The following is a 135,725-nucleotide window of genomic DNA, read 5'->3' on the forward strand; positions in this document are numbered from 1 at the left end:
TCCAATGGCAACAACGTCTTGGAAAGCTCCTTTCATTTACTTCTATTCTTTGTGTTACTAACTTAGCCATTTCTTTTAGCTAATCCTCTTACAGCTGCCAAGGAAACTCCTATCATCAAACTCGATAAAGCCGACACTTCCAAAACAAAGGTACATCTTCAAACTTGTAGCTTTCTATCTTTATGCTTTACTACCGTTTTTAGTTTGACGTTTTCTCCACAGCCCAAACCTGATACTCCTACTTCTGATGATGAACCTATCTCGCTTGCTCTAAAGGTTATATCTATGGTTCATTTCATATTTGACTATTGTGTTCTGTACCTGATCCTGAGTGTTTACCTTTGTGCCAGAGTCGAAAACATTATGTGGTTTCGAATGCTCCCTATCACCAATCAAAATCATCCAAGAAGGACAAGTTACCCATTTTTGAAGGGTTGAAGGTAGTTTTTTTTCTGACTTGAATCTCTTAATTGCGTCAGGATCTAGGCCTTATATAACGTATGTTTTTTTCCAGCCATCTCAGGATGCTAAACCCCTTCACCGGTCCCCTAGCTCCAAACATAAAAGGAAGCAAGAGTCTTCTTCTGTAGGAAGGGAGGCTAAAAAACAAAAACAAAAGCTCCAGATTTCTAAATCCGGTGGCACCGCGCCTCTTGTCGAATCTGGTGGGGAATCATAAGATGATTTTACGCCTTTAACCCTGAAATGAAGGAGTAAGATTATTGTCGAGAAACACTTCTATTTTGGCCTCATTTGATATTAACTTTTAGTTTCAAATACAGCTTCGGTTACTCCCCCTCCATCAACTCTGGTCAAACAACCAGACTCTTCCAAAGTTGTAGCAGCTTCAAAAGGAGATGAGACATAGTGGAACTTTGACCCAGCGCTTCTGGTACTAACTATCACAAACCTGTAACTTTTGGATGAATTGAATTATTCCTTAAATCTTTTCCTTTTTATTGTAGGCTGGCCCTTCTGATCCACAAGCTGATGCTGCTGGTGTGGTTGAGTACACTCCCCTCTCCGACGACATTTCCGATCCTCAAGATGATCTTTATTTAGCCGCTGGTGAGTTAGTCGACTTAAATATCACGGTTATTTGTAGTGATTCTGATTCTGTCACTAGTCCCGCCATGCACTACACTTTCTATTCGACTAGTTCTGACTCTAGTATTTTAGATTCCTCAATGGATTTGGGGACTACTAAAGGCAATGACCAACTTCTTGTTAAAAATGCTCCTCCACAACCGGGCAGCACACATGGTGCTCTTTTGGTTGCTAAGTCTGCTCCTCCTTCGACCTCTATTGGGACTTCTCTGGCTGGAAAGCCCACAGTTGTCTTCCCAACTACTGCTGAAAAAGCTTCTTCGCCTCCACCAATTGTCAGTGACAATATTATGCTTGACCAATTAGGAGGAAAAGCCTTGGCCTCGACAATGTCCACTACTGATAATGCTTCGCCTTCCCTGATGGATATTGATGTTGACTCTGCATTAGCGAGGCTAAACAACTTTGCAAGTCAATACTATTTTCCTTCTGACTCAGATCAGTCTAGAGAGCATGCAGAAAAGACGGGGCCTTAAGCTACCAAAGTTAAATCTTTGACAGACAAGATCAAGTCCCATGCATTTAGTCTCGACTTGGTTGATTTGCTGCGTGACGACCCTGGCCTTGGTCAAGAGCTTCTAGAAACTTGTGCTCAACTGCAGGGGCTGGAAATCTTTGATTTCTGCAGGCTCACAGTGGAGGCTTTTGCGAAGCTTCTTCCTCTTCTTCTTGAAAACATTGAGAACGTGAAGAGAAACAAAGATTTGATTGAAGTTAAGCAGACAGCTGTGAAGACAAATGCCGATACTACGATCAAGGCAAAGAAGGTGATCGAAGAGATAAAGGCTCAGCTGGGCCAGAAGCGTCAGGAGCAACTCCCTAAAACCGAAATATCCGCCGCAATCCGTCGTCGACTTGAGGAACGGTCGAAAGAGATGTCCGACTTGAAGGAGGAATTGGATCTCATCACCAAACAAAAGGAAGAGTTTTCTAAGGAAATTGCCCCCATGCAAGCGCACATATTGAGGATGACTGTTGATGTTGTTGCCGTTAGCCAAGCTACGGATCAAATTGAAAAAGAAATCAAGGTGCTCAAGGAGGAATCTGACACCTTGGAAAGCCAGGAAACAGATCTTCAGATTGAGTTGCATTCTTTCTAGAATTTATATGGCCATTTGTAATCTTGTTGAGACCATTTGCATATGGTTTTGTTTTGATGTAATTTTCTTTTGGTACCATTTTTGTAACATTTTGACAATTAGTTTCCAGACCAATCTTTAAAATGCCATGTTTTCATTTTACTTGTTGGCTTTTAATTTATTTAACCAGCTCTGTTTCGACCTTCCATCAACATTGTCGAAATGGTGAACTCCTGAAGAGTAGGTTTATACTCCTTTAAGTATTTGCCATTTACCGTGATAATCCGTCGATCTGGGGCTAATTCCTCTAACTCATAAGTGTTGTTGATAAAAACTTGTATAACCTCAAACGACCCTTCTCAATTTGGTGACCATTTTCCTAGAACCCTATTGTTTCTGTCCATAGGCAATACCACTTTCCAGACTAAATTGTTAATAGCGAACACCATAGTTTTTACCTTTTTATTATAAGCTATAGCTACTTTGTCTTTTAGTATTTTCAACGAATCTAGAGCCACCATTCTTTCCTCATCCAAGTCGACGAGCTCATCTGTCATCATACTCCAATAGTCTTTAGATGGTATCTCGTGTTACCTCTGTATCCTCACTGATGGGACGTATATTTTGACTGGTAGTATAACATCAGGTCCATATGTAAGTCAAAATGGTGTAGTGCCAGTTGCTTCTTTCGGAGATGTTCTACATGCCCACAAAGCCTGGCTCAGTGACTAATGCCAAGTTTTTGGTTTCTTTCCCACATGTTTTTTTATTAGGCTAATTATTATTTTGTTAGCGGCTTCGACTTGACCATTCGACTGGGCATAGTATGGTGTCGATGTTAATAATATTATGCCAACCTCTTGAGCAAATTCTTGCATTTTTCGTCCAGTGAACATTGTTCCTTGGTCGGTTGTGATGGTTTCAAGTATTCCAAACCGACACATAATGTGATTTTGTATGAAGTCTATCGCAGCTTCTTGATCGACATCTTTCAAGGCTACAACTTCGACCCACTTTGTAAAGTTGTCAATACCGACCAAAATGTACCTATGTTGTTTTGACGAAGCTGGTTTTATTTCCCCAATCACATCCAAAGCCCATCCTATGAATGACCAAGGTTTCACAATAGCATGCAATTCGCTTGCAGGGACGTGTTGGATGCCCCCATGCATCTGGCACTCTTGGCATCCTTTTGCAAACTCTATGCAATTTTTTAACATCGAGGGCTAATAAGCCCCTGAGTGCATTAAAGTCCACTTCATTTTGTGTCCACCTTGATGCGCGCCACAGGCCCTACTATGTACATTTGACATGGCCAAATACGCTTCGTTCCCCCTCAGACACTTGAGCAGCACTCCTTCGACTGTTTTCTTGAATAGTTCGTTTCCCATCAGAACGAAATTAAAAGCCCTGTATTTGATCTTCCTATCTGTCGAACCCGTGGGGTTGCGAAAATATTCCACCAATGGCTTACGCCTGTCGTCTTCTTGTCCATTATCGACCGTCAAAATTTAGAAATTTTCGGAATCGACTGCACTTAACTTTATAATTGACAAATCTGAGGGAGACAACACAAATGCTCGAATTTTTTTCCTCACTTGAATAGGCTCTTCGTCACTATCTTTCTTGTATCCACATACCTCTTATGCTAAATCATTAGCTTCTTGATTCTCTCGTCTGGGTATGTGTCGAATACTTGTTTAGTCGAATCTTTTGAGTAGCCTATTTGCAATCACAAAATACATGATTAAGTTTTCTTTGACGCATTTGAACTCTTTAGAGACCTGCTTCGCTACCAACTCAGAATCTCCCATGATTTCAATATTCCTTGCCCCCAATTCTAGCAGTAGTTCAAGTCCAGTTATTAAGGCTTCATACTCTGCCTCATTACTGGTACACATACCATCTATCGAATACTTGAACTCTGCTGGAATTCCATCTGAAGAAATTATGATTCCTCCTATGCCCGTGCCATTTATGTGACTGGATCCATCGAAATATAACTTCCAAGGTACCAAGTGTAATACGGTAAACTGACTTTTATATCGAAATGTCGCGGTAAGCATGAGTCGCCACCGACTTTTATTTTATCCAAATTAAATCAGAAAGGCTAAAAGAACATGAAAAACCTTTTTGAGAAAGGCTTTCGAACTAACCATGCTTCAATTAGGACTTTCAAGGGTTGTAACGTGGCTTGGTTCACGATTTAAGAAACAAAGGATAATGGCTCAAATTTTGATTGTACCCACCCCTCTTCGTGATGATCTTCAGTCCTAAGCTCAGTTAATTCAACTTATGCATTCAGGTTCCAAGAGACTTTTGGATTTGCACCTTCGATAATGATGATGGTTCACAAGCAAAGAGAACTTTTGAGATGGGAGTCATTTCTTCCTTTTGGTAGTCACAACATTGTGTTGTTCAGGAATTTATTGAATTCTATTTTTTCATCTTTTTGATATCCCTAACTTTTGCCTGAACTGTCTATTTTGAGCTTACAGTCAGCGGGATGCCTTGATTTTTGCCTAAGTCTTCTTTTTGATTTTTGACTTAGCAGGCTTTTCTTCGTATATATGTTTTTTCATTTTTTTTGAAAGATATTGACTGCCTTGCTTAATGATTGATGAACCATCATTGGCTTTTGATTGACATCTCCAACACTTCTTTGATGTGTGCGGATGAACGCTTGTGAATGAAACCTTTGTTGAAAGATGTACTGAATGATTCTCTTAAAATAGAATGCATAGCCAAACTAACTGAGAACTACCCTTCCCCAGGTTATGATCAAGGGTTTTAATTAGTACAAGAAAGAAACTTCTACTTCTTAGGCTCAAAGGGGTTGACAAGGGATTAACATCCTTATATCTCCACTGTTCAGGAATTGAAACAATGCCTGTACATCGTCAGCATAGTCTGTTTGAAAGCATATTGTATGAGGTTGTGGTATCATTTTCGTCATCCTCCCTCAAGAGGTATACAGCTTTAGCAGGAGTTGAATATCACGAAACATATGCAAAGTAAAGACATAATTTAAAATGAGTGATAGCGAAATGATTTATTCAAGACAAACATATGCAATGCACTGATGATGATTATTAAAGTAGATAATGTCTATCATAAGTCGAATGTTTAAACAAACAGGAAAGAAATTGCAAATGAAAGTAAATCTAATGATCTAAAAAGTTCGTCCGTCTAGACGTCAATCAGTCTTGTCATGACTAGGCATAGGAGCGGTGATCACCACAAGAGTCTTGGGAGAGTTGAACTCAATTTCACCAGCATCAATCATATCTTGGATCATGTTCTTTAACGACCAACAATTATTGGTGTCATGTCCAGGACTATCGGAATGATATGCGCACCTTGCATCGGGCTTATAGCTAGGAGCGGAAGTATTGGGTTTCACGGGAGGATCCCTTGTAGTAATTAAGTTTTCCTTCAGCAGATGTTGCAATACCTGAGCCAGTGACATATTGATCTTTGTGAACTAGCGCTTAGGCGTGCCTTGCTTGTTTAGACAACTTTGTTGTGGCGCCTGTGTGGAGATCAGAACTGCCCCCACAGATTGGTTGTGTTCATTTCGACTTTTCCGATTGTACACAGTATCAGCCATATGAGATTCCTCAGGTAAGTTGAAGTTAATGATCTGGTCGTCGATTAAATCTTGGATCTTATGCTTCAATGGTCCACAATCCTCTGTGTCATGACCAGGACTATTTGAATGATAAGCACATCTCACATGGTACTTATACCCAGGAGTGGGATTGGTAGGAAATGAATATGGAGGCAACAGAGTTATCAGATTTTGATTGAGCAGTTGTGGCAAAACTCGAGACAGAGGCATATGCAACAGAGTAAATGCTCGCTTAGGTTTGGATTTCCGATTATCTTTATCACCTTGATGCTTATGTTGATCCTTCTCCTTCTCGATCAGAAGTGCCTTTAATTCTTCTTGCCCCTTGGCCAAGTTAAAGATTATCTCTTGGAATTGGTTGTTCTGAGCCTGAAGATTTTTAACTGATTGCTCGAGATTCATGATGCTTAAATAAACAGCGGAAAGATGAGAGACCTATTCATAGAAATCTATGGTGCGGTGTTATGAATGCAAATGCAATATTTTCAAGGATCTTTAGGAATTTAGTTAGTAACATTTAGACATTTAATCGGTCACAACTTCGTCTGAAGAGCCTTGGCTTTCGTTTTTAAGCGTCCTTCTTTAAGAATCAAGCTCGCCATATCGAGTGGGTCATCGCCTCTGATTTGGGATACTTCTGAATTCGAAGATACATGGCTAGAGGAAAATAAGTCCTCTTGCCCCTTGATAGGTACTGAGTCTCTGAATTGGAAGGTGTGTGGCTAGAGGAAAGTAAATCCTCTTGCCCCTAGATAGGAATTCAGTCCTTGATAAGAGCACCTGAAATTGCGCGCCCTAAATTCCTAAGATCCTTGAAAGGGTTAGTTGATTATATTATGCTTATGATGTCATGATGTCATGATGTTATGCGAATGCAATGCGTTAAGCACAACGTAAGATAGTAAGGGCAAACAAGTCCTTTAACAAAACCTGCAAGGAAACAAAGGTTAGTAGCAAACACAAACAAGTCACACAAGTGTCCTTAGGTTTAGAGGCTTGCATGAAGTTCGTAGGTAAGTACCCTCCCTAATGAAGTTAAGTTGGTTCAACCTGTCCTATATAAAGATCGGATTCTAGGGAGCTCATATCATTGACCTTTCTTGAAGGCGCTTATCTCAGTTTGGCAATCGAATCGCCAACTGAAAAGGTCCTGAAAGTCCAGTCCATATGAGTGTAGCTTCGAGTATCAACCAACTTCAGTCGGAACCAAAGCCAGCCATCTCACTACTTTCTAATAGGCCAAAGTCAAGTTCGACTAAGGTTCTAAGGGCAAATTAGTGCTTAATGACACCACGCGGCAGCCAAGCATTTCCTCATGTCGGATCCCAAGGAATACCAGGACAAACCAATGTGTCACACTAACGACGGCCATCAGATCAACCACATCAGTATACGTTGTGCAGTCTCCTTGATCTCATGCCATTTACCTAAGGTACTCAGATCCGGGTTAGGATCTTTCACACAGCAAAATAACCAAAACAGCCCTGAAAAATAAATCAAACAAAGCAAACAATAGAAAACATTTTTAAAATGAATCCTAAACTTTTAAGGTAACCCCTCTTTTAATCGAAATCTCCCCAGTAGAGTCGCCAGTTTTGTAATACAGTGAGCTGACTTTTATATCGAAATGTCGCGGTAAGCATGAGTCGCCACTGACTTTTATTTTATCCAAATTAAATCAGAAAGGCTAAAAGAACAGGAAAAACCTTTTTGAGAAAAACTGAGTTCGGGGGGTAATTATGCAAAGGGAAGGTGTAAGACACCCTTTGCATCCATGGTTTTCCATGGGCTCTTAACTGCTTTGCTCTTTGATTTCATAAATGTAGAAGAAAAGAATATGGACTTTAGCTCGTAAATGGGCGTAGCCATTTTGAAGGTTTATGAGAAAGAATATGAAAAAGGTTTTAGAGCAAGGCAAAGCAATTAGGGGCAATTACCTTAGTAATGTAGAAAACAGTTCTTTTAGCCTTTCAGGATGAAAGGGTCTATCCATGCCATAAGAGGGCAAGAAGCCTTTCATTTGGAGGTTGAAGGGTCATCGAGAGTTCGTTCAACATAAGTCTGTCCCATGCCATAGAGAGGCAGGTAGTGTAAGGGAAGAACACAGAATAGCCTTTCGTATGCAGCCAGAGGATACCTCAGCCTTTCGTAGGCAACTTCCGAGGGTCGAGGTCATATTGGTGTATCGAAGGCAGCATCATTAGGGTCGTATGACCTTTGTATTTATCGAGGCAACATGGCTGAGGTATCCTCGTATTCGAGGGACATGGCTATTTTGCAAAAACACAAGGCAACAAGGCAACAGGCAATAGGCAGCAAAGAGGTTACCCCAAAAGTGTGCGTGTGTGCACCAATCATGTGATCAGTTTAGAATATATTATCTGATAATGATTAAGTGATGCTAATTTAATTCAGGGTTGCACTCCCTAAAATTACTAACCACATCAGTCAATAAATAGATATAATTAAAGCAGTACGGGGAAGGGGAAAAAGAAACCAGCGGAGGAAAGGGGAGATGAAACCAGCGGAGGATAATTAAATAAATAGGTCTGAACAGGTAATAATTAAGATCAGGGTTTAGGGTTACCGATATTCGAAGCTTTGGCGGTTGGCAAACCCTGAAAAGGTGGAAAAATGGCAAGCAAAAATAGGGTGAGTGCATTATCAGTTCAGGGTCAATTAGGGTTAACCCTAATTTAATAAATAAAATCAAATAAACAAATAAAATTAGAAAAGAATACTTAGCTTTTAATTTGATCTGATATGGTTCGTAGTCGGGATGTATCTAAAAAGTTAACCCTGAAAAGACACAGAAGAAATAATATTTTAGTGTAGGGAATGGTCGTCGTAAACCCTGATTAGGGTACAAATTAATCATGGTTAATAGAATAAATAAAATCGAATTAATTAATTATTGGTATTTAACCTAATTAATTAAATCGGCAAAAATAGGTTTTCAATTAAATTTTCTAACCTACTAAGTAATTTGATAAAAACGTTAACCTAATTAAATATTCGAACAATCAAATTATTTTAATCATTTAAATCAAATAACAAAAATTATTTATAATTAAATCAAGTTAGTTATTTATTTGTAGAATAAAAATAAAATAAAATGATTATGATTTTCAAAAGAAAAGAAAAACAAAAAAGAGATTATCATAATTTTATATAAGAAAGAAATTTCATTATGTAATTAAAATAAAGAAAATAGAAAGGGAACTCAGCTTGGATTTAGTGTGGTGCGCATATGGAGTGTATGGTGCTCCTGCGCCTTCCCATTCGTGGGATTTGAAGCTGAGCTGATCGGATAGCTGATGGACGTAGACACAGCATGGTCACGCGCAAGGGAAGTATACAGGATCCTCAAGGAAACCATAGCACACCTTTTATTAAAAAAATAAAAGGGTCTTCAATGGGGTTCAAACCCAGGTCTCAATCTTCGTGTCTCTACATACTTGCCAACCCAACTAACGTCGCTCGCTATTTAACACACAACCAACAAGCAATATGAAAAGAAACATGACCTTGCAATTGATCAAAACGCGCGCTGGAGAATGTATTTAAACTGAGCCAATAAGATGCTGACACATCTTCATCTTCCCCAGCGTCCGTCGTTTTAGAAAGGGCTATAGCCACGGTTGACGCAGCCATTGCTATACGTCCTGCAACTCTCAAAATAGAAAAATAATAACAATAAATGAAAATAAAAACCATGATTCAACTCAAAATTCATCCCTGAGCATAATAGTATCGGTTATTTGGCATGATTTTCCTTTAAACGGAAAACCCCAAATTAGAGCTTCAAACCCTGTTAATGGAGGATTCTTCATACAGACATATAAACACAATTAAATTTGCAGAAACGTTCACAACATTACGACTAACACGAATAAGCAATCAAAAATCCTTTATGATGCATGGAAAGGTGAATTTGAGATAAAAAAAATTGGCCAAACCGTGACTTCTTGGCGAGTATTCTTGATGCTTCAAGGCTCGATACTGATTGGAGAAGCTTCCTTGATGCTTTAGGAACACGCTTTGATCCTCAAATCCCCTTGGAAGGGGCTGTGAATTGAAATCCGAAATTGCCTTTTCCTTGAAATTTGAAGAGCTCAGTTAGGGTTCTTGAGGCAGAAAAATCCGTCCCCAAGGTTTTGTGAATGTTATGTATATATATTGGAAGGATTTAGGTTAACAAAATTGTGACAAATCCAATTGAATCTTGGTATTTGGTGCTTGAAAAATTTGATTGAAATTATGAAGAAATCTTTCTAATTATGGCTAAATTTCAATCCTCTTTCACCAATCCTTTTGTGCACGAAATTTGTATCCAATATTGTGTTTAAATGATGATTGAATTGATTAAAAATAGAATCAAATCAAATTTCTTGCCATTATATGATTTATTTTGATTTTTGATTACTTTTAATATGAATAAAAATTCATAATAAATCAGATAATTTAGGAAAATTCGTGGAAATTGATTCTTAGGCTTTAGATATCTTGTGATCAAGATTGAATCAAAATAACTTGGGCCCATTTGCAAAAATAATCCAATTCTTTCACATTTTTCCCTCCAAAATAGTCCAACTTTGACAAGGCCTATCTCCCTCAATTTTTGAGGTATGGAAGTGTTCTAGAACTTTTTAGAAACCTTAGAGAGTCCTCTAACCAGTGTCTTTAGTCTCATATCAAAATTATTTTCCATGCTCCTTATATATCCTTTTGAAAAAAGTGACTTTTTGTTGACTTTTGAAAAGAACCTATAATGTTTTGGTCCATATCTCTCAAATGAAGCATTTTTAGACTTGGCATGTGAGAGACAAAAATGTAGAGAATCAAATTTCCTTCAAAATAAGCTTTGGATGGAAAATTTATGATGTTCCATGTGAGAGTTATGACTGGTCAAAGTTCAGTTGACTTTCTCCTATACAAACCCTAATTTGGAAACTTTTTGATTTGTTGATTTTTTATCTTTCCTTGATGAAACATGATCAATTCTTGATCAAATGGTGAATGATACTTCCATATTAGGATCTTGACAAAAAATCAGGAGTTTTGACTTTTACTTTGCCCACAGTTGACTATTAGGTCAACCCAATCGACTGTTGACTTTCTGAACATTTGAGTGATCAATCCTTTGAGCTGAGGCTTGATGCTTGTTGTGGACCTCCGTTTTTTTTTCGGGCCATACCTCTGAGCGGGAGAGATACGTGAACTGACTCTTTTTTATCGCTTATGCTTTCGCATTTTTGAAAATTCACAGAGTCGCCACCGACCTTTTATTTTATCCAATTAAGGAAAGGTTTATAAAAGAAACAGAAAAAAGACCTTTAAGAAATTCTGGGTAAGGGGGTAGGTTATACAAAGGGAAGGTGTTAGCACCCTTTGTATCCATGGTTATCCATGGGCTCTTAAGTTTGCTTAGCTCACTTGTTTTTCGATTACTTTTCAATTGCTTTAGAATGCTCATATGTGGTTTCAAATACCTTTGTAAATTGATTTTGTAATGATCCTTGTGCGGATGTATACAAAATGCTTGTTTATCTTTCGAAAGATGTTTTGAAAAGAACGTTAACTTTGTAATGATCCGTGTTTGGATGTATACAAAATATTGTCTTTTTGGAAAGTTTTGTTTTGAAAAAAACAACAGTGTATGAGAATTTTGTTTGTTTTGATTTGAGCAAGCAAACTAGGAGGTCTACCCTGAGTTGTAAGGTCTTTATCCTTATTTCCTTTAAAAATCTATCCTTTCACCGGATATAAACAAAAGGTTCGATTTTGTACTCGAAACAGTAGAATTTTGACTTTGATTTTGAAAAGAATGTGAAGGGATTACCTTAAGAGGTGCAAGTGTGATTGTGATTGGATTCAGATATTTTATCTTTGAAGTTAGTGATCTAACGGTTCAATTTTATCTTTGACATACACGCAGTTTATATTTGCTGGAAATTAAAATGCGGAAATGTAAAGTGCGGAAAGTAAATCTACGCTATTACATCGATTGTGCAGGAAATATAAACTAGCCTATTTACATGAATTTGACATCCTATACATTCATCTAGGAATTTAAATTGCAAGAAAAATAAAAGGCATATTTTTGGATTTTTTCATGATTGATTTTAATTATAATTAATGCATGATTAATTAAATTAAAATGAAGAAAAAAGATGAAAATAGATTTAAACCTAGAAATTAAGTTTAAAATATGTACAAAATTTTTGTCAATTAATTTTAAAACAAAACTAATTTTTTTGGAATTTTTGAAATTGATTTGAAATTGATTAAGCTAATTAAAACATAATTATGCAAATAATTATACAAATAATTAAAACTTAGAGAGAAAATTATTCAAAATATGTACAAAATTAGTCTATAATATATAAACAATATTTAATATAAAGAACAATTTTTTTGATTTTTTGATTGGTTAAGAATAATTAAAAAGCAAATATATAAACATATACTAATTAATTATACAAAATGTTGAAATTATGAAGAAAAATAAAATATTTTTATTTCAGAAAATAATATATTATTTTAGAAGTCTAAAAATATTTTTTGTGTATTTCTTGGATTTTTAAAATATTTTTAATTAATTTTTCAAAGAAATTAAAATAGAAATATAAAATAAATAGTTAATGATTAAGTGTGGTTGGATTGAGAGTCCATGGTAAGGACTGCTTTGTCTGGTGCGTTGGATGAATCAAAATCATGATCTAATGGCCCAGATTGGAGAGAACATGGTGTGCATGCATTAACTGATTACGTGGGATCACAAAGACTTTTAATAAGTCAGTTGGGCCCCACCATGCGCATGTGGATGGTAAGAATGGTTGACTGGCGAATGAGAGGCGCCAGAAGTGCCACGCGTGCTGGTCAAGATTTCCAACATACTATTCATCTTCTTCAACCTTTTACCTATGGATTTAGCTGCGGATTTTCTTTGCTTTTTCCATACTTTTAGAAACCTGCAAAAACGTTAGTTCCAAACAATAAAAGCAACCCAGATCCCCTAATTAGGATGCTCTGAGTTCATTGGTGGTATTAGTTTTTTCATTTGGAGCCTCTATCATAGAAAACGAAAGGTTTACATCTTTGAAGCTCAAAAATGGTAGAGCTTCAAAACCACGTTAGAACTTGCATGTGATCATTCAAATCTACTCTATGTCATGCCATGAGTCCATTCAAATGATTAGTTTGTATTATAGTTAAGCATGCATATGAAAACGAAAGCTACATGGTTATGAACATGAAGATGATCGTGAGCATGTTTAAGGTTGTTTCAATCACATGTTATGAGTCAATCCTTACCTATGATGTTATACAAGAGTAATAGGATGATTATTTTGTATTGATAGTGGCTGGAAATATGAAAACGAAAATTACATAAGTTATGAGATTTTTTGAGAATTTTGTGAAGTTGATGGCTATGCTCTTGCTATAATTTCGTGTGTGTTTTGTTGTTGATGTATTCCACTTCATTTATAGGCCAAAAGCTGCTTGGAAGTGAAGCTAAGAGCATTGATTGCTTGGTTGAAAGTTTGATTTTTAAATATTAAAAATCCTTGAATATTTGACCAAGTCTTCCTCTCCTTTACTTCTCTTGCCTTGTGCTTCAATTCTCTGCAGAAAATGAGAGATTCCTTGGGTGAGTCATGCTTGGATTGTAAGCTACCCATTATCCATTCATTTTTCCTTTTAATTTAATCTTAAAATAAGATAAAATCAAGCAAAAAATGGATAAAAATGGTGTGGGCCTTGTCTTGGTCGTGGGAGGCCCATAATATCATGGAAAACATGTTTGAACCATGAAAACTTGGCCCCATTTGGAAAAAATACATTTTTGAGCAATGTTGATTTCATGCATTTTCCCAAAATTTAGCCAACTTCAACAAGGTGTAAATCCCTCAATTTTTGTCATATGAAGGAGATCTTGCACTTTTTGGAAACCTCAAAGAGTCCTCTAACCAATGCCTTTGGTCTCATGTCAAAATGATTTTTGATGCTCCTTGTGTGTCCTTTTGAAAAAAGTGTCTTTTTGTTGACTTTGAAAATGACCTGTAATGTCTTTGGTCATATTTTTCAAATGGTGAATGCAATGACCATGGGATCAATTGCATTTGAAAGATAATTGAATTTCCTTCAAAATGAGCTTTGGTTTGAGTTTTTGGATGAAGGATGAGAGAGTTATGATCAGTCAAAGTTGAGTTGACTTTTCAAGCAAAAACCCTAATTTTGAATCTTGGGGTTTTGTTGATTTTTGATCTTTCCTTGATGAATTATGATCATACAATGATCAAATGATGAATCCTTTGACAAAATATGGACTTTGACAAAACATTTCATTTTTGACTGTCTGTTGACTTTTTTGGTCAAACGGGTTGTCTGTTGACTGTTTGAGCTGCTGACGGTGCGTCTGAGTGAATTGAAGTTTGAAAATTTGTATGATGGTACTTTGAGATATATGGATGTGCATGAAATCCATTTGAGGTCTCAAAAGCTTGTTTCTCCTGTAAAAACAAGAAAACCCTAGTCAGGGACTGTTTGTGTAGGAGACAGTTAAGCGTACCTGATTTTTGTGCAGTGTTGAGTCTCTGCTAATCGCGTGATATTCAGAAGACTTATAGAACAAAAATCTTGGAATTTTGAATTGTGAAAGATTGATTTGATTGATGGTACAAAACACTGAGAATTGTACTGCCAGCAGTTTGGCTGTCAACTGACTGTTCAGGCATTGACGTAGCAGTTAGAGTGAAAAATCAACAGTCAAAGTTAATTTTCTTTTTTGTTGTTTTTGTTTTTGTTTTATGTGAAAAATGAAAGTTTATTTACATGACTTGTTAGAAAAAAACATAGACATAATAAATAACTAATATTTACTGTATGCGGGCAAAACTACCGATAATAACCCTGAAAATCATTTAATGCACAGAAAAATGAATATTTGACTGGCAGAAAACACACAAAATATTATCTGAGTAATTAAGCAATATTATGACAAATAGTACAACATTTAATACTGACAGTACAAATATTACATACTATATTGAACAGTACGACGAATAAACGGTACATTTAAGAAATAAGAAATACGGCAAATTTTAAAAATGACGATTGATAACCCATGCTACAAATAGTAACATGTAGATGATTGGGAGCATAAGCATCTCAGGTCCACAGTGTTCCGGGCTATGTAGACAGAAGAAAGACATGATCACCGTAGCAATGGTGATGACCATAAGAAAACACGTTTCCCACCGCTTCGCCATTTTGTCGGGGAAGAAGAAAGGATGGATTATAAAGTAGAAATTTGAGAGATGAATTAGAATTTGATGTGAGATTTTTATGAATAAATGAGAGGTATTTATAGAGTGGAAAGAAGGATAGAGACGTTGGGGAATGATGTGATTCCGTACAAAAGGAAAATTTGAGTGGAAGTAAGATTTGAAAGAAAGTGTATGATAGTGTTGGGAAAAAGAGAGATGTAGAGAATCAAGTTAGGATTTGATTTTTCAAAAAGAGATTTGAAAAGATTTTTGAAAATAATGGAATATAGTACAAAAATTAGTGGGAAACAAAAGATAATAATAATCTACTTATTACCAGTACAGTCTGAGTTTCCTGATTCTGCGCCTGCAAAAAGATTTAACTCTGTACCTATTGTGTCAGTACTATTTATCTGTAAATAAATAAATAGCATGTGTGAAGTAATAAACAGTATTTGGCGTTTGCGTAAGAATAAATTCAACTGCAAGCCAAATTACTGTATAAGAAAAATTCTAAAAATTAAGTATTTCATATGTCAGGATATTTGTTGAAATAAAAATCCATGATTATATGAGACTCTTAATTTTCAGATTGGAGTTTTCTTGAAAAAAGATGCGGGCAAATTTTGGGGTATAACACTTGTCATAGAGATGATGTGACATATATTGAGCCATATAGGATGTCTTGGAGCCATTGATTCATTGATTTTCCTTTGAACAAACCAAACCCTAGTTTCTGAGTCTTGTATAGGAGAATATGTCTTGAAGCTTTATGTATTGATTTGAATTTGTATAAGAGAAATAGTATGGGAAAATTTTGGGGTATGACACCAAGACGACATAATTTTGAGGCACGTCGACAACAGAATGGTCAACAAGGAAATCTGCTACTACTTGCCCTTTCATTGCTTTCAACGGAGCATATGTTAGGGATTACTCAGTTAATGCTAATGCCCATTTACCAATTCGACTGTGCAAACTTAGTTTAGACATCATGTGTTTAATAATATCAGAATGCAAAGAAACATACACATCAACTGGTTTTATATAGTGCTTCAACTTCATGCAAGAGAAATACGGACACAGGCATAGTTTTTCTATGTCACTACCTAGTTTCAGGTCATTTAACGTTCGGTTAAGATAATACACAAGTCTTTCGACACTGTTGTTACTTTCTTGAACTAACATACTTCCTATAGTCGATTCTGAGGCTGCAATGTACAACCTCGTGGGCCTATTTCTAACAGGTGGTGCTAGTATGGGAGGCTTTGTCAGATATTCTTTGATATTGTTGAAAGCCTCTTGATGTTCTTTCTGTCAGATAAAGTCTTCGTTCTTCAGTCAAATTAGTGGTGAGAACGCCTTTGTCTTTCCACTTAAGTTAGATATAAACCTCCTTAAGAAGTTTATTTTCCCTAACAAGGACTGAAGTTCTTTTTTGGTCGACGGAGGTTTGACATTCATAAAGTCTTGCTTTGGTTGACCTCTATACCCTTTTTATGCACCACAAAGCCTAGGAATTCACCTGCCTGCACACAAAAAGCACATTTTAATGAATTTATTTTCAATCCATGTTTCCTCATTCTCTCGAAAGATTTCCTAAGATGTTCTAAATGTGTCGACCTGCAAGTCGACTTTATGACAATATCATCGATGTATATTTGCATAAAATTTTTGATGAAGTCGTGAAACATAGAGTTCATTACGCTTTGGTACGTGGCTCCGACATTCTTCAGGCCGAATGGCATAACCACCCATTCATATGTTCCTAATGCCCCCGGGCAACGAAATGCCGTTTTCGGCACATCTTCCTCTGCAATAAAAATTTGGTTATAACTAGCATAACCATCTAACATACTTAAATATTCAAAACTAGCTGCCGAGTCAATTAACATTTCTGCTACCGGCATGGCATATTCATCTTTTGGGGTAGCAGCATTTAGATCTCTAAAATCAATGCATACTCTTAGCTTTCCATTTTTCTTCATAACTGGCACCATGTTCGTCAACCATTCAACGTACCTTGCAGTTCTTATGAACTTGCTTTTAAGAAGTCGCTCGACCTCTTCCTTTATCTTCGACATTATTGCTGAAGCAAAATGTCGAGGTGTTTGTTTCACTAGTTTCTTTCCAGCTTGTATTGGCAATCTCAATTCGACCAATTCCTTGCTCAGGCCAAGCATTTCATTACAGTCCCATGCAAAGCAATCTTTAAACTCTTTTAATAATAAAATTACCTTTAATTTGAGTTCTTGGTCTATGTTGGCGCTGATGAATGTGGTTCTTTTATCTCCCTCTTCACCGAGATCGATTTCTTCCAATGGATCTTGTGGTTGCATTTTTTCTTGCGCCATAGGGTATCTTTCAAACCCAAAAGGTTCGTCGTCATATATACAGTCGAACCGCTGATTATTGACGTCTTCTGAAGTGTTTCCGTTCGATATTTTTGTTTTTGTGGTCGAACTATCTTTGGTGGTTTGAATTTTATTAGCTCCGTCGACCATGTTGGTTTCAGCTTCTAAAGCCAAATTGATTTTGTTTTCAGCAATGCATGCCGAAATCCTTTTTAGAGCTTCTACCTCAAACATCATCGCTTGTGTTTCCCCCGCCTGACAACGTAGGGTCTGACACATATGGATCCTCTAAAGGCTCCACGTCCCAAATAAATCCATGGGTCTCATGCAACTTCAAGGAGACAAATGCTTCACTCAGATTTGGGTATACATCTTCAGCTGGCTCGCAAGGGGCTATATTGGCCAACTTCATGTCGAATTGTTTTTGACCAACATTGTTAACATCATGTAACCACTCATACACCATGTAACCACTCTCTCCCAACCAGCAGGTTGTAACTGGGTTTTCCTTTGATGACCATGAAGATGGTTGGCCGAGTTACTGAACCGACAGTGATGTTTAGTTGAATGACACCCATTGCATTCTTGGTGTTTCCTTCATAGTCCGAAAGGACCACGTTATGGGATCTGATGTCAGTGTCGAACATCCCAATTTTCTTCAGAGTGTGATGTGGTATGATGTTTATTATCGCACCACAATCGACTAACACTCTGTTCACAACCACCTCCTCTACTTTTGCTCTTATTAGCAAAGGTTTCAAATAATAGCCCTGGTCAGCCTCAATATTCTCGACAATATCATCTCCCCTCTAGATGATTAACCGTTGGTGCATAGATGATGGCACAACTCATACACCATGTAACCACTCTCTCAACCAGTAGGTTGTAACTGGGTTTTCCTTTGATGACCATGTAGATGGTTGGTCGAGTTACTGAACCGAAAGTGATGTTTAGTTGAATGACACCCATTACATTCTTGGTGTTTCGTTCATAGTCCGAAAGAACCACGTTATGGGATCTGATGTCAGTGTCGAACATCCCAATTTTCTTAAGAGTGTGATGTGGTATGATGTTATTATTGCACCACAATCGACTAACACTCTGTTCACAACCACCTCCTCTACTTTTGCTCTTATTAGTAAAGGTTTCAAATGGACTCTCATTGCCATGTCAGGGCGTTTGAAAAATGCATCTTGGTTCTCTATGGAACCATTTTTAATCACAAAGTAACATGTAGGCCTACGTAAGGCCATTTCTGCAGCAGTAGTTTCATCAACATCCTCAGCTTCGGTCGGGACATTGAATTCTTGGGGCATAATCAATTCTACATTAACCAGGATGTCGAGACTTTCTCCTGAGTCAAAAGCAAAGTCATTTGTTGCTTCGTCTAGATCCTTGGTTATAAGCTTACCAACAAATTCCTTGATTTGTTGCTTAACAACTGAATCGACCTTCACCTCATACTGCTTCTTTTTGTAAATCTGATCATTTGCAGCCTGTCTGGAAGCAGCAGCAGCTTGACTCTCAGCCTGTTTCCTCCTTTGGAAACGCCTCCATTGAGTTCGACTCATGGGATTTTTACCCATGTAATTCTCAGATATGTGGCTTTTTCTCTCAGAGTGAATCTCTAAGTGATAGTTCATTTGAGCTTTTCCCTTCCTGTCTCTCTCAACTTCGACAAACTCAGGCTTCTTCGTCGCCATCTGAGGCTTGATCCAAGTACCCTTTGGTGCAGTTGCTGGAGGCACATAGCTTCTTGGTCTGTTTTGAGACGCTTTTCTAGGGTCCCTCCTTTCCCATTGGGCTCTGCCTCGCTCCAGCTGTTGTTTTTGGAAACTTTCTGCAGCAACTCTGTCAGTTAAAGCACTGTACCTAGGGCATAATCCCACTTGGGAATCTTGGTTCTTGCATCAAAACAAGAAGTTCAGAAAGTCCTCATCCAGTCTAGGATACACATCAGTAAGTCGAACTTGGGGAGTTTCCCCAGTGCTTTCTTCCATCATATCATCTGGTATCTCAGACAACTCCACCATGTTGATGTCGACAGCTTCGGCAAACAAAGCTTCCTCTTGTTTGAGTGGGTCAGCGTCGATTTTCATCCTTCTGGCAGCAAATTTCAGTAGACCTTCCTGAAGTAATTTCTGGACTAGATCCCTGAAAAGAAAACATTGAGAGGTTGAATGCCCAAGATAATTATGATACTTTCAAAAACCTCTCTTTTATTGTTGTTCTAATGGTGGCAATTTAGTATTTGGGGGTTCTAAAATCTGACCATCTTTAACTAAGATATTCCTCGCATTTACTAATATCAAAAGTATAAGTTTTCGCAGGGAATTTCGAATTGTTATCAACAGAGACATTCTTCCCTTTCGACGGAAACAACAATTTACATTCGTATGTTGGCCCTGGTTTTATTTCGGCCAGATCAATCTCCGCCTCTATCGGTGAGATGTAATCAGCTTCATATATGAGGTTTGTATCCTCATAATCGACATAGGCTACCTTTTCTTTCTTAGCCTTGGCCTTAGTGTGCCTGACTTTTTCCAATCGTAGGCGTTTAAGGTGTCGAACCCTATAAGCTAATTGTGACAAACTTTTGACAAAAGTTGGATCTATTTTCTTCCTAATGGAGTAATCCAAACCTCCTGCGCCCATCTGAACCAGTTCATGTTCGGGTACCTGCGTGAAACATTTTACCTTAAGTGACCTAAACCTATTTAGGTAGTCGTCAATGGTCTCTGCGAACTTCCTTTTGATGTTCGACAGTTCGACCAAACTAATTTTTGAATGGCCCTCATAAAACTGTTCGTGGAAAAGTTTTTCCAATTTTGGCCATGAGTCAACAGAGTTTGGGGGTAACGTGGTGAACCATGTGAACGCTGCCTTCGTAAGAGTTGATGGAAAATGTTTAACTCTAAGACTTTCTTTATTCGCCATGTCTCCTGATTCAATAAGATATCTGGCAATATTCTCAACTGTTAATTCTCCCGTTTCTCCTCCGAATTGGGTGTACTCAGGTATTTTCCAACCCCTGGGGTTTTCTGTCTGCACAATGTATTCAGCCAACAGGAAGAGTATGTTGGCCTTTGCAGTGGAGTGTTTATTCCATTTCTAGCCATAATCCTTTCTATCATCGTGCTTACATTATTCCCAATGGCTGCCTCTTCTTGTTGATATTGTTCGACGAATTGATCAGCATCCTGCGGTTGACGCACCATCACAACCTATTGATGTCTTCCTCATACTCCATCTTGATTTGGTCGCAATATGGGAATTTGATTTTGTTGTACTGTTTCCTCGTCCAATGGATCTTCTTCTGCAGGTGTGTGCACAACAACTTGCCTATGAGCTTGAGGGGGTTGTCGACCGGTCGTTTGAGGTTCCCCCACGAAGTTGCATAGTCGAGTAAGTTGATTGACCACCTGTCTGTTTGACTCTGTTAATTCATGCACTATAGGGTTTAAAACAGTTCCTATTTGGTTAGTTAACATGTTTACTAACTCATGATTGCTATCATCCATCTGCTGCCTAAGCACATCCACAGACGTGTTCGACAAAGGCACAACCTTGTTCTGGTTTTTCCTATTTTGGGTACTTGGTGTAGATCCTTGTGTGTCCGACACTAAAACAGGACTCGATGTTGACTGACTTCCAACCATTAAGGAATACGGCATTCCATACACGGGGTTAACGGTCCCAAAACGAGGCAAGTTAGGTCGAAATGGTGAAAAAGGAGTTCCTCTTGTTCCAGTCCCCCCTGGTGGTATTACATGGATATCTGCCGTCCCTATTCTCACAACTGCTGCCTCTGTCGCTACATCAGTCGCTGGGTCAACTTGAGTGATCACCGTATTTAAAGATTCCAAAGAATGAGAGGGAACTTCATCAACATTATTTGGGTCAGGAGGGTTCGTCATCCTAGACCTAACCTTTTGGGTGGGTTCTGATATTGTTTCCTACTCCTAAGTTTCATACATATAACAAAACAAAAAATTAGCACGAGGGTCCCACTGGGCGTGCCATTTTGTTTACTGTGGAAATTTGTAAACAACTGCTGGTCCTCCCGAAGCCTCAAAACTAAGGGTTAGTTGCAAGATCGACCAGTTGATCTTAAGACCACGTGCTAAAGTTCTTTGGGATTATATCTGCCTCGTCGAAGGATTTTTCCTAAGAAACGGTTTTCTAAGGCTAAAACAAATACAACATTTTTCCACACTAACTGTTAGATTTGACCGACAGGTAACTCGTGATCGACGGGACAAACCTAGATTTATAGATTTTTTGTGAGATTATGAGTGTTCCGACCCTGACCTTCTGGGTGACTCGTGACCACCAGATAGCGTCGGCTCAAAAGATTTTTTATGGTAGCAACAACTAGTCTCGATTTACTTGGTTGAAACTACGATCAAGAAACAAAGTGAATGTTGGTTAAAGAACACAATACAAATAAAAGCTTTGAAACATACAATTAAAAAGTAAAAGGATTGCATTGAAAATAAGGATGGTGATTCACATACATCAGAACTCTCAGCAACTTTTGTTTCCTAGAGGGCGGAAAATGGGCAGAGTGTAAGCAAGTAGTTTGATTGTAATAGTGAACACCTTTTCTACGTTGATCTGGCCTATTTATAGATTTTACATGAAGTAACTACCTAGTATAATCTACGGCTAAGATTTAAACTAGCAGCAACCGCTTCGTAGGATCTTTCTTTGTGTTCGGCGCCTCTGATGCACAATTTTGGCTTGATAACCGTCTCTTTAAAATTTCAAACTTTGAACATTTGAATTCTCGTGCTTCATTTGTCTCTGGTAACCGTCTTCAATCTAAAACGCTTCCACCATCGAAAGCCTTGTCTGTATGAAAATTTTCTAAGTATGGAACCCTTGCGTTCGACCTTTACTCTCGTTTCGACTTAAGATAATTTCGACACCATCTGTTGTCGACATTTGCTTTATTTGTCCTTTGTATAGATTTCTTGTTAGAATGAGAAAGTATTCTTTTGAGAACACGTGTCTTGCTTTGCCTCTAGAATTTTTCTTAGGGTAACAATCGGATATGTGATACTAGATGTTGATCTCATATTTATACAAATGCGAGGAGTCTTTTAAGAAGTACGATATTGATTATAATTTGAGTCACCTTATGTCTAGAATGGAACAATGTGTTTCATTGACTGTAAGAGCTTATAATTAAACTTAAATTAAATCTTGGATAGAAACCAAATAATTGTTATTAAGTTTCATTTAGTAAAGAAACATTAATTCTAAGTCTTGTATTGACAAGCTAGTGAGTGCATGTTTTGATAATGGACAAGTGTTGATTATCTAAAACAGTGGTTTCAATACTAAATCAAGTGGTGGGTTTAGATTCTAAAATCTTGATAAGCACATCTATAATAAATGTGGGATGAATCAAATAAGATTTGAACTTTATACATCTAAGCAGTTTAATATTTGCAGGATAATAAAACTCTTTTGAGAAGAGTTCAAGAATGAAGTAAAAGAAATAACTCGAAATGGTATTAAGAACATATGAATTGTTCATTGTAAAGAATATAATGGCCATTTAAATCGTATTCATGTTTGATATTGTTCGATTTAATATAGTTCGATTATATCTTTGCGACTCTTGATTATAAATTGTTTAACATACAATTATTTCTATCCATAACCAATTCCATTTAAAATAGTCATAAAGACACCATATTTTGTATGGAGGTAAGAGTACCTAGTTTGTCTTTATGATCATCTGGGTTGTAAGGTTTATTAAGTAAACTTGATCAACAATCTAGATGAAGATGTATTCATGGATGTATCCCAATGGAAATAAGGGACACATTTTCTATCACACGTTAGGGACAACATTTTTTGTCACTAGAACTGGAGTCTTCCATCAGAGATAATGGGTATTTAAAGGAGCCAATGGGAGTGATGTAGAAATTGTAGAAATTCAAGAACCATAAAATATATATCTTTATGAGAATGGAACATGAACCAGTTCAACAAGGGAGTTCTTGTTGGACCATTGATTCGTGTAGGATGAGATCTAGAGAAGATCATAAATGATCTTGATTCTAAAAGAAGCACAAGTTGTTTAAATCCAATTATGGATTAAACAAAGCTTCTTGGAGTTGAATCCTTTTATTAATGATTTTTTTTTGAAAACTTGGATTAATAAATGTCAAGTTTAAATCTTGTGCACACAAGAAGGTTAGTGGGAGTATTTGAATTAATCTAGTATAGTATGTAGGCGACATACTAATCATCAAAACAAATTCCCTAGAACACCAATGTAGGACATGGTTAAGGAAATGGTTTTGATGAAATGCTTAGGCGAGATTTTATGAAATGTTAGGAATCAGAATCTATAGCGATAGATGGTTGATGAATCTCAATCCTAGCACAAGTATATATTTCCACGAAATGTTGAGACACATAATATGCATAAATATAAAATTAAGATTATTGCATGTGTGGCATGATATTTTGTCTAATGGACAATATCTTACCTCGTCGGATGAGAAAAATGACACCATGATATATACTGCACTAGATGCACCATATGATATGCGCATAAGCAATAAGTACCAAAATGATTGAAGTGTTCACCACTAGATAACTGTCAAGAAGGTCTATGGATATGTTAAAAGAAATTGATTGTCCTTTTCTTGAGAATAGATGGGAATAATCATTGTAAATGAGTTACGATGATGTTATTCCAAAATTTTATGAATCATATATTCATATCAAAGTATAAATAAAATGTTATGCTAGGGTGACAACTGTGTAAGTTAAAAAAGGGTTTTCAGACAGTTGTCGTTTATATTACAAAGGTCAAATATCATTTTTGGATCGTTTTGCTAATACTTGGAAAGAAAATTATGTTTCTTGTATTGCATATCCCATTGGTCTCATTCATGATGATAATGGGCTAATCTTGCAAGTTCAAAAAACTAGATCTCACTAGTGATCCATGTATACATATTTTGACACTTCAATTTATTTCGATAGAAGATCGAAAGTTAAAATTGAAAGATGTGTATGTTACCAACATAGGAAAGAGTTCCTTCTACCCTAATAAAGTATCATGCTTATATGATGCTTGACGCACACAATGAACAGATATATGTTGAATTACTGTCTGATTGGCTTTAGTGCTAGTGGGAGATTGTTGGAGTAAGCCCTAATAGCCAATCATTATTGGCTTAATATGCTTTTGTATCATGACCAGGACATATATTGTTGTTAATATATATATATATATATATATATATATATATATATATATAGAGAGAGAGAGAGAGAGAGAGAGATAATACTTATTATGCATTATATTTATTATGTTATTTGTATATGACATAATAAAGTCCTTAGAATAATTAGTCTATTAATGACATATTAAGTGTGACTTAATCATGATACCTCATTAAACATAAGGACGTTATTCTTAAAGTATCTGTAGTCAAGCTTTACTGTCAAATAGGACAACAATAATGCGTATAGACTATTATATGATTAGACTGATGACTGTTGTAATATGGTGGGAGAACTGACTTTTATTTTTATTTCGCAAACAATGTTGCGGTGAGCAAGAGTCGCCACCGACTTTTATTTTATGCAATTAGGAAAGGTATAAAAGAACAGGAAAGACCTTCTTTGAAAAGAGATTGAGTTTGGGGGTAGGTTATACAAAGGGAAGGTGCAAGCACCCTTTGTATCCATGGTTATCCATGGGCTCTTAATTTCTTAACTCACTTTTGAATTGTTTGATTTGTTTAAAAGAGGTGTCGTATGTGTTTAGAAAAACAATTTGATTTTGGGAATGTCTGAAAAGACAACGTTAGAAAACAGGGTGTGAAAAGTGTTTGATTTGAATTGATTGTGAGAAAGCATTTGAGATTTCATACCCTAAGTTTGTAAGGTATAACTTGTTCTTTAAGTCTTTACTTAGACGATAGTACTATCCATACCATTTGAGGGCAGGTAGTCCTATACATTGGATGTGCGGGTCATCGAATCGTCATAGGGACTATCCATACCATAAAGAGGGTAGTAAGTCCTATGAGATGTGAATAGTCATAAAGGCAACATATAAGGATGCCTTAGCCATCGAAGGGACGGTCACCATTTAATCGAGGGACTATATCATTTATATCGAATGCGACATTGAATGGACTATGATCTTTGAATCAGAGGAACATGGCGTTTTTGAATCGTAGGCAGCATAGGCTAAGGCACCCCTACGCTCGAAGGGACTTGACTATTTTGATCGAGCAGGCAACCAAGAGGGGGTACTCTAAAGGTGAGTGTGTACAAAGAGTGTGTTGTTTTCAGATATGTTATCTTTGGATTAGAATTATTCTAAGATTGATTTTAATCTTGCCATACAAACCCTAGTTAGCATACATCTAAGCAGTTTAATATTTGCATGATAATAAAGTGCAGAAAGTAAATGTCCTACACTATCTTTGGATTAGAATTATTCTAAGATTGATTTTAATCTTGCCATACAAACCCTAGTTAGCATACATCTAAGCAGTTTAATATTTGCAGGATAATAAAGTGCAGAAAGTAAATGTCCTACGCTATTACACGACTTTGGGGTAGTTACATAATATGAGGTGCGAAAAGTAAAGTCCTAGTTTAAACTATTACAAGGCTTTTGCAGTTACAATAATAATAGTACGGAAAATTAAAACTACGACTATTACAAGGCTTTAATAAAACTAATACAAATCCTTAACTTAAAATAATAATAAGCGCATACGAGAATGGAGGATGAGAAGTGGGAAGGATGAGGGTTAGGATCAATAGGGTTTTGAATTTTAAGTGAAAAAAAATCTAAATTAATTAATTAGAACAGTTAGCTTAATTCTAAATCAATTAAGTTAATTCCTAAATTCAAAGTTAGATTATTATTTACCAAATAAAATAATACAAACTCTAATATCTAATTTAATTAAATCCTAATAAAGTAAAAAAAAACTATGTCAAAATTGGTTCAATTAGAACCTAAAAAGAAAATGATTATTTTTTATATTTGTCTGACTAAAGAGGTTAAGTAATTAAAATTAAACAACTAACCCTAATAAAAAATAAAATTAAGTAGTTAAAAATATTAAATGAAAATTACAACCTGGTCCTAATTTAATTATTTTTATGATTGTTTTTTCTTATTCTATGACTTATGAGACCAAGATATACTCCCTCTATGCTTTATTATAAGCAAAATTCCACTTTTTAGATGCATTGAATAATTAATGTATTAGGACTATATATAGTCTAAATACATTAACTATTCAATGTATTTAAAAAGTAAAATTTACTTATAATAAGGAATGGAGGGAGTATCATGTATTTGTATTAATTAAATGGAGTGACTAACAAAACTAAGCTATCGTCAATCTAATAAAAAATCAACGTTCAGAAATGTATGCACTAGTTTTATCCTTTTTTTATTTTACTACTAATAATAGTTAATGAAATTTCTAACAAGAGAAATAGAAGTTATAAACATAAGAAATTCAAATCAAATAAATAGGAAATTTCTTTACCCACCTCCCCACTTTCTTGGACATCTCTGGTGAATTTACCAAAATACCACCTGTTTCAGAAATGCATTTCCGAAATGCACGAAAATGCTATTTTCGGATATGCATCTCCAAAAACGCCTTTTTTTTTTTAAAATTTGTCTTAATTCGGAAATGCATTTCTGAAATATTGCGCGTTTTGCAGATTAAGCAAAACAGCCCCCCATTCATTTTACCCTAAATCTACTTTAAGCTTCCTCTCTTCAAAATTTCTGCAAAAGCAAGTGTGTAGTCCACAGTTAGGCATTCCAAAAGCTTCCCAATCTCAACCTAAATCATCTGAATCTCTTCAATTGGTAAGTTTTTCAATTTTTTAAATTTTTAGATCTATGATTAAAATCTCTATTAGGGTGTTTAGAAATTGCAAAAATTATATTGGGGGTAGGTTGATACTGCTATTTAGGTTGTTTAGAATGATTAAAAGTAGTTTTGAAATTGAATTTCGGGGTCTGCCATGGAAGTTGCAGAAAACTGCTTCCAGGGGTGTTTCGGAAGTTCATTTCTGAAAACACCTTCATTCCCAGTTTCGGAAATGAACTTCCGAAGTGGTCCATAATTGATTTTTTTTGTTTTTTCTATTGTTTCGCATTCTTATTGATTTCAATTGTTTTTAGGAACACGAGAGGCAACCTAGCACGCATCAGACAGGGTAGAGAGACCCATACTGCGTCGGCTAGACACGAGCGGACGGCGCAGCTGGCGTCGATGCAGGGACGGGGGCAGGGACGGAGACGTGTACGAGTTCCCGTGCAGATGGACGAGGGTACTTCTGCATTTGGATTAAGGGGTCGTCTGGCTCGGGTATCTTCTTCCCGCCAACAGGTACGAGAGGAGGAGGAGGAGGAGGAGAAGGCAGTGACATACCACGAGGCGGAGGAGGTACCGGATGTTGACCCTCCACACGGGGAGGAGGAGGAGGAGTAGGAGGAGGGCTACCCGGGAGGGCCCAGTGACACGTCCTTGCTGATTACCTACCACGAGCACGTCGCCCGGCGTATCTGGGGGGGAGAGATATTTTTTATAATTTGCCCGACTTTATTATTTAATCGTTTTTAATTTAGCCGTTTATTCAACATTTTCTCAACGGTCTAATTAAACATTGTTTTTTATTTGTTTTTGTTGTAACAAGAGAGACAGACTTTGAAACAGGTGAACCACTCCCGAAAGGTTTCTAGTCTCTTTAAACCGGAGGCTGAGTGGTTTAACGACACGGTGAGAGCTTCAAGGCTTAGTGGGTTATGCATGACGGGGTATACCACCATCAGCCACGGCATGTAGGGTGCCTTTGCAGAGAGGTGGCACAGGGAGACGTCTTCTTTCCACTTACCGGTTGGGGAGATGAAGATCACCTTGAACGATGTGCAGTGTCTTCTCCATTTGCCAATTAGGGCGGTGCTGTTGGACCACTCCCGGATCCAGAGGATTGAAGCCAGTGAGTGGATGGCACTCTATTTGGGTATGGAGCCCCAAGTTGCTGACTTTGAGTGCCAGACAACAAATGGGCCTCATATCCGATTCCCCACACTGAAAGCTTATTTCGAGACACACCTGGTCGCGGCGGCCGAATCCCAGCAGGCGGATGACGCCCTATTTGTGGAGTATTACTGTGGTTGCGCTCTCCGGTGCTGGTACATGTTTGTGGTAGGCGCTGCACTCTTTACGGACAAGAGTGCAAGGTACGTCGACGTGACCTACCTCCGCTATTTCATGGACTTGACTACTGTTCACTAGTGGAACTGGGGGTCAGTTATTCTGGCATACCTATACCAGAAGCTGAATAAGGCCTCCAACTAGAGGGTCGGGCAGTTGACCGGATCCTGCACACTACTTACGGTACGTTTCATTTTAATTGTTTCACATTTATTTATGTTTCGTTTTTATTTTTAATACATTATTGTGTTTGTGTTTCAGAGCTGGATCATCTCCTACTTCCCCCGCATCCACAGCTTCCGCGTTGATTTCGCGTACGAGGATGCCCTGCCTAGGACCGCCAGATACGTTCTCCAGAGGGGGAACAATGCAGTGGGATCATACCGTGTGTACCTCGATCGCACGATGCACGATGACGTCAGTTGGAGGCCATTCAGCGACTATACTCATGTTGTCCCCTTTGACAGCATATCGTTATATTCTGGCTGGTTGGCATGCGGGACCAACACCATGGTGCGGTATCTCCCTGAGCGGTGCATGCGGCAGATTGGATTTGTGTAGATGATACCCAAGTCACCTTTTAAGGCTGCTCCCGACACAGTGACCCGAATGCAGCTCATTGGCATATTTGAGGATTGGGAGCGTCACGCCATTGATCTCCTGTCGATTTGCCTGCGGATAAAGATGCTTGGGCGGGACGCGTTGGATCAAGGTATCGTTGGTCAGGGCGGTCCAGAGGCATTCGCCGTGATGGAGAGGATCGTCACTGATGCGGGCCGTGCGGCGACATACAGGCGGCAGAGGAGGTCCCAGGGAGAGAGGGTTAGGCATACCCAGTAGGGGTCCGGGTTTATTTTTTTTGTATTCGGATTATATATTTCGCACACTATGACTCGGTCTATATATATTATTTGAATTTTATTTATTATATTAGTGTTTTACGTTGATATGTCATTTGTTTTGTTCGGCTTCTCCGTTTTGTATATATTATACGTTTTGTATATCTTTCGTATGAAAAAAGCATAAAAAAATAGACTTCTGCATAATTCGGAAATGCACATTCGAATTACACTAAAATATGAAAAAAGATGTTTTTGGAAGTGCATCTCCGAAAACACTTTCCATTTGGTATTTTCGGAGATTCATTTCCGAAGTCTGAGAAAATTAAAAAAAAAACTTCGAAATGCATTTCTGAAGCAGGGGTAAACTGAAGTTTTCGTTGTGGGTGCACCCCCCATAGGGAGGTGGGTAAAGAAATTTCCAATAAATAGCATAAAAGAATCTTGATGCATTATGGGAAACGAGAAACCACAGTTCCCTTGTGGACTGGTTCCACCGGCCAGTCACAGGGTGCCATGTGGCGATGATTAATTGGACCGAAAATAAAAAACCTGCACACACAATAAAGGCCACACATACAATAGGGTGAGAGATATTATTTCTCTCGCTCTTCACGGTTTCTCTTTCCACAGAGCAACCACTCACCTTTTTCAATTATCTGTTCTTCTTCCTTCATAGATCGATTTCTCTGTTCTTTTTTGTAACAAGACATCTAAAATAGTACATAACAATTGTCCAATCAACATCAACAAGTTAGAAGCAACAAAAAGATACCTGAATCGAGGTCGAAGAACTCGCGATAGCGGCGCCAGAGAGTAGTCCGTCGGTGGAGTCAAATATTGGTCGGAGGCGACGATCGAAAGCGACTCAGTGTACGAATAGTAAGTCACGGCTCCGAAGGTTGAAGGTTAAGCTCAGTTTTCTTGAGGTTTCGATGTGAAACCTCAAGAGTTTATCGCAAATGAGAGCTTTAGTGAAGGTTGGGGCTGCAAGTTTGCAGACTTTTCTTTTTCTTAGCTTCAGGGTCTTTTTTTTCCCTTTATTGTGAAATTCATGTGCTTTTGTAATGCCAATTTAGGTCTTGACGATAAGTTATTGATTGAATCTGATTAAATGCTGATTGAGTGAGGTTAAGAATGATTGATATTTGTTGCCGTATTTGTTTGGATGTTTCTGTTCTTTTGAAGATTTGAAGAGATTTGGGGTGATATTGGGAAGCTTGCAAATCTGATCTTTTCACCCATGAAAACGTGAACAAACTTGTACAGTTTGGCCAATTTGGTTTGTTTCTGTTTTGGAACAAGTTGGTCGAATGAAGATTTGATTTGAAACCGAAAATTATTTCCTTTTTCGTTTTGATCATTAAGATGCACACTATGAGAGAGATTTTTTTGTCTAGCGTTACGATCCACTCTTGCCAGATCTCTCTCTTCATTATTTTCTTTAATAAATTACAAATGGAAAAGGAATTATAATAATACTATCCTAAAAGAGAAGATGAAAGTCCAATAATACTATTACTAATAATACAACAAAATAGTAAGAAAAGATATATACTAAGAAAATATAACGTAAACAAAACTTGATAACAATAATAACTAAAGACCTACAAAAAATAAAAGAAATTAATTCATAATATAATAACAATAATAATTAAACGTGACACTTAATAAAAAAATTGTTGTTTTCTTTTTTCATTTTAATAACCTAATAATAATAATAACATACTAAACTTAATAATTACTAAAATTAATATCCTATTTATAAAAATTATAATATTAGAAAGATAAGGTTAGAACTAAAGTTAGAAAATAAAAGATAAAAATGTCAAAAGTGGGATTCAAACTCATGACCTTATACCTGTAAGCCTTAACCTCTTAGCAACTGTGTCATTACTTTGATTCATAATAAAATGACATTCGCAAATATATGAGGACAAATTTTGGGGTATGACAACTGTGTCTCACAAGTCATGGATATGAGATATCAAGTATTCACATAGGTATAAATATTAGGAGTAATATTTATACTGAATTGACCCACCATGAGAATACTACATAGATTGTTATGTAAGTGTCATAAGTTATTCTCATAGTGATAGTGGTGTATACCACCCTTTGACCTGAAACCACTATGGACCCTAGATGTGGAGTCAAGTACTTTATTGCCAATCAAACATTGTCCGTAACAGGATGACCATAAAGATGGTTGATGGGTACTTTACAAATCATGCTGAGGGACATGAGTGGCCTAGATGGAATTTGACCCTCCTACATATACAGGAGTAATATTCGTGGGCCCCTTGATAGAGTGTGATTGTAAAATGCATAGCCGTGTTCAAATAAGTCGATATCAGATATTAGGCTTATTTGTTGTTATCAAGTATACTCGGGGATCAAGGAATAAAATATTGGACTATACAAGGGTGACACATTTTATACCTTGTGTTCAATATAGATATAAGGGCAAAAGGGTAATTATACACATGATCATTATCGCATAAAGGTTATGTTAGATCACACAACATTCTCGTCACTTGGGTAGCAGTGACATGTTGCTAGGTACCGCTCATTGTTTATAATATTAAATAACTGATTTAAAATTATTGCCAACGTTACGAGAACCTACAGGGTCACACGCATAGGGTGATTATAGTGGAATGGATAATTTAATTAAATATGATTTAATAAATGAGAATTGACATATGATTAAACTAAGGCTTAAATAAGTTTTTAGTCCCTATAAATATGGCAACTTTCAATTTTAGTCCCTGCAAAAATTTTCTTCAAACAATGGTCCTCGCAATATTTTTTGTCCCTATTTTTAGTCCCTCCCATTAAATTTCACTAACGGAGGCTTACGTGGCACGCCACGTGTAACGCCATATCAATTAAAGTCAATACTAATAAAAAATAGATAGATTGCGGGGGGTTTAAACCCCCTTTAAATAACTTAAAAAATCAAAAAAATTCAGGAGCAATTAATCAAATTGTTGGTTGGGAAATCTTTGTTACCCTCATTCTTCACATTATCAAACCTACAATCCTTGATTACACTCTCTCAATCCTCTTTGCATCTTATATATACCTTGAGATAAGAATGTTAATAAAGCTTCACGTGGCAACATATGTATGTCACGTTTCTTGTTCATTATATGTGGACCTTAAGATAGGTCCAACTTGTAAGGAAATATGAAACAAATGAAAGAAACATTGTTGTTTTGTTTGATGTCTACTAAGGTAATGTTTTTGTTTTGTTTTTCATTTTGCTTTGTCCTAAAAACAGGGTTGCATGTGAGAGTGTTCATTCTCTTTTCAATATTTACGGAACTAATTAGATTAAACTAAACAAATTTAAAAAAGTGATTAAAGTGAACAAACAATCTTAAAGTGAACAAAAAATTTCAAGAACACCAGAGAAGAAACATGGTAGCATGCTTGTCTGAAATTAACGTTATTGTTATTTTGTGAAAGAGAGATATACAAATATATATCTCAGTTTCAAGCAAACATTTTTCAAAGCATGGTAGATTCATGGAACTTCTTCAAATTTAGGTACTCTTCTCCGAGTTTCTTGTTCTTCCAACGAGCTCTACGGTTTTGAAACCAAACAACAACTTGTCTGGGATCCAAACCAAGTTCCATTGCGAGTTTATATTTTCTCTCTAACTCAAGTTTGTGTTCATTCTCAAAATGTTCTTCCAACAAAATCATTTGTTTTTCAATAATTTTCCTCTTTTTGTTCATTTCATTTGCAGTGTTTTCTCCAGGTTTACTCTTCTTGGTTCGTCTATGTCTTGGCTTCTTCTCCACTGAAAAATGCAAAAGAAATAATATATATATATATATATATATATATCTAAATATTCATGATGTATAGTAGAAAATGTTATGTGTTGAAAAATTTGATGTTAACCTTGTAGAGAAACTGTATCAGTGTAAGCATGAGCAGTAGCAAAAAAGAGTTGAGAAATGAGCATCATTTGGTCTTGTTGGTAATGGTTCATTGTTTTTGTATTTTTGTTTTGTTACTATCTTTTTTACGGCTCATGAGTGTAATCAAGGTTTGTAGGTTTGATAATGTGAAGAATGAGGGTAACAAAGGTTTTCCTACCAACAGTTTGATTAATTGCTCTTGCAAATTTCTGATTTTTTAAGTTATTTAAAGGGGGTTTAAAACCCCCGCAATCTATCTATCTTATATATAAATGCAAGGTTGTCATGATGGCAACCCTAGCCATGTGTCATCATGATAACAACTCTCGATAATTTTTGACACATGTCACTCTAATATCAACCCTAATTCTATTTTTTTAAAATTGATTTTACATTAATAATTAATAATAATAATCTTATAATATTAACTATTAAATAATAGTAATTACTATTATTATTTATAATAATTTATAGTAATATTATAAGATTCTATTTTTTAAAAATTATTGTGTGAAGGATACATATTAAAAAAAAGGAAGAAAAACAATAATGACCATAAATTTATAAACAAAATGTTTGTTATTTGCTCCTATATTAAAAATAAAATAATAATAATAATAATTATAATAAAATTAATATTCAACTCCTAATGAAAATTTTTATAAAAAAAATCTTCCAAACTTATAAAATTTAGGAATCTATCCTATATTTAAAGTTTTATAATATATGTAAGATGTAATTTAAAATTGTAATAATATTTGACATATATTTCTTTTGATCATATTTTCTCCATATTAAATATCCTTATATAACATTTTTATTTACTTATTAAATAAATTAATAAAAAATATTAAAAGTTACATTAAGAAGTAAATATATATTTCAAGTTCTTATTTGTAAAAAATAGCCAAATTTAATATAGCATTTAAATGTATTGAGAATTTTATAATTGACAAAAAGTTAATTATCTTCAAAATATTTATAATATTTACACTCTAAAATTATATAAACTCACATTTCAAATAATTTTTAATTTTTTTTACAAAATATTATATTTAATACAATCATATCATTATATTTTAAAACTTATTTATTTTATAAGTAAATATCAAAACAACCATTTATTAATTATTAAAAATATTCTTTAGTTAATAATTTTCATTTCTTTAAATTTTTACATTTATAATTATCATAGTAATTTTTTTTTATAATTTATTGTCTTTCACATTAAAAAAATAAAAGTATAATTGCAAACATGATATAAATGGTCTACAAGAATATTTTATATGCAAATAAAAAACTAAATATCAACTATTATAAAAAAATGTTAATTTTATTTCTAATGTACCCGTGCGAAGCACGGGTCGGTGATCTAGTTTTTAATTAATATTGACTTTAATTGACGTGGTGTTACACGTGGCGTGCCACATAAGCCTCCGTTAGTGAAATTTAATGGGAAAGACTAAAAATAGGGACGGAAAATATTGCGAGGACCATTGTTTGAAGAAATTTTTTGCAGGGACTAGAATAGGCCCATTTGTAACACCCTTCTAAGCACCCACGGTAATTAAATTAATAATCAGAGTAAACATGAACAAGGATGTCATAATTCAGATAAATAAAAACATCACATTTAGATGTCACGCTTCACGAGGAACAAATCACCATATATTATGAAGTCGTGTTTATCACAGCGAAATTTTCTTCAAAACAAAATATCATAAACATCACCAATGCATAATCCAAAGAAACATAATCCAAAAACCAACAAAACAAAGTATAATAATTAAACTCTAAGTCTATCGTTCCCTAGTGTTACAATCAGAGCATGACACTGACACGACCCGAAATAAATGGATGAACTCTACGAGCTATCCTCACCAAAGAAATAAAACCACTACTCCTCAATCTGAAAAATGTTAACATGTAAGGGTGAGTCTCATTCATAATTAACAAATATTATGCGTTCATAAGCAATAAAACATCATAAGCATATCATTCACCCAATCACAATATATTCAAATTTTCAAACATGCATACGACAACAACCACATCAAATACATCACTAGGAAATTAATCAACCTGTGAAAGAAAAACTTACATCAAATACATCACTAGGAAATTGTTAATCGCGTCTCGGTTAAAGACGATAACTTTGCCCCTCACTTTGGTCCTATAGTGGTACTCCTTTCCCTCTTCAACTTGTATGGCATTGGTGTAAAATTCACGCACAATGTCATAGTTGATCTCCCGCACCGGTTCACATAACTTATTCCAATTACGATCCTCGATGATACTTACTATCTTGCTGAACTTCCCATTGGGAGCGAAGTGAACAAGTCTCTCAGCCACAATCATTCTCTGGACTAGCGTGTTGTAACGTTCTTCACATTCATCACTTACAAATTTCCTCACACTTATCATGGTGGCTGTGGATTTCATACGCTTAGACATCTTTGACTGAGAGTGATGGATTGATTGAGAGTAGGAATTAGGGATGAGTTAGTATTTGGGTGTTGTTGAAGTTGGAGAGAGTGTTGTGGGAGTGAGAGATGAGTTGAAGATATAAAAGTAAAACTCAAAACAAATAAACCAACAAAAAAAGAAATTAACTAAAAATAAAATAAGATCCTGAATTTCGCAAGTGTCGCGGCGCAACCTCCCTGCGCGACGCGTACTGAAGCCATTTGGAAGTTGGAAAAGTTTCCGCCATGTACTTTGCGGCGCGAACTAGGCACGCTACCGTACTGAACCAAAATTATTTTCTCAAAAGTTTCTGCCAAGCAGCTCGCGGCGCAAAGGATGTTGCGCGGCGCGAACTAAATTTTTTTGCTAGGGACGCGACGACAAATATGTTCGCGGCGCCAACTGAATAGGTTTTCTATAAAACAGAACCAAATTTAGCAGGACAAGTTTTTGATTTTTAATTCACAAATTGGTCCAGCAGAGGGATTGCCTCAAAACAACAAGAAATTAATCAAGCTATGAAAGAAAAATTTACAACGTTGGGTTGCCTCCCAACAAGCGCTTTGTTTAACATCGTTAGAGCTCAATGGTTCATGGTGCTTCAAGGTTCAATGAGCGAAATGACGCACACATCGCGGTTGAACTCACCATCATGATACACTTTCAGCCTCTTCCCATTCATAGTCCAGCTTGCCATAGTCTTTGGATCTTCCACCACAATAGCTCCATAACTCCGAACCTCCTTTATCACAAACGATCCCAACCACTTTGATTTTAACTTGCCTGGAAAGAGTTTAAGTCTAGAGTTGAAGAGAACTACCATTTGTCCTTAATGAAACTCTTTTGGTCTGACTTTACCATCATGATAAGCTTTCACTTTTTCTTTGTAAAGCTTATCAGAATGGTAAGCGTTATTCCTCAACTCTTCAACTTTGTGAAGCTGGTCTTTCCGTTTCTGTCCGGCTAAATTGGAATCGAAATTTAAAAACTTGAGAGCCCAAAGCACTCTATGTTCCAATTCAACCGACAAGTGACAAGTTTTATCATAAACCATTTGGAAAGGTGTTAAACCAATAGGAGCCTTACATGCGGTACAATATGCCCACAAGGCTTCATTCAACTTTAAAGACTAGTCCTTCCTAGCACTTGACACGGTTTTCTCAAGAATCTTCTTTATTTCCCTATTAGACACATCAGTTTGACCATTAGCTTGAGGATGGTAAGGAGTAGTGACTTTGTGGTTTACACCATAATGTTCCAAAACTTTTTCCAAGGGTGCATTGCAAATGTGAGAGCCACCGTCACTTACCAACACTCTAGGCACACCAAAACGAGAAAATATGTTTTTCTTTAAAAATTTGATTACCATTTTGGAATCAACCTTAGGTGAAGCACTTGCTTCCACCCATTTTGACACATAGTCAACCGCAATGAGAATGTATTCATTTGCAAAAGACGGAGGAAACGGGCCAACAAAATCAATGCCCCAACAATCAAAAACTTCAACTTCTAACATATTAGTTAGAGGCATTTAATCCAGTTTACATATTCCCCCAATTCTTTGACATTGATCACCACTTTTTGCATGCTCACGAGCATCTTTAAATAGAGATGGCCAATAAAATCCCGATTGTAGGACTTTAGTGGCTGTCCGCAAACTGTAACACCCCTCTAATAACCCGCGGCAAATAACAGTATATTAAATCAGAGTAACATGTAGAGAGGCATCACAATTATATAAATGATAAAACACGCGTCGGTACATATCATGCATTCACTGAAACAACTGAAATTATAACTCATTAAATAAAATCATGTTTTACACAGCGGAATCAAAACATAGAGTCAACATTCATCATTAATGTATCCGACTCAACCAACAAAATCAATTAGAGTTATAAACCACTCAAAACAAACGTGTTCCCAGTGTTACATCTACCAGAGCATGACACCGACACTATAACTAAAAACCGACTTATGAGCTAATCCTCACCAAGTCGCGCCGCTATCCTCAATCTGAAAATGACAACAAGTAAGGGTGAGTCTCATCACAGTTAACCAATGTTATCACATCATAAATATTAACATATCATAGTTATATCATTCACCCAATCGTTCCATATTCAGACAAATCACCATTCACATATCCACAGATAAACTAACAGTCAACACATAACATACACATTCATGCTATAAACAAATCATGCACATGTATGAAACTGACACTATGCATGTGGTACCAATCATCACCAGTGGAAATCATCCACCGACCGATCTATCATCATCCAGATACGGCCCTGCCAGCACAAATTCCACACAATGGGAATTCTGCCCCTCACTGAATCCTCTCATCATCTAGGATTCAGCCCATGTTTATGAATGCATGCAACATATATATAACATACTTTCATCATTACCATTCTATGAGTAGCATCATCTATACTCATTTCATCATCATCATCAATACTAAGCATGTTCATATATACATCACATCATTCAATATAATCAATCATCAGTAAACCACAGAATCACATCACAAGGTTTACACGGTACCAAACAGTATACAAACAGGCATACCAATCGAAAGTTACACATCATCGAACTTTCCGGAAAAATCACAAAACAGAAACTTGCACATACAGCGTCCATACGCGTATCATGATGTCCATACGCACCCATACGCGTATCACTATGTCCCATACGCGTATCATACGCATTCCACCAGAACTCAAAATGGCCTAGAAACCAACCCATACGCGTATCAGCCTTGCCATACGCGTATCACCAGAATAATTTTCCTCTTTCCAAATTCCCATACGCGTATGAGCATCCTCATACGCTCTCATACGCAAAACACCAGTACGTGGTATTTGGGACAGGGCAACTGCGTATCATACGCGTATAGCCCATTGGGAGTGTCCCCCATACGCGTATGACCTCATCCCATACGCGTATGGCACTGTTTCATACGCGAAACACCAGAAAATGCCCAGAACCTGTAGAATTCGTAACAGTCCAAAACCCATTCGTTTTCACTCATACCAGTCCACGATTTTGAGTCTAAAAACCAGAAAAATTGCATCTAAACAGTATACGAATTCGTCCATAACCATAGTATAAGATCCCATAATCAATTTCATTCATCATACCCTAAATCTATCAGTTATTAGGGATTAACAGTCCAAATTCAATGATGAATACAGAGGAAATTTCAGAATATAGAATCAATTATCCAAACAATACTCCTAATCAACATTACTATCCATAACACGATAATAGAGATTAAATGGATAGTCTCCCCTTACCTTAGACAAGAGTTCTTGATCCTTGGTCTCTCCCTCTACAGTTCTCCTTCACGTTCTTCGTGTTCTCAACCCTTTGTTCTTTCACGTTCTTTCTTCCTTTCCCAAATCCCAAATGCTTTATGAAAATAATAATAATAATAATAATTTAGTAAAAGGATTATAAAATCACCCTCCTTCTTTTACTATTTACTCACATGGCCCAAATGCCATAAACCATTATTTATTTATTATCTTCACAAAATCCCAATAATTCTAATTATTAATTCAATATTCCAATTAAATTAATATTAAAATTATACGGGTGTTACAACTCTCCCCCCACTAAAAGAGTTTTCGTCCTCGAAAACATACCTCAGGTAAAAAGTTCTGGATAAGAGTCCTTCATCTGACTCTCTAGCTCCCAGGTAACATTCCCCTCAGCAGGTCCTCCCCAAGCTACTCTGACCAAAGCTATTTCCTTGCCACGCAATTGCTTCAGCCTTCGATCCTCAATCCTCACAGGTAAAGTCTCAACCGTCAAGTTATCTTTCACCTGTATATCATCTACTTGGATCACATGGGACGGATCTGAAATGTATTTCCTCAACTGAGACACATGAAATACATCATGCAAATTTGCAAGCATCGGCGGTAAAGCGATACGATAAGCCACTTCCCCCACTCTTTCAGAAATTTGGAACGGTCCGATAAAACGCGGAGTCAACTTCTTCGACTTCAATGCCCGACCAATCCCTGTCATAGGAGTAACTCTCATAAACACATGATCTCCCTCTTGAAACTCAAGTGTTTTCCTCCTTTTGTCGTGATAACTCTTCTGACGACTCTGAGAAGCCTTCATCTTCTCCTGAATCATTTTAATCTTCTCTGTAGTTTGTTGTACAATTTCAGGACCAATCACAGCACTCTCACCAGATTCGTACCAACACAACGGTGTCCTACATCTCCTACCATACAAAGCCTCAAACGGAGCCATACCGATACTCGAATGATAACTGTTGTTGTAGGTAAACTCAATCAAAGGCAGATAACTATCCCAAGTACCTCCTTTTTCTAACACACAAGCACGTAACAAATCCTCTAATGACTGAATCGTCCTCTCAGTCTGTCCATCAGTCTGCGGATGATAAGCAGAACTCAATCTCAGCTTAGTACCCAAAGCTTTCTGCAAACCTTCCCAGAACTTAGACGTAAACCTCGGATCTCTGTCTGACACGATACTTGAAGGAATACCATGTAGACTAACTATCTTCTCAATATACAATTGAGCTAGCTTCTCCATCGGATAATCCATTCTCACCGGTATAAAATGTGCAGACTTCGTCAACCTGTCTACCACAACCCAGATAGCTTCACAATTTCTGACAGTTCTCGGCAAACCCGACACAAAATCCATTGAGATGCTGTCCCACTTCCACTCAGGAATAAACATCGGTTGCATAAACCCATATGGTTTCTGATGCTCAATCTTTGACTTCTGGCAAGTCAAACAAGAATATACAAACTCAGCAATTTCCTTCTTCATTCCAGGCCACCAAAACAACTTTTTCAAATCATGATACATCTTGGTAGCACCAGGATGAATACTCAATCCACTACGGTGTCCTTCTTCCAAAATACGCTTTCGGAGTTCATCAATATCAGGAACACAAACTCTGTCACCAAACCTTAGTACACCATTCTCGTCGACTCTGAATTCACCACTCTTGCCTTGATTAATCAAAGTCAACTTATCAATCAATCCAACATCAGCCTTTTGACCTTCTCTGATTTCTTCAAGAATACCACTAGTCAGCTTCAGCATACCCAATATAACACTAGTAGGAGTACCTTCACACACTAAACTCAAATCTCTGAATTGTTCAATCAAATCCAATTCCTTTACCATTAGCATAGACATATGCAAAGTCTTCCTACTCAACGCATCAGCCACGACGTTTGCCTTACCCGGATGGTAATTCAAACCAAAATCGTAATCCTTCAGAAATTCTAACCACCTTCTCTGCCTCATATTCAGCTCTTTCTGATCAAAGAGATACTTCAGGCTTTTATGATCACTGAACACCTCAAATCTCGAACCATACAAATAGTGTCGCCACAACTTCAAAACAAAAACCACAGCTGCCAACTCCAAATCATGAGTCGGATAATTCCTCTCATGCACTTTGAGTTGTCTCGACGCATAAGCGACCACTTGTTGATTCTGCATCAATACACCACCTAAACCCATCAGTGATGCGTCACAATAAACCACAAATGATTCTGTCGGATTCGGCAAAATCAAAATAGGAGCACTAGTCAATCTCCTCTTAAGCTCTTGGAATCCTTCTTCACACTTTGCATCCCAAATAAAGGCTTGTCCCTTCCTGGTTAATTTAGTTAACGGCAATGCTAACTTTGAAAATCCCTCAATGAACTTTCTGTAGTAACCTGCAAGGCCAAGAAAACTACGAATCTCAGATACTGACTTCGGAGCTTCCCACTGAGACACAGCTTCTATCTTTGTAGGATCAACAGCAATACCATCCTTAGAAATCACATGTCCAAGAAAACTGACTTCTTCTAACCAAAATTCACACTTCGACAGTTTGGCAAAAAGTCGCTTCTCTTTCAACAATTCTAACACAGTTCTGAGATGCTCTGCATGTTCCTCCTCATTCTTAGAATATATCAGGATATCATCTATAAACACCACCACGAACTTATCGAGATAAGGATGAAAGATTCTGTTCATATATTCCATAAAAACACCAGGTGCATTAGTAACTCCAAACGGCATTACAGAATACTCATAATGTCCATACCTCGTTCTAAAAGCAGTCTTCTGAATATCGTCATCTTTCACACGTATCTGATGATACCCAGACCTCAGATCAATTTTACTAAATACACGTGCTCCAACCAACTGGTCCATCAAATCATCAATCCTCGGCAATGGATACCGATTCTTGATAGTGACCTTGTTCAATTGTCTGTAATCTACACACAGCCTCATTGAACCTTCTTTCTTCTTTACCAGCAATACAGACGCACCCCACGGTGAAACACTAGGACGAATAAACTTCTTCTCAAGCAATTCCTCTAACTGCTTCTTCAGTTCAGCCAATTCAGAAGGCGACATACGGTACGGCGCCATTGACACTGGACTAGTTCCTGGAACCAAATCAATAGAAAACTCCACTTCTCTTTCCGGTGGCAATTCATTCACATCTTCTGGAAAAACTTCTGGAAATTCACACACTACTGGTAATTCGCTACTCGCCACTTTTTCTTTTATATTCATCAATGCGAACAACATAAACACTGTTGCACCATCTCCGATAGCTTCATTCACCTGTCTAGCTGTCATCTCCAGATTATCATTACTAACCTCTTCAGGAAAAATCACCGTCTTCGCAAAACAGTTGATATGAACACGGTTGAATTCCAACCAGTTCATTCCCAGGATTACATCGAGTTGTTTCAACGGAAGGCACACTAAGTCCATCCCGAATTCCCTACCAAAAATGTCAACCGGACAATTCAAGCATGCAGACGAAGTAGTTACTGAACCCGACGCAGGAGTGTCAATAACCATACTTCCTTTTATATCAGATATCTCAAGATTCAACCTCATAGCACAATCCAAAGAAATAAAAGAGTGAGTTGCTCCAGTATCAATAATTGCAACTAAAGGTGTGCCATGAATGAAACACGTACCTTTAATCAACCTGTCCTCTGGAGTAGTCTCTGACCCGGTCAAAGCAAAAACCTTTCCTCCCGATTGGTTCTTCTTTGGCTTAGGACAATTAGGACTGATGTGACCTTCTTCCCCACAGTTGTAACAAGTCACAACCCTCTTCTTGCAGTCAGCAGCAATATGACCCACTTGGTCACACTTGTAACACTTCTTCTGATCAACCTTGCATTCATTCCTACGATGTCCCATCTCACCACAATTGTAACATCTGATACGAGCACTGGAATCTCCCCCACTGGGTTTCTTCCAATCAACAGGTTTACCTCTACCATATGGCTTACCTCGATCCATATGTTTCTTTCCTTTTCTGTCAACCAACTCGCGAGAGTGAGATGACCTCAGCTTGATGTTATCTTCCTCAAAAATCCTGCTACAATCTACCAGATCAACAAACCTCCGGATTCTCTGGTACCTGATACCCTGCTTGATCTCATCACGAAGACCATTCTCAAATTTGACACATTTCGAGAACTCACTGGCTTCATCATCATTGTAATGTACATAGTACCTTGCCAGTTCCACAAACTTGGCAGCATACTCTGGTACCGACATATTGCCTTGAACTAGTGCCAAAAATTCAACTTCCTTTCTTCCCCTGACATCTTCAGGAAAATACCTTCTCAGAAATTCCCTCCTGAATACAGTCCAAGTAATTGCTGTGCCACTAGCATCCAGCTCAGTTCTGGTTGACATCCACCAGTCATCAGCCTCCTCAGATAACATGTGGGTGCCATATCTCACCTTGAGATCCTCAGCACAGTCAATGACTCTGAAAATCCTCTCGATCTCCTTAAGCCATTTCTGAGCACCTTCAGGATTATGCGTGCCCTTGAACAATGGAGGATTGTTCCTCTGGAAACTGTTCAGTTGTCTGTCAGCACCAATCGCAGCTCCATTGGCATTCCCTCCTAGCACACCAGCAATCATGCCCAGAGCCTCAGCGATTGCATCATCGTTTCTTCCTCCTCTTCCAGCCATTGTTCTGCTTAACACAAACAACCTAATCAGAACAAAAGTATCGACAAATAGCTCGTATTAGTCGCATACACAGAAGGACTGACACTAAGACTCTGGTCACAACGACCGACTATGCTCTGATACCACTATTGTAACACCCCTCTAATAACCCGCGGCAAATAACAGTATATTAAATCAGAGTAACATGTAGAGAGGCATCACAATTATATAAATGATAAAACACGCGTCGGTACATATCATGCATTCACTGAAACAACTGAAATTATAACTCATTAAATAAAATCATGTTTTACACAGCGGAATCAAAACATAGAGTCAACATTCATCATTAATGTATCCGACTCAACCAACAAAATCAATTAGAGTTATAAACCACTCAAAACAAACGTGTTCCCAGTGTTACATCTACCAGAGCATGACACCGACACTATAACTAAAAACCGACTTATGAGCTAATCCTCACCAAGTCGCGCCGCTATCCTCAATCTGAAAATGACAACAAGTAAGGGTGAGTCTCATCACAGTTAACCAATGTTATCACATCATAAATATTAACATATCATAGTTATATCATTCACCCAATCGTTCCATATTCAGACAAATCACCATTCACATATCCACAGATAAACTAACAGTCAACACATAACATACACATTCATGCTATAAACAAATCATGCACATGTATGAAACTGACACTATGCATGTGGTACCAATCATCACCAGTGGAAATCATCCACCGACCGATCTATCATCATCCAGATACGGCCCTGCCAGCACAAATTCCACACAATGGGAATTCTGCCCCTCACTGAATCCTCTCATCATCTAGGATTCAGCCCATGTTTATGAATGCATGCAACATATATATAACATACTTTCATCATTACCATTCTATGAGTAGCATCATCTATACTCATTTCATCATCATCATCAATACTAAGCATGTTCATATATACATCACATCATTCAATATAATCAATCATCAGTAAACCACAGAATCACATCACAAGGTTTACACGGTACCAAACAGTATACAAACAGGCATACCAATCGAAAGTTACACATCATCAAACTTTCCGGAAAAATCACAAAACAGAAACTTGCACATACAGCGTCCATACGCGTATCATGATGTCCATACGCACCCATACGCGTATCACTATGTCCCATACGCGTATCATACGCATTCCACCAGAACTCAAAATGGCCTAGAAACCAACCCATACGCGTATCAGCCTTGCCATACGCGTATCACCAGAATAATTTTCCTCTTTCCAAATTCCCATACGCGTATGAGCATCCTCATACGCTCTCATACGCAAAACACCAGTACGTGGTATTTGGGACAGGGCAACTGCGTATCATACGCGTATAGCCCATTGGGAGTGTCCCCCATACGCGTATGACCTCATCCCATACGCGTATGGCACTGTTTCATACGCGAAACACCAGAAAATGCCCAGAACCTGTAGAATTCGTAACAGTCCAAAACCCATTCGTTTTCACTCATACCAGTCCACGATTTTGAGTCTAAAAACCAGAAAAATTGCATCTAAACAGTATACGAATTCGTCCATAACCATAGTATAAGATCCCATAATCAATTTCATTCATCATACCCTAAATCTATCAGTTATTAGGGATTAACAGTCCAAATTCAATGATGAATACAGAGGAAATTTCAGAATATAGAATCAATTATCCAAACAATACTCCTAATCAACATTACTATCCATAACACGATAATAGAGATTAAATGGAGAGTCTCCCCTTACCTTAGACAAGAGTTCTTGATCCTTGGTCTCTCCCTCTACAGTTCTCCTTCACGTTCTTCGTGTTCTCAACCCTTTGTTCTTTCACGTTCTTTCTTCCTTTCCCAAATCCCAAATGCTTTATGAAAATAATAATAATAATAATAATTTAGTAAAAGGATTATAAAATCACCCTCCTTCTTTTACTATTTACTCACATGGCCCAAATGCCATAAACCATTATTTATTTATTATCTTCACAAAATCCCAATAATTCTAATTATTAATTCAATATTCCAATTAAATTAATATTAAAATTATACGGGTGTTACACAAACCGCTATAATGCCTTCCGTATGGAGAGTTGTGACAATGCCAAATAATGTCTTTGGACTCTTCACTAGTGACACACCTTCTCAAAATACTATCCACTCCTACGTTGAATAAGTATGGGTCATCCCACACATATTGCTTGACATCCGACAAAAACTTTTTCTTTTGATTACTAGTGAGGTCTTCCGGTATCAAACCAGTTGCCTTAAAATTAGCAAAATCGGAAAACCAAGGCCTCACTTGAATCGCATAGAGTTTCTCATCCAGAAATTCTTCTCTTACTTCAATTTCTTTCTTTGTAACATCCACACTGACCAAACGGGACAAATGATCCGCTACCAAATTTTCGGACCATTTTTTATCTCAGATTTCTAAATCAAATTCTTGCAACAAAAGAACCCAACAGATTAATCTTTGTTTAGAATCCGGTTTGGTCAACAAATATTTGATAGCCGAATGGTCCGTGTAGACTACAACTTTTGACGCGATCAAGTAAGCTTTAAATTTTTCCAATGCATACACTATGGCTAGTAATTCTTTTTCTGTTGTTGCATAATTGATTTGTGCTTATTCAAAACCTTACTAGCATAGTGGACATCATGAAAAACCTTAGACCTTCTTTGACCCAAAACAACCCCAAGCGTATAATCGCTTGTATCGCACATGAGTTCAAAATCAAGTTACCAATTCTGTGCAACGATTATGGGTGTGGTGACTAACTTTTCTTTTAACTCTTGAAATGCTTTTAAACATGATTAATCAAAGTTAAATGTCATACCTTTGTTGAGCAAATTTCTCAATGGCTTAACTATCTTCGAGAAGTCTTTGATGAAACGCCTATAAAATCCCGCATGACCAAGGAAGCTTTGCACTCCCTTGACGTTGACCGGTGGGGGTAGCTTCTCGATCACCTCAACTTTGGCTTTGTCAACCTCCAACCCTTTTGATGAAATCTTGTGTCCAAGAACAACACCTTCGATGACCATGAAATTACATTTATCCCAATCTAGCATCGAAATTTAAAGTATCAAGGATTTATATTATAAATTAAAAACACGACCATACATTCCTTTATCATTCCTTCTAAAATTTAAACTATTGCGGATTTTATTTGATTTCATTATCATCTCCTTTATGAGAGGCAAACAAAGATTACTTATTTGAAAATGAAATGAAGATTTGTAACCTTGAGAATAGTAGGACTAGGAGAGAAGAAAAACGAAATTGAAATATAAATATTTTGAATTTTGTTTAATCTGAAAAGAAGGGAGGAATTTTTTAAAAATAAAAAGATTTTTGGCCTTTATTATTATTATAATAAAAAAAGAAGTAATTTAGTTAGCCATTGTTTCTCCATGTTTGTCTCTGAGTCTAAGAAGGTATTGTTTGATTTGTTTGTCTCCCAAACAAGAAGCACTTTTCACTCACCCTTTCACTAACAACAACTCTAATCAATTTCCAATTCGATTTCACTAACAACAACTCTAATCAATTTCCAATTCGATTTCACTAACAACAACTCTAATCAATTTCCAATTCGATTTCACTAACAACAACTCTAATCAATTTCCAATTGGATTTAGCAATGCAAACGTGAAACTCCAATATTCCCTATTTGGCGATTTGAAGAAATGGTGTTATCAGCTTCGCCATGTTCTCTTACCAGAAGCTCCTTGGAAGAGATGTTAGATTCGCTTCGGCGGAGGGATGAAGACGAAGCCAACAACAAGGAGTCCCCGCCTGCTTTGCCATCCCGCCCAGCATCCAAGGCTCGCCTCCCGCCCGCCAGGCGCTCATTGCCCAATAATTTTAAGGTCTGCAACGCTGGATTTAATGACAATGTGGAAACTAAGAGGAAGGAAACATCATACAAGACAAGACAAACCAGTTTTGGGAGAAAGAGAGTCAAGATGGATATTCTCGACTCACCTTATGTGCCACCTATTTCACAATTCCATACTGACACTCTTTCTTATTTCATTCAAATGGTAATTCTCATTCCACCTAGTTTCTTTTTAAAATTATAATATCATCATTCAATTTTGTTTCTTGTTTCTTTCCTACAGAAGCTTAGTGTTTGGTGTAGGCAACCAACAACAGGGCAATGGGAGCTAGGCTCAATACACTCAACTTCTGGAGACCAAGTATCTGTTTCACTCTCAAACGGAAAAGTAAGTTACTATGTTTAGTATCTGTTTCACTCTCAAACGGAAAAGTAAGTTACTATGTTTTGCGCTGCTGCGTCTTTCCATGTTACATCTTTCTCATGCTATTCACTCGTTACTTCAGGTGCTCAATTTACCTAGATCAGAACTTGTACCAGCTAATCCCAATCTTTTAGATGCCGTGGATGACCTTATTAAACTCGCTTATTTGAATCACCCCTCCGTTCTTCACAATCTTAGGTTTAGATATTCTCATGACATGATTTATGTATGTATGCCTGCTCTGCCTTTTTCCTTGGCTTAGCTGATCATATTTATACCATCTCATAAGCTGCTCTTGCTTTCTGTATGCAGAGTAAAGCAGGGCCCATTTTAATTGCACTCAATCCTTTCAAAGATCTCCAAATTTATGGAAATGATTACGTTTCCACTTATAGGCAACAACTTGTTGATACTCCTCATGTTTATGGTATGGTAGATGCAGCTTATAACCAGATGATGACAAGTGAGTGGGGACTGTTTCCCTCTCTTTGTTTTAAATTTTGTGTTGCAACTGAATTACAAGTTTATAAAGCTTTTCTATTTGTCTGTTTTTTTTTTTTTTTTTTTTTTTTTTTGTATCTTGCAGATGAAGTAGATCAGTCCATTATCACAAGGTCAGCATATTAGTATTACATCGGAGACTCTTTTTCTGTACTAATAGAGTAACTGTTAGCTTCATCTTGTATTAGCTGGAAAACGTAAAATAGAATAAAACCAAAAAAAGCTTATCTATTGTAATTAACTTGTGCTAACTCAGCACAAGTCCCTCTGGTATAAATACCAGTTCCCTTCCTTCATCTAACTAAATTTGACACAATCTCAAAATACAAACAGCTAAGATCTCAGATTTTCCCACTCTTTCTCTCTGATTCTTCTACTCTTACCATGATTTTCTTGCTTTCTATTATGCACAATACTTATATATATGTTCTTGAACTTGATGGAATTGAAATTTCGTAGTAGTAACAATTATAAATTCTTGCAGTTGCTGAAATTCACTATTAGAATTTGTTTGCAGTGGTGAGAGTGGATCTGGAAAGACAGAGACAGCTAAAATTGCTATACAATACTTAGCTTCTCTTGGTAGTGGCAGTAGTGGGACAACAAATGTTGTTCTTCAAACAAATTGTATACTAGAAACTTTTGGGAATGCAAAAACATCTGTGAATGACAACTCATCCAGATTTGTGAGTATTTTATTCTCAGTGTAATGGAACTTACTCATGCTACTGTTTTATTAGAATTTCTACAGTTGAAAGGTTTTCCAACAAGTATGTCCATCAATTTGAAATTTTAATCCTACTTTAAATTGTTGAAGGCTATGCATCACCTTTTGAATGATCTTTAAAGGCTGAGCAGTTTCATTCATTTACATTTTTAATTTGGTGCAGGGAAAGTTTATGGAAATTCATTTCAGTGCCACGGGTAAAATATGTGGGGCTAAAATTCAAACCTGTAAGCTAATTCAAGCTATACATTTTACTACACACATGATTGATCTTTTATCTCCATTTCTATTGTAATTACCGAGTTAACTTATTTTCATCGCTCTGTGATTGTCATATTCATACCCATGTTCTAACTTGGACAGATTTGTTGGAAAAGGTAATCTCTGGTGCCCTATCAGGTTTTAAACTGTAATGTTTATCTCTTCTCACTAATGAAAAGTATCACGTGTTCTGTGAGCAGTCAAGAGTTGTTCAAGTGGCCAATGGTGAGAGGTCGTATCATGTACTTTATCAACTTTGTGCTGGATCTTCATCTAGTCTTAAAGGTGTGTCTTCTTAGCAATCTATTAACTTCTTTGTCTACTTGTATACTTTTCTGTCTCACAGTTTGTATATGGCATATTTATTTATATTTATGGAGTTTATGCAATCAGTTGTAGTCGTAATGATCATATCATTTACTTTAAGGAGCCAACTAGCCCGTTTTTCTTTGGATTGTAGTAGCCCATTCTTTTGTTATTCTGAAAATTTTGAAGTATTTTGATGCTGAAGAAGCTCTCAGCTTCAGGATATTTTTTGGGGTTTTACTTACCCTTATGTTACCATTATTGAAGCTGTCATGCTTAGACAATGAGTATGATCTTCATCTTCTATTGAATATTGCTGAGAGTTCCACATATATGGCATATGACTTGGAAAAATGTTTATAAGTGAGAAACGCCCTTCAATGTGTAATCCGGTTTTGTAGGGTTAAGTTAGACTCAATCCAAAATTGTATATTGGTATCAGAGTCTATCGAAGATCTCTTGGGTTACCTGCTATCAGGCCACTTGGATCATACTCCAAATGTCCAGTCCTGGGCGTGTCGATGATGTGCTGAGAGTCTACATTTGATGAGATGCAACATGAAGAAGTGTTTATAAATGTGGTATCAAATCCTTATATTTATTATTAGGATTAGTACTATAGATTAGGATTTTAGTTGACAAGTAATATCAATAAGCATTTATTTGATATGTATTATCAATTGAGGTAAATATGGTCTGATTTAGACACAAAAATTACAAACTCAACAGGGTGTTAAAACCTATCCAAAACACGCAGGACCACCTGTTATCTGGGCGTGTTGAGAGTCTCACATTCGATCAAATATGACCTGAGAACTTGTTTATAAGTGAGAGATGCATCCCTAACCTTACAAGCCAGTTTTGGTACAACAACTTTAACTGTTGAGAGAGTAAGTCTGAGTTCAAATATTTTGACCACTATATTACTATTTTGGGAGTTGGGACAACTGAACTGTTACCATCCTCAAGACCATCTCATTTGATTGTAGTTTGGAGTTTTATCCTATGCCATCCAGTATTATCGGTATACATCCTTTGCTCTTTTAAATTTATTTTAATAGGGTCTTGTAGAGATTTTTTATTTATGACACATTAATTAGCATAACTTTTCACATATAAAGTTATATTGTCTTTGCAGAGTGTTTTCTCGACCATAATTGAATTTTTAATATTTTGACTTATAGATTCATTGATTCCATTTTCTTTTCCTATGTAGAGAGACTAAATCTTAGAGCAGCCCATGAATATAAATATCTAAATCAAAGTGACTGCATCACTATTGGTGGTATTGACGATGCTAGAAACTTTCATCAGCTGATGGTATAATACTTGACAATGTGTTTGGTTTATAATAAATTCTCCTACTTTATTTCCGGCCTCTTAAACTTCATATAATTTTCTCCTTTTGCATCTATAATTTCCCCAGGAAGCATTTGATGCTGTTCGAATTAGTAAAGAGGACCAAGAGCTGATCTTTAAAGTGCTTGCTGCAATATTATGGCTGGGAAATATATCATTCAAAGTCACTGACAGTGAAAATCACATCGAGGTTGTGGGTGATGAAGGTAAGATTCATAGCATGTCACATCACATGTCTTTTGGTGGTCTATCTTTACCTCATGCCGTGTATGGTAATTTGGTTTTATTAAATTCTTAAAGCATACTGGGTCTAGGATTCTTTGCAATCCCATATACTATATAGACAAAACAAGTATCTCATTTTTTAATGTGTCGGAAATGATTTTCAAGAATACATGATTTTTTTTGCAGCTGTAACCAGTGCTGCCCTGCTGATGGGTTGCAGTTCCCAGGACTTAATGGCAGCATTATCTACCCATAAAATCCAATCTGACAAAGAAACTGTTGTTGCCAAAAGATTGACATTATTGCAGGTCTGTTTATTATCCAAACATTTCAATCTTGTATTTTCTATGGTTATAAATGGTTTTTATTCAATGTGTATATGTGTGATGTTTATTTATTTATCTATCTTTTTCACATTCTATGCTCAGGCCATTGAAACAAAAGATGCAATTGCCAAATTTATTTATTCAAGCTTGTTTGAATGGATAGTACAACAACTTAACAGGTTACTTGAAGTGAATGAAAAGCATACAGAGAAATCCATTAGTATCCTTGATTTTTATGGGTTTCAGTCATTCCAGGTAGGTGATTTGTATTGATATATTCATGCTTCAAAGAATGTGGTATATGTTCCAACAGTTTCTTGTTTCTTACTTTCAGAAGAACAACTTCGAGCAATTTTGTATAAATTATGCTAATGAAAGGCTTCAACAACATTTTAATCGGCATCTGTTTAAACTTGAGCTGGAGGTCAGGAACTATTTTAGGTGTCAATATTACTTGATATTTTGATGCTGAACACCTTTAATAAATTAGTATTGAACAATATAATGTGAAATAATTTTGTGAATTTTGTTGTGCGAATTACTGTCTTAAGAATGCTTAGTGTGAATTCCTAGAAAAATGTTTCCTTGCATTTAAAGATATTCATACATGTGCTGTTGGAATTAGTGGAATTATTGGAATTATAATTCAAGTGCCTATTCATGTATCTAGGGTCTAGGAATCTATGCCTTGTAAATTACATACATGTACCTAGGAAATAGCTTCAATCTTAATCCTGTAATTACTCTCTTGATTGTATATAATCAGGTCACTTGAGTGCTTTGTAACTCAAGCATTTCCCTAATACTCATTTCTTCCTACATGGTATCAAAAGCAGGTTAACTGCTGCCTTCATTGCAGCACTAATATCTTTTTTTTTCTTCCCCTGTTGCCTTCATTGCAGCGTTTTTCTTTTTCTCTTTCTCCTTTCCAGACATTATCATATCCACCTCTCTATGCTGCTCTACCCACCTCACCACCCACACCATCAGACCCACCACAACATTGCGACCCACCCTTAAAAATCTCACCATCTCACCACCGTCCGCCGCCCCACTCGCCGCCACGCGCCGCCACCCTTTTCTTTCTGACCCAGTGCGTGTGGCCCACGCGCCTCCCTGCGGCCTTTTTCACCACCATCCTTTGTTACAAATTGTTGATCGACCATCCCTCGATCTGTTTTGGGGTTCCATTCTCTGATTTCAGAATCTTTATTTATTGAGTTTTCTTTGGCTTGTTTGTGCGATATTGTTGCTGTTTTTTCCCTTCCAATTTACAGCAATCTGACTTATTGAGATGGAGGTAGAGAATGATAATGGTGGTGTCCAAAATCCTCCACCACCCCACCACCTCTTGTTGAATCATCAAACCTCATGACGACTAACTCGCTACCAACTCTGCATCAAACTCATTGACTCAATGGGAAAAATTATTTCAGTTGGGCCCAGTTCATGCGTGCGAATTTGAAAGGTCGGGGAAAATTGAACCACATTGAAGGTGACCCTCTCCCTGCCACTGATCTCGACTTCACTCTCTGGGACAATGAAGACTCACTCATCATGTCATAGATGTGGAATAGTATGATTCTTGAAATTAATAGTCAGTATATGTTTCTTCCTACTACACGAGATATTTGGGTGAATCCGATGCAAACATACTCTAAGAAACAGGATCTCCTTGCGCGCTTTGATCTAAAAAACAAGATCTTCTATACTAAACAAGGAACCATGACTGTCTCTGAGTATTTTGCAACTATGAAAGGTTATTGGATTGAGTTGGGTCAATACCAAACTCTCAAGATGGAAACCGCCAATGACACGATCGCTTTGAATACTTGTATTGAAACCGATCGAATCTTTGAGTTCTTGGTTGGATTGAACTCTGATTACGACCCTGTTAGAGTGCAAATTTTAGGCAAGGATCGCCTTCCTCCACTTGCTGAAGTTTTCTTCATTGTGCAGGAGAAGAAGGTCGTCATGACGTCATGCTTGGTAACAAACCTTCTGAAGGTACTGCTCTTGTTGCCAACATAGCAGGAAAGCAACCAACCAATATGTCAGGTAGAGATGATCGTTATTGTGACCATTGAAAAAGGATAGGTCATACAAAGGACCAGTGCTTCAAGTTACAAATCAAGTTCTCAACCACTCTGGAGGCTTCAAAGGTATACGTCAAAGCCTAGCCCATGCTGCCATAATGTTTCCAGACACAGGAAACTCCAAAACAGTGGAAACTGACTCTCTTGTCAGTACAGATGTTTGAATTGGTTGAAGTCCCTACTCGACTCTCTCAGCAAGCCCTCTGGATCTTGTTCTCTAGTAATGACAGGTAAGGGTAAATGCTTTCATTCTTTTAGCATCTATGGTACTATTTCGAAAGATGCTTGGCTTCTTGATTTTGGTGCCAGTGGCCATATGAAACCCGACTCCACACGATTCTCTTCTTGATATCAAATGTCTGTTCCCAAATCCTATTGGGGGAAGCAGTATTGGCAGCTGCCTACTTGATTAATCGAGTCCCATATTGTCTGTTAGGTAATATCAGTCCTGTTCAATTTTTGTCTGATTAGTTTCCCTCGGTTCATATTTCAAAACTTGAGCCTCTAGTGTTTGGTTGTGTAACCTTCGTCCATATTCACAAACAAAATCGAAGTAAGTTGGACCCTCGTGCAGTCAGATGTGTCTTTGTTTGTTATGCTCCCAATAAACAAGGATACAAATGCTACCATCCTCCTAGTCGGAGGCACTTTGTCTCTAAAGATGCCACGTTTCATGAAAACGTGTCTTACTTCACTCACCCTCAACTTCAGAGGGAGAATTCTAATTTGGAATTTGAGTCCGAGTCTGTGTTTCTAGACCTACAAGAGTCTCCCACTCCAAGTCCTAATTCTATACCCTCATCAGAGTCAGAGCCTTTGGCTGGCTCCTACCTTAGAGTCACCCACTTCTGGTTCGGATCCTCCTTCGTTGGAAGAATCATCACCTTCAACCCTTCCAAGAAAAACTAAGGCTGGCACCAACCTTGGTGTACCAGAGAAGAAGTAAACTCGACCTACTCCAGAAACAACCTCAATCACTTGAAACAGAGGTAAGTACTCAAATAAACCCACCTGTTACTGAGTTTAAAAGTTCTGAACATTGTAACACTCATAAAGATGAATTGCCTATTGCTTTAAGAAAAGAGAAAAGATCTTGTGCTAAGTATCCTATTTCCCAGTTTGTTTCCATAAAAAACCTTTCTTTGCAGAATCAGAGTTTTATTTCTGCAGTTGACTTTGTGGTTGTTCCATCATCTGTTCAAGAGGCATTGAAAGATCAAAATTGAGTCCAAGCTATGAATGAGGAGATAAGGCCCTTGAAAGAAATGGAACTTGGGAGATTGTTGAGAGACATGAAGACAAAAAACCAATTGGCTGCAAGGGGATATATACAGTAAAACACAAGTCAGATGGATCACTTGATCGATACAAAGCTAGACTAGTGGCCAAAGGATACACACAGACTTATGGCATAGATTATGAAGAAACCTTCGCTCTAGTTGCAAAATTAAACACTGTTCGGATTTTATTATCTCTTGCTGCTCACTCCGGATGGGAATTACATCAATTTGATGTCAAAAATGCATTCTTGCATGGAGACTTAGAAGAAGAAGTATACATGGAGACCCCACCTGGATTTGGCCCTACATGTGGATCCAATAAGGTGTGTCGATTAAGGAAAGCCCTATATGGACTAAACCATTCTCCTAGGCCATGGTTTGGACGATTCACAAAAGCAATGGTATACTTAGGTTACAAGCAGGGCCAAGGAGATCACACTCTTTTTTTCAAGCACTCACAAAAAGGAAAATTAACTATCCTCGTTGTCTATGTTGATGATATTATTATTACAGGAGATGACTTGATAGAGAGACAATTGTTAAAGGAAAAACTATCGGCAAAATTTGAAAAGAAGGACTTTGGACAACTCAAATACTTCTTGGGAATTGAGGTTGCCTACTCAAATCAAGGCATTTTCATTTCTCAGAGGAAGTGTATATACTTTAATCTCTTGCAGGAAACAGGGAAATTTGGATGCAAACCTTAAGTGTTCTTATAGAGCAAAACCACAAGTTGAGCCTTGAAGAAGAGAGTGCCAAAGTTGACAAAATCCAATATCAGAGGTTGGTTGGAAAGTTGATTTACCTGGAACACACTAGACCTGACTTGGCGTATGCAGTCAGTGTGGTGAAGGGACTATGAAGTTGTTATGTGATAACAAGTCAGCAATCATTATTGCTCATAATCCTGTTTAGCATGACAGGATAAAACATATAGAGATTGACCGCCATTTCATTAAGGAAAAACTAGATAGTGGTTTAATAGCTACATCCTATATTCCTTCTGGACATCAATCAGCAAACTGATATTCCATTATACTTCAGAACGATGAGAGTGGAGGAGTTTCTTGACTGGTAGATCGACGTCAACAAGTTCTTTGACGTTATACGCGTCCCTGAGAACAAGCAAGTTAAGATGGTTACGATCAAGTTTAAAAGTATTGCAGCTGTCTGGTGGGATAAACTTGTTGTTCAAAGGCAGAGGCAAAGGAAGGGGCCAATTAGAACTTGGCAATGATTGAAGCAATTGATGCTGGAGCAATTTTTACCAGATGATTATGAACAAATTCATTATAAGATGTACATCGAGCGTGTTCAGGGCAAAATAACCGTGACTGAATACACAACGGCGTTCCTGCATTTTTCTGAGCGCAATGAACTGTGAGAATAAGAGAGCCAGAAAGTGGTTCGATACATCAGTGGCCTAAAGGGATTCTTGCAGGAGAAGTGGGTTTACAGACTGTACGGACCGTAGCTAAGACATCCAGTTTAGCTTTTGAAGGCAGAATTGATGGAGAAATCCCCCCGAAATTTCTCGTCTATTAGAAGGTACTCACTCCAAAATAACTTTGAATCAGCCGGTGACAAGAAAAAGAGTGCAACACCCCGAGATCCAAACCCTGGAATAAGAGGGCTAGCAGCTCTAGCAGTATGCATTAGGGTAAAGCGCCAATTCAGAGGCAGAATAATCCATATGCTAGATCCACTATAGACATATATTATCGTTGTAACGGAAGAGGCCACCGATTGAATGTTTTATTAGAGTAGTATAACATAAGGTGCTAGACACGTGTAACAAGTGTAACATAAGGTAATAGACACGTGTAACCAACTATGCTGAGTCCCATAGTTAGGGCTCCTTTATATACTCATACTCTCTTACAATAGTGATGTAACCAACATTTATCACATACAAATTAGTCACAACAAACTTTCTCTCTCTTCTCTCTCTTTCTTCTCTATTGCTTTTGCATTTCATTATGGTATCAGAGCTTCTTATCCTGTTCATGGCTTCCGATAACGACTCCAGCGAAACTTCGAACCACACGACGGTCCGTGACGGCGCATCGTCTGCAACGTTCAGTGCGAAGATTATTTTCAAAACGTTCACGTAGCAAGTGACGTTGAAACTTGATGAAAACAACTTTCGATTGTGGAAACAACAGATCGAAGGTATCATTCGCACTCATCGCCTTCACCGTCTTCTTGTGAATCCGATCATTCCACCGCGATATCTGTCTGATGACGATCGCATCACCGATACTGAGAATCCAACGTTTCTGCTGTGAGAGCCACAAGATTCTCTATTGTTCACGTGGCTTCTCACCACTCTCTCTGACACTGTTCTTCCTCGCGTCATCTGGCGAGTTCACTCTCATCAAGTCAGGGATGAGATTCATAAGTACATCTTTGCGCACACAAACGCGAAATCTCGTCAATTACGTTCTGAACTGAAATCCATCACCAAAGGTGACAGATCGATTGCTGATATCTTGCTCGTTGCTCGTATTCAGGGTATCGTCGATATTTTGGAATCTATTGATGATCCGATTTCGCATCGTGATCAACTTGAAGTGATTCTTGATGGTACGATATTTTGGAATCCATTGAGGATCCGATTTCGCATCGTGATCAACTTGAAGTGATTCTTGATGGATTACGTGACGAATACAATGCCCTAGCTTCCATTATTCAGCATCACACCATTTTGTGTCGCATCATTGAAGCTGAGTCTATGCTTCTAGCTCATGAAGCAAAGCTGGACAAGTCTAAGAAGAGTGGGTTGTCTGAAACTCTCTCTATCGATGTAGCTCAAGCTCCACCTCATGGTAATTCTGATTCCTCAATCATGATGCAGCTGAATGATGGAACCTCTTTCAATGGAGGTTGTGGTGGCTATCGTGGTGGCATGAATAATAGTGGCCGTGGCAGATCTGGAGGAAGATTTAAGGTTCAGTGCCAAATTTGCAGATCTGGAGGAAGATTTAAGGTTCAGTGCCAAATTTGCTTCAAAACTGGTAATGATGCCAGTGTCTGCTATCACAGGCATTCATCAATGATGCCACCTATGATGAATTCCATGTGGAATGTGACATCTCAGCTCCAAGGCAGAACCAAGAAACCTCCAAGACTCTAGAAAATGGCGTTCCCTCAGGTAATACTGCTCCTAACTCCCTCAGGTAATACTGCTCCTAACTCTGTGAATGTTGATGATATTGATATTTTTATTACTTGGAGAAAAAATGTAACATCCTATACCAAACATCCCATTGAAAGATTTGTATCTTATGGAAAATTGTCCCAAAGTTACAAGACTTTTGTAACAGCTCTTGACAATACAGATATTTCAAGCAACATCCATGAGACACTCCAAAATTCTGAATGGGCAGCAGCCGTAATGGAAGGGGTTCAGGCCTTAATTAAGAATGGCACTTGGGAGATCACAAGCCTAGAAGCCGGTAGGATGCAAATGGATATTCTCCATGAAGTATAATGCAGATGGGAGTGTAAATCGGTACAAAGCTCGACTTGTAGCAAAGGGATTTACTCAATCATATGGAGTAGATTATGAAGAGACTTTTGCACCGGTGGCAAAACTAAACTCCGTTAGAGTTATTCTCTCTTTGGCTGCACATTTAGATTGGCCACTCCATCAACTAGACATCCAGAATGCCGTCTTAAATGGTGATCTAGAAGAGGAAGTTTATATGCAAATTCCTCCTGGACTTGAATCATCCAGCACTGCAAATATGGTGTGCAGGCTCCGAAAAAAATACGGTGTGCAGGCTCCGAAAATCCCTTTATGGCCTCAAGCAGTCTCCAAGGGCGTGGTTTGATAGATTGACTCGAGTTGTCAAGAAAGATGGGTTCAACCAATGCCAATCAGATTACACTATGTTTGTTAAACACTCCATGGAAGGAAAGGTAGCTTTGTTTATTGTTTATGTTGATGATATTGTTACTACAGGAAATGATTATGATCAAATTGATCAGGACTCTTGGCAAAGGAATTTGAAGTTAAGGACTTGGGACAACTTAAGTATTTTTTAGGGATGGAAGTTGCTCGAACAAAGGATGGTTCTATATATCACAAAGGAAATACACCCTTGACTTACTTCAAGAAACTGGAATGCTTGGTTGCGAGACAGCTAATACACCAATAGAACAAATAAAAGGAAGAGAAGGTGAAAGCCCACCAGCCGACAAAGATAGATATCAAAGTCTAGTTGGGAAACTAATCTACCTATCTCACACTAGGCCTGACATTGGGTTTGCTGTAAGCTTGGCTAGTCGCTACATGTCAAATCCAATCGAGTCTAACATGAAAATGGCGAATAGAATCCTCCAATACCTCAAAGGCACACCAGGCCTAGGCCTCCATTTCAAGAGGAATTCAAACATGGACATTGAAGTTTATATAAATTCAGATTGGGCTGGATGTTCCATAGACAGAAAATCAACTACAGGTTATTGTTCATTTGTGTGGGGGAACTTAGTAACTTGGCGAAGAAAGAAACAATCTGTAGTGGCGAGGAGTAGTGCAGAAGCTGAATTTAGAGCTATGACCCTAGGTATTTGTGAAGGAATAGGGCTTAAGAGCATACTAAATGAAATCAAAATTCAAGTGAACCATACTGTGAGGTTACTATGTGATAAAAAGCTGCTATAAGCATTGCAAAGAACGCAGTCCAACATGATAGAACAAAACATATGGAAATTGACTGACACTTCATTAAAGAAAAAATTGATCATAAGATTATAAGTATTGATCATGTCCCATCATGCAAGCAAACTGCAGATATCTTAACCAAGACTCTTCCAAGGAATACTTATGAAAATATCAAATCCAATCTGGGTATGATAGACATCTACCACTCAGATTGAGGGGGAGTGTTGAAGATTAGCACATATCAAATCATAATCATTTGATTTTGATATTTGATTTTGATTTGTCATACTGTTACAAAACAGTAGTGTAAATAGATTTATTATCTATTATTGTCATTTACTTATTTAGGTAGCAGCATTTATAGAAAATTATTTCTCTGTTTATTAACATATTAGTGTACTATATTTTATGGGTCCTGCTAACCAGTGCCCCGGGGGCACTGGATAAGGAGTATTAAATGAGCATTATAAGGAGTATTAAATGAGCATTAGTTATATTTTTATCCTTATAAAAAAATGATAATTAAATATATCTAATTATTATGTTGACTCAAATTAATTTATGCATTCAATTTCTCTTTTATATGCAACATAATTTATACACGTGAAAATAAATGAATTTGGGGTTCAAATATTGAATTATCATTTCAATGAGAATTTCATTTACTAAAAACAAAATAAGCAAAATTAAAATTCATAAAAAATTAACAATAAAATATTGCAAAAACAAAAAATAATAACTAAAAAACACATAAAAATTCATATTCAATTTAAATATTCAAATATTTTGATAAATTAAAAAATATATATAAAGAAATCCACTGTATATGTTTTAAACTAAATATGAAAACAAATAGTAGTGTTTTTTGAAAATAAAAATTACTAGGCAATGAAAATAAAATATGCAGAAACAGTAACTAACAATAAATAAAAATTGAATGTAATAATTGTAAACGTATCAATTTTTTTTTATGGTTTAGAAAATTTAAATCTTTTGTCTTAAATAATACAATTAATAAAGTCTTTTTTAAAGATTATTAATGAATCCAAAAGTTAATTAATGATCCTTAACGAGTGCCCCCGGGGCACTCATTAGCATTGCCCATATTTTATATATACTTCACAATGTAACAGTTCCATTATCAATGAAATATATAACATATTTCTATACTAGCATTTATAGAAAATTATTTTTCTGTTTATTAACATATTTGTGTACTATATTTTATATATACTTCACAATGTAACAGTTCCATTATCAATGAAATATATAATATATTTCTATACTAGCTAACTCAGCCTCGGAAATTTTGTGGATTCAATCTCTCCTTGCTGACCTCAGAATTTCTTACACCACTCCTGTGTTGTTTTGTGACAACTTGAGCACAGTTGTCTCGTCACCCAATCCTATCTTGCATGCCAAGACTAAACACATGGAACTTGATATCTTCTTAAAAAAATATATAACATATTTCTATACTAGCTAATTCAGCCTCAGAAATTTTGTGGATTCAATCTCTCCTTGCAGACCTCAGAATTTCTTACACCACTTCTGCGTTGTTTTGTGACAACTTGAGCACAGTTGCCTCCTCACCCAATCCTATCTTGCATGCCAAAACTAAACACGTGGAACTTGATATCTTTTTTCCATGGGAGAAGGTTCTCAACAAAACCCTCCTTGTTAATCATGTTCCAGCCTTTGATCAATATGTAGATCTGCTGACAAAGCCACTGTCTCCTCAAAGGTTTGGTCAACTTAGAGCCAAGTTGCAAATTCATGACAAGTCCTCTCTTCTACAAAGAGGGCCTTGGACTTGAGGGAAGATATTAGAGCAGTATAACATAAGGTGCTAGACACGTGTAACAAATGTAACATAAGGTGATAGACACGTGTAACCAACTGTGGACTGTGGTGAGTCAGCACAATTAGGGCTCCTTTATATACTCTGTTACAATAGTGATATAACCAACATTTATCAAATACAAATCAGTTACAACAAACTTTCTCACTCTTCTCTCTCTTTCTTCTCTATTGCTTCTACATTTTCATTATGTTTGTCCAACAAGTCGCGAGTCGCTGCTGTTGTGGAAGAAAGGGAGGAAGATGTGGAAAGAGAAGATATTGCAGTTGAGAACGATGAATATGCCGATTTTAAGTTTGCAAAGGAAGAATCTGATGAGAGGGGGAAATTTTGTGTTGCAGGTGGTTGAAAGCCGGGGGGACCAAGATGGTTTCGGAGCTGATGGAGTTCGGTGTTCGGGGTAGAAAGGTTATTTTGGAAGTTTTGTTGGTTTTGGTTCTGTAAAAGTTGTAAAAGTTGTTGCAAGGTGGTGGTGAGAACATTGGAATCGGAGTAAGATGGTGAGCTCATGTTGCCAAACGAATGAAAGCACCAATGTTATGGTCACAGCTGTGAGTGAGAAGCAAAAAGAAAAATTAAAAAGTACTACTGAGTTTCTTCAATAATCATTGCATAATTTCATTCATTCATTAATCAGTACATATATAGCCAAGGTTGTTACACAAGATTCGCAATACTCGCCAAATGGCAACTGACTGGGGTTCTTACAATAACAGAAATATCTATGACTCAGCACTATAGTATTCTAGTCCTTCTTATTGGATGGTTGTTTCTTCACTTTAGGTACCACAAAGTCCTTTAGCCATTTGGGCCTTGTAGTATTTCTTTTGGGCCTTAACTGTGGTATAATATCATTCATGTCTTCTTCATTTGGCCCATCTTCATAGTTAGGCTGGATCATTACAATAGCCAGATGTGGGTTTTCTGTCTAAAGCACATCCTGCCCAATTTGAATCCGTATGGACTTCAGTTCCTTTATCTATATTTTTCTTGAAATACAAACCCTTTCCTGGAGTGCCTTTAAAATATTTAAGATATTGTAGGATCCTTCTTACTTCTGCCATATTTTTCTGTGAGATTTGACATATGGCGACTTGCCATACTTACAGGAAATCCAATATCTGGCTTGGTGTGTGCTAAATAGATTAATTTTCCCGTATGTCTCAATCGAAATGGTTTCTTTTGAATTTGAGATTTTTCTGTAACTGTACAAAGTAAATAAATACAAATCAGAATCATATTAATTTTGATCAATTTCCATAATTATCTACAATTTGTAAATTGACTATTTCTCATCAGAGTGAAAAATGAATCCAGTGAGAGGTATTATTTTTGTGCATGTATACGGTTAAAGTTCTTGACATGCAATTTACTTTTTCTGTCAGGACTGTGAATCAGATGGCATTGATTGTTCAGTATTAGATTTTGGGGACAATCAAGAGTGCTTGGATCTATTTGAGAAGGTACTTATTTGGTTTAGTTTTCAAAATTATTTAGGTTTATTCCATTTTATCTGGAAATTGAGCTTCTATTATATGATAGAAATTGGTACCAATACAATAAATAACTAAATAACAACTGTTTGTTATTGTATATTCTCTGGGGAAAGGTTCCCAAATCAGAGATAGAGCACACAATCACACACTTATACTGAAAACTTACACTGAAAAATGCAAAAGACGCGTCCCTAGCAAGTTTCAAAATGAGAAATATGTTTAGTTACACTTTTAAAATTTAAAAAATGAGCTAATAATTAAAGATCAAAGAATATCTTTTCCACTTTTTCTTTGTTAAAAATGTGAAACAAGAGTTAGAGAACTAATTTAATATTATAATGGACATACAAAAATTTCTGTAAATAAAATTCATTAATAAAAATATTTAATAGATTATTTCATTAAAAAGTTATATTCTAACTATATTACATGATATTATTTTATGTATTGACAATCAAAATTGGTTATTTTTTTACTAACATAGTAGTTAAACAACACATATATTTTCTTTTCAGGGAAGACTATAAGAAGTAGAAACAAACATATTTTCTAAAACTTGGAAATTTTAATATTAAAATTTCCCATTTTTAAAAAAGGACATTAAAAAATGAAAATAGAAAACATTTTCATAAACCAAACAGGTCTTTATTTGGTTTATAAAAAAATTGTGTTCGGGTCCAATGTTGGCTGCTTCACATTATTCTGTCATTACCCGTAGTCATTATGTTATCTGTTAATAATGTGCAGAAACCTCTCAGTCTACTCTCTTTATTGGATGATGAATCAAATTTTGCTGAGGCTTCTGATTTAACATTTGTCAACAGACTTAAGGACCTCCTGGAAGCTAATAATTGCTTCAAAGGGGAAAGAGGCAGGGCTTTTAGTGTACGTCACTATGCAGGGGAGGTTAGTTTCTGCCCAGTACCTAAGGAGTTCTGGAATTTAGTTGTTGCAAATCTAATTATGAATTTGAGATTCTAATCATAAATTGAAAGACCCGTTTCCAAATCTTGAATTGAATCTTAGTTGTAAGATGCATGATGAAGAAAAGACATTTTTTAGTATAAACAAGAGACATGGGCAAAATAATAAACTTATATGTTATATACACAAACCTCAAAACAATTTAAGTCATAAATGAAAGTAACAAAACAAGAAGTGACTCGCTACATAAAAATGAAAAGAAAAAGTGTCTGGTTACAGAAATTTCACTTTATATAATTGAGATTCGACACACATGAATATGGTCACAAAAATTCACTTTATTAAATTGTTTAAATTTTTCCTTCTTTTCCACAATATTGCATATAGTGGAAAACAAAAGAGTGTCTAAACAATACATGCTGGCAATGTAGATGACATTTGCAAATTCCTGTTCTAAGATCTGTTGTAGTTATTTCTTTATTGTGTATGTTATCAGGAACGTACTCATATCTAGCATGTGATTTGCAAAAGGCGTGAGTTCTGAATATGACCTATAAGTTGTCGAACGTGATGTCTTTCTCCCTTCCTAGTTTCTACAATATACATAAGACGAGTTTTTGTTTTCAGTTTATTTCGTTACCTGCAAATAAAAATGTAATTTAGTTAAGCGTGCAAGCATCTGGCAAGTGTTTACTGGTTGGAACTCTTATAGTCAAGTAGCTATGAGCAAACATTGTTTTGTTAATTTTATCTCTGAGCCATTGGTTACTCAGTGTGTCCATGAAATTTTTATTTTAAGTTTGTGATTTTACTAACATACGGGCTTCTATCAGGTTTTGTATGATACTAATGACTTTCTAGTAAAGAACAGAGATACGTATGATAATTCTATTCAACTCCTTTCATCATGTAATTGTGAACTGCTGAAGTTGTTCTCCAAAGTGATTAACCAACCCGAGGAGCAAGGAAACTCCACTTTCCATGTTGGAGCACTATACTCACAGAAGAGAGGTGTTGGAACAAAGTTCAAGGTAATCCTTTAGCATTTCTTAAGCTGCTTTAGCTTAATACGGCTTTGGAAAGAAATTATTATTTTGGTTTTTCACAGAAGATTAGGACATGATGATGGGCAAAAGTTCCATCCTAAACATTACATATACAAAGAAATTATCCAAGTAACACAAATCTAACAAGTTCCTTACTAATAGGATCAATTGTTTAAGTTGATTCATCAATTGGAGAACACCACTCCTCACTTTATTCGCTGCATAAAGCCAAATACTACGAACCTTCCTGGAATTTATGACAAGGAACTTGTCCTACAACAGCTCAGATGTTGTGGAGTTCTAGAAGCTGTTAAAATTTCAAAGGCTGGATTTCCTACTCGAGTGAACCATCAAGAATTTTCCAGAAGGTAGTTGAAGTTTCAGAACTTTCCCAGGGTTTCTAGATTATCTTGAATGATGAGTTGATTTCAGTTCCTTTGTGTATCTAGGTACGGGTTTCTGCTTTCTAAGACTGACATACCTCGGGATCCGTTGAGCGTCTCAGTTGCAGTTTTGCAAAAATTTAATATCCCTTCTGAAATGTACCAAGTTGGCTACACAAAACTATATCTTCGAGCAGGGCAGGTATAAGTCTACGTTTTCTTCGTAGAAATGTATTTTACTTAGTATTTTCATTTTGTTTTTCCCCCTGCATCATGTAAGTCAAATTAAAAACCTGTACTTCAACACTAGAGGTGCCACTGAAAGATGATCAACCCTTTTTTCAATATTTTGTTTATGAACCATTAATTTTTGCTCATGTATAATCTGTTATTTCTTTTTTGATTTGATTTTTTATTTTTGCATATTGTGTTTATTTTTACATGGTCAATCTTGTGCTCTGGTTTGTTTTGTAGATTGGTGCGCTGGAGGATAAGAGAAAACAGTTTTTGCGGGGAGTACTTGGGATTCAAAAATGCTTCCGTGGTCATCAAGCCCGCAGTTATTTCTGTAAACTTAGGAATGGAGTGACAGCATTACAATCATGTACTGCCAGTAGCAATATTAGTTTAAATTAGGCATTATGAATAATTTTCTTCATTGAAATAAAAATTCCTCAAGTAATTATCATAAAAGCATAGATGATATTGGTTGAAATAGAAACACCTCTACGGTTTGGCCTGTAGTTGTATAATAAATTTGAGGACCTTATAGGTGCTCATGCTATAAGAAAATTAAATACCTAAACTGTAGACTCAAATCATAAAATTCTTGTCACAATTGATTATTCATAACCTTGGTTCTAGTTTATTTCTAAATTTCTAATTGCTACTTTGTCACATTGCAGTTATACGTGGAGACATTGCAAGAAAGAAACATGGTGTTTTGATGAAATCTTCCATAACAATTTATTCTAAAAAACTAGAGGAGATTTATGGAATCATAGTACTTCAATCTGGTTAGCACGGTTTTCTTCCTGTCATGCTTATCACCTTCCAAATAGGTGTTGAGTCTGAATTGGTTATTCTGTTTCCTTTTCATGCAGTGATTCGTGGGTGGTTGGTTCGAAGGGATTCTAGTTACATCAATAAATTGAGGAACTATCATGAAAATGAAAATTCTCGACGGAACTTTTGTGTTAAGATGCCAGAAGTTGAGGTATTTTACCATTCACTATGTACTGCTATGTGTGTTTCTCAGGGAATTTCGTCATTCTTTTCCCCTTTTTAAAGTGGGGTATATATAGGAGATTCCTTAGGCCTGGATAAAAAACAAAGAGGAGCGGTTTCCCCTTTTTTTGGTTAAAGGTCAATATTTTTTGGGGTTAAAGGTCAATGTTGACCACACATTGTTCACAAAATTCTCCCATGATGGGAACGTTGCTTCCCTGATTGTTTATGTTAATGATATTGTTCTTATTGGAGACGATACACTGGAAATGACAAGAGTAAAAGAGAAATTGGCAGTAGACTTTGAAGAGAAATTGGCAGTAGACTTTGAAATCAAGGACTTTGGATTCATGACATATTTTATTGATATGTAGGTTGCTCGGTCAAAGAATGGTATTGTGGTTTCACAACAGAAATACATTCTAGGCTGATTGAAAGAAACATGAATGAGTGGTTGTCGTCCTGCAAACACCCCTATGAATCCTAATGTTAAATTTTGGGGAGAAGGTAATGTTTCTGTTGATACTGAAAGATATCAGAGATTGGTTGGAAAACTCGTTTATTTGTCTAACACCCGACCTGATATTGCTTTCTCAGTTAGTGTAGTAAGTTAGTTTATGCATTCTCCTTTCGAGGAACATATTGAGACTGTCAATAGGGTATTGGGATATTTGAAGGGAAATCCTGAAAAAGACTTATTTTTTAAGAAGACTAGTGAACGAAATGTGTCTATCTTCTCCGATGCTGATTGGGCAGGTTCAGTCACAGATAGAAGATCAATCTCTGGATATTGTACCTATGTTTGGGGTAATCTTGTGACATGGAGGAGCAAGAAACAAGGAGTTGTAGCAAGAAATAGTGCAGAAGCCGAGTTTAGAGCTATGTCTCAAGGTATTTTTGTGATGGATTATGGATCCTTAGAGTTCTAGGAGAACTTAAGATGAAAATTGAACTTCCATTGAAATTATACTTTAACAGTAAAACTGCTATTAGCATAGCTCATAACCTAATTCAACATAACAGAACCAAGCATATTGAGATTGATCGACACTTCATAAATGAGAAGTTAGATGCTGGAATCATATGTCTACCTTTTGTAAGTTCAAGTCAACAAACTGCGGATATCCTGACCCAAAGTTTGGCAAGATCTACCTTTGAGCATTTGATAGACAAGTTGGGCATGATAAATATCTATGCACCAATTTGAGGGGGATGTTGAAAAATATTTTATTTCTCTATTTTATTATTTCCATTTATTTTCTTTTATTTTCCATTAAGGAGAAAATTAATGTAATTTATGGTATTTCTACTATATAAATCATTCTCTTCAATAAAACATAACAGCATTTTACCATTCTCTTCAATAAAATCAAATTCTAGTATATTTTAGTTCTTAATTATTTCCCAATTATTATTCCCTCAACTTAACTCTATTAAAAATGTTTGGAAATGCATTGGACAAACTTTTTTCCGTATTTAATTCCTTATTTGATAATTCAAGGAATATGAATTAAGTTTATGCAGCATAAAAATCAAACTCTGTTGCAGCTGGATTTTACTAGTAGGCTGCCAGATGTCCAAGATATTCCCTTTGTCTTCATTTTTATGGTAATTATACAATTAGGCAAGCCTCCTAGTGGAAATGGCACCAAGCACGGATTTACATTGAAATCCATTTTTTTCTCTTCCATTCAGCATATTGTAATTCATCTGCATATGCATTTATTTAGTACACATCTTTCTTATTTACTAATTGAAATATTACTTCCATGGATATAATATTTTTTCGTCATGATATTGTTAAAATTCTCGTCCACTGATGATGAAGGCCTTTTCTTTTCTTCTTGTTGGTTTAGCAGGATTTGTCCCAAGAGCTGCTTCAGAACATGCCTTCAGCTTTAGCAGAACTACAAAAACGTGCATACGAAGCAGAAGCAGTTGTGGAGCAAAAGGAAGAAGAAAATACAGAATTGAGGGAACAACTAAAACAATCGGAGAGAAAGAGGGTTGAATATGAGAAAAAGATGAAGTCAATGGAGGAGGTGTGGCAAAAGCAGATGGCATCCTTGCAAGTAAGTTTTCATTTTAGCTAGGTGTCATTTTTTTGATATACTCTTGGATGTTATTGAAATGAGGCTCTGATACCATGCTAAGAAATGTGGTTGGACCTTACTCAACCCTACAAAACTGGCTTGTAGGGTAAAGATTACCCCCACTTATAAAGACATGTTCAAACCATATATTATCTGATGTGGGACTCTTAACAACCGCCATCAGTCAAGGTGACACAACCGTCTTCTCTACATCCTGTGCCATTAAACTCATTTGCTCCAATGACTTCTGTATATCATATAGTTCTTACTATGTATTTACCTAGAAAATTGGTAAACAAGCGCTAGTCTTCCAAAACAAAGTGTTTTTAGGTAGCTCACAGGATCGACTAGATTGATTCTAGGACATTAGCTTTTTACTTTAAACTTTGTTCTTGAGAATGAAGAACAAATTCGACAATGCTCATGTTCTTATGATAACGTTTGTTTTGATCAAAGTGATTCTTTAAAGTAATTTCATAAACTTGTCAAGAAAGCCAAATAAAGACAATTGAAAGTAAATTGCAAGAAGTAAAATTCTGGAATTGATAAGTTATAAAACTGTAAAAAAATAAAGATGGTGTTTATACGTACATTCTTAGGAGACTCTTTTCTCAACAAATGGATACTTTGACTCTTTGAGTTTTAAGTGAGATTTTGTACAAATGGATGAACACCCTGATTTTGTACAAATAACTATTTTCAACGTCCTTTTGTTTAGAACAAGCCACGTTTCGCTTGACATGTCTTCCTTTCGCCCTGAAGCTCCACGCGTCCTTTGAAGAAAACGGATAAGGACGAAAGTCAGTTATCCTTCATTCAAATTCAAACTTCCCCGTCGAATGCCGCTCCCCTTTGTCGAACCAATATAAAACTTAGTAAAATATTTCTAAGTCCATGTCCAACACTTCCTTCTTACAAAGAGGGACTTTGACGGGATTTCAGCATATATGCTATTTTGTCGAAAAGCTTACAATATCTTAAAAGATATTTTCTTCTTTATTGATAACATAGTGTCGAAAACTTTAGCTAACACTATAACTCTGATAGAAACCAGAATTTTAGGTAAACAACTGTATATTATTGAATGTAAAAGATGAGCTCAGTAGAGCTACATTGGTGAAAATGGGAAAAGAAAATGTATACCAGAATTCTATGAACTCCTAACCAAAGCTTGAAGCTCTTAATCCATAGAGATTTCTCTCCTAACTGTTTTTTAGAAAACTTTCTCAATGAATTCTCTAATCCCTTTCCCTCTCTTTTATAACAGAATATCCCTAAAATCAAGGAAAGATCCTAACCAACTCTTATTAGACTAAGGCCCTGACTCAGGCGGCTCCTGCCAAACGCTATTCTCGCATGCAATTTCAGAGAAGTTTGATGAGCGAAACTTCTTGCTCTAGCATGAGAAAGAAGAACTAATCATCAAATCACGCCGTTTATTCCGTTTCGTTGTGTGCTCCATTACAATTTCTCACAGAACAAGATTCCTACATTGGTACTACAGTCTGCATTGCTTGTTTTGATTGGGGGCAACAAGCCTAGATGGCATCTAGGCTTGTTGCCCGTCCCCATCAACCATATTCAATGCAAACTCAAGTCCCACATTGAAATGAGATAAGGTCTGAAAAGAGTATATGAAGGACATCCTAAAATAACAATCGGTTTAGGAAAGAGTTAGAAAAAAATCCAAAATCTAAGATAGTATTTGTGCCCCCACCATGCTATACTTATCATGCAGCAATTTTCTGTGACAGGTTTTTGGATTGTTAGGGAGACCGTTAACAATCCCTATTCACAGCAGGAGCTCCAATAGAGGAATGGAACTCGATGATGATGAACAAAATGATAAAAGGAAAGAATTAATGAGATGAGATATTAGCAGATTTGATCTTACCATTTCATTCAGCTCACATGGCTTATAAAGATAATTTGGTTACAACCACTTCCACAAAATGTGGGGAATATTCTAACAGAAATAGCCACTAGGCCACTAAAAACAAACTTCTCTAATTAAAAGTAATTAACCACTAAATTGCTGACTAGATAAAATACTGTAACAATACCCGCCCCACAAACACATCCTTGTCCTCAAGGATGAAAATTAGGATACTTCTTAAGTAAATCATAATAAAATTCCCATGTGGCATGTTCAGTGGGCACATCTTTCCACTTCACCAACACTTTAGTAGCAGCCAATCTTCCACGCATGACCATTTTGCGATCGATAATAGCTTCAGGTTCCAGAACCAGATCAGAAGAAGAATAAGGGATAGGGACAACGGAAATAGTAGCAGGATTTGGACAAAGTTTCAATTGGGACACATGGAAAACAGAGTGAATGCCACTAGTTGGCGGCAAGTCGAGTTGATAAGCAACCTTTCCAATACGATCAAGTACCTTAAAAGGACCATAGTACTTGGGACGGAGTTTATGATAATTATGATTGCGCACCGAAAGTTGTCGATAAGATTGCAGCTTTAAATAAACAAAGTCGCCAATGGCAAAAACGCGATCACTACGTTTTTTATTGGCTTGCTGTGTCATTCTGTTTTGGGCACGAAGGAGCTGAAACTGAAGGAGTTTAATGACCCGCTCTCGAGCCGATAAGGTCCTATCCACCGAAACCGAAGTGGATTCCCCTGGAAGGTAAGGAAGATGCAATGGTGGAGCTTGACCATATACAATTTCATAAGGAGTGGACTTAATTGCAGTGTGGAAAGTCGTATTGTACCACCATTCCGCTAACGAGAGCCAATGCGACCAAGTAGAGGGTTTCGACGAACACATACAACGGAGGTAAGTTTCCAATCCTTTGTTAACAATTTCCGTTTGTCCATCCGTTTGAGGGTGATAGGCGGTGGATTTGTTCAAATGGACCCCCTATAATTTGAAAAATTCATTCCAAAATTCACTGATGAAAATAGGATCACGATCACTAGTGATAGAACTAGGCATCCCATGTAGCTTGAATACATGATCCATGAACAATTGAGCTACTTCCATAGCAGTATAAGGGTGAGCTAAAGGGATGAAGTGAGCATACTTGCTCAATCTGTCCACCACGACCAGAATTACCTGTTTTCTGGCAGAGGAAGGTAATCCCTCTATAAAATCCATACTAATAGCGTCCCAAATTTTTTCTGGAATCGGAAGAGGCTGCAGTAAGCCCGGGGAAGCTGCCAGATCTGGTTTAGAGTATTGACAGACATGACAATTCCTCACATATTGTTGAATATCCTTATTCATCCCTTTCCAATAAAATCGAGATTTGACTCGAGCGGCTGTAGCATCCCTACCGGAGTGACCTCCTGTAGCAGAATCATGCAACCATTTCAAAATAGTAGTCTTGACCGTGGGAACGTTACCAATCACCAATTTCCCTTTCCTCCTTAAGACGCTGTTGTTCCAAGAGAATTTTGGATGCAATTGCGGTTGATGTTGCAAAGTATCAATCAATTTAGTGATAGAAGGATCAGTAGACCAAGTAGCCTTAATGTTATCAAGTAAATCCGGTACATCATTGTTTAACATCAAAGGAAGTAGTTCAGCCCCGTGATTGCGAGATAAGGCATCAGCTGCGTTGTTAGTACTCCCTTGCTTATACTGTATCTCGAAATCAAAGCCCATAAGCTTAGAAACCCAAGCTTGTTGAAAAGGAGTATTCAACTTTTGCTCCAATATATACTTAATGCTCTTCTGGTCGGTTTTTAGGATGAATGCATTATGAGATAAGTAAGTGCTCCATTTTTGAATGACATAAACCACTGCTAATAGCTCCCTCTCATAAATAGACATGGCTTGTTGCTTAGGACCCAAGGATTTGCTAAGGTAAGCAATAGGATGGTGATCTTGCATGAGGACCGCACCAATCCCTTTTCCGGAAGCATCAGTTTCCACAACAAATGGCTTAGGAAAATCGGGTAAAGCTAGTACCGGCGCAGTAATCAAGGCCTGTTTCAACAAATAGAAAGCTTGGGTGGACTCTTCAGACCAAGAAAAAGAGTCTTTCCTTAACATGTCAGTGAGTGGCTGAGCAATACGACCAAAATTCTTAACAAATCTCCTGTAATATCCAGCAAGACCTAAAAACCCACGCAATTGTTTCAGAGTTTGAGGTTGCTGCCACTTGCTTACTGCCTGAATCTTCACAGGATCAGTAGAAACTGTTCCCTGAGAAATCAAATGGCCTAGATACTCCACTGTGTCCGTAGCAAAACGACATTTGTTTCTGTGAAGAAGCAATTGGTTTTGGCGCACAGTTTCAAAGATCAGCTGTAGATGATGGACATGATCTTTTAAAGTAGAGCTATAAACTAAAATGTCATCAAAAAAGATAATGACAAATTTTCGCAAAAACCGTTGGAACACATGATTCATGAGGGATTGAAAAGTAGCAGGGGCATTTGTAAGCCCAAAAGGCATAACCAAGTATTCAAAGTGGCCACTGTGTGTTTTAAAAGCAGTTTTGTATTCACCAGCCGCCATGCGAACTTGATGGTAACCTGACTGAAGATCCAATTTGGAAAAAATAGTTGCACCCCCTAATTCATCCATTAAATCCTCTATCAAAGGGATGGGAAATCGATCTTTGATAGTACTTTGGTTCAACCTGCGGAAATCTAAACAAAGTCGCCAAGATCCATCCTTCTTTCTGACCAACTCAGTAGGCGAGGCAAAGGGGCTATTACTATATTGAATAATGCCTTGCTCCAACATATCAGCAACTAATTTGTCCACTATATTTTTTTGAAGCACAGAGTATCGATAAGGGCGTAAATTAAATGGAATGGTACCTTCCATAACCGGAATTTTATGATCAAACCCTGGCCTAGAGGGTGGTAATTGACAAGGTACTGCAAAAATATCCTCGTAGGCAGTTAACAGATCTTCAATCTCCAAAGGAAGAACAGGGGCCACTGTTTGGGCAGAGATTGAATGGCAAGTTGGGATAATTAACTGAGGATTGGGATCATCCATTGCTAAGAAGCACAACTCAGCACCCTGTTGGACAGCTAAATTGAGAGCTTCTGCAGTGATCATCTTAGTACCAGAAGGTTTGGCACCACGCAACGAGAGTTTACGACCTTTGACATGAAATTCCATATGCAACCTATCAAAATCCCAAACAACAGGTCCTAGAGATTTCAGCCATTGGATACCCAAAATTAAATCACAACAAACCAAGGGAAGGACAATAACATCAACCACAAAAGATGTTTGTTGCAGGGTCCATTGAAAATTCTTGCAAATGTAAGGAGCCTCTAATTTGTTCCCTCCACCACCTGTGATAGACATGGGTGTGATAGCTTCTAATTTACACCCTAATTTTCTAGCCACAGCTAAATCTAGAAAATTATGAGTGCTGCCACTATCCAAAAGAATTTGCAATGGTTTCTTTTCATGTGTACCCGTTACACACATAGTTTGATAGCTAGAAATACCCGTAAGAGCTTGCAGAGATAATTGAGGGTTGTCAAACTCTGTTGTTTCCACATGTTGAGAAGTGGGTTCCTCAACCACAATCTCTTCATCAATCATATCCGCATCATCATCCAACTCTAGAACCATCTGCTGAGAACGCTTATGTTTAAGTTGATGATCTGGTGTAAAAACTTCATCACAAAACATACATAAACCCTTAGCTCTTCTGTCAGCCATTTCAGCTGCCGAATAGGAACGCGAGGTACGAGTGAACAGAGGTTTTGGAGAAGGTGTGGCATTTGAAGTGGAATATGTGAGGGAAGGTGGCTGGGTAGGGTTTGGTAGAGAGGTTTTGACAACAAAAGGTTTGGACGAGTGAGGGGTAAAACGATTAAGGGGTTTTGGGGAAAACTGTTTGGAGGCTTCAAGCAATTTAGCGAGGTTGGCAGCGTGAGCTATGGTGAGCGGATTAAACATACGTACGTGCATCTGAGTATTATGCTCTAACCCAGTAAGAAAAATACTCAAACAATGCTCAGGTAGTAAGGAAACTTGGGTAAGAGCTAATTCAAATTCATCAACATAGTCTTGAACCTTACCAGTTTGTTTGATTTGAATTAGGGTCGAGACTGGATCTTCAAAAGCATCCCCAAATCGTTGAGTAATATCAGCAACGTTTTGAGACCAAGGAGGATACACATCAAATTTGTTGCGCATATAATTCAAATGCCACTGTAGAGCAAGTCCGTCGAGGTGAATAGATGCAAGACGCACCATTGAGTCTGGAGGAGTGTTATCGAGCCGAAAAAATTGATCGCACTTGTACAACCAGTCGCGAACCTTCTTGCCGACAAATTTGGGAAAATCAACCTTTGAAATTCGAGTAGAGTAAGAATTGATGCGTGTATCGCGAGTCGGTGTTGATTCCAAATCATTAGAAGAACCCGGTGTGCGAAGCGCTTGAGCATGAAGAAGAGTACGGATTTCCTCCAAGCCAGATTCCAGACGAGCACTCAATTCATCGTGACGGTCATCAAACTTCTTCTCCAGATCAGCTAGAGATTGTTGACGAGTACCCATCTTCACCGCACTGGATCGCTACTTCTGATACCAATTGTGACAGGTTTTTGGATTGTTAGGGAGACCGTTAACAATCCCTGTTCACAGCAGGAGCTCCAATAGAGGAATGGAACTCGATGATGATGAGCAAAATGATAAAAGGAAAGAATTAATGAGATGAGATATTAGCAGATTTGATCGTACCATTTCATTCAGCTCACATGGCTTATAAAGATAATTTGGTTACAACCACTTCCACAAAATGTGGGGAATATTCTAACAGAAATAGCCACTAGGCTACTAAAAAACAAACTTCTCTAATTAAAAGTAATTAACCACTAAATTGCTGACTAGATAAAATACTGTAACATTTTCTTAAATAATCCAGATTTGTTAACTTTGATAACCTATCAATTTTCTTAAATAACCTTGATTTGTTATCGCATGTTAGTTTGATATTAGGTTGAACTTTAACTTTGAATTTGTCATTTCTATTTTTATGAAGTAAGAATTATGGCTGATAAATTACTTCTCTGTTTAATTTTTCTATCACGAGTTTATTTCATGTTGATCTAGACAGGGAATTTAAACTTTTATAGCTGGTTCTAATTATAATATCACTGCAGTCGAGTCTTGTTTCTGCTAGAAAGAGCCTTGCTTCAGAGAATGGCACTGTTCAACCTGTAAGACATGAACTTGTGTCACCTCGCTACTATGATTCTGAAGATGCCTCTTCTATGGGATCTCGAACAACTAGTGGGAGCACACCTATGTTGCTTTCTGGTAGTTTCTCCGTCTCTGATGCGGGGAGGCAAGCTAATGGTACTTTGACAACTGTAAGCAATCTGATGAAGGAATTTGAGCAGCAAAGACAAACCTTCAACGATGAAGTTAAAGCTTTGAATGAGATTAAACCAGGGCAGTCTGCCAACACGAGCTCCGCTGATGAACTTCGGAAACTTAAACAAAGATTCGAGGGATGGAAGAAACAATATAAGGTTAGATTACGGGAAACAAAAGCAAGGCTTTCCGAATCCGAAAAAAGTCGACGGACATGGTGGGGAAAATTAAGCTTAAGAGCATAATAGAACCCAGTTTTCAAGCAGTCTTTTTGCTAGTACATAAATGTTGAAGACTCAGCAACAATGGCAAAATGATTCTTGTCATGAAACTGTCTTTTTGAAAAGTTTCTTCCTTTATATCTCACTATGTTGCTACTTGGAGAATGAAATTGTATTGTATATCTATCAATTTTGTTATATGGTGGAAGTATTATAGGTTGTGCATAGTTGTAGATCTGTAGCATAGTTGTATTAATTGTTCTAGTTTAGTCCAAAACCAATAATGGCTCGCAAATATTGTGAAAAAGGGTCATTAGCAAGACCAGGAGATCAAATTAGTTATCTGCAGGGTTAGGCATTTATGTTACACTCTCCTACTCCAAAAAGGCGCGTGAAATACTTCAACAAAACCCAGCAGAACAACATGAAAGCCAAACACTGCTAGGATGCTTTGTGCACTAATAAGGTTTGAACCAAACTGCATGTTTGAAGTGCACTGTGCGCTGCTCATGCACTTCATGGCGATGGAAACTTCTGGAGAATTTAACTACCAAATCCCAACTTAGACCTGACACCCCCACACATTGTATGAATTAACTTCCACACATAATGAGCTAATAATTAAAGATCAAAGAATATCTTTTCCACTTTTTCTTTGTTAAAAATGTGAAACAAGAGTTAGAGAAGTAATTTAATATTATAATGGACATACAATAATTTCTTTAAATAAAATTCATTAATAAAAATATTTAATAGATTATTTTACTAAAAAGTTATATTCTAACTATATTACATGATATTATTTTATGTATTGACAATCAAAATTGGTTATTTTTTAATAATGTGCAGAAACCTCTCAGTCTACTCTATTGGATGATGAATCAAATTTTGCCGAGGCTTCTGATTTAACATTTGTCAACAGACTTAAGAACCTCCTGGAAGCTAATAATTGCTTCAAAGGGGAAAGAGGCAGGGCTTTTAGTGTACGTCACTATGCAGGGGAGGTTAGTTTAAACAATACATGCTGGCAATGTAGATGACATTTGCAAATTCCTGTTCTAAGATCTGTTGTAGTTATTTCTTTATTGTGTATGTTATCAGGAATGTACTCATATCTAGCATGTGATTTGCAAAAGGCGTGAGTTCTGAATTTGACCTATAAGTTGTTGTCGAACGTGATGTCTTTCTCCCTTCCTAGTTTCTACAATATATTTTATTTATCGAGCGCGTATTAATAACAGCGCCGTTGGATTGTTAAAGGAACCTTTGAGTAAAGTGCCGTGGGTTCGATACCTCGTCCCAACAATAATATATTCAAAACAGAAACCTATTGATTACGATAATTAATGATAATTCAATTCCCAAAATAATTCAATTTGTTAATGGTGATAATCGAATCAATCGATTAGAATAATTAGCAATTATTTATTTAATTTGTTAATTATGGTGATGAAACCTATTTATCATCGCGATTAATAGAACATATTATAATCAGGGTTGTACGCCACATTCAAAACACATCTATGGTAATTCGCGTACAACCCTGCCCCGAACTACCTCACTTTTCCCTTTATTCATTTTCGTAGCTATAAACCCTAAACCTTTCGTAGGGTTTCCTATTCGCCCTGGTACGAATCCGGTGAGAGTGTTGTGATTGGACCAGAGATTGTTCAAGAGACTACAGAAAAGATTAAGATGATTCAGGAGAAGATGAAAGCTTCTCAGAGTCGTTAGAAAAGCTATCATGATAAGAGGCGGAGAACATTTGAATTTCAAGAGAGAGATCATGTATTTCTGAGAGTTACTCTTATGACTGGTGTTGGTAGAGTGTTGAAGTCGAAGAAGTTGATGCCGCATTTTATTGGTCCGTTTCAGATTACAGAAAGAGTAGGAGAAGTGGCTTATTGTATCTCTTTACCGCCGATGCTTGCAAATTTGCACGACGTGTTCCATGTATCTCAGTAGAGGAAGTATATTGTGGATCTGTCTCATGTGATCCAAGTGGACGATGTACAGGTGAAGGATAATCTGACGGCTGAGGCATTGCTTATGAGGATCGAGGATCGGAAGTTGAAATAGTTACATGATACAGAGATAGCTTTGGTCAGAGTAGCTTGGGGAGGACCAGCATGTGAAAATATTACTTGGGAGCTGGAGAGTCAGATGAAGGACTCTTATCCTGAACTGTTCGTTTGAGGTACGTTTTCGAGGACGAAAACTCTTTTAGTGGGGTAGAGGTTTAACACCCCATATTTTCTCTATATTAATTTAATTAAGATTTAAATTAATTAATTGGAATCATTTGACATTTTAATTGAATTACTGGAGAATTGAGAGAATAATATAATTGGCCCAGAGTTGTGGTTAGTAAAGAAGGGGTGTGACTGTTAGGCCTTTTTACTAAAGTGGTCTATTTTTCATAAAAGAATGAAATAAAGAAAATTGGAAAGTAGAAGAGAAAAGAGTCTGCAGAAGAGAAAGAGCTGACCGTGAAAGAGAACCTTGAAGGGAGAAGAGGAAGAACCAAAATCAATTCTAAGGTAAGGGGGGACTCTTCCAATTACCATCTCTTATGTATTTCATGGGTGATAGAATTGATTTAGTGTATCATTTGGTTCAATTGAAATATGTTAGATTTTGGGAACTTTGGGGTTTTGAGTGATTTGATGCAATTGAATGAATGATGTTATGTATGATGTTAGATCACTAAAATATGTTAGAGTTATGTTATAATGTGTATTCTTGTGCTGTTTTATGATACCATATGTTATGACACGATTTGGATTAAGTAGAGAATGGAATAAATGCTGTTAAACTGGTATTTTTGAGTTGCAGGTACGAGGTAACCGGTTACCTGGGGGTGGCAATCGATCACCTGAGGTTACGTAGACGAAAAATGCTTTTCATTGTGAAGTAACCGGTTACATGAGGTGAGGTAACTGTTTACCACTATTGGAGTTGGTGTTATTGTTTCTGTCTGGGAGGCAGTAACCGGTTACTCTATTTGAGGTAACCAGTTACCATTGAGCATTTTCAAAATAAAAATTTTATGCCAGATGCAGTAACTGGTTACTTGGATTGAGGTAACCGGTTACCGCTGTGTGTTTTTGAAAAATAAATTATTTTCTAAAATTCATATCTTTTGATTTGTGTATTCGTTTTAAGTGTCGTTTTGGGCATTGATAAACTAATTAAATATTTTATATGGTGAAACGGTGAGATGGGAAGTGGCCCGATTTTATTTTTAAAAATCCCGACTAAATTAGTTTGGCGAAATTGAATATTGTGTGCATATGATTTTAGGTGTGACAATGTATTTGATATGGTGATGGATTGATTGTGATTATTATTTTGAATATTATGGTGAATATGTGAATGATTGAATGATGATGAGACATGTACATACTTTATTCGGTGATGTGGTGTTGAGATGAGTTATTCATCGTGATTGGTGATGGTAAGTATGTTATATGTTGCATGGATTCATAACATTTTGGTGGCTGAATCCCGATGATGTTTTGGATCAGTGGAGGGCATAATTCCCATTGAGTGGAATTTGTGCCGGTAGGGCCATATCTCAGTAATGTTTAGATCGGTCATATAGGTTAATCTCATGCTTGGTTCCACATGCATAGTGTCAGTATATATAACACATGGTTGGATGGCTTCCAGTGTTATATTTTGGTGATGTACTTGTTGTTGTAGAATGCATGTCTAAAAATCTGAATATATTGTAATTAGGTGAATGATATACTTATAACGTTTTATTACATATGAACGCATAATATTTGTTAATTGTGAATGAGACTCATCCTTACATGTTGACATTTTTCAGATTGAGGAGTAGCGGCTTTATTACTTTAGTGAGGATAGCTCGTAGAGTTAATCCATTTATTTTCGGGTTGTGTCGATGTCATGCTTTGACTGTAACACTCGGGAATGCTAGACTTAGAGCTTAATTATTATACTCCGTTTTGTTGGTTTTTGGATTATGTTTTATTGGTTTATGCATTGGTGATGTTTATGCTATTCTGTTTTGAATAAAATTCCGCTATGTTGAACATGAGATTTATTAATTGGTGAATTGTTCCTAATAAAGCATGACAAATGACTTATAATTGGTTTTATTTTATTTTAAATTGTGGCACCCTTGTTTCATGTTAGTCTGATTATTTTATCAATTGTCGCGAGGGTTTAGAAGGGTGTTACAAGAATCATCTATGTGTCAACTCATGGAATCCATGCGTCGGCTCACAACATTCAATTTTTGACAGATTTTTCGAAGGTCGTACCTTTTGAGTCGTAAGTCCGTTTTGGTCGCCGTTTTGTATGTTGGAAAGGTAAATGAGTATCCTATCTAATGGATTAGCCTAATGGGCAGTGACTCAATTTTATTTTAAAATCTCGATTTAATCCATTTATGGTGTGTTTGTACATTGTGTGTATAATTGGATGAATGTGACCATGTGGTAATATTGTTCCAAGATAATTGTAATGTTGATGTTGTGTTCGGTGTGAATTATGTATAATGTGATTGTTTGAATGGTATTGAAGCATGAATACATTATACTCGGTGTTGCTTTTGGTGAGTTATTTTGTGACGATATTGTTCATTTTGATTTGGTGATGATGATTAGTATGCTATATGTTGTGCATACATTCATAATCATTATTTATGGTCGTATCCCGGTGGTGTTTGGATGAGTGGTAGATAATTCCCATTGTGTGGAATTAGCGAGTTGGAGGTGGCCATACCACAGTGGTTTTGGGATCGGTGAGATGGGTTTAATCCCTTGTTTGGTACCACATGCATGAGTCTTATGAAGTTTCATTTCATTATTTGTGGCATTGCACAATACTTGGATTAAGTGATGTCTATAATGAATTATTAGAAGATGATGCTTGGTATATTTTAAGTGATGTCCTTGAACTATTTTTAGAAGATGATGCTTGGTATATTTTAAGCGATGTATTTTATTGATTCTTGGACTTATGATGTTGTGACGTGAAGAACTGGTGATTGTTGTTATGTGATAATAAATTGATGCCATGTTATTGTTAGTCCTATACCATGAATACTATATCAATTATTTATGCTTTTTATAATGATTACGATTTACTCACTCTGTCTGTTTGAATGTTACCTCCACGTGGATAACGCGCAGGTGGTCAAGTTTAGTGCAAAAGCATAAGAGGTATCTTCGGAGTGTGCTATTTAGTGTCGTTGAGTCTAGCGGTCTTGCTCTGATATGTAACATCGGGATTGGGATCGATTGATTGTGAACCTTGAGTGTCATACCCCAAAATTTTCCCTCTTATATTCAATCAAAGGTTCCTCAATCGCCCAAGAGCACTCAGGGTTCTATCAGTCAAAGTTCCTCATAATCAAAACTAGGGTTGGCATTTCATCAAAGGGGTTTGAATTCCTAAGGCCTCAAATGGATCTCAAGGTGTCTCATATGTCTCAAAGAATCTCCATGTAAAAAGTCAAGCTTCAATTCCAAGGATTGCTCATTCAAATGCTCAAATGATCCACAATCGACTAGGTTGACCCAAAAGTCAATTATAGTCAAAATACGGTCAAACTTCAAGACTTTTGGTCAACATCAAGTATTTGAGGCTATATCCATCATTTGATCAAAGGTTGATCATGATCCATTAATAAAAACTCATAAATGAACAAATTCAAAAGGTTCAAATTAGGGTTTTTTATAGGTGAGAGTGTCATACCCCAAAATTTACCCCCCACACTTCTCTCATAACAAGGTTTAAAAGCAAACTCCAAAACCTTGCTCACTCAAATGATCAAGATAATTCACAGTCAACTGATTCAAATTGGAGGGTCAATTACAATCAAAGCATGATTCAAACCATGATCATTAGGCAAACATCAAGTGTAGGATGCATAATCATCATTTGATCGAGAATTGATCATGATTCCATTAATAGAAATTCAGAGATGAACAAATACAAAAAGGTTCAAATTAGGGTTTCTTAGGAGAAAGTCAACCCAACTTTGACTGGGCATAACTTTCACATGGAACATCAACAATTCCCCACTCAAAGCCTATTTTGAAGGAAATTGGATTCTCTACAACTTTGTGTCTCACAAGCCAAGGCTAGAAATGCTTCATTTGAGAGATACAAGGCAAAAGATTACAGGTCACTTTCAGGCATCCTTCAAAAAAACAGTTTTTCCCAAAGAGAATATGATCAAGATAAAAGCCTTAAATGAAAAATATGTTCCAAAGTGGCTTGTAGAGGACCTCTTGAGGTTTCTAAAAAGTATTAGATCTCCCTCATAGCTTAAAAATTGAGTGAGATATGCTTGATCAAAGTTAGGTGATTTTGGTGGGCCAAATATGAAAAAGGAGGGTTCAAATTGAGAAATTTTGCAAAGGGGCCTATGGTTTTTTGATGCAAACTTGATCCACAAGCCTTTAGCTTGTCCAAAAACAAAAGGGCACGAAATTTAGCATATTAATTGATTTAATATATTTTTTTATTTCATTTTTATGATTTAATTAAGTATAAAATCAAATATTATGGTAAAATATTGATATAAGCCAAATCCAATCAGTATTAATGGCAAAATATGATATAATTTCGTGACAAATCAAATGGGAAAAGATTGATACATGATTTTGGCAAGAAAGGAAACTTTTTATGCAAGAAACAAAGCAATTTCTCAAAGAAGCAAGATTGGATTCTAGTGGGGTTTTGGACCAAACTTTAACCTAATTTCGTCCCTCTATAAGTACAAAAGACAAGGCACAAGGATTAGGGGAGAGATTCTGGACAAAAACGCACTTGCAAGAACCGAAAAAATCACTCAAGAACTTGAATTTGGTTTTTGAAAATTCGGAGGTTTCAATAAGATTTGAAGGTCTCAAAAGCTTCTCCAAGCAATCTGGAACGTGTGTGGATCGTTTATCTGCTTCAGCACCCCCAGAACGACCTCCTATAAGCCCAGGTAAGTCGCTCTGCATCTTGATTCGATTAGCACATTATATGCATCTTCATGATGTTTTGATCATATGTTATGACTTGTATTGATGTTCTGATCGTGTCTGAATCGTTTGTCTGAAGTTTATGTGCCTTAAACATGTTTTGCCATTAGAGCTCTATCAGAGTTTTAGGGTTTTGGTTTGGGGGTTTTTATCAGGGTTAAAATTAAGGGAAATTGAATGTGTGATTGTTTCCGCATGGCCTAAACGAGAGGATCTCAGGTGGTGCGAACAATTTATGAGCGTGCAGGCCCTAATCGCTATTTTCGAAAGGGGAGGTTTTGCTACAGACCGTTTCGAAGCAAAATCGTAGCAATATTTACAATCTTTTGCAGGTCTGGGGAAGGTGACGATGAGTTGTCACGGCCTGGTTCGCCAATTCAAAATTTGGCGCGCGTTTCCATTAGTGTGCGCTGATTTAATATATGTTATTTTGAACGCGTTTGTTATACGCATGATTGGCTCAGCTCAGTTGGTTGGCAAGTGCGTGTGGGAGGGTGAGGTCGCAGGTTCGAGCCTCCCCTTCAGCATATTATTTTTCTTTGAATTTTAACCCCTGATCAAGTGCGCCCCAGATCTCAAGACTTACCATGCGTCCCCAGATCTCACCCTAGAATTCCCACTAGCCTAAGATCTAACGTCCCAATCTGATTCTCTATAACATAAACCTCACAATAACCACACTGAATCATAACCTTAATAAACTTAATAAATTTTAATTATTTTGTTTTATTTTAATTAAAATACTTATTTTTAATATATATTAATTGTATTATAATTATTTTTTATAAAATAAATATATAATGATTATATTAAAAATTTTCAATTTGTTATTCGTGCCGATTAAATCGATTGATCGCTATGGTTAACAATGATTTTAATTAAAATACTATTTAATTAAAATAAAATTCAAACTATATTCGATTAAATGGTTGCAATCATCTTATTGATTGTGATGATTAATCTTGCCTTGTTCTAAATTTAATTTGTTATTATTTGTAATCGTGTTAATCGGTTATGAGAGGTAACAATACAAAATACAATTTATAAAATAATAACAAAACACCTTAATTCATTATTAGTGATAATCGAATCAATCGGTTTGAATTGGTAATGGTGCAAAACCCCTAATCTTTTAACTATGGTGATCAAACCTATTGATCATTGCGGTTAATTGTGCCAAATCAGGGTTGTACGCCCAAACCCTAAAATAATTCTAAAATCCATCCAAAACTACAGAATCATCAAACTACGATAGGCCATTCAAAAAGCCTCTAAAAAATACATCTCTAATCAAATTCAATTCTAATGGCGTACAACCCTCCCCGAACTACGTAGACTCTGATCCTCCCTAAGGAGGTACGTAGGCACTTGGCAACAAGGCGAGTCCCCCTCTTCAAAATTCTAATCATGTCATTATAATTCTGTTTGCCATATTTCTTTATGAACCCTGCCATGAAACCCTGATCTTTGAATATTAGCCTTTAGGAAAGGGTTGAGGGTGCCTAACACCTTCCCTCAACCTGATTATAATAACTTACCCTGAATCTCGTATCTGTGTAGGGTTTCCTATTCGCCCTTCAGAATAGGTGGCGACTCTAAATAATAAATTTTAGGCAGGTTGCTACAGAAAGTCAACTCAACTTTGACTGGTCATAACTTTCACATGGAGTTTCAAAAATTTCCCAACCAAAGCCTATTTTGAATGAAATTGGATTCTCTACAACTTTGTCTCTCACATGCCAAGGCCAAAAATGCTTCATTCAAGAGATATGGCCCAATATATTACTGGTCCTCCAAAAAGGTCATCTTTTTCAAAAGCCCATAACATGAGCATGGAAACTTCAATTGAGATGAAACCAAAAGGAGGTTTTAAATGACTCTTTAAGCTTTCTAAAAAGTCCTAGAATGCATGCATATGACTAAAATTGAGGGAGATATGATGTGCACAAGTTGGTTAAAATTCAAGAAAAGTAAGAAACCATAATTGGCAAATTTCAAATTTTTGACCAATGGGCCAAAGCTCCTTAATTCTAAACAGGCCCAAGACCTTAAGGGAGACCTTTAAATCCATCATGTTATTTTTAGGATTTTTAATTTGTATTTATTTGAATCTTTATTCACTTAAATATTAATCATTAAAAATATGAAATAAATGGATTAAATCATGAATGATATTTGGGATTTGTTTAGAAGCTTAAAACATGCTGAAGAAATCGTGAAAAGCTTGATTGAGGGTTGACTTGTTTGATTGGTGACTAAATTAGAAAGTTTCAATATCTTTTTTAATCAAATCTCAATATATCAAAAGATGGAGATTTAACATGTTTTTGTTGACCTATTCCATTCCCCATAAATACATGGATTGATTCAGAAGCAAAGGGGGGGATTGGGAGGCCGCAGAACCCTATTAAAAGGCTTGTAAAAATCGTGAAATAGGGAGGGGTAAAAGACAAGGATCTGTTTTGATTTATACAAAACCAAGCATCACAATTGATTCTGTGGAGTTTCCTGAATGTAAAACAATCATCATCATCGATCAAACCCCCAGAAACGTGAAACACATGCCCACGCTAAAACCACAAAAAGTTGAATCTCGGTTTCATGCCTACACGTGTTGTTAATATAATTTGGTTATATATTTGTGTTGGTGATGATATTTCGATGCTTGATGTATAGTTTAATTGCGTTTTGGCTGCAGGTTAAGCATCCTACCATTGTTAGGGTTCATACCTCTCAAAAGAGGGATTCGGGGTTAAAGGCAATTACAAGTTCAATTAGCATGTCCATTGGAGTCGTGAGATGTCGTTTAGTCGATATGGGCTGTCAATTGGTATTGTATGATGTTGGTTTACAAGTTTTGGAAACGAAGGGCTATGGCCACACTACAAAACGGTGGCTAAAGGTTTACTCTGTTTTGCAGAACTTCATATGGGGAAGAAAGACTATGGCGCGCGTTTTTGTTTTAAAGATTTTGATTGCGTTGTTTTGTATATTAGCTTTGCTGATTGTATGTTTAACAGATAATAGACAATGGAGTAGTGGAAGGACGCGTGAAGGGTTGCGATACGCGAGGGCACGGGTTCGATCTCTGCCTCTCGCGTATGTTTTTTTCTAACTGTTTCTTTGATTAGCTTTGGCCAGAGATTCGATGTTGCGCTCCCACTTGCGAACATGATATGCCTTCAGCGATGAGCCATTGGATCTTTACACAATCAGATCTAAAGTCCAGAAGAACGCTTTCCTACCATGCACCTTCAGGATCTCACCATACAGGATCAACACCCAGGTTTTCTTAATTGTTTTTATTTATTTATTTGTTTAATGGTATAATTAAATCAATATATTTTTATTGTATATAATTTGATTGTTAAATTAAATTAATAATATAATTCAATTAGGATTAGGCTATAATTAGGGTTTAGAATTGTTCTCCCGATTATTTCGATTATGTCGATTTAATTTATTTAATCCGTTTTAATTGTTACAAAATCACAAAAAACCCTAGAGTTATCATGCATTAGAGTTTGCCCAATCTCACTGGCCATTTGGCCAAGATATTAGGATTTAATTTATCATTCGTTTCGATTAAATCTATTAGTCGCGATGGGTAATAATCAATTAATTTAATTAATTAAATCCAATAATAAAAATACATCTATTTTGCTAAATGGTTTCAACCATCTTATTGGTTGTATGCCAATCAGAATCTGAGGGTAGAAGAGGATTGAACCATCTTGTTGAAGCAGGGACTTTTTGTCGGAGATGGGCTTAAAGATGCCATCCAGGCCTTGAGAGAAAAAAGTTTATTGGAGATGGGCTTAAAGATGCCATCAGACTTGATATACTTGAGAGTCAGAATGTGTCGTACGTTAGACTGTTTCTGAAGAATAGACTTAGGTTGAGTCGTACGTTAGACTGGGTCTAGTTTGCATCAGCAGATGTCTGGAAAACCGTGCGTTAGGCTGAAGGATATGTCGTATGTCAGATCAGATCCAATTTGCATCCGTAGATGTATGGAGAAACCGTGCGTTAGGTCTAGGAATGAGTCGTGCGTTAGACTAATCCCAATTGCATCCTCAGATGTCTGGAAAACCGTATGTTAGGTCGAAGAATAAATCGTGCGTTAGACTATTCTCAATTGCATCCTCAGATGTCTGGAAAACCGTATGTTAGGTCGAAGAATAAATCGTGCGTTAGACTATTCTCAATTGCATCCTCAGATGTCTGGAAAACCGTGCGTTAGGTTGATGGATAAGTCGTGCGTTAGACTAATCCGATTTGCATCCGTAGATGTCTGGAATGCCGTGCGTTAGGCTGAAATGTTTTGTATTGAGGAATATTTGTTGGAGATGGGCTTAAAGATGCCATCCAGATGTCGAGACTGAAGTGTTTGGGAAGTGGTTGTTTGTATGTTGATCGTGTCATTACTGTTTGTAGTAGATGAATTAGATTTTTGAGAGATGATCGTGTCTACACCGTTCGTGATGATAGAATTAGATCTCTCGTCGTGTCAGTACCATTCGTAGTAACTGAATTAGATCTTAGAAGCAGTTGATCATGTCCACACCGTTCGTGATAATGGAATTAGATCTCTGAGAGTTGATCGTGTCAGTACCGTTCGTGGTAACCGAATTAGATCTTGGGGAGATACTCGTGTCTACATCGTTCGTGATGATAGAATTAGATTCTCTTGTCGTGTCAGCACCGTTCGTAGTAACTGAATTAGACTGAGGAGGATAATTGATTGTTTAAGGAACCGTCTGAGGTATCGACTTAAATTTGGGGGTAGATTGTTTAAGGAACCGTCTGAGGTATCGACTTAAATCTGAGGGTAGATCATTAAGGAACCGTCCAAGGTATCGACTTAGATCCAAAGGCAGATCATTAAGGAACCGTCCAAGGTATCGACTTAGATCTGAGGGTAAATTGTTTAAGGAACCGTCTGAGGTATCGACTTAAATCAGAGGGTAGATCATTAAGGAACCGTCCAAGGTATCGACTTAGATCCAAAGGCAGATCATTAAGGAACCGTACAAGGTATTGACTTAGATCTGAGGGTAGATTGTTTAAGGAACAGTCTGAGGTATCGACTTAAATCTGAGGGTATATCATTAAGGAACCGTCCAAGGTATCGACTTAGATTCGAAGGTAGATCATTAAGGAACCGTCCAAGGTATCGACTTAGATCCAAAGGTAGATCATTAAGGAACCGTCCAAGGTATCGACTTAGATCCAAAGGTAGATCATTAAGGAACCGTCCAAGGTATCGACTTAAATTTGAGGTAGAAGTTGTTTATTTGACTGCAACAATAACCTGAAAAAGCAAAGTTAGTTTTTTTTTTATGTCATGATGCATGTAATGCGTTTATGTGACGGGATTCTCAAAATAAATGAGAGCCTTGCATGTTATGTACGCATTTGTCGCGATGCATTATGTATTATGTATGAACATGTATGCAATTGTATGAATATGTTTATGATTTATGATGTATGGCTATGATTTATGCTATTCGAAGCATCTTGATTGACAAGATAAATCTCTATGTCATTGTGAGTTTGATGTTTTGATCTTGTCTTGGAGATGCTCAGCTGGAGATTTATGATTTCTGCTTGGGGATGAATAGTAATTTGATGGATTCTGACTGAGGGTGAAAGATATTAGTAAGCCATAACGTGTTGGAGAACCGGTGGTGTTGATGATGTAAACTCTGTTGGGGAGTCATGCCTTTGTCGGGACGAGAGAATTTGAAGATGATTACTCTATGGGGATATGATCTTGTGAACCCGGCTCTGTGGGGAGACATGGGTGAAAGTTGCCCCCAGTATTATATTAACTACCATTCCTGGATTTGATTAGGACACACCACTAAGTATCAATCAAGATGTTGAACTGGACTTTCATAGACTTGCCCCTGCTAGTAGGAACTTGAAGAGATTCTCCTCGCGAGGACTTTATGAAGTGTATATTGTAGGCGACATGCCCCTAGTAATCGTAAACTTAGGATGATGCCCCTGACTGTTTGGCTTTTGAGAGATTCTTGGAATCTTGACTTGATTGCCCCAGATTGATTGAGCAAAACGTGTCATGCCCCTTGTATACGTAGGAGACATTGCTTCTCGGAGTAATCTTGTCTATCGGGGTAACTTTCAGTCATTAGTTGTACCCTGTGCAAGTTCTTTCTGACGCTAACATTTGAAATTATGTAGCAGAATATGCTTAATAAAGAATTCATGAGATGCAATGCATACGTCTGGCTTGAGTTTGTTGAAAAACATTAAAACTGGATATGCAAAAACATGATGTTTATAAAAACGTGATGTTTGTAAAAACGAAGTGTCAACTCAGCACTTGTGGTAAACCTTAAGGAGTCAGGATACCTTCTTGGTGACAATATGCTTTCGAACTAACCATGCTTCAGTTAGGACTTTTAAGGGTTGTAACGTGGCTCGGTTCACGGTTTTAAGAAACAAAAGATAAAGGCTCAAAATTTGATTGTATCCACCCCTCTTCGTGATGATCTTCAGTCCTAAGCTCAGTTAATTCAACTTATGCATTCAGGTTTCGAGAGACTTTTGAATTTGCGCCTTTGATAAAGATGATGGTTCACAAGAAAAGAGAGCTTTTGAGATGGCAGTTACTTCTTCCTTTTGGTAGTCACAACATTGTGTTGTTCAGGAATTTATGGTCTTCTCTTCTTTCATCTTTTTGATATCCCTAACTTTTTCCTGAACTGTCTATTTTGAGCATACAGTCAGCGGGATGCCTTGATTTTTGCCTAAGTCTTCTTTTGATTTTTGACATAGCAGGCTTTTCTTTGTATATATGTTTTTTCATTTTTTTTGAAAGATATTGACTGCCTTGCTTAATGATTGATGAACCATCATTGGCTTTTGATTGACATCTCCAACACTTCTTTGATGTGTGCGGATGAACGCTTGCGATTGAAACCTTTGTTAAAAGGTGTACTGAATGATTCTCTTAAAATAGAATGCACAGCTAAATTAACTGAGAACTACCCTGCCCCAAGTTATGATCAAGGGTTTTAATTAGTACGAGAAAGAAAACCTCTACTTCTTAGGCTCAAAGGGGTTGACGAGGGATTAACATCCTTATATCTCCACTGTTTAGGAATTGAAAAAATGCCTGTACATCGTCAGCATAGTCCGTTCGAAAGCATATTGAATGAGGTTGCGGTATCGTTTTTGTCATCCTCCCTCAAAAGGCATAGCTTTAGCAGGAGTCGAGTATCACAAAACATATGCAAAGTAAAGACACAGTTTAAAATGAGTGATAGCGAAATAATTTATTCAAGACAAACATATGCAATGCACTGATGATGATTATTAAAACAGATAATGTCTATCATGAGTCAAATGTTTAAACAAACAGAAAAGAAACTTGCAAATGAAAGTAGATCTAATGATCCAAAAGTTCGCCCGTCTAGACGTCAGTCATTCTTGTCATGACTAGGCATAGGAGCAGTGATCATCCCAGGATTTCAGGAGGGTTGGATTTGATTTCTCCGTCATTGATCAGATCTTGAATCTTATCCTTTAATGTCCAGCAATTGTTTGTGTAATGTCCAAGACTGTTGGAATGATACGCGCACCTCGCATTGGGTTTATAGTAGGTGTTAGAATTCGTTGGCTCGATTGCCCTGAGCGTCTGGATCATATGAGTGAATTGATTGTTGTGATTCAATTGTCGTGATTCCATTATCGTGACTCAGTTGTCGTGACTTTGTTGTCGTGATTCCATTATCGTGACTCAGTTGTCATGATTCCATTATCGTGACTCAGTTGTCGTGACTTCGTTGTCGTGACTCAGTTGTCGTGATTCCATTATCATGACTCAGTTGTCGTGACTTTATTGTCGTGATTCCATTATCGTAACTCAGTTGTCATGATTCCATTATCGTGACTCAGTTGTCGTGATTCCATTATCGTGACTCAGTTGTCGTGATTCCATTATCGTGACTCAGTTGTCGGGACTTCATTGTCGTGGTCTTTTCTGATTTGAGTGTCATGATTAAATCTTTAATGGCACGCCTCAACGGTCTACCATCCTTTTCACCATAGCCAGGATTGTTCGAATAATAAGCGCATTTCGCATTGTAATTGTACCCCAAGAATAGGAGTGCCTTTAATTCTTCTTGCCCTTGGCCAAGTTAAAGATCATCTCTCGGAATTGGTTGTTCTGAGCCTGAAGATTTTTGACTGATTGCTCGAGATCCATTTGTGCTGAAATAAACAGCGAGGAGGTGAGAAACCTGTGGTGGAAACCTGTGATGCAATGTTATAAATGAAGATGCAATATTTTCAAGGATCTCCGAAAATTTAGTTAGCAACGTAAAAAATGATTTGGTTGCTTCTTCGTTTGAAGAACTCTGATTTTTGGATGTTCTTCTATGGGAATCAGGCTCACCATATCCAGTGGGTCATAGCCTCTGATTCGGGAACTTCTGACTTTGAAGGTACATGGCTAGAGGAAAATAAATCATCTTGCCCCTTAATAGGTACAGCGTCTCTGAATTGGAAAGTATGTGGCGAGAGGAAAGTAAATCCTCTTGCCCCTTGATAAGAGTTCAGTCCTTGATAAGAGCACCTGAAATTGTGCGCCCTAAATTCCTAAGATCCTTGAAAGGGTTAGTTAAATCATGTTATGCTTATGATGTCATGATGTCATGATGTCATGCGAATGCAATGCATCAGACAAAACGTAGGGTAATAAAGACGAGTGAGTCCCACAAGTAAAACCTGCAAGAAAACCAAAGGGTTAGTAGCAAGCACAGACAAGTCACATAAGTGTCCTTAGGTTTAAAGGCTTGCGTGAAGTTCGTAGGTAAGTACCCTCCCCATTGAAGTTAAGTTGGTTCAACCTGTCCTAGAATAGCAACCGGGTTCTATGGTGCTCATATCCCTGATCTTTCTCGCGGGCATTGTCTCAACATGGCACTCGATCGGCCAGCCAAAAGCATCCCTAGAGTCCAATCTCAATGAGTGTAGCATCGAGTATCAACAAGCTTCAGTCAGGAATCCAAAGCCAGCTATCTCGCTACTTCCTATAGGCCAAAGTCAAGTTCAACTAAGGTTCTAAGGGCGAATTAGTGCTTGTGACACCACGCGGTAGCCAAATGTCTCCTCGATCATATTCAAGGGCCATCAGGACAAACCAAAGCGTCGCACTAACGGTGGCCACCAGTTCAACCATAACGATACATGTCGTACAGCCTCCCTGGTCTCATGCCACATACCTAAGGTACACTAGATCCGGGTGTAGGATCTTTCACACAGTAGAATACCCAAAACAGCCTTTAAAGATAAAGCAAACAAGTCAAACAAATTTAAAGTGATCCTAGCTCTAAGGTAACCCCTCTTTTATTCGAAAGCATCCCCAGCAGAGTCGCCAGTTCTGTAATACGGTGAACTGACTTTTATTTGGAATGTACGGATAGCAAGAGTCGCCACCGACTTTTATTTTATCCAATTAGGAAAGGCAAAAAGAACAGGAAATACCTTTGAAAGATTTTGAGTTCGGGGGGTAGGTTATACAAAGGGAAGGTGTAAGGCACCCTTTGCATCCATGGTTATCCATGGGCTCTTAATTGCTTAGCTCACTTTGTTTGTTTGAAAAGTTTGAAGTGTCGTGTGTGAATAGTAAAAGATTTCGTTAAGGACTTTAGCTTGTAAATAAGCATAGCCTTGTTTTGAAATTGTTTCGAAATAGGAGGTGTGAAAAGTATTTTGATTTGAATATGAGCAAGCAATTAAGAACTACCTACCCTAAGATCGCCTTTCGTGTTCTTTAAGGATTTCGGGCGAAAGGATCTATCCATACCATGAGAGGGCAGGAAGTCTTTCAATTGGATTTGAAAACAGGGTCGTCGAAATTATCGTTCTCCACAAGACCGTCCCTTGCCATAAAGAGGGCAGGTAGTCTAAGGGAAGGATATAATAGTCATTAATCTTTTTAGGCATCATGCGAGGATACCTTAGCAATTGGGACAATCATCTTTTACCGAGACAACTTCGAGGGACTAGAGGCAACTTCGAGGGACTAGATGATTTTCAATCTCTTTAGGCAACCTTGCTTTAGGTATCCTCGGAATCGAGGGACTTGACTATTTAGTACACTTAAAGGCAACAGATAAGAGGCAACAAGCAACAAAGGCAACAAGGCAACAAGAGGAATTACCCTAAAGGTGCGTGTGTGGCACAATCACGTGGTTAACTTCGATGATATTTATCTTATAAATTAGTGATCTAGATTCAGTTAATAGTCTTGCACTCCCTAGGATGAAAAACGTAAAGTCCTACGCTATTACAATAAACACCTGCGGGGACGGGGATTACAATAAAAAACCTGTAGGGGAATGCGGAAATTAAAAGGCGGAAAAATAAGAGGGATCAATGATTAGTATAAACATCTTAAGTGCCTTGATCTTCCTCGATTCCTCGAATCCTCGACTGACTCTGAAAAATTAAAAGAAAAATAATAGGGTGAGTGTATTACAAATTCATTAACTATTGAGGCAAACCCTATTTTAATTCAGAAGGCAAAATAAAAATAAAATGATGTTAAAGATAAACTTAGCTTTTTTGATCTGGAGGTGCGTGGCTGGAGGATTTTTGATTAACCTTGAAAGTTGGGCACAAAGAAGAGAAATGTTAGTGCATTTAAGGTTCGTTAGCTATGGGTATAAACCCTATTTTTTCACTAAAAGGCAAGTAAATGGGGTTAAGCAAACCCTAAAAGGATTGATATAAAATAAATGAATATCTAAGTGACTAATTAACCCTAAATTTTTAATTGATATAAATAATGTTAATATTATATAAAAAGTCAAAACTTCGATTAAATAAATTAAAAGGTTGTGAAAATATAATTTTATAAACAAATAGGTTTAGATAAAATAAGTTTTCCTTTTGAAAATAATAAAGAAGCAAAAAAAAATAAAAGAGGAAACATATAATTAAAATAAATAAATAAATAAAACTTAGAAAACTTAGCTGCTATGATCTTGAGTGGTGAGCTTGTGAAGGTCTATGGTGAAACGCACCATTGGTAGCCTTCTGATCTGGATGAAGTAGGATCTAATGGCTTAGGCGTGGGGGTGCACCGTGTGCACGCGTTGACCAGACACACTGAACCTGTAAGCAAAGGCAATCAAAGAATTAGAAAAATAAACGCAAGAGGCAGGGATCGAACCCGAGCCCTTGCATATGGAAACCTTAAGAAGCGATTCCCTTCCACTAAGCCAAGTAGCGCTTGTTGTTAAATTGCTTCCCCGATATGGATATAATAAATTTTCCGACGGACTAAACCAACACTTCCGACGGCCAATTCATCTTCCCCGTCGAGTCCTTTTTCTGAACTTTTTTTTTTTTAACTTTTTGGATTTCTCAGTGAATTCTTCAAGGATTTTCCCTGTGATTTTTGTTCAAGAATTTTCTCCTTTACCTGTAAACAAAATTAAAATTAACAAAATTAAAGAAAACACAATAATGAATTGTTATGGTCTTGGGTGGAATGTCTTATGGTTGGTGTTGGATATAGATTTGTGTGAGATGGTAAGGGTATAGAGCTGTATGTGAAAAAGCTGAGAGGATAAAAAAAAATTGTTTCTGAAAACGGAATCGTCAGGAGGCTTAGAAAAGCATCGGGTTTGTACGTGACTTTTTCTTTTTATGAGGAAGAATGAGGTTTTACTGTAAGTGAGAATTGTTAGAACTTTAGGTTAGGATTAGTCATTAGTATTTATAAGAAAAAATAGGTTTAATAAAAAGAGTATAAATCAAAAATTAATTAATATAGTCAAAATTCTAAATCAAACTTTAATTTGATTTTTCTTTTTTGCCATATTTAACTAATTATATTGATTTTGTTCTAAAAATAAAAAAACTCTCCTAAGATGAAACTGCAATCAAATCTTTTTGAATATTTTTATTTTTTGATTTTTTTGATATTTTTGTGAATAAAAATGAAAAAAGTGAAAAAAAGATATTATAACAATACGTAATTAATCAAATACGAAAATTTATTAAAAATAATAAAAAATGCAATTTTGTGATTTTATTTGAAAATAAAATAAAGTTAGTAACAAATAAAGGGAAAATGTCAGACGTGAGATTTGAACCCGGAACCTTGCGCTTGCAAACCTTACTTCCTTACCGTCCGGGTTATGTCAATTATTTGAAATAAAATGACATGAAAATATATGCGGGCAAATTTTGGGGTATGACAATGGCATAACACTGAATTAGTCAGATTCTTCTGAGCCATCTGACTTCCTTCATTCTAAAAAAAACACCACCCTTTCTGGATAACAACTAGGGAAGTCAACATTCGTGACCATATTTCACTGTGGTTGAGACACAGTATTTAGCTCCAACAACTGCTCTATGGTTATGAATGAAAATCCACATATCTGGTTCCTTTGATCAGAAGAAAATACCAGATGTAAGATCACCTTGATTTAAACATAAAGGATCAGAAAGGAATAAATTCATGTGTTTTCTTTAGCACTGAGCTTTTACTTCTAACCTCCCATAAATTAAGATTTGGAGTAGAAGTACATGTTGGTCTGTGGTTATCCATGGAAAGGTGTAAGCACCCTTTGTATCTATGGTTATCCATGGGCTCTTAGTTTTCTTAGCTCACTTGTTTTGTTTGAAATGTTTGAAAGATGTCATGTGTGTTTATAAAAACAATTTGACTTTGAGAATGTCTAAAAAGACAATGTTAGAAAACATGGTATGAAAAGCATTTGATTTGTTTGAGTTTATTGTGAGAAAGTACTTAAGAGTTACCTACCCTAAGTTCGTAAGGTTTTTCCTATTCTAAAGACTTTCCTTGAGCGATAGTACTATCCATACCATATACGGGCAGGTAGTCCTATACATTGGATGCGCGAGTCATCGAAGGGTCATCGAATCGTCATAGTGGCTATCCATACCATAAAGAGGGTAGGAAGTCCCATGCGATGTGAATAGTCATAAAGGCAACAAGTAAGGATACCTTAGCCATCAAAGGGACTATCACCATTTAATTGAGGGACAAGATCATTTATACCTAAGGAGACATCGAAGGGACTATGACCTTTAAATCGGAGGGACATGGTGATTTTGAATCGAAGACATCATAGGCTAAGACATCCCTACGTTCGAGGGACTTGACTATTATAATCGAGAAGGCAACCAAGAGGGGGGTTACCCTAAAGGTGAGTGAGTGCGAGGTGTGTTAGAATCAATTATTTATTTATCTTGAATTAAGGTTAGATAGCAATTGATTTTAAATATCTTGCCATACAATCCTAAGCATACATCTAAACAGATATAAGAGTGCAGAAAGTAAAGGCAAAAAATCTACGCTATTACAAAAAAACCTTTGCAACCTATACATCAATTTCTAGAATTCAAATAAATAAGTAAATGAAAGACGGAAATTAAAACCATCACGTGTCAAACACTGGAATATGAGATGAGAAGAAGAATCGAGAGAAGAATTAGAGTTAGAAGGTAGAAACCTAATTAATATTAATTAATCCAACTTAAAGTCTAAATTAATTTTGATTAACTAATCGCTAATTCTAAATTAATTATTGGTTAAAACCTAATTAATTAAACGTATTGGCTAAACAACGTAATCAAACAAGTTAATTAACTTAATCGTCTTGGTTAAAAAAAAAAACCTTAATTAACTTAATTAATTAAATAGGCCAAGAAAAACCTAATTTAGACAAATTAGCTAAATGTTAATTATAAAAATAATTTTAACTCAAAAGAAAAGAAATTTTTTTTGTGTCTAAATTAATTAAACATTTTTATCATCCCAACTTTAAAAGAAAATATTTTTTAGGGGGTTCTTTGATTGGTTAGTAGTTAGTTAAAAAAATTAGTAAAAAAAAAGGTTAGATCAAGCCACATGAATATCTGATGGCTGAGAGGCGAGGATCCTTCATGGGACGTTAGATCAAGCCACATGAATATCTGATGGCTGAGAGGCGAGGATCCTTCATGGGTGCATGCTGAACATGAACAATGGAATACAAACAGAGTGCCTTTGGCAATCGAGCCATTTGTTTAAGTCGTTAAAGGTTGGGTCAGAAAAATATTAGTATGAACATTAATGTTAATTGGAAAAAAGTCAATGAAATCAGAGTTGGGCCCACATGTAAACCAACGGGAAGGAGAGAGAGACGCCAAACGCATTGACTGGTGAATAGGAAGAGGGGAGAGAACCAAGCTCTATTGACTGGCCAATAGCTATGCACGAAGATGTCACCTTAGCAATCAACATTTTCAGACCACCATGCGTGGTGGTTTCCACCATTGTCTCTGACTCCCCCAAACGGCCGATCTACACAAATCAACGAAAAACAAAGCCAAAGCAACCCATGTATTCTAAATCGACAGTTGCGAATGCAATGGCGTGATTAGTTTTAAGTAATAATTCATGTAACTAAAAAACGAATGCAACCTTCGTTTGTGCCCTAACCATGGTGTCTCTCATTTCAGGCTTCAAAGTTCCATCCTAGTGGTTCCATTCTTATCTAAATGATACCATGAGCTCGAATATATGATTAGTTTGCATTAAAACATACCAAATCATGAGTTATGAAATTTAAAAATATGAACAACAAATGAGAGATTTGATATATGATTTTCAAGTGTTATGGAAGTTTAGTAATGATACACACTCACTTTGTATTACCTCAAGAAGGGAATACGATTGATATTTGGCCTTGAAACTTGCTTGAGTGAGGGATGCAAGTTTTCTCCTATTCTTGAATATTTTTCACATTGGACACCCTAGCCGCCTCTCCTCCAAATTTTCGTCCCCTTTTTGGCTGAGAATATTATGGATATATAGTGAACAAATTAGGTCAACCATTTTTGGAAGGAATTATTTGTTTTGAATGGAAATATATTTGATTTGAAATTCTCTTCAAACCTTTCTTTTTTTTATTTAATTTTATTCCCATGCCCTCTTCCATTATATCTAAGCCATTGGATTGATTTTGAGCTTGATTGAATGTTGGAGAATGATTCATAGAATATCCTTTTATTTAATTATGATTTTACTTGGATTAAATTGATTTTAAATGAATAAAATCAAAATAAAATAAATAAAAACCATAAAATAAGGATAAAATGATTCATGGGCCCTTGATGAATTCAAATTCACGTGGGTTACTTGAAATAATAGGCCCATTACTCAAAAGTTCAAAATTCATTAATTAGGGTTTCATGGTTTTCTAAATTTTTAGCCAACTTCTGACTGTCATAAGTCACTCAATATTTATCGTATGAAGGTGTTCTAGGACTTTTTGGAAATCCCAAGATATCCTATACAAGCCACGTTGGAAGCTTTTTCACATTTGAGGATTTTATCTTGAAGATATGGCTTCTGACAAAAAACAGCTTTTTGCGAGCTTCTAGAAGGACCTGTAATGTTTTGACTCATATCTCTCAAATGGTGCATTTATGGCCTTGGCTGTAGAGAAGAAATTGTGTAGAATTCAATTTCCTTCAAAATAGGCTTTGGCTGGGAACTTTTTGATGTTCCATGTGAAAGTTATGACTGGTCAAAGTTCAGTTGACTTTTAGGTCAAATCAGTCGATTGTTGATCATTTGAGCCTTTGTTGGGGAAATCTTGTAAATCAGAGCTTGGAAATTGATATGGGATTTCTTTGAAGCATATAAGAAGGCACGAAGTCCACTTGAGGTGTCAGAACCTGATTTTATCTTGAGAGAAGCAAAACCCTAGTTGTGGGTTGATTGCTTAGGAGAGAGATAATCATTCCCATTTCTTGTGTGGCCTTGAGTAGCTGAAGATCATAGGTGTCTGAGGAAATTGCCTATGCCAATATACCTTGAAAAATGGTGGGCAAATTTTGGGGTATGACAGTTGCCCTTGTTCAATCTTCTTAAACCTGAAGATGTAGATTGACATGTGCGCCTGTCGGAATCTGAAGGTGGAAGAGGATTGAACACTAGAATACCCAGAAATTTGTGCTTGTTGATGCAAGAAATGAAGATGGATATGGGCTTAAAGATTCCATCGGGGATGGGCTTAAAGATACCATCTAGATGTAGACGGAGCATTGTCAGAGATGGGCTTAGAGATGCCATCTAAATGTTGGTCAAGATATTTGTCTAAAGCATATGCTTTTCAAATTGAATCATATGCATTGATTGTATTTGAAGGAGATATTCATTAAAATGAAGTGATGTCTTACATAAGACTGTAGCGGTAAAAATATACTAGAGGGTTTTCACGCACTCAAAATATCAACACAGTCGCCACCAAAATTTATTTATTCCAAAAAGGAAAGGGAAAATATCGATAAAACCCACAAATAAAAAGGAAACGGATAAGATGGGCATCGCAACCAAATTAGGGTTCGGGAGTCGATTAAGCAAGGGGAAGATATTAGCATCCCTCACCTCCATCGTACTCGATGGGACCCATTTAGTTAGTTTCGTGTTTGAGTATTAACGTAATGTTTGTGTTCTTTAGCTTATTAATCGAGAAAAAATGAAAGGAAAGGATTTTAGGTTTTTTTATTATTGTGAAGAGAAAGGAATGATTTTTTATTATTACGCTCGCCAAGACGTTTGTGTCTTGTGCCTACGTATTCCCTAGTGCAAAGAACCACGAAAAGTTTGTTGGTTAATTTTAGCGAGAGGTACTCGATCGCTTTCAAATGGAAATACAACGCGCACATGGATATGAGATCCCTGCAAGAATGGATGACTAAATCAAGGGTAAAACAAGATCTTGGCCATCATCGCATTCGAGTGGAAGATATTCAACCTTTACATGTGGAAGTATGTTCGCATTTTAAAATTGAATAAGTGTCTCGTTTTAAAAAGAGATTTTAAAAAGAAAAAGGCCATAAGGCACAATGGTTTGAATAAAAACAAAGATTATTTTTTAAAGGGATGTTCAGTGAACCCTTTGAGCATAGGTGTGCACCTAGCGCGTCGTTCACCCAATATATTCAACAGGAGCGAGCCCAATTGTCACTTGTTATCCACATTGGTAAAAGAGGATATCTGCGGACTTTTAGTAAAGGATTGAGCATAGGTGCTCACCTAGCGCGTCTTTACCCAAGGTATTCAACAGGAGTGAGTCCCATTGTCACTTGTTGTCCTTGTTGATTAATTTGTTTTAATTCAAAAGATCAAGGTACTCAAGAAGTGTGCACTTCTTGTCACTTGATCTCTTGGTTTGATTAAGGAATATTCTTAAAAAAAGAACTTTTAACATGTATGTTTTGATTCAAAGGACCAAAGCTATTCAAGAGGTGTTCACCTCTTGCACTTGATCTCTTCGATTTAATTAATAAGGATTATTTAGAGAAAAAATTCAAAAGACCAAAGGTATTCAAGAGGTGTGCACCTCTTGTCACTTAGCCTCTTTGATTTGATTAAGAAAGAATTTAAGAAAGAAATTGATTTAGTGTTTTGATCCAAAAGAATCGAGGTATTCAAGAGGTGTTCACCTCTTGTCACTCAATCTTTTGATTTAAGAAATAAAAGTTTTTTTTTGAAAAGAAACTCGACGTTGGATCGAGAAATTTATTGAAACGACTTGGCGTTGAACCAAGGTCTATTTAAATGAAAATATTAATATAATATTTTTGGAATATAAAAGCGAGAATAAAAAACTAATTCTAAATTTTTGGTAATTTAATTATAAAAGGATTCAATATTTTTTGTATATTTTTTTTAATAATTAATCATAAAACAAACAAGAATTAAAGATTTAATTTACAACCAATAAAAAGAAACTAGAAACATGAACTTAAATAAAAAATACAAGGGTGTTAATAGGTAAATTCATTGGCCCAAAAAAGTCAGGCCCAAATAAAATTATGAACTTCTCTAGGTGGGAGGTGCAGCGCAGTAGGTGGGGTGCTGAAGATGGAAATTGGGTGTTGTAATTTGAGAAACGGGGCGCTGGGCCTGAGGGATTAAAGGCCCACTCGGCCACCCCTTTTGTAAAGGAGAGATTCTCTTTTATATATATAAAAAAAAAACCTAGCTGCTACAACTAAAACTCAGCCACCACTTCATGATTCACTTTATTATTCAATTAATTCTCTTTAATTTTCAATAAAAAATACTTAATACTAAATCAAATTAACATCTATAATATAAGAAAATAAGTGACTCTGGTTTTTACAAAATTACCCATCCTTACTTTTTGTACACCTATTAAAATTGTTGGTTTTTTGGTCTATCCACACAATTGTCCATTATATCTTAATATTTTATTCAACTATATTATAAATCTATTGATCCAGATATATTTATAAACGATACCTAAACATAAATAATATTGTATACGGGAAAAAATCTATAATTGACCTAAATATTTTTCTATATGAAAAATAGTATTTATAATCCAAAAAAATTTAATTCAAAAATGGTATACGGGAAAAAATCTATTAATGATCTAAATATTTTTATATACAAAAATTTACTATTGATTCAGATATTTTAGTAAACGATACCTAAACATAAATAATATTTGTCTACGGGAAATTTTTTTTATTGATCTAAATATTTTTCTATATGAAAAATGGTACTTATGATCCAAAAAATTTAATTCAAAAATGGTATACGGGAAAAAGCCTATTATTGATTTAAATATTTTTATATAAAAAAATTTACTATTGATTCAGATATTTTTGTAAATGATACTGAACATAAATAATATTTAAATACGGGAAAAATCTATTATTGATCTAAATATTTTTATATACGAAAAATGGAATTTATGATCCAAAAAAAATTTATTCAAAAATGATATACGGGAAAAAATCTATTATTGATCTAAATATTTTTTTATACATAAATTTACTATTCATTCAAATATTTTTATAAATGATACCTAAACAAAAATAATATTTGTATATGGAAAAAAATTATTATTGATCTAAATATTTTTATATACAAAAAATGGTATTTAGATCCATAAAAAATTTATTCAAAAATGGTATATGAGAAAAAATCTATTATTGATCTAAATATTTTTATATACAAAAAGTTACAATTTATCCAAATATTTTTGTAAATGATACTTAAACATAAATAATATTTGAATACGGGAAAAAAATATATTCTTGTCTACATATTTATATATAAGAAAGATGATATTTATGATTCAAATATTTATGATCCAATAATGATATAAGAGGAAAAAAAATTTATTGATCTAAATATTTTGATATACGAAAAATTTATTATTGATCTAAATATTTTTTCATTTTAAATATTCTATTTAAAATAAATATATTATGTAAATAAATGCGCGTATCAGACCAGAACCCGTGCGTATGCACGGGTTTGTTACTAGTTAAACCCAAAAACAAATCTCTCTCTTTCTAACAACCGTACACGTTTCTCCTCTCTTCCTCATCGCTCTGCTTCCCATCTTTGTACCTTCCATGGTCAATCTTGATTTTGATAAAAAATGCTCAGACTCCCCTAACTCTCCTTCACCGATTCTCACCCTTCTCTCAGCAATTCTATTCATGTCTCAAACTCTTCTTATTTTTATCATACTAACTCTCCTAACTCTCCTTCACCGATTCTCACCCTTCTCTCAGCAATTCTATTCATGTCTCAAACTCTTCTTATTTAGTTATTTTTATCATACTAACTGTAAACCGTAACAAAAACCAAACCCTTACTCTCCAAATCAAACAAGAATCATAGCAACAATCATATACATAGGCGATGGAAAATAACTATAACCACTCAACAACATAAAATTTATACAGAAAAACAGTGAAACAAGAGTTTCAGATTACCTACACATTAAAAGCTATTCCGACGTTTGAGCTTTGTCGACAGCAAAAAAAACAGGTAACGTTTCCTTCTCGCTTATCTGCTCCTTCCGAGATATAGCTTCTATTGGTGTCGTTGTCGGTGTTGTGTGTTACGGATTGAGTTGTAGATCTGAGAATCACGAAGGCAGTATATTGGTCATGAATCCGTGAGCCACGTCGGCAATAGGTTTGAGATTTGAAACCAATTGAAGGAAAAGATGGAAATGAGTTCCATGTTTCAATCAATAAAAAAGTGATTGTTTGAGAGAGAGTTCAAAAGAGAGTGTTGCTAGTATATCTCGTGTAGAATATTTTCTCTCCTATTTTGTGCTTTTTTGTTCGTTTTTTCTCCCTGAAATTTTCGTGTGGCCTCCCTGTCTGGCTTTTTGTTCGCTTCTTTTCTATATTCAGCCACCCCTTTTTGCGTGTGTTGAGTTCTATTCTTATAGATAAAATTTGTGGGTTTTGGGAAAAAAAAAAAAGATTGAATTTGAACAAATTTGTATGCTGATTCTTTGTTTTTTTGGATGCAGTTTGTATTGGCCAAATTGGTGTAGGAGTTGGTCCTTTGTATGCAGCAAAACTCTTTATACATTTTGACTAAATAAAAAAGGAGTTGGTGTAGGAATTGGCTTGAAAAGGACAATTGAATATTTTTTGGAAAAAAAGAAAACTCTTTATACATTTTGACAAAAGAAAATCTATCTAAACTAATAATAAACAAACAAAAGTAATAAAAAAAGAAAATAAACAAAAATAAACAAAATTTAAATTAAAAAATCTAAAACTAATTTTTTTAAAAAGAATGATGATGATAAGAAAAACTGAAATCGGAGTCTGAAAAATAAAAATTCGAAAAAAATAGTAACTCGAATAAAAATTATGCAAAAGATGCCAAATGTAAGCTATTTTTGCTGACTTTAGTAAAAGTTTAATTTTTATTTTAAAATATGCAACGATAAGAAGATTACGCTTTAAACAAAACTCGGGAAAAACTGTCTTAGAGAAGACTGAATAAAAAGTTTCCTGAAAGAGTAAGTGATATCTTAGAAAAGACTGGATAAGTATTTAAAGAAGATTGCCTAAAGAGGTTGAGATATGTCTTAGAGAAGACAACCTAGAAAGGATAAGAAACGTCTTAGAAAATACTGCCTAGAAAGGATAAGAAACGTCTTAGAAAATACTGCCTAGAAAGGCTCCTAGAAAGGATATGATATGTCTTAAACAAGACTATCTAGAAAGGCTCATAGAAAGGATATGAAACGTCTTAGAAAAGACTACCTAGGAAGGTTCATAGAAAAGATATGATACGTCTTAAACAAGACTAACATAGAAAGGCTCCTAGAAAGGATATGATATGTCTTAAACAATACTACCTAGAAAGGATGATAAACGTCTTAGAGAAGACTACCTAGAAAGGTTCCTAGAAAGGATGAAAAACTCTTTGATTGTTTCTGAATTATCTTTGAAGAAAGACTCGAAACGAAGCACCAAAATTGTATTTGTGTTTTGATAGAGTGCCAATATTAAATCGTTGATACGATCGTCTTTGCACCGTACTTGGATGATAATGTTCTTTTGATTGTGAAATGACCTGAAAAGGAAAAATTAGTTTTATGCAATGTCATGATGCATGTATTGTATGATGAGGTTCTCAAAATAAACGAGAATGTTGAATGTTATGTATGCATTGTGAATGATGCAGGGATGGATTATATAGTCGAAGCATATTGGTAACTATGTTTATCAATTGTTGGTTGAGAAAATAAATCTCTATGTGCTGCTGGAGATGACGACAAGGGGATTGAGAATTCCTGTCTTCCGTTCGAGGATATTCAGTTGGGGATTTTTGATCTTCGCTTGGGGATGAGAGTATCTTGATTGATCTGATCCTGATGTATCCTGGGGACAAGAGATAAGAATAATCCCCTGATGTACTATCTGATTGAGCTCAGCTGTGAGTTTCGATTTTTAATGGGGATAGTGAGTTTGAAAAAATCTATTGGAGAAAAAGATTGTGTCGGAGAACCGACAGTGTCAGAGATGTAAACTCCGTTGGGAAACCAAGTCTTTGTTGGGAAGAGATTATTTGAAGATAACTTCTTGAGGATTGCTCTGTGGGGATATATTGTGAACACAACTCTGTGGGGAAGATTCCTTGGGGTTCTGATATTTCAAGTACTTGTTGTTAGAAAACACTTTTTAACCATACATGGTCCTTTGCCTATGGGAATCTATCTGCCCCTGGAGTCAGTAACCTGGTATACCGGACGCTTGAGATTACTGGAACTAGTACTTCGAATGAGAGACTATACTGACACCATCTGATTCTAGTAGCTAAATAGCTCTTGCTGAGATTTGTGACTGATGCCACATGCCCCCAGTGATGGGCTAGCCTTTTTGATTGTTTGGCGCCTTTGAGAGATTCTATGATTCGTGACCAGATTGCCCCTGGTAAATGGGATAATAATATGTCGTGCCCCTTGTATATAGAAGCTTTTTAGCTGGCTGAGTCAGGCGTGCGAGACGTCTCTGCAACTTAATCTATCGGGAGGACTTTTAGTCATCAGTATACCCCATGCAGATTCTTCCCGATGTCAAACATTTGAAATTACGTAGACAAAATCGTTTTATAATGACACTAAAAAAATGTGATGCATATGTCTGTCTTGAAGTTTAAAGACGTTTTTTGTTAAAACAAAAGATGTAAGAAAGCGATATTTGTAAAAACATGATATCAACTCAGGATTAATGATAAGCCTTAAGGATCCAGGATACCTTTGGTGACAGTACGCTCTCGAGCTAACCATGCTTCAGTTAGGACTTTCAAAGGTTGTAACGAGGCCATGCTCACGGTTTAAAGAAACAAAGGATAATGGCTCGAAATTTATTTGTACCCAACCCAATATTCATGATATTCTTATGTCCTATACTCAGCTAACTATACGTTGAAGCCCTAAAAGAGTTTGGAATTGTAACACTGACAGTTGTGATTGTTCAAAAACTGGAAGTTTATTTGCAAAGGCAATCATCATTATTTTTTTGGTAATATTCCTCTCTTGTTAAGGGTTTGTGGTGACCTCTTTTTGACTTTGTTATTCCTAACTTTTGCCTGAACTGTTTATTTTGGAGTTACAGTCAGCGGGATGTTTCTCTTTTCACTAAGTCTCCTTCATAGGTTTTGACTTAGCGGTCTTTTCCTTTTGATAGATATTGACTATCTGACTTAATGATTACAGGGAACCATCATTGATTATGTTAAATAACGACTGGCATAGTTAAGTCAACTGAGAATCTACCTTGCCCCAGGTTATGATTAAGGGTTTTAATCTGTACGAGAAAGAAAACTCCTACGCCTTAGGCTCAAAGGGGTTGACTAGGGATGAACATCATTATATCTCCATTATTTAGAAATTGAAACAATGCATGTACATCGTCAGCATAGTCTGTTCAAAAGCATATTGTATGATGTTGCGATATCATTTTCGTCATACTCCCTCAAAAGGCTCACAACTTTAGCGAGAGTTGAATATCATAAAGAAAACCCAGTAAAAACAAAGTTTTAAAATAATAATAAGAAATAAGTCAAGACAAACATATGCAATGCATTAATGATTATTATAAAATAAATAGAGTCTGACATAAGACAAATATTTAAACAAAAGGGAAAGAAATTGTGAATGCAAATAAACTAATGATCTAAAAAGCCATCCATCTAGATATCAATGCATTAGACTTTATGAGGCTCTTCTGGCTGGCCAAATTCGATGGTCCCTTCTTCAATTAAGTCTTAAATTTTATGCTTCAACGGCCCACAATCCTCTGTATCGTGACCAGAACTGTTCGAATTATAAGCACACCTTGCATTATGCTTGTACCCAGGAACGGGGTTAGCTGGGGCTGAGTATGGAGGCAGTAGAGTTATCAGACTCTGATAGAGCAGGTTTTGCAAAGCTTGAGACAACGGCATATGTAGTGGAGTAAATGACCTCTCGGGTTTGGATTTCCAAGTACGTTGGCCACCTTGTTGCTTATCGTGATCTTTCTGTTGTTGTTGCGTTGGCGCCAGACTAGAGACTTGGACTGCCCTAGCAGTGTTGGATTCATTCTTTCTATCGTACGGATTTTTTACAGCACCAGAAGATGTAGCCACCTGATTTTTTCCGCATTGGATACCATTTTCAACATGCTCCCCAGTCAGTATGAGGTCGCTGAAACCCGATGAGGAGCTTCCAAGTAGATGACTGTAGAAAGGACCACTCAGGGTGCTCATGAACATGTCAACCAATTCCCTATCAACCAAAGGGGGTTGAACTCTTGCATCCAAATCTCTCTATTTCTGAGTATACTCCTTGAAACTTTCTTTCAGCCCCATAGTCATGCTCTGCAGTTGTGTGCGAGTCGGTGCAAGATCAGCATTGTATTGGTATTGCTTGTAAAAAGCAACAACCAAGTCTTCCCATGTGTGAATGTTGGAACCCTCTAGTTGATATTACCATTCAAGTTGAGTTCCTGACAAACTCTCTTGAAAGAAGTGAATCTACAGCTTCTTATCAGCAGTATGAGGCTGAATCTTCCTCACATAGGATCTCAAGTGCAGTTTAGGACAAGAGACTCCGTCATACTTAGAAAAGGTTGAAGTTGTAACACCCCTATATCCATTGCACGCATCAACCATGTCGGCCAGTCGAGCATGTCACCAGCTTAATCAATAATCCCCCTAGGTCCGCTTGCCGGCTGCCCAGGAAATATTGTTTTTGCCTCCCATAGGAATCGAACCACGTACCTAGGGGTTAAGTACGTATTCATAGCAATTCCTGCTACCAGTTGAGCTACTTGTAACACCCGTATAATTTTAATTTTAATTTAATTGGAATATTGAATTAGTAATTAGAATTATTAAGGATTTTGTGAAAATAATGGAAAAATAATGGTTTATGGCATTTGGGCCATGTGACAAAATAGTAAAAGAGGGGGTGTGATGTAGTAAAGCTTTTACTAAATTTTTAATATTATTTTTCATAAAATAATTAGAATTGAGAAAGAAAGGTTAGGGGGACTCTCCACTTAATCTCTATTATCGTATTATGGGTGATGATGTTGATTAGGAGTATTGTTTAGATCAATGGATTCTCTATTCTGATTTTACTGTTTGTGTTCATCAATTGGATTGAAGATTATGATTGTTAAATCCCTAATAACTGATTAGATTTAGGTTGTGATGAGTAAAGTCGATTGTAGAATCATATACTATTGATGATGGGTGAACTCTATGCTATTTAGAATGTGAAATTTCTGGTTTTGAGACCCAAATCACAGGCTGTACAGATGAATTCACGAGGAAGACGAATGGGTAAGTTGGAGGTTTTGGTAAACTGCTGCTCATTTGCGTATAATACGCGTAAGGTACGCGTATGGGGAGTTGATACGCGCATGGTACGCTCCCCAAATGTGCATCAGAATGCACTTCCTGCTCATATGCGTATGATACACATATGGTACTTGGCTGGTACGTGTATGCCTGGTTGGTACACGTATGTGTATGTTTTGTGTGGAAAACACGTTCTGCTCATACGCGTATGATACACGTATGGTGTGTGTTTTGTGAAATTCTAGCCCTGTTGGTACGCGTATGGCCAGCGTGAACTGCAGATCTTTGCTGTTTTGTGATTTTGAAAGTTTGACGACGTGTAACTTTTGAATTGACGAATCTGTATGAATTATTGTTATATGATTTTATTGAATGATGCTAACGTATATATATGAACATACTTATTATTAATGATGATGATGATGATGAATGATGAGGATGAATGAGTATAAGATGATGTTACTCATAGTATGATGATGATGATAGTATGTCGTATATATGTTTGCATGCATTCATAATCATTTGATGAGGGCTGAATCCTAATGATGAGAGGATTCAGTGAAGGGCAAGATTCCCATTGTGTGGAATCTGTGCTGGCAGGGCCGTATCTGGATGATGTTGGATCGGTCGGTGGATTTTCCCATTGATGATGTTGGTACCACATGCATAGTGTCAGTTTCATACATATGCATGATTTTTGTAACATGATTAATATATGTTATGTGATGACTTGATGTTTGTGAATGTGTGAAGATGATGTGTCTGAATGTGAAACGGTTGGGTGAATGATATAACTATGATACATTGTTATTTATGATGCAATAACATTGGTTAACTGTGATGAGACTCACCCTTACTTGTTGTCATTTTCAGATTGAGAATAGCAGCGTGACTTGGTGAGGATTAACTCATAAGTCGGTTTAGTTGTTGTGTCGGGTGTCATGCTCTGATAGATGTAACACTGGTAACGCGATGTTTTGAGTTTTAGAATATAACTCTATTTGCTTATTTTATTTGAAGTATGATACATTAATGATATGATGTTGACTTGACGATTTATTTCCACTGTGTAAATATGATAATTTGAATTACGAGTTATGTTAGACGTTCTCGGTGAATGCATGACACATGACGAACATGGTTTTCTTTATTTAATGAATGCACCCTTTTTCATGTTACTCTGATTAATATTTGTAAATTGTCGCGGGGTATTAGAGGGGTGTTACAATAGTGGTATCAGAGCATAGTCGGTCGTTGTGACCAGAGTCTTGGTGTCAGTCTTTCCTGTGTATGCGACTAATACGAGTTATTTGTCGATACTTTTGTTCTGACTGAATTGTTTATGACTTAAGTAGAATAATGGCTGGAAGAGGAGGAGGAAACGATGATGCTATCGTTGAGGCTCTAGGCATGATTGCTGGTGTGCTAGGAGGAAATGTTGTAGGAGCAGGGATTGGTGCTGATAGGCAATTGGGGAATTTTTAGAGGAACAATCCTCCATTATTCAAAGGCACGCATGCTCCCGAGGGTGCTCAGAAATGGCTTAAAGAGATCAAGAGAGTTTTCAGGGTCATCGATTATGCTGAGAATCTCAAGGTGAGGTATGGCACACATATGCTGTCTGAAAAAGCTGATGACTGGTGGATGGCAACCAGAGCTGAACTGGATGCTGATGGTATAGAAACTACTTGGGCTATATTCAAAAGGGAATTTCTGAGAAGGTATTTCCCTGAGGATGTTAGGGGCAGAAAAGAGATTGAATTTCTGGAGCTGGTTCAAGATAATAGGACGGTACCAGAGTATGCTGCAAAGTTTGTTGAGTTGGCAAAGTACTATGTTCACTACAACAATGATGAAGCTAGTGAGTTCTCAAAATGTGTCAAATTTAAGAATGGCCTTCGTGATAAGATCAAGCAGGGCATTAGGTACCAGAGGATTCGGAGGTTTGTGGACTTAGTGGATTGTAGCAGGATTTTTGAAGAGGATAACATCAAGCTGAAGTCATCTCACTCTCGCGAGTTGGTTGACAGAAAGGGTAAGAAACATATGGATAGAGGTAAGCCATATGGTAGAGGTAAGCCTGCTGAGTGGAAGAAATCTAGTGGGGGAGATTCTAGTGCTCATATCAGATGTTATAATTGTGGTGAGATGGGATATCGTAGGAACGAGTGTAAGCTTAAGCAGAAGAAGTGTTACAAGTGTGACCAAATGGGCCATATTACCGCTGACTGCAAGAAGAAGGTTGTGACTTGTTACAACTGTGGTGAAGAGGGTCACATTAGTCCAAATTGTACCAATCCAAAGAAGAACCAATCGGGAGGAAAGGTTTTTGCTTTGACCGGGTCAGAGACTACTCTAGAAGACAGATTTATTAAAGGTACGTGTTTCATTCATGGCACACCTTTAGTTGCGATTATTGATACTGGAGCAACTCATTCTTTTATTTCTTTGGATTGTGCTGAGAGGTTGAATCTAGAGATATCTGACATAAATGGAAGTATGGTTATTGACACTCCTGCGTCGGGTTCAGTAACTACTTCGTTTGCATGCTTGAATTGTCCGGTTGACATTTTTGGTAGAGAATTCGGGATGGACTTAGTGTGCCTTCCATTGAAACAACTCGATGTAATCCTGGGAATGAACTGGTTGGAATTCAACCGTGTTCATATCAATTGTTTTGCAAAGACAGTAATTTTTCCTGAAGAGGTTAGTTTTGATAATTTGGAAATGACAGCTAGACAGGTGAATGAAGCTATCAGAGATGGTGCAACAGTTTTTATGTTGTTCACATTGATGAATTTAAAAGAAAAGGTGACGAGTAGCGAACTACCAGTGGTATGTGAGTTTCCAGAAGTTTTTCCGGAGGATGTGAATGAATTACCACCGGAAAGAGAAGTAGATTTTTCTATTGATTTGGTTCCGGGAACTAGTCCAGTGTCGATGGCACCGTATCGTATGTCACCGTCTGAGTTGGCTGAACTGAAGAAGCAGTTGGAAGAATTGCTTGAGAAGAAATTCATTTGTCCTAGTGTTTCTCCGTGGGGTGCGCCTGTGTTGCTAGTGAAGAAGAAAGAGGGTTCGATGAGGCTGTGTGTGGATTACAGACAATTAAACAAGGTTACTATCAAGAATCGGTATCCATTGCCGAGGATTGATGATTTGATGGATCAGCTGGTTGGAGCGTGTGTATTTAGTAAAATTGATCTGAGTATCACCAAATTCATGTGAAAGATGACGATATTCAGAAGACTGCTTTTAGAACAAGGTATGGACATTATGAGTATTCGGTAATGCCGTTTGGAGTTACTAATGCACCTGGTGTTTTTACGGAGTATATGAACAGGATCTTTCATCCTTATCTCGATAAGTTCGTGGTGGTGTTTATAGATGATATCCTGATATATTCTAAGAATGAGGAGGAACATGCGGAACATCTCAGAACTGTGTTAGAACTGTTAAAAGAGAAGCAACTTTTTGCCAAACTGTCGAAGTGTGAATTTTGGTTAGAAGAAGTCAGTTTTTCTGGGACATGTAATTTCTAAGAGTGGTATCGCGGTTGATCCTACAAAGATAGAAGCGGTATCTCAGTGGGAAGCTCCGAAGTCAGTGTCAGAGATTCGCAGTTTTCTTGGTCTTGCAGGTTACTACAGAAAGTTTATAGATGGCTTTTCAAAGTTAGCATTTCCGTTAACTAAATTAACTAGAAAGGGCCAGACTTTCATTTGGGATGCAAAATGTGAAGAAGGATTCCAAGAGCTGAAGAGGAGGTTGACTAGTGCTCCTATCTTGATTTTGCTGAATCCGACATAATTGTTTGTGGTTTATTGTGATGCATCGCTGATGGGTTTAGGTGGTGTATTGATGCAGAATCAACAAGTGGTCGCTTATGCGTCGAGATAACTCAAAGTGCATGAAAGGAATTATCCGACTCATGATTTAGAGTTGGCAGCCATGGTTGTTGTTTTGAAGTTGTGGCGACATTATTTGTATGGTTCGAGATTTGAGGTGTTCAGTGATCATAAGAGTTTGAAGTATCTCTTCGATAAAAAAGAGCTGAATATGAGGAAGAGAAGGTGGTTAGAATTCCTTAAAGATTATGATTTTGGTTTGAATTACCATTCGGGTAAGGCAAACGTGGTTGCTGATGCATTGAGTAGGAAGACTTTGCATATGTCTATGCTAATGGTGAAGGAATTGGATTTGATTGAACAATTCAGAGACTTGAGTTTGGTGTGTGAAGGTACTCTTACTAGTGTTAAATTGGGTATGCTAAAACTGACTAGTGGTATTCTTGAGGAGATCAGAGAGGGTCAGAAAGCTGATGTTGAATTGATTGATAAGTTGGCTTTGATTAATCAAGGCAAGAGTGGTGAATTCAGAGTTGACGAGAATGGTATACTGAGGTTTGACGACCGAGTTTGTGTTCCTGATATTGCTGAACTCTAAAAGCGTATTTTGGAAGAAGGACACCGTAGTGGGTTAAGTATTCATCCTGGTGCTACCAAGATGTATCATGATTTGAAAAAGTTGTTTTGGTGGCCTGGAATGAAGAAAGACATTGCTGAGTTTGTATATTATTGTTTGACGTGTCAGAAGTCAAAAATTGAGCATCAGAAACCATCTGGGTTGATGCAACCGATGTTTATTCCTGAGTAGAAGTGGGATAGCATATCAATGGATTTTGTTTCTGGTTTGCCGAGAACTGTCAAGAATTGTGAAGCTATATGGGTCGTGGTAGACAGGTTGACGAAGTCTGCACATTTTATACCGGTAAGAATGGATTATCCGATGGAAAAACTGGCTCAGTTATATATTGAGAAGATAGTTAGTCTGCATGGTATTCCTTCAAGTATCGTGTCAGACAGAGACCCGAGATTTACATCGAAGTTCTGGGAAGGTTTGCAGAAATATTTGGGTACTAAGCTGAGATTGAGATCTGCTTATCATCCGCAGACGGATGGACAGACTGAGAGGACGATTCAGTCATTAGAGGATTTGTTGAGGGCTTGTGTGTTAGAAAAAGGAAGTGCTTGGGATAGTTATCTACCTTCGATTGAGTTTACCTACAACAACAGTTATCATTCGATTATCGGTATGGCTCCGTTTGAGGCTTTGTATGGTAGGTTGTGATGAGTAAAATCAATTGTAGAATCATATACTATTGATGTTGGGTGAATTCTATGCTATTTAGAATGTGAAATTTCTGGTTTTGAGACCCAAATCACAGGCTGTACAGATGAATTCGCAAGGAAGACGAATGGGTAAGTTGCAGGTTTTGGTAAACTGCTGCTCATTTACGTATGATACGCGTATGGTACGCGTATGTGCATCAGAATGCACTTCATGCTCGTACGCGTATGATACACGTATGGTACTTGGCTGGTACGCGTATGCCTGGATGGTACGCATGTGTGTATGTTTTGTGTGGAAAACAAGTTCTGCTCATACGCGTATGATACGCGTATGGTATGTGTTTTGTGAAATTCTGGCCCTGTTGGTACGCGTATGGTACGCGTATGACTAGCGTGAACTATAGATCTTTGTTGTTTTGAGATTTTGAAAGTTTGACGACATGTAACTTTTGAACTGACGAATCTGTATGAATTATTGTTATATGATTTTATTGAATGATGCTAATGTATATATATGAACATACTTGTTAATGATGATGATGATGAATGATGAGGATGAATGAGTATAAGATGATGTTGCTCATAGTATGATGATGATAGGATGTCGTATATATGTTTGCATGCATTCATAATCATTTGATGAGGGCTGAATCCTAATGATGAGAGGATTCAGTGAAGGGCAAGATTCCCATTGTGTGGAATCTGTGCTGGCAGGGCCGTATGTGGATGATGTTGGATCGGTCGGTGGTTTTTCCCATTGATGATTTTGGTACCACATGCATAGTGTCAGTTTCATACATATGCATGATTTTTGTAACATGATTAATATATGTTATGTGATGACTTGATGTTTGTGAATGTGTGACGATGATGTGTCTGAATGTGAAACGGTTGGGTGAATGATATAACTATGATACATTGTTATTTATGATGCAATAACATTGGTTAACTGTGATGAGACTCACCCTTACTTGTTGTCATTTTCAGATTGAGGATAACAGCGTGACTTGGTGAGGATTAGCTCATAAGTCGGTTTAGTTGTCGTGTCGGGTGTCATGCTCTGATAGATGTAACACTTGGAACGCAATGTTTTGAGTTTTAGAATATAACTCTATTTGTTTATTTTATTTGAAGTATGGTACATTGATGATATGATGTTGACTTGACGATTTATTTTCGTTGTGTAAACATGATAATTTGAATTACGAGTTATGTTAGACGTTCTCGGTGAATGCATGACACATGACGAACATGGTTTTATTTATTTAATGAATTGTGGCACCCTTTTGCATGTTACTCTGATTAATATTTGTAAATTTCCGCGGGGTATTAGAGGGGTGTTACAGGAGTCTTGACATTCAGAGGGATAACAACTCCATAGATGAGTCCTAGATTTCCATGGCTTTTATACATTCTTCCAGCAGCTTGTATTTGTCATCAAGATGTTCATCCTCATGGTAGTAGTCCTCTTCTTCCTCAGAGGGCTTGCTAGAGTCATGGTTACTCTTCGCCTTAGTTTTTATACTAGCACCATCGTCTTGCTCATTGTCGTCCTCTTTGGAGACCTTGACTTCTTCATCTTTCTTGAGTGGTCCTCAGAATCTTCTCCCCATGTTAAGGACACCCACATATCTTTTGGGCTTTTTCTCTTTCTTGGTCAGGAGGGCTTTCAGCTCATCTTGCCCTTTGGACAAGTTCAGGATCAGATCTTGGAACTGGGCATTCTGGGCTTGAAGGTCTTTGACTGACTGCTCGAGATTCATGATGCTGAAATAAATAGCAAAGAGGTGAGAAACCCATTGTAAGAAAGATGTTATGCGATGTTATGAATGCAAATGCAATTTTTTCAAGGATCCTTAGGGAGCTTAGTTTGCAACATTAGAGAATGAGTTGGTTGCCTCTTTGACTGAAGAACCTTCATTTTGGATGTCCTTCTATAAGAATCATGCTCACCATATCCAGTGGGTCATAGCCTTTGATTCAGAATACTTGTACTTCTGAATTATATGGCCATAGGAAAATAAATCCTCTTGCCCCTTGATAGGTATTGTGCCTCTGAATCGGAAGAATATGGCTAGAGGAAAATAAATCCTCTTGCCCCTTGATAGGAATTCAGTCCTTGATAATGGCACCTGAAATCGTGCGCCCTAAATTCCTAAGATCCTTGAAAGGGTTAGTTAACATGCTATGTTATGATGTCATGATGTCATGCAAATGTTATGCATTAAGAAAAAGCATAAGGTAGCAGGAACAAATAAGTCCTACAAGCAAAACCTGCAAGGAAATCAAAGGGTTAGTAGCATACACAAATAAGTCCCACAAGTGTCTTTAGGTTTAAAGGCTTGCATGAAGTTCATTGGTAAGTACCCTCCCCATTGAAGTTTAGTTGGTTCAACCTGTCCTAGATAAAGATCGGGTTCTAGGGAGCTCATATCATTGACTTTCTCGGAGGCATTATTTCAGTTCAGCAATAGAATAACCGACCAAAAACATCCTGAAAGTCCAGTCTATATGAGTGTAGCTTCGAGTATCAACCAACTTCAGTCGGAACCAAAGCCAGCCATCTCGCTACTTTCTATAGGCTAAAGTAAATTTCAACTAGGGTTTTAGGGGTAAATTAGTGCTTAATGACACCACGCAGTAGCCAAATGTTTCCCCAGGCTAGATCCCAAGGAACATCAGGACAAACCAAAGCGTCGCACTAACGATGGCTACCATATCAACCATAGCGGTATACACCATACAATCTCCTTGGTCTCTTGCCATATACCTAAGTGTAATACGGTGAACTGACTTTTTTTGAAAATGTCGCGGTAAGCAAGAGTCGCCACCGACTTTTATTTTATCCAATTGGAAAGGCTAAAAGAACAGAAAAGACCTTTTGAAAAGATTTTGAGTTCGGGGGGTAAGTTATACAAAGGGAAGGTGTAAGGCACCCTTTGTATCCATGGGCTCTTAATTGTTTAGCTCACTTTGTTTGAAATGTTTGAAAAGGAGGTGTGAAAAGTAAAAACTTTGAAAAAAGAACTTTAGCTTGTAAATAAGCGTAGTCTTTTTAAATTTGATTTGAAAAAGAGTGGGAAAAGAGTTTTGAATTTTAGAGCAAGCAATTAATAGCAACTACCCTAAGTTTAGAAATTTGTCCTTTTAGCTTTTCGAGGCGAATGGGTCTATCCATACCATAAGAGGGCAGGAAGTCTTTCAATTGGATATGAAGGGTCATCGAGAAATCGTTCGCCATAAGACTGTCCCTTGCCATAAAGAGGGCAGGTAGTCTAAGGGAAAGATGTAATAGTCATTTTTAGGCATCATGCGAGGATACCTTAGCAATTGGGGACAATCATTTTATAAGGCAACATCGAGGGAGTTTCAATAACTTTGACGGCGACAGGCAACCTTGCTTTAGGTATCCTCGGAATCGAGGGACTTGACTATTAATACGTTTAGAGGCAACATGCAACAATATAAGGCAACAAGGCAACCAGAGGGATTACCCTAAAGGTGAGTGTGTGCACCAACCACGTGATTGTATTCAGATAATATTTATCTTATAATTATAGTTATTCTAATTCTGTTATAGGCTTGCACTCCCTAAGATTACTAACCACGCAGTTAAAATGGCAGAAATTAAAGGCAGGAAAATAAAGGCAGACATTAAAGGCCTACGCTATTACAATAAACACCTGCGGGGATGGGGGAAAAGACAGAAAAATAAGAGGGATGAATAATTATTTTAAAAATCTTGAATGTCCTTCGAACCCTGAAAGTAAAAAAGGAAAATAAAATGGGTGAGTGTAAGAGGGATTCATTGACAGTTGAAACCAATCATAATTCAAAGGCAAAAATAAAAGGTAAAAATAATTTAAATAATAAAAAGAGGGATCAGAACTTAGCTTTTTGAGTGCTCTGGCGCGTAGTCGGAAAATATTGAAGTAATCCTGAAAAGTATGTGCGAAGAAGAGAAGTGTTAGTGCATTTAAGATTCGTTAAATATAGGCATAAACCCTATTTTTATCCCAAAAGGGCAAATAAAATAAATGAATGGGATTGAACAAACCCTAAAAGGCTAACGGAATTGAAAGTTCGATAAGATAGCTAGATGAGCCAGAATAACATTTAATAATTATAGGGTTAGACCTAATATTTTAATTAATTAAGCGTATAAAAAAAATTAAAGGTTTATAACGAAAATCGAGTTTTCGATTAAATGAATAATTATTATAAAAAATGAAATGTCTAAATACTAATTTATTAAGTAAATACAAATAGATAAATAAAGAAATTATAGTGAAAACAAATAAGAAAAAAAAGGAATATGTAATTTGAAATAAAAATAAAAATAAAATAAACTTAGCTTCGGATCTTGTATGGGGCGTCTGTGAGGGAACACTATGGACACGCATCTTCAAAGCCCTCGGATCTGGAGAGATGAATATCTGACGGTGGGATTGAAAGAGACGTACCACATGCACTCCCAGCTTAGTCTTACTGGATCTGTGAGTAAAGGGAAATAAACAAGTTAGAAAAAAACATTGCTTGATGTGGGGATCGAACTCACATCATCTTAGCCACTAACGCACACACCTTGCCATTATGCTGTAAACAATTTGCTGTTAGCAATATGGAGACAAAACAATAAATATAACACGCGTTAAATAATTATTCAAAAGAAAAGAGTCAAACTGGGGCCCGCTGGTTCATGTGTAAACCAATGGAGTGAAGGGAGAGAGGATCCTTTCATTGACTGGCTAATGAGGTCTCTCCGCGCGCAGTGAATGGTTGCTGGAATTCAAACGAACGAGTCATGTGGCGCCACATCTGGATCCCCTATCTCCGGCTAGTCCAACCGCCGTCCAGGACGGTCTTCTTTGTCTTCTCCGACGGGAGCGACGGCCATGACCTGAAAACTCCACGAAAATCAAAGCAAAAACAACCCAGGTGTACTAAATCGAAGGCTGCGAACACGATGGCGTGGTTAGTTTTCATCAATAACGTCTGTAACAGTGACAACGAAGAGGTACAAGTCTCTTGCCCTAATAATGGCGAATCGCCAGATATGCGTTAGAACTCTGACTTAATGGTTCAAAACTTCTCTAATCTGTACCAGTAACTTAAATACATGGTTAGTTGGGATTAAAACAAGCTAATAAACCAAATACGAAGATCATAACATGAATGAAAGATGACGAACGCATGAAGGACGTTTCAGACGTTAAGGGACCTAACTCTTGGTCCATTCTTACCTATTAACACTCCATGAATGAATTGGTATGGTTGTCTTGGATTGAAACTTGCTAGAACTCGTGATATGAATTTTCACCTTTCTTTGTTTTTTGTAACTCTTGAAAAGCCCTAGTTCTTGGCTGCTCAATCCTTGTTTTTTTCCGTCCCCTTGCTCTTATTAGGTTTAGCTATATATAGAGGACCATTTAGGGTTAATCTTGGGCTTGGTCCTTGTGTTTTTTTAATCACTTGGAATTTTGGAAAAATATGCATGAAATAATTTCTATATTTGGATTTTTTTTAATCCAATCTTGCACCAATCACCCTTGCAAGAATTTTGAATTAATATTTGATGATTTGATGATTGGAAAATAAATCCCTTGATTTAAATATATTTACCTCATGTATTATTTATTTTATTTAACATTTAAATGAATAAAAATTCACATAAATGTAAATAAAATTCATAAAAATAAGATAATATATATAGGCCTTGAATCAATCCATGGATAAGTTTAGAGTCAAATATTTGGGCCCATGTAGTTGAAACTCAAAATTCTCCTTTTTGCCTTTTGTACATTCTCCCAAAATCGCCCAAGTTGTGCAAGTCATAACTCCCTCATTTTTTATCGTATGGAAGTGTTCTTAGACTTTTTAGAAAGCTAAAACGTTCCTCTAAAGGCTCTTTTTGGTTTCATCTCAAATGAGTCTACCATGTCCCAGTTATGAGCTTTGAGAAAAAACGAATTTTTTGCGATCCTTTAGAAGGACCTGTAATGTTTTAGCTCATATCTCTCAAATGAAGCATTTTTGGCATTGGCATGTGAGAGACAAAATTGTAGAGAATTCAATTTCCTTCAAATTGAGCTTTGGATGGGAAATTTCTGATGTTCCATGTGGGAGTTATGGCCGGTCAAAGTTCAATTGACTTTTTCCTTAAAAACCCTAATTTAGAAACTCAGGTTCTTGATGATTCTGGAGTTTTTCTTGATGAATCATGATCAATCCTTGATCAAATGATGGATGATACTTCATGATGAGGATGTTGACCAAAAATCAGAAGTTTTGACTGTGGTTTGACCATAGTTTGACTTTTAGGTTAACTAGTCGATTATTGATCGTCTGAGCAGTCGACTGAACATTCTGAGGAATCAGAGCTTGAAACTTGAGGTAAGGATTCTTTGAAACATATGAGAGGTTATGAGGTCCACCTGAGGTATCAGAAATTCAAATTCCTTGATTAAATCAGAAACCCTAATTTTAGATCTTGTGCTTAGGAGAAGAGTGAGCTTTGAGTAATTGGAGAATTTTGAGCAATTGAGAGTCTGGTGATTCAAAATATCTTGGGATATGATGGGCAAATTTTGGGGTATGACACTAAGGTACACTAGATTCGGCTGTAGGATCTTTCACACGAGCAAATATCAAAGGAATACCCTTAAAAATAAAACAAGTAAGTCATACAAGCAAATAGTAAAGTGAAATAAACTCTAAGGTAACCCCTCTTTTATAATCATCCCCAGAAGAATTGTCAGTTCTGTAACACGGTGGGAGAACTGAATTTTTAAAATGTTTTGCAAACAAATGTTGCAGTGAGCAAGAGTTGCGACTGACTTTTATTATTTCCAAATAGGAAAGGCATAAAATAACAGGAAAGACCTTTAAGAAAAGAGTTTGAGTTCGGGGGGTAGGTTATACAAATGGAAGGTGTAAGCACCCTTTGTATCCATGGTTATCCATGGGCTCTTAGTTTGCTTAGCTCACTTGTTTTGTTTGAAATGTTTGAAAGATGTCGTGTGTGTTTAGAAAAACAATTTGATTTTGAGAATGTCATAAACGACAATGTTAGAAAACAAGGTGTGAAAAGAGTTTGATTTGTTTGAATTTATTGTGAGCAAGCACTTAAGAGTTACCTACTCTAAGTTCGTAAGTGTCGCGGGGAAAAATCGTATCTTTTCGGGATGAGACACCTGATGCCTTATCTGGGCTCGAGTGCTCAAGAAAATGATTTTTCTTTTATTTTTGTCACGACCAAACTTTTTATTGTTTCCAAAACAGGAAAAGGAAAAAAAGTTGCAATAACCTTAAAAAAATGCAAAGCAAAGCAATGCAAAAGTGGGGGGAGAGATTCCGGGTAAGAGGGTTGGTTATACAAAGGGAAGGTATTAACACTCAACGTATCTATAGTACTATATAGGTTTCTTTATTATGTTTGTTTCATTCTATGTTATGGTGGAGGTTTCTGTTTTGAGAGGTGGGACCTAAGGTGTTTGTTTGATTATGCTCGCAAAGATCATCGCGATCCTCTGCATACATATCCCTTAGAGGGAATCAAAGCATATGTAGCTCGGGTTCTAAGGGTGCTAAGGTTTGAGTGGTTTGAGGGAGAAGTTTTGCTTGCCAAGGATACGACCTTGTGCCTACGTATTCTCAAAGGGATATTGAGAAAGTCAGAGCAATCGTAGTTCCCACTTATGCTAGTGGAAACAAAGGATAAGAGAAAAATGTCATCTTAATGCTCGATGTATCTAATCTATATCATCACATACATATGTTTGATTTTTGTTTGAAATCTTTTCATTATAAGACCTAGGCTGTGCCACTTATGGTGCTTAGAATGATAAAAATGTTTTTATTTAGCCAGCCTTGTGGCAAAAACAAGTTTGATTAGCCAGCCTTGTGGCAAAAACTTTTGATAAGTCAGCCTTGTGACAAAAAGTTTTGATTAATCAGCCAGCCTTGTGGCAGAAGTTTCGACAAAGCCAGCCTTGTGGCAAAAACTTTGATTAATCAGCCAGCCTGGTGGCAAAAAGGTTTGATTGATTGATTGTGATGATATAGATGAGATACTCCTATCATAGAGATGATAAATATCTAATCTCCTAGGGTATTTGATTTGGATATTGGGGATGCTTATAAGAAGCCTGTGGGTCCTTGTACGAAGCCCAATAGGAGGCTATCCGAGGGTCCTTGTATTATAAGCCCAAGAGGAGGCTATGGGAGGGACAATCGAGGGTCCTTGCATTTTAAGCCCAAGAGGAGGCTATGGGAGGGACAAGTCGTTTGTACAAAGCCCAAGAGGAGGCATGGTATAGTTGGTTTGAGCTCTTAGAACGATTTCACCGGGAAACCATACTCTATGTCCTAACCTAAACTAGGGAGATTCTTTGCACGAAGCCCAATAGGAGGCTATGGGGAACCTAGTGTTGTACTAAGTTGAACAAGCATATATAACACGATCACAAATATGAACAAGTATGAACAAACATGGACAAACATGAACAAGTATGAACAATTACATATATATGTCAAGGTGTGTGTATACAATGGAGTTTATGAAGGAAATATACCTGTAAGCATGATCCGTTTGTATACACGGGGCTCGGGACTTATAAACGGGGAGAGGCCCATTGAGTTTATTCAAAAGCTATGTAAACAAGTATTTACAAGGGAGGTTGGGACTTATACCTATATGGAGGCCCATGGTATTTTTGGGAAGATTTAAAGAAAACCTTCATTTTTGATTTGTTACTCGAGGTTAAAAATCAAATTGATCGAGGAATGTACAAAAAGGTGTATGTACAATGAAATACCTAATTTCATGTAAAGGAATGGGACTTATACCTATGTGGAGGCCCATGTTTTATTTTATAAAACATGGTTGATTATTTTATTAACAGACGCAAGGTTTCGTCGTTTGAAAAGAGTTTGAATGTTTTATTTTGAAAGAAGTTTTCTGTTTAAAGAAGAACTGTACAAAGAAAAAAGAATGAGACTTATACTCTCTAATATTCGAGAGGCCCATGTTTGAAAAATCAATTGATCAATCCAAAAAGATTTAATCAAGAGTTTCTTTTGAAAAGAAAACCAAAAAGAAATGGTTTATCGTTTTGAAAAACTATGATCGTTTGTTTTAAAACGGTTTGAAATTTTGAAAGAGTCCACTTAACTAAGATAAAAACAAATTTTATGCTTAATTAAGACTTAAGAGATTAGGATTCGATCACAAAAAATAATTACAAATGATTAAGTTTGAAAAAAATCAAATGAAAAATAATATTTAAAGTATTTAAAAACATGTCATTTTAAACCTAACAAAAAATGTACCAAATAAATATTTTTTTGTGATTTTTTTGGATATTTACAAAATATATATGTTAAATAAGAAGTGTACAAAAAATGAAGTAAAAATGAATTAATTTGATTGGTTAATTAATTAATTAAAGTTGTGTAAAAATGAAAGAAAAATAGTGCTAAAAAGAAGGTTTGGTCCCTAGGAGTGTTGAACTCGTGACCTTGAGGTTATCATTCAAAAACTTAGCCAAATGGACCACGCGCGTGGTCTGTTAATACTTGCAACGAATTAAAATATATTTTGAATCAATTTCCAAACTTCAGTTTCAAAAATATGGCGCCAAGAACACATCCCTATTTTGATTTTGAATTTTTCTAAAACTGAACCAATTTGATCAAGTGATTAGCCTATCTTGCTCGATTTTTCACAAGGAACATGATGGTACCATTTAATTTCATTTATTTTTGCTCTAAGATCATTGATTCTCTGATGAACACGAAGAACCCTAATTCTATGATTCAATCTGAAATCGTGTATGTGCAAGTTATGATGCAATTGATTGAGGGTTAATGATCCATATGTATGCAGAAACATGATGGCAAACCAGTTTTTCATTTATGATGCATGAAGGATAGAGTTTGAAGTTCATGAAGCTTACCTTTTAAAGTTTGCAAAACTGGAAAATGAATTTCGAGCTGGAGGTGTTACAGATGCTTTGTAATGATCTGGATAGCTTCAATGATGATTATGGAACATGTTTGAATGTTTGAAATGAACTGAATTCATCTGGATCACTCCATGGAACCCGATCTGCAGTAGGGCCAAGTATGAATCGAGCTTGATGATTCTGAGGTTACAGATCATGGATGATGATTGGGATAGTTCATATATGGTATATGGAATGTGTTTGGATGATTAGCTTGGACAGAAATGAGCTTGAGTTGAATTTGGCATGATAAGGCTAGTGTTATGCATATTTGGGAAGTGAGGTAGTGATTCTAAGTTCTAGGCGTTTTTGGGGTGTATGAGTGGATCAAACACATCCTATATGATGTTTATGAGTTGTTAGAACCACCATCTTGGCCATATCTTCAATGGTTTAGAGGTTGAAAATTCTACCTCTTTGAAAACTATGAAACTTGCAATTCAAGAAAGAAGAAGAAAACCTATGATTATGAGGTTTTGGTGTGATTTTGAGAGTGGAAATGACCTCCATTTATAGGCCAAGCTTTCTGAATACAAAGCCTTGCAAGTTGATCAAAGAATGGTGATTTGGCATTTGGAGATAAAATGGAATCTTTCACATTAAATGCAAATGGTTAAAATGACTTAACCATGGTTAAACTTCCAAGCTTCTTATCTCCTTCCATTCTGATCTTCAAATCAGAAAATATCTCTCAATTATTGCATTTATGTATCATTACTTGCATTATAGGTCATATAGTGTTGAAACTTAGTGAAAATGGTTTGAAATTTCATGCATAATGTTCACTAATGTCAAAATTCAAAACCATAACTATGCTTCATATTTTTTCATGCTCTTGGACATTTTGGAAAGCTCATGTTACGTACTTCAAAACCCTAGTTGAAAGTTTCTTCAAGACCTTTAAGGAAATGGGTGAAAAAGATCCATGAACTTTGAAGAAAACGAGATTTTAAGTGCATTTTTCAAAAGATACCAACTTTGAAGCTCCATATCTCTTAAATGGTTGATCTTTTGGAAAAACATTTTATGTGACAAAGTTGTTTATTGGATCAAAATCTATAACTTTCATGTTGGAAGTTTTTTTTTTCAGTTTGTAGGTGAAATTTTGAGTTATTCCCTTCCAAAGTTTGGAAAAAACCATTGAAAAACACTTAGAAAATTTTCTAAGTATGAAAGTCAAACTTTTGACTTTTTGATTCTTGATTGATTTTCTTGATTTTCCTTGATCAAATGACTTCATATATCATATATTGATGATTTAAAACTTCAAAAGTCATGGTTGAACAAAATTTCTAAAAAGTCAATGGTGATCTTGTACAGTTGACTTTTTCAGACGAATCGCGTTTCTGGAGATTTCAAATGAACCAAGCTATCCTCACCAAATGAATGGTATGAATGGATCACATTGAGTTATTGGAGGACTTAGATCCATGGTTTAAGTTGTGGCACCATGTTCTGATTAAAAAGTCAGTTGTTCAGGTGAATTAGGTCAAAAACCCTAATTGTCGACCTGATGAAATTGATGACTGTGGATCTTGAATTGAGATACAATTTCCATTGGATATTGTCATAGGGATTATTTGAAGATGATTGAAACCTTTGAGTGATCCCCTGGAGCTTTTTAGGGTTTCCCAAATGTGATCCCTGATTTTAGTTCCTCATAGTTCAAAAACCCTAACCTGATGATTTGAAATTTCACTGTTGATCAATCCTTGTGTAGGAGATGTATTGAGCCAATAGATTAGGTAAAAATGATGTACTTGGGGTCTTGAGGTCATGTCCCAAGTCATTAGGTCAAATCCTAAGCAAAAGTCAGGAGTATGCTATCTTCAGTCAAAACTCTAATCTGGTTGATTCAGAGCCTTTGAGCTTGTTGAAATGAACCTTTGAGGACCAAATGTTGATTGTTGATGAAGATGATTCATTTGAGATGAAGGGAGAACAAAACCCTAATTGATTGTTACTTGTACTGATGAGTAATTTCTTGATTAAACCTTGTTGAGTCACAAGTAGCAAACACAAGCTATGCAATTTGTTAGAGATGCAAATGATGTATATGCAAATGATATGAGGTGGTATCTTAGGTAAAAAATTGGGGTATGACAGTAAGGTTTTTCCTATTCTAAAGACTTTCCTTGAACGATAGTACTATCCATACCATATAAGGGCAGGTAGTCCTATACATTGGATGTGCGAGTCATCGAATCGTCATAGGGGCTATCCATTTGATAAAGAGGGTAGGAAGTCCTATGGGATGTGAATAGTCATAAAGGCAACAAGTAAGGATACCTTAGCCGCCGAAGGGACTATCACCATTTAATCGAGGGACAAGATCATTTATACCGAAGGCGACATCGAAGGGATTATGACCTTTTAATTGAAGGGACATGGTGATTTTGAATCGAAGGCAGCATAGGCCAAGGCATCCCTACGCTCGAGGGACTTGACTATTATAATCGAGAAGACAACCAAGAGGGGGTACCCTAAAGGTGAGTGAGTGCGAGGTGTGTTAGATTCAGTTATTTATTTATCTTGAATTAAGGTTAGCTAGCGATCGATTTTAAATATCTTGCCATACAATCCTAAGCATACATCTAAACAGATATAGGAGTGCGGAAAGTAAAGGCAGAAAATAAATCTACGCAATTATAAAAAAACCTTTCCAACCTATACATCGATTACTAGAATTTAAATAAATAAGTAAATAAGAGACGAAAATTAAAACCATCATGCGTTAAACACTGGAGTATGAGATGAGAAAAAGAATTGAGAGAAGAATTAGAGTTAGAAGGTAGAAACCTAATTAATATTAATTAATCCAACTTAAAAGTCTAAATTAATTTTTATTAAATAATCCCTAATTCTAAATTAATTTTTATTAAATAATCCCTAATTCTAAATTAATTATTGGTTAAAACCTAATTAATTAAATGTATTGGCTAAACAACCTAATCAAACTAATTAATTAATTTAATCGTCTTGGTTAAAAAAACCTTAATTAACTTAATTAATTAAATCGGCTAAAAAAAACTAATTTAGACAAATTAGTTAAATGTTAATTATAAAAATAATTTTAAATAAAAAGAAAATAAAATATTATTTTTTGTGTCTAAATTAATTAAACATTTTTATTACCCCAACTCTAAAAGAAAATATTTTTTAGGGGTTCTTTGATTAGTTAGTAGTTAGTTAAAAAAAACTAGTAAAAAAAAGGTTAGTCAAAAAACAAAATTAAACTAAGAAATTTAAAATGAAACAAAGAACTAATGGTGTTGGGATTTGGTGCGGTAGTCCTTGAGGATGCACTCATCTTGGACGTTAGATCAAGCCACATGAATATCTGATGGCTGAGAGGCGAGTGTCCTTCATTGGTGCATGTTGAACGTGCACATAGGATCAGTATAATATTCAATTGATAAAAATAATTGTTATAGGCCAGGTTCAAACCCAGGCCTTGTGGAATACAAACAGAGTGCCTTTGCCAATCGAGCCATTTGTTTAAGTCGTTAAAGGATTGGTCAGAAAAATATTAATATGAACATTAATGTTAATTGGAAAAAAGTCAATGAAATCAGAGCTGGGCCCACATGTAAACCAATGGGAAGGAGAGAGAGAGAGACGCCAAACGCATTGACTGGCGAATAGGAAGAGGGGAGAGAACCAAGCTCTATTGACTTGCCAATAGCGATGCACGAAGATGTCACCTTGGCAGTCGACATTTTCAGACAACCGTGTGTGGTGGTTTCCACCATCGTCTCCGACTCCCCCCAAATGGCCGATCTGCACAAATCAATGAAAAACAAAGCCAAAGCAACCTAGGTATGCTAAATCGATAGTTGCGAATGCAATGACGTGATTAGTTGTCAGTAATAATGCATGTAACTACGAAAATAAATGCAACCTTCATTTGTGCCCTAGCCATGGTGTCTCTCGTTTCAGACTTCAAAGTTCCATACTAGTGGTTCCATTCTTCTCTAAATGATACCATGAGCTCGAATATATGATTAGTTTGCATAAAAACATACCAAATCATGAGTTATGAAATTTAAAATTATGAACAATAAATGAGAGATGTGATATATGATTTTCAAGTGTTATGGAGGTTTAGTAGTGATACACACTCACTCTATATTACCTCAAGAAGGGAATAGGATTGATATTTGGCCTTGAAACTTGCTTGAGTGAGGGATGCAAGTTTTCTCCTATTCTTTAATATTTTTCACGTTGGAAACCCTAGCCTCTCTTCCAAATTTTCGTCCCCTTTTTGGCTGAGAATATTATGGATATATAGTAAGCAAATTAGGTCAACCATTTTTGGAAGGAATTATTTGTTTTGAATGGAAATATATTTGATTTGAAATTCTCTTCAAAACTTTCTTTTTTTGATTTAATTATATTTCCATGCCTTCTTCCATTATTTCTAAGCCAATGGGTTGATTTGGAGAATGATTCATAGAATATCCTTTTATTTAATTATGATTTTACTTGAGTTAAATTGATTTTAAATGAATAAAATCAAAATAAAATAAACAAAAACCATAAAATAATGATAAAATGATTCATGGGCCCTTGATGAACTCAAATTCACACGGGTTCCTTGAAATAATAGGCCTATTACTCAGAAGTTCAAAATTCATCAATAAGGGTTTCATGTTTTTCTCAATTTTTAGCCAACTTCTGACTGTCATAACTCACTCAATATTTATCCTATGAAGGTGTTATAGTACTTTTTGGAAATCCCAAGATATCCTATACAAGTCACGTTGGAAGCTTTTTTGCATTTGAGGATTTTATCTTAAAGATATGGCTTCTGACAGGCACAAAAGCCAATCTACATCCTCTGGTATAAGAAGATTGAACAGGGGCAACTGTCATACCCCAAAATTTTCCCATCATATTTATTCATATTTCAGTCCATCTGACTTTCAAATGCTCAAAGATACACATGAAGGAAGCCTGCAGTCTCTCTCTTAAACAACCGCCTCTAAACTAGGTTTTGTATTTCTCAAAGTAAAATCAAGTTCTAAGACGTCAAATGGATCCCATGTCCTCTCATATGCTTCAAAGGGTCCTCATGCCAAGTTTCAAGCTCTGATTCATAAGAATGCTTAGTCTACAGTTCAAATGATCAACAGTCGACTAGTTTGACCAAAAAGTCAACAATGGTCAAAGTACAGTCAAAACTCCTGATTTTTTGTCAAAAATCTTATTTAGAAGTATCCTTCACAATTTGATCAAGGATTCATCATGGAGAAAAGATCAGAAATCAACAAATTCAAAAGTTTCTAAATTAGGGTTTTCATAGGAGAAAGTCAACTGAACTTTGACCAGACATAACTTTCACATGGAACATCAGAAATTTCCCATCCAAAGCTCATTTTGAAGGAAATTGAATTCTATACAACTTTGTATCTCACATGCCAAGTCTAAAAATGCTTCATTTGAGAGATATGAGCCAATACATTACAGGTCCTTTTTGAAAGTCAACCAAAAGCAGTTTTTTTATCAAAGCCCATATCATCTAGATAAAATCTTCAAATGGAAAAAAGCTTCCAAAGTGGCTTATAGAGGACATCTTGAGGTTTCCAAAAAGTCCTAGAACTCCTCCATATCTTAAAAATTGAGGGAGATATGCCTTGTCAATGTTGGACTTTTTTGAGAGAAAAATGTGAAGCAAAAGGCCTCAAAATGATTTTTCTTGCAAATGGGCCTAATCTATTTTGATTCAATCTTGATCTTCAAGTCATCAAAGAGGTCTAATCCAAAAGCCACGAATTTTTGATGATTATTTGATTTTTATATTGAATTTTATTAATTTAAAATATAATTTAAATCAAATAAATGAAAAAATACGAAAGGATTTGTTTTGGATCTATTTTCCACTTGATTTCAATCATCCAATATACCAAAATATGATTCAATTTCGTGCAAGAAGATTGGATAAAAGAAGGATTGAAATTGGACTTAATTTAGAAAGATTGAAATCATATTTCAATCAAATTTCCAATAATTGATTCATTGAGATTCTCTTCAAATTTATAACCCTAATTCACACCACTATAAGGAGGAAAGTCATTCAGATTGCGGGGGAACAAAAATTTCACAAGAACTTTGCAGTGAAGTACCTTAATCGAAGTCAAGTTTTCAAGAATAAAAGTCAAAATCGTTTCTTTGGTTGCAGCGGAGAAAAAAGAGATTTGAAGGCTCAAACGTGTTCCTGAAGTGTTGTTAATTATCTCCCAATCAGAATCGAAGTCTCAAAGGCCTGGGTTTGAAGCTCACAAACTCACGGATTTGAGGGAGGAGACCTACGGCCACGACGTGAAACCGTGGCCTAAAATGTTCTGTTTGCAGAAGTCTCACGAAGAAGATGACACAGTTGGCGCGCGAGAGCAATTTTGAAAGTCTGGAGTTAATTTCTTTTTGTTTTTATCATGTTATGCATTCATGTTATTGACAGCGAACAAAACTTGGCTCAGTGGTGAAGCAGCGTGTGCAGCAACCTGCCCTAAAAAATTAAGATTTAGAGTCGGCACCTATTCTGAAGGGCGAATAGGAAACCCTATGCAGTTAAGAGATCGGGGTAAGATTATTATAATCAGGTCGAGGGAAGGTGTTAGGCACCCTTAACCCTTTCCCATGGCTTTGAATCTAAGGTAACAATTTTATGGCTAAGATATTTAGGATAATAGCTAAAGAATGTTTAAAAAAGATTTGTTCTGATCAATATTCTTAGTTTTGATGATAACAAGCATATGAATTTTGTATGAGATAATGTGGTACTCTAATACTATGCAATTTCCATTTCAGGAATTATATAAAGAGTATGCACAAAATCAGCGCAAGAAGCACTGACTCAGAAGGTTCAGCATGCAACATCAGAACATGGTCTGGCAAGACATCAGAAGATGGTCAAGTAGAATCAGAAAATGGGTCTATGGAAGCATCAGAAGAACTAGAGATCAGAAGCAGAAGCACTGAAGTTCTCATGGTATCACGCTCAGAAGCACTTTAAGGTCAGAAGACAAGAAGATGCTCTGCACCAAGCTGTTTGACTCTGATGATATTCAAACGTTGTTTACACAAACATCAAATCAGAAGCAAGTACAAGGTGGCAGGCTACGCTGACTGACAAAAGGAACGTTAGAAGCTATTAAAGGCAACGTCAGTAGACACAGCGGAAACAAGGCTCGAGGTAGTTGACAAAAGAGTGAAACATTAAATTCTCCCAACGGTCATCTTCTCAAGTGCCTATAAATATGAAGTTCTGATGAGAAGCTAAATACAACACTTGCGCATTATACAGAAACGCTGTCAAATTCAAAAGCTCTCAAACTTCATCATCAAGCTCACTACATTACTGTTGTAATATCTTAGTGAGATTTAAGCTTAAACTTAAGAGAAAATCACAGTTGTGATAATAGCTTTATAAGAAGCATTGTAACTTTTAAAAGAATTTGTTTACATTAAGTTGTAAGAACTAGAGTGATCAGGTTGTGGATCAGTATACTCTAGCAAGTCTTAGAAGTTGTCTAAGCAGTTTGTTCCTAGAGTGATCAGGTTGTGATCAGGATACTCTAGAAGACTTAGCAGTTGTCTAAGTGGAAAACCATTGTAATCAAGTGTGATTAGTGGATTAAATCCTCAGGTGAGGTAAATCACTCCAAGGGGGTGGATTGGAGTAGTTTAGTTAACAACGAACCAGGATAAAAATCATTGTGCAAATAGTTTTTATCTTACAAGTTTTAAAGCTACACTTATTCAAACCCCCCCCTTTCTAAGTGTTTTTCTATCCTTCAATTGGTATCAGAGCGCCGGTTCTAAGATGCAAGCACTTAACCGTGTTTAGAAAAGATCCAGGAAGAGAAAAACGCTTCAGTAAAAGATGGCTGGTGAAATTCCAACAAACACATCTTCATCTACATCTGGCTCTGCTAAGCAATACAATGGAAATGGTAACAATGGCTATACTAGACCACCAATATTTGATGGTGAAAACTTTGAATACTGGAAAGATAAACTGGAAAGTTACTTCCTTGGTCTAGATGGTGAATTATGGGATCTTCTGATGGATGGTTACAAACATCCAGTAAAAGCTACAGGCGTAAGGCTTACCAGACAAGAAATGGATGATGATCAAAAGAAGCTTTTCAAGAATCATCATAAATGTAGGACTGTTTTGTTGAATGCTATCTCTCATGCTGAGTATGAGAAGATATATAACAGGGAAACTGCCTATGACATATATGAGTCATTGAAAATGACCCATGAGGGAAATGCTCAAGTCAAGGAGACTAAAGCTCTTGCTCTAATCCAGAAATATGAAGCCTTCAAAATGGAGGATGATGAAGATATTGAGAAGATGTTCTCAAGATTTCAAACGCTAACTGCTGGATTAAGAGTTCTGGACAAAGGCGACACCAAGGCTGATCATGTAAAAAAGATCATCAGAAGCTTGCCCAGAAGATGGGGCCCAATGGTAACTGCATTCAAGATTGCAAAGAATCTGAATGAGGTTTCTTTGGAAGAGCTAATCAGTGCCTTGAGAAGCCATGAGATAGAGCTGGATGCAAACGAGCCTCAGAAGAAAGGTAAGTCTATTGCATTGAAATCTAATTTTAAAAAATGCACTAACGCTTTTCAAGCTGAAGAGGTAGATTCTGAAGAATCAGAATCAGAAGAAGAAGATGAACTGTCCATGATCTCCAGAAGGGTAAACCAACTCTGGAAGAGCAAGCAAAGGAAGTTCAAGAGCTTCAGAAGTTCAAAGAAATTTGAACGAGGAGAATCTTCTGGTGGCAGAAGATCTGACAAGAAGAAGGTCGTCTGCTATGAGTGCAATGAGCCTGGACACTTCAAGAATGAATGTCCAAAACTTCAGAAGGAGAATCCCAATAAGAAGTTTCATAAGAAGAAATGTCTTATGGCAACATGGGATGATTCTGAATCAGAATCAGAATCAGACTCTGAAGGAGAGCAAGCCAACTTTGCACTGATGGCCACAGTGAATGATGGATCAGAATCTACATCAGAATCAGATTCTGAAGAGATATCCTTAGCAGCAAAGAGGTCAAAGCACAAAATGTCATGGTACCTGGACTCTGGGTGCTCGCGACACATGACGGGAAGAAGGTCTATGTTCCAAGACCCGGTGCTTAAACCTGATGGAGAAGTCAAGTTTGGAGGAGATCAGAAGGGCAAGATTATTGGCTCTGGAACCATAAGTATTGGTAACTCTCCTTCCATAACTAATGTACTTCTTTTAGAAGGATTAACACATAACTTATTTTCCATAAGTCAATTAAGTGACAATGGTTATGATATAATCTTTAATCAAAAGACTTGCAAGGCTGTAAGTCAGAAGGATGGCTTAATCCTATTTACAGGCAAGAGAAAGAACAACATTTATAAGATTGATCTTTCAGATCTTGAGAAGCAGAAGGTGACTTGCCTTATGTCTGTTTCTGAAGAGCAATGGGTCTGGCATAGAAGATTAGGACATGCTAGTTTGAGAAAGATCTCTCAGATTAACAAACTAAATCTGATCAGAGGACTCCCAAATCTGAAATATAAATCAGATGCTCTTTGTGAAGCATGTCAGAAGGGCAAGTTCTCCAAACCTGCATTCAAATCTAAGAATGTTGTCTCTTCCTCAAGGCCGTTAGAACTTCTGCATATTGATCTGTTTGGACCAGTCAAAACAACATCTATCAGAGGGAAGAAATATGGATTAGTCATCGTAGATGATTATAGCCGCTGGACATGGGTAAAGTTCTTAAAACACAAGGATGAGTCTCATTCAGTGTTCTTTGAGTTCTGCACTCAGATCCAATCTGAGAAGGAGTGCAAAATCATAAAGGTCAGAAGTGATCATGGTGGCGAATTTGAGAACAGATTCTTTGAGGAGTTCTTCAAAGAAAATGGTATTGCCCATGATTTCTCTTGCCCTAGAACTCCACGGCAAAATGGAGTTGTAGAGTGAAAGAATAGGACTCTGCAAGAAATGGCCAGAACCATGATCAATGAGACCAATATGGCTAAGCACTTCTGGGCAGAAGCAATAAACACTGCATGTTATATTCAGAATAGAATCTCTATAAGACCTATTCTAAATAAGACTCCTTATGAATTGTGGAAGAACAGAAAGCCCAACATTTCATATTTTCATCCTTTTGGATGTGTGTGTTTTATTCTGAATACTAAAGATCATATTGGTAAGTTTGATTCTAAGGCTCAAAAATGTTTTCTTCTTGGATATTTTGAACGCTCTAAAGGCTACAGAGTATACAATACTGAAACATTGGTTGTAGAAGAATCAATCAATATCAGGTTTGATGATAAGCTTGGCCTTGAAAAGCCAAAGCAGTTTGAGAATTTTGCAGATATAGATATTGACATATCAGAAGCTGTAGAACCAAGAAACAAAGCTCCAGAAGATGAAAGTCTCAGAAGCAATGGATTAGAAGATGAAGTTGCTGCATCTTTAGAGAATCTCAGAATTTCTGAAGAGCCAACGGTCAGAAGATCTTCTAGATTCTCCTCAGCTCATTCAGAAGATGTGATCCTTGGAAAGAAAAATGATCCCATCAGAACTAGATCATTTCTAAAGAATATCAATCAGAAGTAGTGATCAGAATCAGAAGGTGTAAAGTTCTATTCAGAACAACACAACTGTCATCAAGTAGTTTCTGATGGTGAACACGTGTCTGTACGATGAGTAAAAAGCGTGAAGAATCTGATGGGACGCCGTCCTAGGTAACTGTGTCAAATCATTTCTTTTACCACGTTCTCTCACCTAATGTCACTCATCATTTAATGCAATTGATTTCTTTTGATTCTGTAACTATTCATTCTCAAAATTTTATTGCATTCTTTTTCAAATCCGTCTCTATAAATACATTTCAAATCATAACGTTTATCTTTTTCGCTCCCATTCTCTCTTTCTTCTTGCATGCATTTTTGCAACCTTTTCAGTCTCTTCTCAAACCCTAAGCGCAAACCCAGATTTTGTTCTTCAAACTTATGTTCTGTTTCAATGGCCGCTTCATCATCTCACAATGTTGGCTCATCTGTCCCTCTCCATCTTGAAGAAGAAGAAAATCAACAAATCACTCCGGTTATTGCCTGTTCTATTCCCAAGAAGGATTTGGAAGTTATCTGTGAACTCATGGTAGACTTTGATAGTCTTGAAGAACATAACTTTCGTCTTAAGGAAGATATCATTTTTCAAGGGTGGGCTTCACTGTTTGCTGAGTTCTGTGGACCAGTTTACCCAGATCTTGTAAAGGAATTTTGGGTGCATGCAGTTGTCGCTCCTAAATCTATTTTGTCTTTCGTCCATGGGAAGTTCGTGGTCGTTACTGAGAACATCCTTAGAATGATGTTCGATCTAAGAAACCCTGAGGGTGCTTTTGAAATTGATCAAAGGGCTGATTGGGATGATGTGTTGTCTACTCTTTACATAGACGTAAAGGAGACAAAACGGGTAAAGGACATGAGGGATCTTTATAAAATCTGGACCAAGATTCTTCTGGGCTGTTTCTATCATAGGAAAGGAACACATGCTGCAAATTTCGTCAACAATGAGCAGAAATACATTCTGTATTGCATTGCTACTCAGAAGAAGGTTGATGTTATCTACATAATCTTCAATCACATGTGGAATGCTGTGAGGGATTCCAGAAATGCCTTCAGAGTGAAGAATTGTACTATCATTCCTTTCGGAAGAATCATTACAAACCTTCTGGTTCACTCCAAGATTGTTGAGAATCTGGAAGCTGAAGGTACCATCAAAGACCTTGTCGTTAC

General features: G+C 36.6%; 5 protein-coding genes across 8 annotated transcripts; 1 reads left to right on the forward strand and 4 right to left on the reverse strand.

Moving 5' to 3' along the window:
- Positions 1–19,720: 19,720 nt before the first annotated feature.
- Positions 19,721–20,661, reverse strand: LOC131618664 (uncharacterized). The gene is made up of 2 exons (XM_058889839.1): positions 20,587–20,661; positions 19,721–20,488 (listed from the first exon to the last, which is right to left on the reverse strand). The coding sequence occupies exons 1-2, from the start codon at positions 20,659–20,661 to the stop codon at positions 19,721–19,723; spliced, it is 843 nt and encodes a 280-aa protein (XP_058745822.1).
- Positions 20,662–33,038: 12,377 nt separating this feature from the next.
- Positions 33,039–33,529, reverse strand: LOC131616952 (homeobox-leucine zipper protein ATHB-21-like). The gene is made up of 2 exons (XM_058888369.1): positions 33,439–33,529; positions 33,039–33,334 (listed from the first exon to the last, which is right to left on the reverse strand). The coding sequence occupies exons 1-2, from the start codon at positions 33,527–33,529 to the stop codon at positions 33,039–33,041; spliced, it is 387 nt and encodes a 128-aa protein (XP_058744352.1).
- Positions 33,530–36,525: 2,996 nt separating this feature from the next.
- On the reverse strand, positions 36,526–36,978 carry LOC131618665 (uncharacterized). Its single transcript, XM_058889840.1, has 2 exons — positions 36,783–36,978; positions 36,526–36,707 (listed from the first exon to the last, which is right to left on the reverse strand). Exons 1-2 carry the CDS (start codon positions 36,976–36,978, stop codon positions 36,526–36,528), a joined length of 378 nt encoding a protein of 125 aa, XP_058745823.1.
- A 75-nt stretch (positions 36,979–37,053) lies between these two features.
- LOC131618666 (uncharacterized) lies at positions 37,054–47,040 on the reverse strand. The gene is made up of 3 exons (XM_058889841.1): positions 46,806–47,040; positions 46,033–46,362; positions 37,054–37,433 (listed from the first exon to the last, which is right to left on the reverse strand). The coding sequence occupies exons 1-3, from the start codon at positions 47,038–47,040 to the stop codon at positions 37,054–37,056; spliced, it is 945 nt and encodes a 314-aa protein (XP_058745824.1).
- A 322-nt stretch (positions 47,041–47,362) lies between these two features.
- Positions 47,363–76,780, forward strand: LOC131620316 (myosin-2-like). Of its 4 annotated transcripts, none has more exons than XM_058891350.1 (25): positions 47,363–47,406; positions 47,611–48,015; positions 48,094–48,198; positions 48,317–48,460; positions 48,547–48,697; positions 48,821–48,848; positions 49,253–49,421; positions 49,626–49,689; positions 49,826–49,839; positions 49,924–50,008; positions 51,246–51,349; positions 51,456–51,594; positions 51,800–51,921; positions 52,042–52,194; positions 52,253–52,363; positions 63,231–63,308; positions 64,089–64,247; positions 65,099–65,296; positions 65,474–65,679; positions 65,761–65,896; positions 66,169–66,298; positions 66,600–66,710; positions 66,798–66,910; positions 68,778–68,993; positions 76,121–76,780. In XM_058891350.1, exons 1-25 carry the CDS (start codon positions 47,383–47,385, stop codon positions 76,577–76,579), a joined length of 3,624 nt encoding a protein of 1,207 aa, XP_058747333.1. In that variant the 5' UTR covers positions 47,363–47,382; the 3' UTR covers positions 76,580–76,780. The 4 variants fall into 4 exon arrangements, with proteins under 4 accessions (XP_058747333.1, XP_058747334.1, XP_058747335.1 ...); XM_058891351.1 differs by having other exon boundaries at positions 52,274–52,363; XM_058891352.1 differs by lacking the exon at positions 64,089–64,247.
- Positions 76,781–135,725: the final 58,945 nt, after the last annotated feature.

The sequence above is a fragment of the Vicia villosa genome, linkage group LG7 (assembly GCF_029867415.1).
Source record: "Vicia villosa cultivar HV-30 ecotype Madison, WI linkage group LG7, Vvil1.0, whole genome shotgun sequence".
Classification (NCBI taxonomy): Eukaryota; Viridiplantae; Streptophyta; class Magnoliopsida; order Fabales; family Fabaceae; genus Vicia; species Vicia villosa.

Bases quoted from the DNA above. Each gene is read 5' to 3' on its own strand.
- LOC131618664 (XM_058889839.1), bottom strand. From the start codon at position 20,661: ATGGTGCGTCAACCGCAGGATGCTGATCAATTCGTCGAACAATATCAA. The intron at 20,489-20,586 runs GTAAGCACGATG...TACATTGTGCAG, and splicing joins AGGCAGCCATTGGGAATAAT to ACAGAAAACCCCAGGGGTTG.
- LOC131616952 (XM_058888369.1), bottom strand. From the start codon at position 33,529: ATGAACCATTACCAACAAGACCAAATGATGCTCATTTCTCAACTCTTT. The intron at 33,335-33,438 runs GTTAACATCAAA...TGCATTTTTCAG, and splicing joins TGATACAGTTTCTCTACAAG to TGGAGAAGAAGCCAAGACAT.
- LOC131618665 (XM_058889840.1), bottom strand. From the start codon at position 36,978: ATGGTTTATGATAAAACTTGTCACTTGTCGGTTGAATTGGAACATAGA. The intron at 36,708-36,782 runs GTAAAGTCAGAC...AACTCTTTCCAG, and splicing joins AGTGAAAGCTTATCATGATG to GCAAGTTAAAATCAAAGTGG.
- LOC131618666 (XM_058889841.1), bottom strand. From the start codon at position 47,040: ATGCTAGATTGGGATAAATGTAATTTCATGGTCATCGAAGGTGTTGTT. The intron at 46,363-46,805 runs GTATGACATTTA...AAAATTTGGTAG, and splicing joins GAGAAATTTGCTCAACAAAG to CGGATCATTTGTCCCGTTTG. The intron at 37,434-46,032 runs GTTTGTGTAACA...CTAATATGTTAG, and splicing joins ATACGGAAGGCATTATAGCG to AAGTTGAAGTTTTTGATTGT.
- LOC131620316 (XM_058891350.1), top strand. From the start codon at position 47,383: ATGTTTGTCTCTGAGTCTAAGAAG. The intron at 48,698-48,820 runs GTGAGTGGGGAC...TGTATCTTGCAG, and splicing joins TTATAACCAGATGATGACAA to ATGAAGTAGATCAGTCCATT. The intron at 65,297-65,473 runs GTAATCCTTTAG...CCTTACTAATAG, and splicing joins GTGTTGGAACAAAGTTCAAG to GATCAATTGTTTAAGTTGAT.